This window comes from Homo sapiens, chromosome 1 (assembly GCF_000001405.40).
Source record: "Homo sapiens chromosome 1, GRCh38.p14 Primary Assembly".
NCBI classification, from domain to species: Eukaryota; Metazoa; Chordata; class Mammalia; order Primates; family Hominidae; genus Homo; species Homo sapiens.
The window spans coordinates 27,079,545-27,217,324 of record NC_000001.11 but is presented as its reverse complement, the minus strand read 5'-3'; the positions used below and the strand labels follow the sequence as shown (position 1 = coordinate 27,217,324).

At 48.8% G+C, this 137,780-nt stretch overlaps 1 protein-coding gene, 1 long non-coding RNA gene and 4 pseudogenes across 5 annotated transcripts, besides 21 other annotated features; 2 read left to right on the top strand and 4 right to left on the bottom strand.

The window, feature by feature from the left end:
- SNRPEP7 (SNRPE pseudogene 7) lies at positions 5,844-6,130 on the bottom strand (annotated as a pseudogene).
- Positions 9,450-10,411, bottom strand: NPM1P39 (nucleophosmin 1 pseudogene 39; annotated as a pseudogene).
- Positions 15,726-16,689, top strand: CHCHD3P3 (coiled-coil-helix-coiled-coil-helix domain containing 3 pseudogene 3; annotated as a pseudogene).
- Positions 23,881-25,080: an enhancer, noted in NCBI's record as "MED14-independent group 3 enhancer chr1:27518736-27519935 (GRCh37/hg19 assembly coordinates)". NCBI's record gives its function as "activates an origin of replication core promoter dependent on BRD2, BRD4, P300/CBP and CDK7 cofactors, and independent of MED14, by STARR-seq in HCT116 cells {active_cell/tissue: HCT116}" and the evidence as "EXISTENCE:reporter gene assay evidence [ECO:0000049][PMID:35650434]".
- Positions 39,995-40,614, bottom strand: RPL18AP5 (ribosomal protein L18a pseudogene 5; annotated as a pseudogene).
- On the bottom strand, positions 56,857-59,764 carry LOC102723760 (uncharacterized). Its single transcript, XR_426674.4, has 3 exons — positions 59,699-59,764; positions 58,801-58,906; positions 56,857-57,036 (listed from the first exon to the last, which is right to left on the bottom strand). It is a non-coding gene; the product is annotated as an uncharacterized LOC102723760 (long non-coding RNA).
- Positions 60,806-61,305: an enhancer, noted in NCBI's record as "H3K27ac hESC enhancer chr1:27482511-27483010 (GRCh37/hg19 assembly coordinates)". NCBI's record gives its function as "activates a minimal SCP1, AML or CMV promoter by ChIP-STARR-seq in naive H9 embryonic stem cells {active_cell/tissue: H9 hESC(naive)}" and the evidence as "EXISTENCE:reporter gene assay evidence [ECO:0000049][PMID:30033119]".
- On the top strand, positions 62,200-118,516 carry SLC9A1 (solute carrier family 9 member A1). Of its 4 annotated transcripts, XM_047428769.1 has the most exons (16): positions 74,280-75,499; positions 78,628-78,929; positions 81,378-81,463; positions 82,607-82,814; positions 96,072-96,234; positions 103,039-103,499; positions 107,548-107,798; positions 109,460-109,677; positions 111,238-111,440; positions 114,013-114,102; positions 114,582-114,652; positions 114,767-114,940; positions 115,195-115,309; positions 115,499-115,600; positions 116,050-116,122; positions 116,681-118,516. In XM_047428769.1, exons 5-16 carry the CDS (start codon positions 96,213-96,215, stop codon positions 117,016-117,018), a joined length of 2,118 nt encoding a protein of 705 aa, XP_047284725.1. In that variant the 5' UTR covers positions 74,280-75,499; positions 78,628-78,929; positions 81,378-81,463; positions 82,607-82,814; positions 96,072-96,212; the 3' UTR covers positions 117,019-118,516. The 4 variants fall into 4 exon arrangements, 3 of the variants coding, with proteins under 3 accessions (XP_011540323.1, NP_003038.2, XP_047284725.1); XM_011542021.4 differs by lacking the exons at positions 74,280-75,499; positions 78,628-78,929; positions 81,378-81,463; positions 82,607-82,814 and adding an exon at positions 62,200-63,342; NM_003047.5 differs by lacking the exons at positions 74,280-75,499; positions 78,628-78,929; positions 81,378-81,463; positions 82,607-82,814; positions 96,072-96,234 and adding an exon at positions 62,200-63,342.
- Positions 62,251-62,480: a silencer, noted in NCBI's record as "silent region_502". NCBI's record gives its function as "represses an Ori minimal core promoter by ATAC-STARR-seq in GM12878 lymphoblastoid cells {active_cell/tissue: GM12878}" and the evidence as "EXISTENCE:reporter gene assay evidence [ECO:0000049][PMID:35858748]".
- Positions 64,912-64,961: an enhancer, noted in NCBI's record as "active region_539". NCBI's record gives its function as "activates an Ori minimal core promoter by ATAC-STARR-seq in GM12878 lymphoblastoid cells {active_cell/tissue: GM12878}" and the evidence as "EXISTENCE:reporter gene assay evidence [ECO:0000049][PMID:35858748]".
- Positions 74,573-74,632: a silencer, noted in NCBI's record as "silent region_501". NCBI's record gives its function as "represses an Ori minimal core promoter by ATAC-STARR-seq in GM12878 lymphoblastoid cells {active_cell/tissue: GM12878}" and the evidence as "EXISTENCE:reporter gene assay evidence [ECO:0000049][PMID:35858748]".
- Positions 79,004-79,815: an enhancer, noted in NCBI's record as "H3K27ac-H3K4me1 hESC enhancer chr1:27464001-27464812 (GRCh37/hg19 assembly coordinates)". NCBI's record gives its function as "activates a minimal SCP1, AML or CMV promoter by ChIP-STARR-seq in naive H9 embryonic stem cells {active_cell/tissue: H9 hESC(naive)}" and the evidence as "EXISTENCE:reporter gene assay evidence [ECO:0000049][PMID:30033119]".
- Positions 81,412-81,481: an enhancer, noted in NCBI's record as "active region_538". NCBI's record gives its function as "activates an Ori minimal core promoter by ATAC-STARR-seq in GM12878 lymphoblastoid cells {active_cell/tissue: GM12878}" and the evidence as "EXISTENCE:reporter gene assay evidence [ECO:0000049][PMID:35858748]".
- Positions 94,373-94,667: an enhancer, noted in NCBI's record as "tiled region #8944; HepG2 Activating DNase unmatched - State 8:EnhW, and K562 Activating DNase unmatched - State 5:Enh". NCBI's record gives its function as "activates a minimal TATA promoter and a strong SV40 promoter by Sharpr-MPRA in HepG2 and K562 cells {active_cell/tissue: HepG2 | K562}" and the evidence as "EXISTENCE:reporter gene assay evidence [ECO:0000049][PMID:27701403]".
- Positions 97,521-98,230: an enhancer, noted in NCBI's record as "H3K4me1 hESC enhancer chr1:27445586-27446295 (GRCh37/hg19 assembly coordinates)". NCBI's record gives its function as "activates a minimal SCP1, AML or CMV promoter by ChIP-STARR-seq in naive H9 embryonic stem cells {active_cell/tissue: H9 hESC(naive)}" and the evidence as "EXISTENCE:reporter gene assay evidence [ECO:0000049][PMID:30033119]".
- Positions 98,231-98,941: an enhancer, noted in NCBI's record as "H3K27ac-H3K4me1 hESC enhancer chr1:27444875-27445585 (GRCh37/hg19 assembly coordinates)". NCBI's record gives its function as "activates a minimal SCP1, AML or CMV promoter by ChIP-STARR-seq in naive H9 embryonic stem cells {active_cell/tissue: H9 hESC(naive)}" and the evidence as "EXISTENCE:reporter gene assay evidence [ECO:0000049][PMID:30033119]".
- Positions 99,652-100,363: an enhancer, noted in NCBI's record as "H3K4me1 hESC enhancer chr1:27443453-27444164 (GRCh37/hg19 assembly coordinates)". NCBI's record gives its function as "activates a minimal SCP1, AML or CMV promoter by ChIP-STARR-seq in primed H9 embryonic stem cells {active_cell/tissue: H9 hESC(primed)}" and the evidence as "EXISTENCE:reporter gene assay evidence [ECO:0000049][PMID:30033119]".
- Positions 102,658-103,231: an enhancer, noted in NCBI's record as "H3K27ac-H3K4me1 hESC enhancer chr1:27440585-27441158 (GRCh37/hg19 assembly coordinates)". NCBI's record gives its function as "activates a minimal SCP1, AML or CMV promoter by ChIP-STARR-seq in naive H9 embryonic stem cells {active_cell/tissue: H9 hESC(naive)}" and the evidence as "EXISTENCE:reporter gene assay evidence [ECO:0000049][PMID:30033119]".
- Positions 103,232-103,806: an enhancer, noted in NCBI's record as "H3K27ac-H3K4me1 hESC enhancer chr1:27440010-27440584 (GRCh37/hg19 assembly coordinates)". NCBI's record gives its function as "activates a minimal SCP1, AML or CMV promoter by ChIP-STARR-seq in naive H9 embryonic stem cells {active_cell/tissue: H9 hESC(naive)}" and the evidence as "EXISTENCE:reporter gene assay evidence [ECO:0000049][PMID:30033119]".
- Positions 104,868-105,369: an enhancer, noted in NCBI's record as "H3K4me1 hESC enhancer chr1:27438447-27438948 (GRCh37/hg19 assembly coordinates)". NCBI's record gives its function as "activates a minimal SCP1, AML or CMV promoter by ChIP-STARR-seq in naive H9 embryonic stem cells {active_cell/tissue: H9 hESC(naive)}" and the evidence as "EXISTENCE:reporter gene assay evidence [ECO:0000049][PMID:30033119]".
- Positions 104,868-105,380: a biological region, named in NCBI's record as "H3K4me1 hESC enhancer GRCh37_chr1:27438447-27438948".
- Positions 104,891-104,960: an enhancer, noted in NCBI's record as "active region_537". NCBI's record gives its function as "activates an Ori minimal core promoter by ATAC-STARR-seq in GM12878 lymphoblastoid cells {active_cell/tissue: GM12878}" and the evidence as "EXISTENCE:reporter gene assay evidence [ECO:0000049][PMID:35858748]".
- Positions 105,301-105,380: an enhancer, noted in NCBI's record as "active region_536". NCBI's record gives its function as "activates an Ori minimal core promoter by ATAC-STARR-seq in GM12878 lymphoblastoid cells {active_cell/tissue: GM12878}" and the evidence as "EXISTENCE:reporter gene assay evidence [ECO:0000049][PMID:35858748]".
- Positions 107,048-107,252: a silencer, noted in NCBI's record as "fragment chr1:27436564-27436768 (GRCh37/hg19 assembly coordinates)". NCBI's record gives its function as "represses an EF-1alpha promoter that drives an FKBP-Casp9 reporter gene in an ReSE screen in HepG2 liver carcinoma cells {active_cell/tissue: HepG2}" and the evidence as "EXISTENCE:reporter gene assay evidence [ECO:0000049][PMID:32094911]".
- Positions 111,049-112,248: an enhancer, noted in NCBI's record as "MED14-independent group 3 enhancer chr1:27431568-27432767 (GRCh37/hg19 assembly coordinates)". NCBI's record gives its function as "activates an origin of replication core promoter dependent on BRD2, BRD4, P300/CBP and CDK7 cofactors, and independent of MED14, by STARR-seq in HCT116 cells {active_cell/tissue: HCT116}" and the evidence as "EXISTENCE:reporter gene assay evidence [ECO:0000049][PMID:35650434]".
- Positions 113,785-114,643: an enhancer, noted in NCBI's record as "H3K4me1 hESC enhancer chr1:27429173-27430031 (GRCh37/hg19 assembly coordinates)". NCBI's record gives its function as "activates a minimal SCP1, AML or CMV promoter by ChIP-STARR-seq in primed H9 embryonic stem cells {active_cell/tissue: H9 hESC(primed)}" and the evidence as "EXISTENCE:reporter gene assay evidence [ECO:0000049][PMID:30033119]".
- Positions 114,644-115,502: an enhancer, noted in NCBI's record as "H3K4me1 hESC enhancer chr1:27428314-27429172 (GRCh37/hg19 assembly coordinates)". NCBI's record gives its function as "activates a minimal SCP1, AML or CMV promoter by ChIP-STARR-seq in primed H9 embryonic stem cells {active_cell/tissue: H9 hESC(primed)}" and the evidence as "EXISTENCE:reporter gene assay evidence [ECO:0000049][PMID:30033119]".

The window sequence follows — 137,780 nt, the reverse complement described above, 5'->3', positions numbered from 1 at the left end:
GTGAATATGTGTTCATATGTATACCAAGGTATGCACAAGAATATTTATAACAGCCAACGCAACCATCACAACCAGAAGTTGAAAACAACCCAAATGATCATCAATAGTAGAGTGGATAAATAAATGTGTATATAAATTGCAGTGTTATTCATACAGGGGGTTACTATACGGCAACAAGGAGAAAACTACTACCACATGTAACTATCTAGAAGGATCTCACAAACATAACACTGTAGGAAGAAGTCAGGCATGCTTCCTCCTACATGATTTCATTTATCCAGCTTGACCTTCCTAGACCTAGCTCATTTAACAGCCGTGTAGTATACCACGGAGTAAAGATCCCATAAATGTTGTTTAACCATTCCTGTATTGATAAACATAAACATTTAGGGTACTTTCAGTGTTCTTTGCAATTTTAAAAAATGCTACAATGGGATTGATTTCAACTTCCCAAACGGGACACCTTCTTGTGAGACATATTAAGCATTTATATATTGGATAAATAAATATAGATTGGAACTGGGTGTGGTGGCTCATGCCAGTAATCCCAGCACTTCAGGAGGCCGAGGCAGGCAGATTGCTTGAGCTCAGGAGTTTGAGATCAGTCTGGGCAACATGGTATTCCATCTCTACAAAAAATATAAAAATTAGCGGGGCATGGTGGTGCGTGCCTGTAGTGAAGGCTACTCGGGAGACTGAAGCAGGCAGATCGATTGAACCCAGGAGGCTGAAGCTGCAGTCAGTCATGACCGTGCCACTGCACTCCAGCCTGGACAACAGAAAGAGACCCTGACTCGGAAAAAAAAAAATTGGATAAATCTCTTATTCCTAGGAAATAGCATGTGATATCTTGTAATATTTGATTCCAGAATTTCAACTGATGGTCAGCAGCATAAGCAAATGTCTGCCGGTAAAACAGAGTTTGGCAGACAGGTGTTAATAAGGAGATTATCTTGGCTACAGCCGAATTTCCCAGGAGATCAGTCTGGGTAGCGGAGGTGAGGCCTAATGGAAATAATTGGAAAGCCCATATGAAGAGTTGAGATTATATCTCCACATGCACTGGGGCGTCTGAAAATGCCTGATCGGGGAAATGCATTCAGTCATCAGAGATTCACTAAATACCCACACTGCATCAAGCACTGAACTGGGTAGAGATCAGGCTCACAAAGACAAAAGGCACTGGTTTCCTAGATACTCATAAGATAGTGACAAAGATCAATACATCTATGATCAAAGCAATAAATTCAGTGAGTTTTGTAGAGGTTTATGTAGTTTGTCCACAGGAAGGAGCAACAGACTCTGTCCTAGGGAGAGAGAGTCAGGGAAGGGTTTAAGATGAGCCTCAAGTTTGATAGTCGAAAACTTAAAGCATGACATGAAGTTAGAAACACTGAGAACTTTAATTTGTGCAGCAGCAATGAAAAAAAGAAACTCATAACTGACATTCAGGAAGTGGCTACCTTCCTAGGTGAGAAACAGAGTGGCTCTGGGAAAGGGGAGAGAAGGAGGTTTACTTGTCATTCCTATACCTTTTAGTACTCTTTTTTTCCTTTCTTTTTTTTTTTTGAGCCAGAGTCTCACTCTGTCACCTGGGCTGCAGTGTAGTGGCATGATCTCGGCTCACTGCAAACTCTGCCGCCTGGGTTCAAGCAATTCTCCTGGCTCAGCCTCCTGAGTAGCTGGGATTACAGGCGCCCGCCACTATGCCCAGCTAATTTTTTGTATTTTTATTTATTTATTTATTTTATTTGTTTTGAGATGGGCTCTCGCTCTGTTGCCCAGGCTGGAGTGCAGCGGCGCGATCTCAGCTCACTGCAACCTCCGCCTCCCAGTTTCAAGCGATTCTCCTGCCTCAGCCTCCCCAGTAGCTGGGATTACAGGCACCTGCCACCATGCCTGGCTAATTTGTTTTTGTGTTTTTAGTAGAGACGGGATTTTGCCATGTTAGCCAGGCTGGTCTCAAACTCCTGATCTCATGTGATCCGCCTGCCTCGACTTCCCAAAGTGCTGGGATTACCGGTGTGAGCCACCATACTCAGCCAATTTTTTTGTATTTGTAGTGGAGACAGGGTTTCACCATGTTGGCCAGGATGGTCTTGAACTCCTGATCTCGTGATTTGACTGCTTCAGCCTCCCTAGTACTTTTTTCCTAAGTTTTTAAACTTTTTATTTGCATATTTTAAAAATTGTGCATTCCAAGGCCGGGCTCACTGGCTCACGCCTGTAATCCCAACACTTTGGGAGGCCAAGGCAGGCAGATCACTTGAGGTCATGAGTTCGAGACCAGCCTAGTCAACATGGCCAAAGCCTGTCTCTACTAAAAATACAAAAATTAGCTGGGTGTAGTGGCATGCGCCTGTAATCCCAGCTACTTGGGAGGCTGAGGCAGGAGAATTGCTTGAACCCAGGAGGCAAAAGTTGCTGTGAGCCAAGATCGAGCCACTGCACTTCGGCCTGGGCAACAGAGCAGGGCTCTGTCTCAAAAATAAATAAATAAATAAATAAATAAATAAAAATAAAAAATTTTACATTCCAATAATTAAAAGCATTTGAACAAAATAATGGTACTCTGATTAAAATGCATTTTACAGCCTACACCTACTTTTGAATTTTACACATGCATTGGTAATTTGTCCAAAGCTCTACAGCAAAGTCTGTGTAACTCTGATCCATGGTGTTAATCATTATGCTAGGCTACCTCCCAAGTAATAATCTCACGCCTTGTCCACTTGGAAGGCAAAAGAGAGGTGGTTGAGATTTGGTGGCACTGACTGTGATGATGAAGGAGACAGAACTTAAATAAAATCCTTAGTTTGAACCGTGGGTCACTGCAGAAGGATAATGTCTGTGAAGGTTGATTATATGAATTGGGTCATTTTTGTCATACCCAACTAAAACAGGGTTGAGGAGCTGAGGGGAAAAGCACTCAGGACACATTTTGTTCCAAAAATGTAATTCTCTGAAAGCCTGGCTGCTGAAAGTGTCTATTGTCACCTAAAACCAGTTTTATCTAATAGTTGCTGGAATGACTCTAAAACTAATTTTACCCACTGCCATCACTCACCAATCAAAGTGAGTGTGGCAATCAAAAGTTGCCAGCTCCCCAGAACCTTACTAGTGCCAATGAACTTTCTTTTTTTTTTTTTTTTTTTGAGATGGAATCTTGCTCTGTCACCCAGGCTGGAGTGCAGTGGTGCAGTCTCGGCTCACTGCAACCTCTGCCTCCCAGGTTCAAGCAATTCTCCTGCTTCCGCATTCCGAGTAGCTGGGACTACAGGTGCCCACCACCACGCCCGACTAATTTTTGTATTTTTAGTAGAGGCAGGGTTTCACCATGTTGGCTAGTCTGGTCTCGAACTCCTGACCTCAGGTGATCTGCACGCCTCGGCCTCCCCAAGTGTTAAGATTACTGGTGTGAGCTACCATGCCCAGCCAACTTTCTCTTTGTTGGAGACAGGGTCTCACCCTGTCACCCAGACTGGAGTGCAGTGGCGCAATCATAGCTCACTGCAGCGTCGACCTCCTGGGCTCAAGTGATCCTCTCACCTAAGCCTCTGGAGTAGCTGGGACCACAGGTGCACATCACCAGCAGCTAATTTTTAAATGTTTTTGTAGAGATGAGGTCTCACTCTGTTGCCCAGTCTTATCTTGAACTCCTGGGCTCAAGCAATCCTCCCACCTCGGCCTCCCAAAGTGCTGGAATTACTAGTGTGAGCCACTGCACCTGGCCAAAAATTTTCAAAGAGCAATACATTTCTCTTTTTAAATAAAATCTCCAACCTTCTGTTTGTTCTTCAGACATACTGAAGACTACCCTGTCTGCATATATGCCCCAAATTACAATTCTTTCTTCACAAATAAAATGTTAAATTTAGAGATTCATCTCTACATTTTTTTGTTTGTTTGTTTGAGACATAGTCTCGCTCTGTCGCCCAGGCTAGAGTGCAATGGCATGATCTTGGCTTACTGTAACCTCCGCCTCCTGGGTTCAAGCAGTTCTCCTGCCTCAGCCTCCCAAGTAGCTGGGATTACAGGCGCACACCACCACACCCGGCTACTTATTTTTTTTTTTTCTTTTTGTATTTTTAGTAGAGACGGGGTTTCACCATGCTGGCCAGGCTGGTCTCAAACTCCTGACCTCAGGTGATCCACCCGCCTCGGCCTCCTAAAGTGCTGGGATTATAGGCATGAGCCACCACACACGGTCTACGTTTTTATTTTAACTTCAAAGTGTTAATGACCATAACGTGGACCCTGTGAGAATCTATTGGTTTGGAAAAGAAGATGATGAGTTTGCTTTGGAAAGGGTGAATTAGAAATTTGGGCCGGGCACGGTAGCTCAAGCCCGTAATCCCAGCACTTTGGGAGGCCAAGGTGGGCAGATCACGAGGTCAGGAAATCGAGACCATCCTGGCTAACACGGTGAAAACCTGTCTCTACTAAAAATACAAAAAAAAATTAGCTGGGCATGGTGGTGAGCACCTGTAGTCCCAGCTACTCGGGAGGCTGAGGCAGGAGAATGGTGTGTACCTGGGAGGTGGAGCTTGCAGTGAGCTGAGATTGCACCACTGCGCTCCAGCCTGGGCAACAGAGCAAGACTCCGCCTCAAAAAAAAAAAAAAAAGAAAAGAAATTTGGCAGAAACATTTAGACAAAGATGTCCTGTAGTCCATTCCTCCAAGACCTTTTCAGTGGGTCTGCAAAGTCAAAACAATATCCATAATAGTGCTAAAAAGTTATTTGCCTTTTCCACAGTGGTTCTCTCATGAAGGTACAGTGGAGTTTTCCAGAGGCTACAAGACAAGTGATTATATCAATCTCATGACTAATGGTATCTGTGCCTGAGTATTCCTGTGAAATTTTTTCAGTTTTAATTCCAGTATGGTAAATATCAATAGACATAATCTACAAAAAACAGACATTTTTGGAGGGTTCTCAATAATTTTTAAGATTGTAAAGGGGTCTTGGGACCACAAAGTTTCAGATGCTCTGCTAGTCAACAGTTTTCGACCTCTTTAACAATGTCTTACAAAGAGAAATCCATTTTACATTGTGACCCAGTATCCACGTATATATGCAGATGTGTAATTGAATAAGAGTCTCACAAAACGGTATTCTGGTGCACTATTTGGGATGCACCGGGTGTTTTCTATTTCGTCAAAAAAATTAAATTGCTGATAATGGCTCACTAAATTGATTTCATGACCTGCTAATGAATAATGACCTGCAACTTGAAAAACCCTGCTCTAGGGTATAGATGAGTGGAAATATGGAAGGAAGCTGGAGCATGAGGAGGAGCCATTCCCCACAGAATGTGGTATACACTTCATATTTGTGGAGGAAGTGGATGGATGCATGGTTCCTTGAGTTTCCAGTTCTCCAACTGTGTAACCTTTGCAAAAAGTTAGAATGTTATTGTGAGGATCAAATTTTAAAAATGCAGGTGAAGTCTCTTTGTATACCGTAAAATACTACACAGAGAAGAGGGATTGCTGTTAGAAGAAGATGATAGAAAGTCTAGGCCGGGCGTGGTGGCTCACGCCTGTAATTCCAGCACTTTTTGGGAGGCCAAGGCGGGCAGATCACCTGAGATTGGGAGTTCGAGGCCAGCCTGACCAACATGGAGTAACACCATCTCCACTAAAAATACAAAATTAGCCGGGTGTGGTGGCGCACACTGGTAATCTCAGCTTCTCGGGAGGCTGAGGCAGCAGAATCGCTTGAACCCAGGAGGCGGAGGTTGTGGTGAGCTGAGATTGCACCGTTGCACTCCAGCCTGGGCAACAAGAGCGAAACTCCGTCTCAAAAAAAAAAAAAAGAAAAGAAAAAAAAGAAATATCAACCCAGTTGTTTTCTTGACTTTGTTTTAGAATGAATCCCTTCTGCATCATCTAATACAAGGTTTATATATTCATCAAAACCAATGATACAGCCTTCTATCCGCATATTCACTTGCTCATAGAGCCATACCTGAATCCGGGATCTGTTTTGTAAATATCTGAAGAGAGGTTGATGGGCTGTACCATAACCTTCTGCACTTTCTGGCCCTGGCTGCGGTACACCGAAATGAAATCTCACAAAGAGGACACTGACCCACACGCTACCTCAGAGAGCAACTTCCAGAATAATAACTAACATTTCTTGAGTACTTACTGTTTGCCTGGTATGGTGCTAAACGTCAGTAATAGATGTTTAACTCATTTAATCCTTACCACGGTTTTATTGTGTGGGCACCGTCATGGATTGTCATTTACATACAAGGAAACTGAGGCTCAGAGAGCTAAGATAATTTACAAAGTTACGTAGTATAGTGGACTTTATTTTCTTTCTTTCTTTCTTTTTTTGTTTTGTTTTGTTTTGTTTTTTATAGATATGGGGTCTTGCTATGTTACCCAGGCTGGTTTTAAACTCCTAGGCTCAAGCGATCCTCCTGCCTCAGCCTCCCAAAGTGCTGAGGCACCATGCCCAGTCCCAGACTTCAAATTTTTGTTAGCTTGTTTTTCTATCCAGCATCTGATCTCTTTTCTTCTTTGAAGAACACCTGGATTTTCCTTAAGGGTCCATGCCTCCCACACATTCAGTCCACGAGGTTTGGGGAACTTGGCTTCACCTCCTGGATTCTAGGCTGCATATGTAAGTTTCCTACAACAATGGCAAAGAGGTATCTCTTTCCTCTGGGCTGGTAGCTATGAGGATATAACCCTGGAGCTACCGTAGCCACCTTGCCAATGCTGGGTGGGAGGTCACCTGAGGACAGATCAACGCAGAGCAGAGCTGCGATGTTGCAGGGTGGGAGGTGCAGGAGGGAGCAAAGGAGAGAGATAGAGAGAGCTGATGACAAACTTTGAGCTCTCAGATCCACCCTGAAGACAGATACCCATGAACTTTTTAGTTAGAAGAGCCAGGACATTCCCTTTTATGCTTAAGTCAGTTAATTTAATTTAGTTATTTAACAAACACTTATGCAGAACTTACTAAGTGCCAAGAACTATTGTAGGCACTATACAAATATCAACTAATTTAGTCTTCATGACAACCCTATGAAAGGAGGTAATATAATTATTTTCATTTTATTTATTTATTATTTATTTATTTATTTGATACAGAGTCTCTCTCTCCCTCTGTCACCCAGGCTGGAGTGCAGTGGTGTAATCATGGCTCTGCCACCTGGATCTCTTGGGGTCAAGCGATCGCTCCAACTTAGCCTCCTGAGTAGCTTAGGACTACAGGTGTGTGCTATGATGCCTGGCCTTTTTTTTTTTTAACTTTCTTTTTCTCTCTTTTTTTTTCTTTTTTTAGAAAAGGAGTCTCACAATGTTGCCCAGGCTGATCTCAAACTCCTGAGCTCAAGTGATCTTCTTGGCTTGCCCTCCCAAAAGATTACAAGCATGAGACAGTGCACCTGGCCATAATTTATTTTTTAAATTTTGTATAGAGACAAGGGTCTCGCTATGTTGCCAGGGCTGGTCTCGAACTCCTGGTCTCAAGCAATCCTCCTACCTTGGCCTTCCGAAGTGCTAGGATTACAAGCATGAGCCACCATGCCCAGCCTATTTTCATTTTAAAGATGAGAAAACTGAGGCACAGGGAAGCTAAATAACTTGCCTGGGTCTTTGTTGGGATGTTTACTTTTGGAAACTAGCCAGGATTTGCTCTCGTTCCAGATCCCAGGCGCTGAATCCTTTGCCAGTATTTCTTAAACGCTCCTCATTTACCTTCCATCTTTATCATTATGACCATAGTCACAGACCTTCTACCAGGGCATCCAATCTTTTGGCTTCCTGGGCCATACTGGAAGAAGAAGAATTGTCTTGGGCCACACTAACTAAACTAAACACTAACTAAAATACACTAATGATAGCTGATGAGCTTAAAAAACAAAAACAAAAACAAAAAACTGTCACCCAAGCTGGAATGCGGTGGTGTGATCTCAACTCACTGCAATCTCTGCCCCCTGGGTTCAAGTGATTCTCCTGCCTCAGCCTCCCGAGTAGCTGGGATTACAGGCGCCTGCCACTGCACTTGGCTATTTTTTGTATGTTTAGTAGAGACGGGGTTTCACCATCTTGGCCAGGCTGGTCTCGAACTCCTGACCTCGTGATCCGCCTGCCTTGGCCTCCCAAAGTGCTGGGATTACAGGCATGAGCTACCGTGCCTGGCCTAAAATCTCATAATATTTTAAGAAAATTTATGAATTTGTGTTGGGCCGCATTCAAAGCCATTGTGGGCCGTATGCAGCTCACAGGACACAGGTCGCAAGTTGTACAAGTTATTGTTTTTTTTGAGACAGAGTCTCGCTGTGTTGCCCAGGCTGGAGTGCAGTGGCTCAATATCAGCTCATTGCAACCTCCGCCTCCCAGGTTCAAGCGATTCTCCTGCCTCAGCCTCCTAAGTAGCTGGGATTACAGGCACCCACCATCACGCCCGGCTAATTTTTGTATTTTTAGTTGAGATGGGGTTTCACCATGTTGGCCAGGCTGATCTCGAACTCCTGACCTCAGGTGATCCACCCGTCATGGCCTCTCAAAGTACTGGGATTACAGGCATGAGCCACCGCACCTGGCCTGACATTAACTTTTTTTTTTTTTTTTACTTTATTAAAATATTGAGTTTTATTTCACAGGCATATTTTTGTCTTCCCACAATTTCCATGTCTGACCACCGCTACTACTATGTCCTATCATAACATTCCATACATATTTAAAACCAAGCAAAGGGTGAGTTCCATCTTTAAAAACTAAACAGGCATTTTGGACAACACATTCTTGGCAATGGAACCTGGACAACATTTATCAAACACGGTAGGGAAAGTTCTCACTCTGCATTATAAAAAGGACAGCCATGTGACTTTATAGCAGCATGCTGCTATAAAGTCACATGCACACGTATGTTTATTGTGGCACTATTCACAACAGCAAAGACTTGGAACCAACCCAAATGTCCAACAATGATAAACTGGATTAAGAAAATCTGGCACATATACACCACGGAATACTATGCAGCAATAAAAAATGATGAGTTCATGTCCTTTGTAGGGACATGGATGAAGCTGGAAACCATCATTCTCAGCAAACTATCGCAGGGACAAAAAACCAAGCACCGCATGTTCTCACTCATAGGTGGGAATTGAACAATGAGAACACATGGACGCAGGAAGGGGAACGTCACACACTGGGGACTGTGGTGGGGTGGGGGCAGGGGGGAGGGATAGCATTAGGAGATATACCTAATGCTAAATGACGAGGTAATGGGTGCAGCACACCAACATGGCACATGTATACATATGTAACAAACCTGCACGTTGTGCACATGTACCCTAAAACTTAAAGTATAATAGTAATAAAATTAAAAAAAACTTTAATGGAAAAAAAGATTTTATTCAAATTAAGTGAAATATTTTCTGTATAAAATAAATTTTGCAATTGCCAAACAAAAGTAAAAAAAAAAAAAAAGGACAGCCAGATATCAACTGTTACAGAAATGAAATATGATGGAAAATTTTTAACAAATTGTTGAAACTATTTTCTTAAGGAGACTTCCTCCACTGCCAGAGATCTTGAATAGCCTCTTGGTCAGTCATCCAGAAGCAATTCTTCACAAAATTGATGAACTCGGCTTCCACTTTGGGAAGAGAACCCCCTTTTTCTATACTTGCTTGCATTTTTGCTTTAATGTCTTCTACAGAACTAGATCCTTTTGGTGTTTTAGGAGTTTTTTCCTGTGTTTTGAAGGATTCTTGTCCTTTTGATCTTGGTGCTGATGATGGTTTTGAGTCTTTTCCATTCTGATTTGACTTGTGTGCATTTTTGGCTGGAGTATCTCATATAGATTTCTTCACTGGCACTTTTTCTTCAGCTTCCTCATCATCAAAATCATCATCATCATCATCATCATCATCATCATCATCTTCATCAACAGCAAGTTTTACTTTTTTCTGTGGAACCTTGCTACCACCTCCAGGGGCAGACCGCTTTCCAGATATACTTAAGAGTTTCACATCCTCCTCCTCTTCATCTTCTGACTCTGCATCTTCCTCCACAGCTACTAAGTGCTGTCCACTAATATGCACTGGCCCTGAACCACACTTAAATCTTAAGACCACTGGTGGTGTTATTTCAAAGCCCCCAAGGGAAACTGTTGGCTGTGCAGACATTTTCAAAGTTGCCAGTGTTACTTTAATTGGACTGCCTTTGTAATTCATTGCCTCTGCTTCAACAATGTGCAATTCATCCTTTGTACCAGCCCCTAAACTGACCGTTCTTAAAGATAACTGGTGCTCATTTTCATCATTATCCACCTTAAAGTGATCATCTTTGTCAGCCTTTAGTTCACAACCGAAAAGATAGTTCTGGGGCCTCAGGGGGCTCATGTCCATGTCCATCGAATCTTCTATTGGGTGGCGGCACACACTTAGGTGGGACAGAAGGCAGACGGAGATAAATGAACGCTGCTCAAGAGAACAGCCGCTCAGGATGGAATCATACCAGGAGACATTAACTATTAACATGTAAAATGTTTATCCATGTGACACCTAAAATTGCTGTGAGTAGTCCTGCCCCACTGTGTTGCCTTCCACTTCATGTCACTGATGCTTAGTTTCTTCGTCTTTATAGGGCTAAGCATACGTCCCTCACAGGACTGTTGTTTGAAACAAATGAGGAAAGAACTGAGGCATCGCTTTGTCGCTTATAAAGCATTAAATAGAAGGGAGGCACCATAGCTGTTAAGATGATACACTTCCTCAGCCCAAGAATGAGGATGTTGGTTTTTGACCTCGTAAGCCTCATTTTCTACCAGTCTCCTCTTGGCTAGCCTTACCAGGCTTCTTTTCTGTCTTAGGGTGGGCCCTGCCTTCTCTCACCGGAAGATTTTTGCTGAAGCATTCTCCCACACTGAAACACTCTTCCCTCTGTGGTAGATTGTGCTTTCCTAAAACGGCCATGGCAATATTTCTGCTATTCCAGAATCTTGCCGCTTCCTCATCAAGAGATGGAGTCTGTTTTTGTTTCCCCTCCCCTTGAAATGGAATGGGACTCTTATTGACCGCCTCAACAACTAGAATGCAGGAGACAGAATGCCGAGTGACTACTGAAGTTGGGTCATAAAAGGTGATACTACTTCTGCCTGAGTCTCTTTCTTGGGATGTTTGCCCTTGGAACCTAGTCCTGTGCTGAGGAAGCCCAAACTGGCCCACGTGGAGCGATCACTCAAAGAAGCCCACGTGCAGAGGAGCTGAGGCCCCTAGCCAACAGCGGACATCAACCACCACCTTTAGATGATTCCAGGTTTCTGCCTTTAAGTGCTCCAGATAGTCCCCAGACACTGGTGCAGAGATAAGCCACCTGTGGTGTCTTGCCTGAATTCCTGACCCAGGGAACTCGTGATTGTAATAAACGGCTGTTTTATGCCAATAAGCATTGGAGAAATTTGGTATGCACCCATTATAACTAGAACACTTCCTCTCTTTGCCTGGCTGAGTCCTAAGTATCCTGCAGCTCTCAGCTAAAATGCTTCTTCTTTAGGAAGGCCTTTCTTTTTTTTTTTTTTAGATGGAGTCTCACTCTGTCACCCAGGCTGGAGTGCAGGGGTGCGATCTTGGCTCACCACAACCTCTGCCTCCCGGGTTCAAGCAATTCTCCTGCCTCAGCCTCCCGAGTAGCTGGGATTACAGGCACCCGCCACCATGCCCCGTTAAATTTTTTTTTTTTTTTGTATTTTTAGTAGAGATGGGTTGCACCATTTGGCCAGGCTGGTTTCGAACTCCTGACCTCAAGTGATCCACCCATCTTCGCCTCCCAAAATGCTAGGATTACAGACATGAGCCACCGTGCCTGGCCAGGAAGGCCTTTCTTGAACAGGGCTAGGTTGGTTCCCTAGTCATAATCTCTCACAGTGTCCTCTACTTCCCTTTTGTAACACTTACCACATCTGTTGTGATGTTTTTCCCCACTATCTGCTTTGCCATACTCTGAGCCCCATGAAGGCCACGACCAGGTCTGCCTATAGAATCTCCAGCAGCTAGCCTGGTAGATACGTGTGCATGGGATGCTCTCAGTAAATACTTACGAAGTGAGTGGACGAATGCTTTGCCCCACAGTGCCTGGCACAAATGCTCGGATGCAGCAAGAGATGGACCCATCCTTGAGGGTTTGGGAATTATTTCTGAAAATATTCCTAGCCGGGAGTGGTGGCTCTCGCCTGTAATCCCAGCACTTTGGGAGGCCGAGGCGGGCAGATCACCTGCGGTCAGGAGTTCAAGACCAGCCTGGCCAACATGGTGAAACCCCGTCTCTACTAAAAATACGAAGATTAGCCGGGCATGGTGGCGCACGCCTGTAGTCCCAGCTGCTCCAGAGGCTGAGGCAGGAGAATTGTTTGAACCCAGGAGCCGGAGGTCGCAGTGAGCCGAGACCACACCACTACACTCCAGCCTGGGTGACAGAGGGAGACCCTGTCTCAAAAAAAAAAGTCTCAGAAAAAAAAAAGTCTCAAAAAAAAAAAAAAAAAAAACCCGCCAGGAGCAGTGGCTCATGCCTGTAATCCCAGCACTTTGGGAGGCCGAGGTGGGCGGATCACCTGAGGTCAGGAGTTCAAGACCAGCCTGACCAACATGCAGAAACCCCATCTCTACTAAAAATACAAAATATTAGCTGGGCGTGGCAGCATGTGCCTGTAATCCCAGCTACTTGGGAAGCTGAGGCAGGAGAATCTCTTGAACCCGGGAGGCGGAGGTTGCAGTGAGCCGAGATCGTGCCACGGCACTCCAGCCTGGGTGACAGAGCGAGATTCTGTCTCAAAAAGAGAAAGAAAAAAAAGAAAATATTCCTATGTAGGGTACCCCATTGCAGCCGAGGTAGTACTGAAACACTATGTAAATCCCTGGTTATTGCCATGAAAGATATCCAAGATATGTTGTTCAGTAATAAAAAGTAAGTTTCAAGAAAGATTTTAGGCTTCCACTGTCACCTGGAATGAAGAAAGTGGCAAAGAACATTGCTCCTCCCTTAACAATGAGGAAAAGGCAGATAATTTATGAAGTCCTAATTTTTCTTGAGCTCATCAGAGAGCTAAGGTTGCAAGGCAACCAAATCAATTGAATTTCAAAGAGATACAAGCCTCTCACAGATGTGATGGAACACACAAATTGCATCACCTTTGTCAGAGCATGGGGGAATGTGGTGGCTGCCATTCAAGTGAGTAAAAGAAAGTCAACTAAAGCTTAAAAAATGTTTTAAGCACCAAGTGTGCGCCAGCATATCAGTTTGGTACAGACTGGGGCCTAGACACAAGGGGAGTTGGCACTCACTCCAAATTCTTTTCCATGGGCCTCCAGTGGGTCCTCACAAGACTGGAGGCAGGGCAGGAGACCAGAGAGAGCCCCCTCAGTGGCACGGGTGTGCAGGTAGTAGGCTGCAGTTGAGGGATGAGCATGAAGTCCCACAAGCTGCTTTTAAAGGGGACAAAGTTGTCTGCGGGAGGGAAAGCAGACCCTCTCATGCCACAGCTCAGCAAAGATTTATTGCTTCTAGAAAGGAGTAGAAGCAAAACTCATTTGCCTTTGGTGTTGGGTGGGTAGGAAACACTCTCACTCCGTGACCCACTGCACCTGGGGGAAGGGTAGAAGCAAAAACCCTCTACTTTTTCAGGGGGGCTGGAAACCATCTGGGACCCAGGATCCTACAGCAATAATAAGCTGAGAACTGCTAACACTGCAGATAACCAGAAATACATGGAGGAGGGGCAGGAATGCTGAGAAGGCTCCAGCCTAAGTCCCGGATGTATTGAGTCTGCCTAAGACGAAGGCTGGGTCAGGACAACAGAGAAACCCATCCCACTTCCTGAGGAGCCCAGCACCAAGGAACAAGCAAAGGCAGTCTACCACAGTGGGAGACGCGGGAGCATGGGGAAGGAGCTCGGCTGGGGTGCAAGTGTGCAGGGGTGGCTGAAAGTTGACCAAGCAACAAACAAAAGCTGGGAAAAATCATTGTCAGCAGACCTACAATGAGAAAAGGTAAAGGAGATTCCTCATGCAGAAGGTATATGATACCAGGCAGAACTTGGATCTACACAAAGAAATGAAGAGTACTGAAAATGGTAAAAATACAAGGTAAAGATGAAAAACATTATTCTTTTATTTATTTATTTTGAGATGGAGTTTCACTCTTGTTGCCCAGGCCGGAGTGCAATGGCACGATCTCGGCTCACCGCAACCTCCGCCTCCCGAGTTCTAGCGATTCTCCTGCCTCAGCCTCCTGAGTAGCTGGGATTACAGGCATGCGCCACCACGCCCAGCTAATTTTTGTATTTTTAGTAGAGACGGGGTTTCACCACGTTGGTCAGGCTGATCTCAAACTCCCGACCTTAGATGATCCACCCGCCTTGGCCTCCCAAAGTGCTGGGGTTACAGGTGTGAGCCACCACGCCCAGCCCATTATTCTTATTTTTAATCTCTTTAAAAAATAATTGGCCAGGCGCAGTGGCTCACACCTGTAATCCCAGCACTTTGGAAAGCCAAGGTGGGAGGACTGCTTGAGCCCGGGAGTCCAAGACCAGCCTGGGTAATTTAGCGAGACCCCATCTTAAGAAAAAAAAAGAAAAAGATTAAGAAGAGTACCAAAGTTGGTAGGAAGGAACTGGAAGTATATTGTTGTGAGGTTCTTGCAATATATGGGAAATGGTTTAATATTATTTGAAAGTAGATTCTGGGCCAGGTGCGGTGGCTCATGTCTGTAATCCCAGCACTTTGAGAGGCCAAGGCGGGCAGATCACGAAGTCAGGAGTTGAGGCCAGCCTGACCAATATGGTGAAACCCTGTATCTACTAAAAATACAAAAATTAGCTGGGTGTAGTGGCACATGCCTGTAGTCCCAGCTATTCAGGAGGCTGAGGCAGAAGAATCGCTTGAATCCAGGAGGCGGAGGTTGCAGTGAGCCGAGATCACACCATTGCACTTCAGCCTTGGCAACAGAGCGAGACTCCGTCTCAAAAAAAAAAAAAAAAAAAAAAAAAAGAAAGTAGACTGTGGTAAGTTAAATATATGCATTATAAGTCCTAGGGTAACCACTGAAAATTTAAAAATAGGTATAACTTGTAAGCCAATACTGGAGATAAAGTGAAATAATTTTTTTTTGAGACAGAGTCTCGCTCTGTCGCCCAGGCTGGAAGGCAGTGGTGCAATCTTGGCTCACTGCAACCTCTGCCTCCCTGGTTCAAGTTTACGACCAGCCTGGGCAACATAGCAAGATCTCATCTCTACTTTTTTTTTGGTAGAGACAGAGTTTCCCCATGTTGTTGCCCAGGCTGATCTTGAACTTCTGAGCTCAAGTAATCTGCCTGCTACTCAGCTACTCAGGAGGCTGAGGCAGGAGAATCGCTTGAACCTGGGAGGTGGCGGTTGCAGTGAGCTGAGATTGCGCCAATGCACTCCAGCCTGAGTGACAGAGCAGGACTCCGTCTCAAAAAAAAAAAAAAAAAAAAGAGGGGGATTTTTCCTCTCAGAAGTCCCCCCTCTCTCACTAGAGAGAGAGCTGTTTTCCTTTCTCTTTCTTTCTCTTTCTCTTGCCTATTAAACCTCTGCTCCTAAACTCCTCATGTGTGTCCATATCCTAAATTTTCTTGGTGTGAGATGATGAACCCTGGGTACTTACCCAGACAACATAGTTGCTTCATATTGGGGACCTTGTCCAGGATACCAAGGTACATAATTCATTGAAACAGTGAGTAGGGGCCGTGGCCTTGCTCCCGCCGTGCGGGAAAAGAATCCAGGCCCTTCCATGCGCGTGTGGGCGCGGGGGCCCCGAAGTGCTCGTGGTTCCGCGCTAGGTCTCCGCTGGGGCAGGAACCGGAGCCATGGGTGGGACCACCAGCACCCGCCGGGTCACCTTCGAGGCGGACGAGAATGAGAACATTACCGTGGTGAAGGGCATCCGGCTTTCAGAAAATGTGATTGATCGAATGAAGGAATCCTCTCCATCTGGTTCGAAGTCTCAGCGGTATTCTGGTGCTTATGGTGCCTCAGTTTCTGATGAAGAATTGAAAAGAAGAGTAGCTGAGGAGCTGGCATTGGAGCAAGCCAAGAAAGAATCTGAAGATGAGAAACGACTAAAGCAGCCAAAGAGCTGGACCGAGAGAGGGTTGCTGCCAATGAGCAGTTAACCAGAGCCATCCTTCGGGAGAGGATATCTAGCGAGGAGGAACGCGCTAAGGCAAAGCACCTGGCTAGGCAGCTGGAAGAGAAAGACCGAGTGCTAAAGAAGCAGGATGCATTCTACAACGAACAGCTGGCTAGACTGGAGAAGAGGAACTCAGAGTTCTTCAGAGTCACCACTGAACAATATCAGAAAGCTGCTGAAGAGGTGGAAGCAAAGTTCAAGCGGTATGAGTCTCATCCAGTCTGTGCTGATCTGCAGGCCAAAATTCTTCAGTGTTACCGTGAGAACACCCACCAGACCTTCAAATGCTCCACTCTGGCCACCCAGAGTGGCCATGCTTGAGAAGGGAGGATAAAAACTTTCAGAATGAGCAAAACACCATCAACGTTAATTCCAGAGATGGAACATTGTTTTTCCTAGTGAGAAAACAACCCATTTGAAGAGAAGACCACTAATGAGAAGACCACTAAAGAGAGACACCAAGAATGGATTCAGCAGAATCATTTCACATTTTGAACAGCAGCAATTTGAAGGGCCAAAGCCTTGATCAGGGATCAGTCATTAAAGGACACTCTTCAGTATTAGCAAACCCTCTTATGATGATTAAAAGAGAAGGGCAGCCCTCTCCACATTTTGGTACTTTCTACTCAACTTCCACTGACCATAAAATGTTTCTCTTCTGAACAAGCCCCATCATTTGGTGAACCTCCACCCTAACAAAGTAGATGGGGTCGGGGGCTAAATTAATTGGAGTAGGGTGAGGAGAGAGCCACAAAACATAGATCTGGAGGCAGCAGTGCTGGGTGGAGAAAGCCAGAAAACAGATCTGGAGGCAGCAGTGCTGGATGGAATTGTCTAGGCTGTGGCATGTTGGTTTTGTCTCTCTTTCTTTTCTCCTTTGATTATATAAAAGCTATTTCATTGTAACTTATTATGGTGATTATACAGGCAAGAAGACAAAAAGGAGAGAAAATGTACCTCTTCTACTGGAATAATGTTTATGATTACAAGTGAGATAAGGTATTTTTATCAATATGAAGGCAACCTTGGCTGATATAACCTCTATAGTGAATACTCACATCTTTACTTCACTCACTATCAATAATAAATATATTTTCTGACAAAGACTGGCAAAAAAAAAAAAAAAAACAGTGAGTAGAGGAGCAGACTCCAACTCTGTCCTTTCATTTTGGGGCTCTCAGCCTCCAGTTTATTTTATTATATTTTATTTTATTTTACTTTGAGGCAGGATCTTCCTCTCTGACCCAGGCGGGAGTACAGTAGTATAATCTCGGCTCACAGCAACCTCCACCTCCCAGGTTCAAATGATTCTCCTGCCTCAGCCTCCCAAGTAGCTGGGATTACAGGCCTGCACCACCATGCTGAGCTAATTTTGTATTGTTAGTAGAGATGGGGTTTTGTCTTGTTGGCCAGGCTGGTCTTGAACTCCTGACATCAGGTGATCTGCCTGCCTCAGCCTACCAAAATGATGGGATACCAGGTGTCGGCCACACCGTGTCAGGCCTCCATTTTAGAACCAAATCAAATCACTAACAGGCATCCTTCAGCCATTTAAGAATGCGATTAGCATGGCGTGTTCTTAAAGACTTAGATGTGAGGCTTGCTGAGGAGAACACGGAGAATCCCCCAGTACCCACAGATTGCTGGGCATATTAGCCATGTTTGAACCAGCTTCCTTTCACAGAGGACTTAGCTGTCATGTGGGGCTGGAAGAGGTCCTGGAAGTAACTGAGGATTTCTGGCTGAGGCTACCCCCTGGTGTTATCCAAAGGCTTCTGGACTGACCCCAGCCTCCAACCACCCGATGGGGTGTCAGCAACAGGATCTCCAACTTTTCTGTCGTAATCTCCTCCTTTTCTGTCCATGACTGCCATGTCTCCTATCCTTTCTGTCTATGCAGACAGCACCTCCTCAAGCCTGCATATAAAATCCAGTGCATCCGCCACTGGCCAGCCTTTTCCTCTCAGAAGTCCCCTCTCTTTCACTAGAGAAGAGAGCTGTTTTCCTTTCTCTTTCTCTTACCTATTAAACTTCTGCTCCTAAACAAACAGACAAACAAAAACAAACAAACAAAAAAACCCAGGCACGGTGGCTCACACCTGTAATCCCAGCATTCTGGGAGGCGAGGCGGGCGAGCCATTTGAGGTCAGGAGTTCGAGACCAGCCTGGCCAACATGGTGAAACCCCATCTCTACTAAAAATACAAAAAAATTAGCTGAGCATGGTGGTGCATGCCTATAATCTCAGCCCTATTCGGGAGGCTGAGGCAGGAGAATCACTTGAGTCTAGGAGGCAGAGGTTGCAGTGAACCAAGATCATGCCACTGCACTCTAGCCTGGGTGACAGAGTGAGACTCCATCTCAAACAAAAAAAGAAAAATATAAAAATGAGGCCAGGCGCGGTGGCTCACGCCTGTAATCCCAGCACTTTGGGAAACCGAGGTGGGCACATCACCTGAGGTCAGGAGTTCGAGACCAGCGTGGCCAATATGGTGAAACCCCCGTCTCTATTAATAATACAAAAATTAGCTGGGCGTGGTGACATGCGCCCATAGTCCCAACTACTCGGGAGGCTGAGGCAGAAAAATCGCTTGAACCCAGGAGGCGGAGGTTGCAGTGAGCTGAGATCACGTCATTGTACTCCAGTCTGGGCAACAAGAGCAAAACTCCGTCTCAAAAAAAAGGAAAAAGAAAAAGAAAACCAGATCTAGACTAGTCCTACATTCTATGGTCAGGAAGACTGAGACCCAGAAATACATCAGTGACTTGAGTAAGATCACACCATGCAATGGGTGGGAATCTGTAGATGTGATTTGGTGAGCATTACAGGTTAAGTGCACCACACTTAGAAACAGACAGACCTGGGTCTCTGGTACTGGCTTAACCACAAAACTCTACAACTTGGATAACTTCTCTGGACCTCATATCTCTTCTGTAAAAGGAGGCGTTTACTTTGTATTTCTCTGCTGTAAAATCTCTTCTAATCCTTCACGTCCAGAGGTTCTAATTCGGTACTTTGTGTGCCCTCCTCTCACAGTGCCACCTTGTGGCTCACTATGAACCCTGCATCTTCTCTTCCTAAATTAAAATCTTTGTCATAGAGGATAGAAACCCTTGTAATAGCGGACCATTCCCTTACTGTGAGTGATCTGGCTAACAGATCCCACTCCGATCTACTTTCCATGTGTAAGATGTGGGCATCACTTCAGTGCTGACACAGCTAGAAGATGTCGCAGGGCTTTTCCTGACCACCTGTCACACTCTACATTCACAGAACCAGGACTTTGTGACAGTGCTTTGGGTGGAGCTGTATCTTAATTTTCATTTTAAAAGTCTCCTCCTGGCTGGGTGCGGTGGCTCACGCCTGTAATCCCAGCACTTCGGGAGGCCGAGGCGGGAGGATCACCTGAGGTCAGGAGTTCAAGACCAGCCTGGCCAACATGGTGAAACCCCGTCTCTACTAAAAATACAAAAATTAGCTGGGCGTGGTGGCAGGCACCTGTAATCCCAGCTACTTGGGAGGCTAAGGCAGGAAAATTGCTTGAACCTGGGAGGCGGAGGTTGCAGTGAGCTGAGATTGCACCACTGCATCCCAGCCTGGGCGACAAGAGTGAAACTCCGTCTCAAAAATAAAATAAAAGAAAATAAAAGTCTCCTCCTGCCCTGTGTCTGGTCTGTGGCATGACACTCACCTCCTTTGCCAGGCCCCAAGTTTGATTTATTTTTTCTCTTTCTCTGGACACAGCTCAGCTTATGACCAAGAGAGGAAACGGCAGGAGGAAGGCCATGAGCCTGTTAACATCAAGCTGGGGGAAGTGCCAGAAAGATTCCCAAGGTCCCTAACCTCAACAGCTCTGTGACCTTGGACAAGTTATTTAATTTTTCTTTCTTTCTTTCTTTCTTTCTTTTTTTTTTTTTTTTGAGATGGAGTCTCGCTCTGTCACCAGGCTGGAGTGCAGTGGCATGATCTCGGCTCACTGCAACCTCCACCTTCCGGGTTCAAGCAATTCTCCTGCCTCAGCCTCCCAAGTAGCTGGGACTACAGGCGCATGCCGCCACGCCCAGCTAATTTTTTGTATTTTATTAGAGACGGGGTTTCACCGTGTTGCCCACGCTGTTCTCCAACTCCTGAACTCAGGCAATCCGCCCGCCTCGGCCTCCCAAAGTGCTAGGATTACAAGCGTGAGCCACCACACCCGGCAAGTTATTTAATTTTTCTAAGCCTTAGGTTGCATCGTGGAGATAAAATTACTTGTCTCCCAGGTAGTTCTGAGAATTAGAAATACAGCTATGTGGGCCAGGTGTGGTGGCTCAAGCCTGTAATCCCAGAACTTTGGGAGGCTGAGGCAGGCGGATCACGAGGTCAGAAGTTCGAGACCAGCCTGGCTAATAGGGTGAAACCCCGTTTCTACTAAAAATACAAAAATTAGCCAGGCGTGGTGGTGTGTGCCTGTAGTCCCAGCTACTTGGGAGGCTGAGGCAGAAGAATCACTTGAACCTGGGAGGTGGAGGTTGCAGTGAGCCAAGATCACGCCACTGCACTCCAGCCTGGGTGACAGAGTGAGACTCCGTCTCAAAAAAAAAAAAAAGAAAAGAAAAAGAAAAAGAAATACAGCTATGCGTTACTTAACAACAAGGATACATTCTGAGAAATGCGTTATTAGGCGATTTCATCATGTAAACATCATAGAGTGTACTTACACAAACCTAGGTAGTATGGCCTCCTACACACCTAGGCTATATGGCACAGCCTATTGCTTCTAGGCTACAAACCTATACACCATGTTAGCGTACTGAACACCGTAGGCAATTGTAACATGATGGTAAGTATTTGTGTATCTAAACATACCCAATCATAAAAAAGGTACAATAAAAACATGGTGTTCCAATCTTATGGAACTACTGCTGTATATGTGGTCTGTAGTTGAGTAAAACATCATTATGCAGTACCTGACTGTAATATATGTAAAGTAATTAGTGCATAGTAGGTGATAAATAAATGGTAGTTGGTTATAATCACATACACCTTCTATTTACTCACCACTAATCTCTGAACTCTAGGGGATGCGGAAGAGCTAGAGAAGAGAACCTAGCTGGCTTCCACACTGGTTGCAGAGAGCAGGTCACTGGAGGCAGGATATAATGAAATGCAAATGGCAGGTCACAGCCTGTGAGTGCTGCAGGAGCACAGTGCCAGCAGAGAATAATCATTCTCACGTCTCCATAACACATCGCAGTGTTTACATTGTCCTTTAACATCTTTCTTTCTTTTTTTTTTTTTTTTTGAGATGGAGTTTCGCTCTTGTCGCCCAGGCTACAGTGCAATGGCACAGTCTCGGCTCACTGCAACCTCTGCCTCCCAGGTTCAAGCAATTCTCCTGCCTCAGCCTCCTGAGTAGCTGAAATTACAGGCATGTGCCACCACGCCCTACTAATTTTTGTGTTTTTAGTAGAGATAGGGTTTCGCCATGTTGGCCAGGCTGGTCTCGACCTCCTGACCGCAGATGATCCGTTCGCCTTGGCCTCCCAAAGTGATGGGATTCTAGGCATGAGCCACTGCGCCCGGCCAATTGTCCTTTAACATTTATAATTTTACTTATAACAACTGTGAGGTAGATATTAACGTTATCATCTCCATTTTACAATGACATGCCCAAGGTTGTATCACTAAGAAGTGGCAGAGGTGGCTTGAGCTTGGGGCATCCTCACTCAGAGGCTGCCTTCTTTTTACTCCCCAGAGAGTTTTCTAGATAACAAGTCTAGAAAGATAGGTCTTGAAGGGTGAGAGGCATCGGAGAAGCAGAGAAGGCTATTTAAGCAGTGACACTATCAAGAAACGGAAAAGGGTGGAAATTGGACCAGTGACCACCAGCAGTCCTCCAGGTAGGGAGAATGCCCTGATTCTATACCCTAAGATACACTAAGGACCTCTAGCCCAGCCTGGTTGGACAGAAGTCAGGGAGGCTTTCCTGGAGAAAGCAACATCCGAGCTGAGGCCTGAATGATGAGCAGGAGTTGGCCTGAGCTCCCAGGCAAAATAACTATCAGGAGCACATTTGGGGAACTGGAAATAGTTCAAAGAGGCAGGAGCAGAGTATGGCTAAGAATGAGGCTGTGGTCAGATGGGGCAGGGCTTTGTAACCCACATTAAGATCTTGGACTTTATCTCAGGCCACTAAGGACTCAATGCTTTGTTTACCGAGAAAATTTGAGCTTTACACCAATCACTGATTGCAATATGGAGACTGACTGGCAGGGGCCAAACTGGAGGCAGGAGGCTGGTGAGAAAGTTGGTGCAGTAACCCAGTGAAAATAGGAGGGTTGCCTGGTAGGGGGGGTGTAGCAAATATTGGGAGATATGAGCAGATTTAGGAGATAATTAAGAGGCAGAATGGAGGCCAGGCACGGTGGCTCATGCCTGTAACCCCAGCACTTTGGGAGGCAGAGGTGGGAGGACTACTTGAGCCTAGGAGTTCGAGACCAGCCTGGGCAACAGAGTGAGACCCTGTCCCAAAAACTTTTAAAAAGAGGCAGAGTGGACTGGAGTTGGTGATTAATTGAACACTGGAAGTAATGGGGAGTCGGGGAGCAGAGGTGGGAAGAAAGAAGGAGGAGGTGAGGGTATCTTCCAGTTCCTGGCTGGAGCAGCTGGTTGGGTGGCTGTATCAATCCCTGGGCTGGGGAAGATGAGGGAGAAGTCCCTGAAGAGAGGACAAAGGAGCAAGGCTTTGAGGGGTAAGACGAATTTAGCAGCTGATGGAAGCGGGAGTGTCAAATGCTCTTAGTGAAAGCAAGCTGAATTTTCCCTTTGTATTCATTCAACACATATTTGTGACTGGGGGTGGGAGCTCACACCTGTAATCCCAGCACTTTGGGAAGCTGAGGTGGGTGGATCACTTGAGGCCATGAGTTCAAGATCAGCCTGGCCAACATGGTGAAACCTCTGCCCCTACTTAAAATACAAAAATTAGTGAGGCATGGTGGCAAAAGCATGTAATCCCAGCTACTCAGGAGGCTAAAGCAGGAGAATCGCTTGAACCTGGGAGGTGGAGGTTGCAGTGAGCCGAGATCGTGCCACTGCACTGCAACCTGGGTAACAGAGCAATACTCTGTCTCAAAAACAAAAAACAAAAAACAAACAAACAAAAAAACCCACATATTTGTTAGGGGCCTACTATATGTCAGGCACCATCCCAGGCACTGAGAATACAGCAGTGAACAAAACAGACCAGGTCCTGTCCTCCTGGAGTTTACATTCTAGTGGGTGGAGACAGACAATAAGCAAAGAAATGTCTATAAATATGTCAAGGCGTGGTAGGTGCTATGAAGACAAATTAGACTGATTATGAGGCTACACATGGAGGTTGTCATTTGGATAGGGTGATCAGAGAAGGCTTCTCTGATTTTTAGGCAGAGACCTGAATGAAGTGAGGAGGGACACATGCAGATATGGCGACGCACCCTTCTGGGCAAAAAGAAGGGCATGGCTTTGAGGTCAGAGATTCTCTCCATGCTGTGACCACTCCAGTCACGGCAGGGGTCAGAAATAGGCACTGAATACCCTGAAAGGAATAAGGATTTTACTATAAAACCATTTCCTTCTCCCCTGAAAGATGAAATTCCCCCAGAGCACTTTTAAACCCATGCAGTCTTCTGAAGACTTGAATTGGTTTTGCTCTTTGCCAGCTCCATCACATACTAGTTGCGTAAACCTGGACACATCATTACCTTCTCCAAGCCTCAGTTTTCTCATTTATAAAATGGGTATACTAATACAAATTTGCCATAAGGAACAAATGAAGTTATACATACAGTGCCTGGCACAGAACAGATTGTTTAATAATGTTAGCCTTTTGTTAACAACCAGGATGGAGAAAACTGGCTTAATTGGGGTGTGAGAGTCTAATTAATTCTAGCCTTGAACTCTCATTGCTGCTATTGCTGGCAGGAAAAAACTACACAAATACATTTATTCCCCTTCAACTCCTTTTTCTATCCAACTTCCTTTTCCCAGCTTCTGACCTGGGCATATGTGTGGTTTCAAGAAGGCTCGTTGAAGAGAGAATTGACAATTCTCCTGGTGGCACAATATTCTGGTTTAGCCTTGAAGCCCCGTCTTCCCCATCTTCTGCTGCTGAGCCCCCTTCCTCCACCGATGTACTGGACTTATCTCACTGGGGGAGGAGAGAGTGAGCAGAGTGGGTGTGGTGGAAGAAATGACTCAACCTAGAACTTGTGGAATTTTGCATAAGGCTCCACCCTGCAACTCCCTGCCCAAGAGGTCTCTGTGCTGGGTCGGTGGAATGGTGCCAGCCCTTACCAGGTGTGGCATGTTGAGATTCTAAATGTTGAGCCTCACTGGTAGTCTCAGCTACTCAAGAGACCAAGGCAGAAGGATCACTGGAGCACAGGAGTTTGAAGTTGCAGTGAGGTGTGATTGCGCCACTGCACTCCAGCCTGGGCAACAGAGCGAGAATAAAAAATAAATGTTGAGGGTCAGGCGTGGTGGCTCACACCTGTAATCCCAGCACTTTGGGAGGCCGAGGCAGGTGGAGGCCAGGAGTTTGAGACCTGGCCAACACAGTGAAACCCCGTCTCTACTAGCTGGGTGTGGTGGTACGCACCTGTAATCCCAGCTACTCTGGAGGCTGAGGCATGAGAAACATTTGAATCTGGGAGGCGGGGATTACAGTGAGCCGAGATTGCGCCACTGCAGCTTGCGCGACAGAGACTGCTTCTCAAAACAAACAAACAAACAAAAAAATGTTGAGTCTTTAAAGACACCTGAACAAGGCTAGGGCAGGTGTGGGCAGTGGAGGTGATCATCTCTATGCTAGTGACTTAGAGTCGTGCCAGAGCTAGGCCTCTGGAGGCAAAGATGGAAGAGCACGTGGAAGGGAGGGGCAGTGGGTAGGGGGAGGGAAGGATCGAGGGAAGCTGGACTGTGTGACCTTGGCTGAATCACTATGTAATCAGGCCACACCCTTGCTCAATAGCCTTCAATGACTCCCCATGCCACAGGATAAAGTCCCAAAAACTTAACCCTGATCCAACCTACAATTTCATTTGGTTTACTACTCTACTCCACCCCTTCCCCATGCTTCCTGAAATGCAGCCTCAGAGGTCTCTGCTTGGTCTCTTTTCTTTTTTTTTTTCTTTTTCATTGTTTTCTTCTTTGTTATTCAACCAGAGCCAAGTCAGAATCTTTTTTTTATTATTGCCTTTCCCCCCAGGATTCCTAATATGATACCCACAATATATAATATCTGTGTTTAATAAACTTTTTATTTGGAATCATTTTAGATTTACAGAGAAGTTGCAGAGATAGTCAAGGGAGCTGGGTGCAGCGGCTCACCCCTGTAATCTCAAATCTCAGCACTCTGGGAGGCTGAGGTGGGAGGATCCCTTGAGGCCAGAAGTTTGAGACCAGCCTGGGTGACATAGAGAGACTCTGTCTCTCTCTTTTTTTTTTTTTTTTTGAGACAGAGTCTTGCTCTGTCACTCAGGCTGCAGTGCGGTGCTGCGGTCTCGGCTCACTGCCACCTCCACCTCCTGAGTTCAAGCGATTCTCCTGCCTCAGCCTCCTGAGTAGCTGGGATTAACAGCCCGGCTGATTCTGTCTTAAAAAAAAAAAAAAAAAGGCCAGGTGTGGTGGCTCACGCCTGTAATCCCAGCACTTTGGGAGGCCGAGGCGGGCAGATCACGAGGTCAGGACATTGAGACCATCCTGGCTAACATGGTGAAACCCTGTCTCTATTAAAAAATACAAAAAAATTAGCCGGGCGTGGTGTCGGGTGCTGTAGTCCCAGCTACTCGGGAGGCTGAGGCAGGAAAATGGCCTGAACCCGGGAGGCGGAGCTTGCAGTGAGCCGAGATGGCACCACTGCACTCCAGCCTGGGCAACAGAGCAAGACTCCATCTCACAAAAAAAAAAAAAAAAAAATCAGGAGCCGGGTGCAGTGGCTCATGCCTGTAATCCAGCACTTTGCAGAAAAAGCCTAAAGAAGAAACAAAGTCAGCATTATTTTACCATCTAGTGGAAAACTTCCTATCAGAGTGGTCTGAGGATGGAATAGGATCCCTGTAAGTCTGTGCTTCATTCACCAGCCCAATGTGGCTAATGAGCACATGAAATGGTCTACATGGTGATGATTTTTAAAATTTATTATTTATTATGATGATGACTATTTTTGAGACAGGTTCTTGCTCTGTCACCCAGGCTGGAGTGCAGTGGCTCGATCATGGCTCACTGCAGCCTTGACCTCCTGAGCTCAAGCAGTCCTCCCACCTCAGCCTCCTTAGTAGCTGGGATTATAGGCATGTGCCACCATGCCCAACTAATTTTTGTATTTTTTGTAGAGACAGAGTCTTGCCATCTTGCCCAGGCTGGTCTCGAACTCCCAGACTCATACAGTTGTCCCACTTTGACCTCCCAAAGTACTAGGATTACAGGCGTGAGCCACCACACTCAGCAAGACAGTTTAATACCAAAAAAATCTCCATAACAATTTTTTATAATCATATCATGTTGAAAGATAATATTTCAGATTTGCTGAGTTAAATAAAACATATTATTAAAATTAATTTCACCTCTTTCTTTTTTACTTTTTTGGTAGTTACCAGAATGTGTTCAATTATATACATGGCTTGTGTTAGATATATTTGAGCACTGAGTAGATTTGGGTGTAGGGTGGTGGGTGGTGGTAGCGGAGTTTGGATTAGGTGATTTTCTTTTAATTACTAAAAAGTATGTTTTGTTGGCCAGGCGCGGTGGCTCACACCTCTAATCCCAGCACTTTGGGAGGCTGACATGGGCAGATCACGAGGTCAGGAGCTCAAGACCATCCTGGCTAACACAGTGAAACCCCATCTCTACTAAAAATAAAAAAAAATAGCTGGGCGTGGTGGTGAGCGCCTGTAGTCCCAGCTACTTGAGAGGCTGAGGCAGGAGAATGGCATGAATCCGGGATGCAGAGCTTGCAGTGAGCCGAGATGGCACCATGCACTCCAGCCTGGGTGACAGAGCGAGACTCCATCTCAAAAAAAAAAAAGTATGTTTTGTTTTGTGGGTTTTTTTTTTTTTTTTTTCGAGATGGAGTCTCGCTCTGTTGCCCAGGCTGGAGTGCAGTGGTGCATCTCGGCTCACTGCAACCTCTGCCTCCTAGGTTCAAGCGATTCTCCTGCTTTAGCCTCCCTAGTAGCTGGGACTACAGCTGCGCGCCACCACGCCCAGCTAATTTTTGTATTTTTAGTAGAGATGAGATTTCACTATGTTGGCCAGGCTGGTCTAGAACTCCTGACCTCGGGATCAGCTCTCCTCCGCCTTCCAAAATGCTGGGATTACAGCTGTGAACCACCACACCCAGCCCATTATATCATTCTTATACCTTTGCATCCTTATGTAACTGGTGGAAGGTGTCCAGGTTCTTGGCGTCTTGAACAAAGAATTGGACCAAACACACAAACAAAGCAAGGAAAGAATGAAGCAACAAAAGCAGAGATTTGCTGGGCGTGGTGGCTCATGCCTGTAATCCCAGCACTTTGGGAGACCAAGGCAGGTGGATCATGAGGTCAGGAGATAGAGACCAGCCTGGCCAGCATGGTGAAACCCTGTCTCTACTAAAAATACAAAAATTAGCTGGACATGGTGGTGCACGCTTGTAATCCCAGCTACTCAGGAGGCTGAGGCAGGAGAATCACTTGAACCCAGGAGTCAGAGGTTGCAGTGAGCCAAGATCAAGCCATTGCACTCCAGCCTGGCGACAGAGCGAGACTCCCTCTGAAAAGAGGAAAAGAAAAGAAAAAAAAGAAAAGAAAAAAGAGCCCAGGCGGGTGGATTGCCTGAGCTCGGGAGCTCGAGACCAGCCTGACCAACATGGTGAAACCCTGTCTCTAGTAAAAATACAAAAAATTAGCTGGGTGTGGTGGCAGGCGCCTGTAGTCCCAGCTACTTGGGAGGCTGAGGCAGGAGAATCACTTGAACTCGGGAGGCGGAGGTTGCAGTGAGCCGATATCGTGCCGCTGCACTCCAGCATGGGTGACAGAGTGAGACTCCATCCCAAAAAAAAAAAAAAAAAAAGGAAAAAGAAAAAAAAAGCAAAGATTTATTGAAAATGAAAGTACATTCCACAGGGTGGGAGCGGGCCTGGGCATAGGAGCTCAAGAGCCCTGTTACGGAATTTTCTGGGACTTAAATACCCTCTAGAGGTTTCCATTGGTTACTTGGTGTACCCCCTATGTAAATGAAGAGGATGAAGTAAAGTTACAAAGTTATTGGCCAGGCACAGTGGCTCACGCCTGTAATCCTGTGGGAGGCTGAGGAGGGTGGACCGCTTGAGCTCAGGAGTTCAAGACCAGCCTGGCTAACATGGTGAAACCCCATCTCTACTAAAAATACAAAAATTAAGAGTGGGCGTGGTGGCTCACACCTGTAATCCCAGCACTTTGGGAGGCCAAAGCAGGCAGATCACCTGAGGTCGGGAGTTCAAGACCAGCCTGACCAACATGGAGAAACCTGCTCTCTACTAAAAAATACAAAAACTAGCTGGGCGTGGTGGTGCATGCCTGTAATCCCAGCTACTCAGGTGGCTGAGGCAGGAGAATCGCTTGAACCCTGGAGGCAGAGGTTGCAGTGAGCCGAGATCGCTCCATTGCACTCCAGCCTGGGCAACAAGAGTGAAACTCCATCTCAAAAAAAAAAAAAGAAAGAAAAAGAAAAAGCTGGGTGCAGTGGCTCACATCTGTAATCCCAGCACTTTGGGAGGCCGAGGCGGGAGGATCACGAGGTCAGGAGTTTGAGCAGCCTGACCAACATGGTGAAACCCCTGTCTCTACTAAAAATACAAAAATTAGCCAGGCGTGGTGGTGGGTGCCTGTAATCCCAGCTACTTGGCAGGCTGAGGCAGGAGAATCGCTTGAACCCGGAAGGTGGTGGTTGCAGTGAGCTGAAATTGTGCCATTACACTCCAGCCTGGGCAACAAGAGCAAAACTCTGTCTCAAAAAAAAAAAAAAAAAAATTAGCCAGGCATGGTGGCACATGCTGTAATCCCTGCTACTTGGGAGGCTAAGGCAGGAGAATCACTTGAACCAAGGAGGCGGAGGTTGCAGTAAGCCGAGACTGTGCCACTGCACTCCAGCCTGGGCAACAAAGTGAGACTCCATCTCAAAAAAAAAAAGAAAGAAAGAAAGAAAAAAAGCCATTTATTCTGTGTACACCCCATGTAAATCAAGAGGATATTTCCTGTCATAGCTGAAGTGTTTCCATTTGATTTAGTTCTAGGAAGTCCTTAAGTTCCCTGCCTCCAGGCCCTATTCTCCTGCCTCATTTCCCCCTTGAAAGACGTGATTCCCATAAATCTTTATAGGAGGCAGAGGGACTGATGGTGTTTTTTCTGTAACTGCTTTATGCTGGCTTGCGGCATAGTTCCCTCCTATTGGGGACCACAGAACTCTCACCCTGCTCTGTCTAGTGGAGGCAGGGTAGCTCTTTGAAGGCCAGGGGTGGTGTCTTCACCTGGAACTGGCTGGAACAGTTGTCACATGATCATCTGAAGCTTGATGGTCTCTAGGTGAGAGGAAATGAATTTGGTTAAAAGAGTTAATGGTAACTTCATGGGGTGGATAGCTATGCTGTCAGGAATATTTGTTATAGAGATCTGCAGGAGAAAAACAAAACCTGGTCTGTTGTCTGTTCTAGGATCTACGTGTTACCTTAAAGTCTTAGCAAGAGCAACTCCATTTTGGTCTGGTTTGGTCTGTTGGGGCCTAGTGCATGAGCTCAATCCAAAACAATGGCCTCTCATAATTTTGTTTTTGAAAATTCCCCCTTTTTGGTCAGGTTCTCACTTAGGTGAGAGTGACCAAAACTTAGGGCCTTAGTGCTACTGTCAGTTACCATCATTTTGAGTTTCTGGTCTCAGCACGTCATTCATAGGTTACAGTATCCTCATGGTCACAGATTTCTTTTTTTTTTTTTTTTGGAGACGGAGTCTCGCTCTGTCGCCCAGGCCGGACTGCGGACTGCAGTGGCGCAATCTCGGCTTACTGCAAGCTCCGCTTCCCGGGTTCACGCCATTCTCCTGCCTCAGCCTCCCGAGTAGCTGGGACTACAGGCGCCCGCCACCGCGCCCGGCTAATTTTTTGTATTTTTAGTAGAGACGGGGTTTCACCTTGTTAGCCAGGATGGTCTCGATCTCCTGACCTCATGATCCACCCACCTCGGCCTCCCAAAGTGCTGGGACTACAGGCGTGAGCCACCGCGCCCGGCCGGTCACAGATTTCTTTCAGCTCTTGTCATTCCAGTTGAAGACAGATCATTTGACATTGTAGAGATAGCTGCATGCAAACATTTCAAACCTTTGAGAGAATACAGCACACCAAGGGTTTGGAGTATCCTCCTTACCCAGGGTCCCCATAAACCAAAACTCCTAAAATCAAATAGATCAAAGAATGAGCTGAAGAGTCTACTCACCTAACTAAGAAATCTCTTCGCTAATCCTCTACCACTGAATCTCTATAATCTTCATTTGATGTATTTTTCCATAGGCCACAAGTGCCAGCAGCTGTACAGATATTTCTTTGTTAGCCAATTTTAACTTTCACAAGAGAATTTAAAGTCTATCGTGTGGCCGGGCGCGGTGGCTCACACCTGTAATCCCAGCACTTTGGGAGGCCAAGGTAGGCAGATCACTTGAGGTCAGGAGTTTGAGACCAGCCTGGCCAACATGGCAAAACCCTGTCTCTACTAAAAATACAAAAATTAGCCGGGGATGGTGTTAGGCCCCTGTAACCCCAGCTACTTAGGAGGCTGAGGCAGGAGAATCGCTTGAACCCAGGAAGCGAAGGTTATGGTGAGCCGAGATTGTGCCACTGCACTCCAGCCTTGGTGACAGAGTAATACTCTGTTTCAAAAATAAAATAAAATAAATAAAGTCTATCATGTAACTATAGCCTTTGCAGTAGAATCTGCTATAGAGCCTATCATGAGGGATATATGTCTAATCATTGCATTTCCAAACCATGGAAAAAGGACCTATCAAATGATGCCCTTTCAGAAGAGTGAAGACCTCCTGACAAAGTTCTCTTTAGCCCACTATGTGGGTGAAGAGGAGTGAACTAATTTTCTGTTTCTGACTGATTATGAGGCAATGTATGTATCATTAAAGTTTCTCACCTACATTGGGCCTTCATCTTTTATCTGTCAAAGTATAAGCTTATCCATTTATAAGACTGGCTGCAAAACCCTTCATAAATAAAAGTATGCAGCACAAGTGCACACACCAGACCCCTTTTCCATTTCTATTGTTCACAGAGGCATAAGCAAGGAAAAAATATTCAATGAGTCTCATGATAGTAGAGAAGTCTTGAGTCTCATGATGGTAGAGAAGTCTTTTTTATTAATTTATTTTTTGAGACGGAGTCTTGCCCTTTTGCCCAGGCTGGAGTGCAATGGCATCATCTCGGCTCACTGCAACCTCTGCCTCCTGGGTTGAAGTGATTCTTCTGCTCAGCTTCCCAAGTAGCTGGGATTACAGGCATGCACCACCACACTCGGCTAATTTTTTTGTATTTTTAGTAGAGATAGGGTTTCACCATGTTGGCCAGGCTGGTCTCGAACTCCTGACCTCGTGATCCTCCTGCCTTGGCCTCCCAAAGTGCTGGGATTACAGGCATGAGCCACCACTCCCGGCTGGTAGAGAAGTCTTGATCCATGATCTTGGGAAAAGCGGTTCACATCAAGAATGTCATCTTCTTCTGGGGAGAAACTTCCCTGGTTAGCGTTATCTTAAGGGTTCCAATGGGTGTACAGTTCCGAGAATGTGGAAGGACCCTTCTGAGTTGTGAGATTATGAATCCAAAGTTCAAGGTCCCAAAGTTTTGCTGTAGTGTGGATGGCAGAGTCTTTCTCTGATGTTCTTAGAAGATCCAGTCTTTGTGTTCTAGATTGTGAAGGGGTTGATTGTCCTGTCAGTGAACTATAAAAAGCTTTCTTTACCTGGTGAAAATACACTGTAGCATAATAATTTACTGTTATAACATCAGCCTTCTTGCATGGGAAAGCTATTATATAACCAGAAAACAGGCATTGAAGATGACAATTGAAATGTTTAAATGGCCCATCAGGTAACCAAATGTACCTGAAGCTTTGGGGCCAGGTGCAGTGGCTCACGCCTGTAATCCTAACACTTTGGGAGGCCAAGTCGGGTGACCTGAAGCTTTGATTGTCTTCCCAAGAATATGAATTTGACAAACCAAACATTGGCTATAAACTGCGTTAGCAATGTATAAGTCAGCACACCAATATATATTTAATTTGGATCATTTTATCTTTTCCATGATGAGTCATGGAATGCATAATCTTTACTAACAAAAGCTTTAAGGACTCAAGAAGGACAGGTGGCTGTCCTGGTTCTCCATGAGTCCATGCTTAACATTGGACTTATGTCCTTTTGAATATCAGTTGTTTCTCCAATTTAGGTGCATAGCACTGATAACTAATGGGTTATCACAGGTAATTTGACTTAGACCATGGAGTTTATTCAAATTGTATATCTAAACAATTTCAGTATCAGCTGATTTAGCATGCAAATCTGGGAATGTATTTTCTTGGTATTCAATTAATTTTTGTTCTACTTGGGTTAGCAGTTTTATACAAGGAAATTTGCTTATTTCTGTGGTCTACAGTAACTCAACATAATAAACATAATTATGGTTGATAGCATATACTCAGACATTTAGAATTTTAGAAATCCCATACAATTTTCTAACATACATTAATATTTACCAAAATATAATGTGAAGACGATTAAACATTTTTTTATTTTGACAGTGCTTCCCAGGTAACTAAACATATCAAATAATCCTGTTTACCTCTCTTTTGAACGCTTCAGGAGCCCTCTATAGTATCTCAAAGTTAGAGGTCAGAAAAGAACATTTTGTAATCCCAGCACTTTGGAAAGTCAAGATGGGCAAATCACCTGAGGTTAGGAGTTCAAGACCAGCCTGGCCAACATGGTGAAACCCTGTCTCTACTAAAAATACAAAAAATTAGCTTGGCATGGTGGTGTGCACCTGTAGTCCCAGCTACTCGGGAGGCTGAGGCAGAAGAATCATTGGAAGACCGATGTTGCAGTGAGCCGAGATAGCATCACTGCACTCCAGTCTGGGCAACAGAGTAAGACTCCCTCTTAAAGAAAAAAAAGAAAAAGAAAAGAAAAGACAATTTTGAAGCTGAAATTTGATTTTGGGAGCCTACTAAATAAGTTAAAGGTGAGTTAATGAAGTTAAATAAGTTAAAGACTCCATCTCACAAAAAAAGGTTAGAAAGATTTGTCTATAAGGTTTTATTAAAAATTGGGTTTGGGGTTGACATTAATAGTACAGTAATGCAAGGGTGAAATTTGGCTTTCTCTCTTGAACAAGATTTCCATGTAATTTTAAATGATAAAGAAAGATTTTTGTTTGCCTTTTGAATAAACTACTGGTAAATGACAATGAAAGATTTTTGTTTGCCTTTTGAATAAACTACTGGAAAAAAAAAAGGGAAAGACAAGAGACAGATTGTTTAGAAAGCTAAGTCTTCCCTCTATCAATGAGTAAAGGTTTTTGCCTTTCAAAAGTTTTTTAGTCATCATTTTGGCTAAATGAATGACTTACGGTAACCTGGAATTCTATTTCATAATATTAAGTGTTTTAAACCTTTAACTTATTATTATTATTACTATTTTGAGATGGAGTTATCGCTCTGTTACCCAGGCTGGAGTGCAGTGGCATGATCTTGGCTCACTGCAAGCTCTGCCTTCTGAGTTCACACCATTCTCCTGTCTCAGCCTCCCGAGTAGCTGGGACTACAGGCGCCCACCACCACGCCTGGCTAATTTTTTGTATTTTTGGTAGAGATGAGGTTTCACCATGTTGGCCAGGCTAGTCTCAAACTCTTTTTTTTTTTTTTGGAGACCTAGTCTCTCTCTGTTGCCAGGATGGAGCACAGTGGCGTGATCTCAGCTCATTGCAACCTCTGCCTCCCAGGTTCAAGTGATTCTCCTGCCTCAGCATCCTGAGTAGCTGGGACTACAGGTACATGCCACCATGCCCAGCTAATTTTTGTATTTTTAGTAGAGATGAGGTTTTACCCTGTTGGCCAGTGTGGTCTCGAACTCTAGACCTCAGGTGATCCACCTGCCTCAGCCTCCCAAAGTGCTAGGATTACAAGCATGAGACATCGCACTCGGCCTAGAATTTTTTACAAAATTAATTTTTTTACAAACCTTTCACAACTTGTTCAAACCTTTAGCTTTATCCTAACTTAAAACAATCCTTTAACTCTTTAGGCAAAAAAATCCATATTACCACGCTGGCTTATAATCTTTTACAAAAAGACATTTCACTTTTCTTACATACCTTGCATGTAAAACCGTTTCTTCAGTAGTCTCAATTATAGGTTACAATGTTAACTCTTAGTGACTTTTGCTTTTGGTGAAAACCTTGGTAAGTTAGGGATTTTAATTATGTATTAGGTGTGGAGCCTAGGACCCAGACAGAAGTGCAGATGAGGTCTGACTCTTTCCAGCATCTAACGCCACGTGTCCCAGGCCTTAGCTACCTGTAAGGCAGGCAAGTTGTACAGTTAAAGAGTCATGGTGGCATCTTATGAAGTAGTTACGAGGCCTAATCATTTTTAAATTATTCAACATTTCTTGCATAAATTCTCTTTCATAAATTCTTTCACAGCCGGGCGCAGTGGCTCACACCTGTAATCCCAGCACTTTGGGAGGCCGAGGCAGGCAGATCACCTGAGGTCAGGAGTTCAAGACCAGCCTGGCCAACATGGTGAAACCCTGTCTGTACTAAAACTACAAAAATTAGCCAGGCATGGTGGTGGGTACTTGTAATCCCAGCTACTTGGGAGGCTGAGGCAGGAGAATCACTTGAACCCAGGAGGTAGAGATTACAGTGAGCTGAGATCACGCCATTGCACTCCAGCCTGGGCCACAAGAGTGAAACTCCATCTCAATAAATAAATAAATAAATAAATAAATAAATAAATAAATAAATCAATCCTTTCATGACTTACACAGACCATGTATGACATGCTTGGACTTTCTGACTTGTCCTAAACATCCCTTTTTTTCTTTTTCTGTCTTTTCTGAGATGGAGTCTTGCTCTGTCACCCAGGCTGGAGTGCAATGGCATGATCTCGGCTCACTGCAACCTCTGCCTCCCAGGTTCAAGCAATTCTCCTGCCTCAGCCTCCTGAATAGCTGGGATTACAGGCGTGTTCCACCCACACCCGGCTATTTTTTTTTTTTTTTGTATTTTTAGTAGAGATGGGGTTTCACCATGTTGGTCAGGCTGATCTTGAACTCCTGACCTCATGATCTACCCGCCTTGGCCTCCCAAAGTGCTGGGATTACAGGCGTGAGCCATGTGCTTGGCCGACATCCCTCTTTTTAAACAACCAGTTATTTTACTTTAGGACAAGAATTTACCATAAAAGATCCTTTCTTATATAAAAACTCTTTTCTTTATAACCTTCTTTGCATAGCTAGGGGGCATGGCTAATTTCACATGTCCCCAGGCCTTATATAGAATCTAATGTTCTGGCCAGGCATGGTGGCTCACACCTGCCTGTAATCCCAGCACTTTGGGAGGCCAAGGTGGGCGAATCACCTGAGGTTGGGAGTTCGAGATCAGCCTGACCAACATGGAGAAACGCCGTCTCTACTAAAAATACAAAAAAATTAGCCAGGCGTGGTGGCACATGCCTGTAATCCCAGCTACTCGGGAGGCTGAGGTATGAGAATCGCTTGAACCTGGGAGGCAGAGGTTGTGGTGAGCCAAGATCATGCCACTGCACTCCAGCCTAGGCAACAGAGGGAGACTCTGTCTCAAAAATAAAATAAAATAAAATAAAAGAATCTAATGTTCCAAAATAAATTAAACCATCTTTGAAAATCAAAGAATCAGTTTATGACCTTAAAGCATTTAGCAAACCTAATATCTGACCTGCATAATTTAGACCAAATGTTCACATATTTGAAGATATTTTTATTTTACCAATAATCTTTAAACTCTCTTTGGCCAGACTCTGTGGCTTATGCCTGTAATCCCAGCACTTTGGGAGGCCAAGGCGGGTGTATCACCTGAGGTCAGGAGTTTCAGGCCGACCTGGCCAACATGGTGAAACCCAGTCTCTACTAAAAAAAAAAAAAAAAAAAAAAAAATTAGCCAGGCATGGTGGCACACACCTGTAATCCCAGCTACTTGGGAGGCTGAGGCAGGAAAATTGCTTGAACCTGGGAAGCAGAGGTTGCAGATTGTGCCACTACACTCTAGCCGGGGAGACAGAGCAAGACTCCATCTCACAAAACAAACAAACAAATAAACAAAAAACTTTCTTTATTTCCCAAAGATTACTTAAGTCACATAAACTAAATAAAAGGCATTACACCTTTTACTTTTCTGACCAAATATTTTATTTAAGCTCTTATTAAACTAATTAATTAAATCTCTTTCATAGTATATATAGAAGACGTATAAATACACGGACAGACAGAAAATAAAGGACTCATTCCCTAAGTCAGGAATTGAACCCTAAACCCAGGCTGCTATTGTGAAAAGAGAAAGCATGGCCACGTGGTTACAAGGTCAAGCTCTCAAGGACATGACTGACCAGTTTGCTGGGCCATCTTGAAGAGCAAACCTATGGGGTCCTAGGCAAGCATTTTATCCTAAGGTACCCCTCTTTATGACAGAACAATACAGAAAAACACACAAAGCACATCAGATTCACTACAGCTTAAGAACAGCCTCAGAATTCTTTTTTGTAATAATCAAAACTTTACAGAGGCAATAAACAGTGACTTTTACCCTTCATTAAACCAGTTTGCACAGAGAGAGAGAGGCCAGAGTAACATAAGAAATTCTTACCCTTTTGCCGGCATGTCAGGTTTCTGGGTTCTCTCTGAGCAGCCCTAGCAACCCTGCTCGACTGTATGCAAACAAATGCATTGCCATGAATTACGAATATTCACAAATAGTTTAGAAATTTTGGAGAAACTAGGCAGAGAGAGAAATATGACTCAAATTCTATCTATGAAAGTATACTTAGCACACTTAAAGTATCAGGAAGCCTAAACTCCAAAAAGTTAGTTTAAGGTTAAAAAATTGGTGTGCTCCATTAATTCCTGCAGGCCTGGTAAAGGTAGCCTAGGAATTCCAGATAAATGGAACAAATGATGACGTGCTAGAAATGCATAGGAAACAAAATAACTATTGATAGAACCAAATAAAAGCCTTCCACTATAAACTTAAAAAAAATAATGGTTTTATATACATGCATACACAAGCAAAGCCTAGAGGACAATAAACAGCAAATGAATGACAATTAGAAGCAAATAAACAACCAACTCTTAATTTTCCTACTCAATCTACCCTGGAGGCTACAGTGTTACCCATGATGAATATTTTATTCCTGATACACAATTGAATATCCTTAAGTCCACTAATATCACCATAAGTCTTGTGCAATCAAGAAATTCACTCTAGGAGCATGACAAATGAGTACTCCAGTGCCAGTACTATCCAGGCAAAACAGTAAACATAGCTGGAAGCAATGCAAGCATGTATGTGAAATTTGGCTCCATACCAAATCTGGCTTCATGCTTAACTACATTTAAAAAAGAATGGCCAAACTGCCAATGTGTTTCTTTACAATACTTCTTTTTTTTTTTTGAGATGGAGTCTCACTCTGTTGCCCAGGCTGGAGTAGAGTGGTGCTATCTCAGCTCACTGCAACCCCTGCCTCCTGGGTTCAAGCAATTCTCCTGCCTAAGCCTCCCAAGTAGCTGGGACTATGGGCGCCTGCCACCAAACCTGGCTAATTTTTGTATTTTTATTAGAGACAGGGTTTCAGCATATTGGCCAGGCTGGTCTCGAACTTGTAACCTTGTGATCCACCTGCCTCAGCCTCCCAAAGTGCTGGGATGACAGACGTGAACCACCGCACCCAGCCTACAATACTCCTTATTTTACTTTAATCAAGACTAAGAGCTTTAACTATGAAAATGTTAATTAGCCAAATGTCTTCAATTCTCTATCAGGCTTGTTTGTTTGTTTGAGATGGAGTCTCCCTCTGTCACCCAGGCTGGAGTGCAGTGGTGCCATCTTGGCTCACTGCAACCTCTGCCTCCTGGGTTCAAGTGATTCTCCTGCCTCAGCCTCCCGAGTAGCTGGGATTACAGCTGTACACCACCACGCCCAGCTAATTTTTGTATTTTTAGTAGAGATGAGGTTTCACTATGTTGGCCAGGCTGGTCTCAAACTCCTGACCTCGTGATCAGCTCTCCTCCGCCTCCCAAAGTGCTGGGATTACAGGTGTGAGCCACCACACCTCACCCATTATATCATTCTTATGCCTTTGCATCCTCATGTAACCGGTGGAGGGTGTCCAGGTTCTTGGCATCTTGAACAAAGAATTGGACAAAACACACAAACAAAGCAAGGAAAGAATGAAGCAACAAAATGAGAGACTTATTGAAAATGAAAGTACACTCCACAGGGTGGGAGCGGGGCCGGACACAGGGGCTCAAGAGCCCTGTTACATAATTTTCTGGGGTTTAAATACCCTCTAGAGGTTTCCATTGGTTATTTGGTGTAGTCCCTATGTAAATGAAGAGGATGAAATAAAGTTACAAAGTTATTTACTTGATGTACACCCTATGTAAATGAAGAGGATATTTCCTGTCATAGCTGAAGTGTTTCCATTTGATTTAGTTCTAGGAAGTCCTTAGGTTCCCTGCCCCCAGACCCTATTATCCTGCCTCACTCATAACTTAGCTTCAGGATTGGGTGATCTTTACGATAAATTTTTTTTTTTTTTTTTTTTTTTTTGAGATGGAGTTTTGCTCTTGTTGCCCAGGCTGGAATGCAATGGCATGATCTCAGCTCATCGCAACCTACACCTCCCAGGTTCAAGCGATTCTCCTGCCTCAGCCTCCCGAGTAGCTGGGATTACAAGCATGCGCCACCATGCCCACCTAATTTTGTATTTTTAGTAGAGACGGGTTTCTCTGTGTTGGTCAGGCTGGTCTTGAACTCCTGACCTCAGGTGATTCGTTTGCCTTGGCCTCCCAAAGTGCTGGGATTACAGGCGTGAGCCACTGTGCCCAGCCTTCACTTCTTAATTTTAAAGTATATTTTTAATTTTCTCAGGAATACTCATTCTCCTGTTTCCTATAGTCAAGTGCTAGCTGTCCTTCAAATGCTATTCATTCATTCATTCATGCAGCCAGTGAATCAACCATTTCCTGAGCAGGTCCCATGCCCTGGCACTGGGAACTCTCTGGAAAACAAGAATTCCTAGCCCAGAGTGAGAAACAGAAGTGGCCATCCAGAGGAACCCTGTGCCAGCATGGGAGGGGATGATGAGTGCCTTCTCAAACGCACCCTTTCCCCCCTATTGTAATTTTCCTTCTACAATGAACTCCCAGTGCCTCTGTCTCTCTCTTTCTTTTTTTGGAGACAAAGTCTCACTCTGTTGCCCAAGTTGGAGTGCAGTGGCGTGATCTCGGCCCACTGCAACCTCTACCTCCCAGGTTCAAGTAATTCTCATGCCTCAGCCTCCAGAGTAGCTGGGATTACAGACAGGGATGCACCACCAGGCCCAACTAATTTTTGTATTTTTAGCAGAGATGGGGTTTCATCATGTTGGCAAGGCTGGTCTCGAACTCCTGAGCTCCGGTGATCCGCCCGCCTCAGCCTCCCAAAGTGCTGGGATTACAGGTGTAAGCCACTGCGTCTGGAATCTTTCTTTCTTTTAATACCGGGGTGTTCCTGAGTTTATTTGGGGCACACACCGGGCGAGGGCCCTGTACCTAGAAGAAGGTGTTGGGTCTCCGGGTGGTGAAGTGTGGCTTGTGCTGACAGCGCAGGACCCGGTGGGGTAGCGGAAACTTGATCTTGGAGTCGTGGAACTGCTTGACGGCCGGCCGCGGGCACTTGCTGGCTGCGATCGCCTCCACCTTCGTGATCTGGATGGAATGGGTCCAGGCGCGGTGCCGGGCGCCCATGTCTCGGTAGCACTGGGTGACAGCGCCCGCGGTGTTCAGGTCCCAGTATTCTCAGTACATGTTGTGGATGCCGCTCCGGGAGTCATAGTGCAGCCAGATGCCGAAGTTCTTCACCCCCAGGGGAACTTCTCAAACACCGGCCCACAGTAGACAATCTCCCCTGAAAACTTCTTCATCTTCTTTAACTGAGATACGAAGTACCAGAAGCGGGACTCGGCGACGACATGATTAGGCGCAAAGATTCCCATGCGGTAGAGGGGCGGTGTGTGGCATTTGGGGGTGGGCAGGCAGCGACCCACCACCTTGTACTCTCATAGTGTGCCCAAGGCCTTCGTGGCGTCCTCTCGGCGCTGGTTGCCACCCGCAAAAGGACTCTTTCTCTTTTTTTTTAAGTCAGGGTCACACTTTATTGCCCAGGCTGGAGTGCAGTTGGACGATCCTAGCTCACTGCAGCCTCAACCTCCCAGGTGCAAGTGATCCTCAGCTCCCCTACTCCCAGGGGTCTCACTATGTTGCCCAGGCTGATCTCCAACTCCTGGGCTCAAGGGATCCTCCTACCTCGGCCTCCCAAATTCCTGGGATTACAGGCGTGAGTCACCCTGCCTGGCCAGGTCTCACTTTTCCATTAGTTTCCTGTGTTTCTAGGAAATTGACATCCAGGTCCCCAACCTCCATTGGTTTTCTTTCCTATGATCCATCTTCAGGAGAATTGGCACTGACATCCAGGTGCTGCTTCTTTCCCACCTCCCTCCTCACACTTTGCAAAGGAATTTTACCCTACAGCATTGGGGGTTGGGGGCTGGAGAGGGAATGGAAACCTCCAGGGGCACCAATCAAAGGTGAAGGGCTCTATCTACCAAATAACAAGGAGCTTTGCATACCTGGCAGTTGCCAGATCTTTGCTTTCAACAAATGCAAAGGAAGTTCTAATTCTGCTGTCATTAAAAATAACTTTGGGTGATAGGTCACTGTGTCATTTTTGGCTTGTAACCCAGAAGGAATTCAAATAATTAAGTGACATTACTATGGTCAGGCGCGGTGGTCACGCCTATAATCCCAGTATTTTGGGAGGCCGAGCGGGTGGATCGCTTGAGGTCAGGAGTTCGAGACCAGCCTGGCCAACATGGTGAAAACTAGTCTCTACTAAAAATACGAAAAACATAGCCAGACATAGTGCCACACAACTGTAAACTAGCTACTCAGGAGGCTGAGGTGGGAGGATTGCTTGAACCCAGGAGGCAGAGGTTGCAGTGAGCTGAGATCATGACCCTACACTCCAGCCTGGGTGACAGAGGAAGACTCCATCTCAAAAAAAAAAAAAAAAAAAGCCAGACATGGTGGCTCCCACCTGTAATCCCAGCACTTTGGGAGGCCGAGGTGAATGAATCACTTGAGGTCAGGAGTTCGAGACCAGCCTGGTCAACATGGTGAAACCCTGTCTCTACTAAAATACAAAATTAGCTGGGCATGGTGGCACCTGTAGTCCCAGCTACTCGGGAGGTTGAGGAATGAGAATTGCTTGAACCTAGGAGGTGGAGGTTGCAGTGAGCCAAGATTGTGTCACCACACTCCAGCCTGGGTGACAGACATTATTGTAACAAAATTCCCTCCATTCTTTTTTCTTTTTAAAGACAGGGTCTTGGCCAGGCTCGGTGGCTCACGCCTGTAATCCCAGCACTTTGGGAGGCCAAGGCGGGTGGATCACGAGGTCAGGAGTTCAAGACCAGCCTGGCCAACATGGTGAAACCCCCATCTCTACTAAAAATACAAAAATTAGCCAGGTGTGGTGGCAGGTGCCTGTAATCCCAGCTACTCAGGAGGCTGAGGCAGAGAACTGCTTGAACCCGGGAGGCAGAGGTTGCAGTGAGCCAAGATCACACCACTGCCCTCCAGTGTGGGTGACAGAGCAAGACTTTTTTTTTTTTCTTAAAAAAAAAAAAAAAAAAAAGGCCGGGCACGGCGGCTCACGCCTGTAATCCCAGCATTTTGGGAGGCCAAGGTGGGCAGATCACGAGGTCAGGAGATCGAGACCATCCTGGCTAACACGGTGAAACCCTGTCTCTACTAAAAACACACAAAAAAATTAGCCGGGCATGGTGGTGGGCGCCTGTAGTCCCAGCTACTCCGGAGGCTGAGGCAGGAGAATAGCGTGAACCCGGGAGGCAGAGCTTGCAGTGAGCTGAGATCACACCACTGCACTCCTGCCTGGGCGGCGACAGAGCGAGACTCCGTCTCAAAAAAAAAAAAAAAAAAAAAAAAGAGAGAGAGAGACAGGCTGGTTTTACCCAGGCTGGAGTTCAGTGGTGTGATCATAGCTGACTGCAACTTCAAAATTCTGGGCTCAAGTGATCCTCCTGCTTTGGCCTCCCCAAAGTGTTGGATTATAGGCATAAGTCTCTGTGTTTTGCCTCCAGTCATTCTTTTTTTTTTTTTTTTTTGAGATGGAGTTTTGATCTTGTTGCCCAGGCTGGAGTACAGTGGTGCAATCTCGGCTCACTGCAATCTCTGCCTCCTGGATTCAAGCGATTCTCCTGCCTCAGCCTCCCAAGTAGCTGGGACTACAGGCATGTGCCACCTCGCCTGGCTAATTTCTGTATTTTTAGTAGAGACAGTGTTTCTCCATGTTGGTCAGGCTGGTCTCGAACTCCTGACCTCAGGTGATCCGCCTGCCTTAGCCTCCCAAAGTGCTGGGATTACAGGCATGGGCCACCATTCCCAGCCTATGTTATACATCATTATAATGGACATTTCTTGCTTTATGTTTTTTTGCTAATGACTTATTACTTGCTGTTTATTTTATGTTTATTTTACACTATGGAAATTATGTTAGACAAGAAGCAAATTCAAGCAATTTTCTTATTCGGGTTCAAAATGGGTCGTAAAACAGAGAAGACAACTTGCAACATCAACAGCGCATTTGGCCCAGGAACCACTAACAAACATACAGTGCAGTAATGGTTCAAGAAGTTTTGCAAAGGAGACGAGAGCCTTGAAGATGAGGAGTGTAGTGACCGGCCATCGGAAGATGACAACGACCAATTGAAAGCAATCATGGAAACTGATCGTCTTGCAACTACACAAGAAGTTGCCAAGGAAATCAATGTCGACCATTCTACTGTCATCTGGCATTTGAAGCAAATTGGAAAGGTGAAAAAGCTAGATAAGTGGGTGCCTCATGAGATGAGCGAAAATTAAATAAAATTGTCGTTTTGAAGTATTGTTTTCTCTTATTCTACGCAACAACCATTTCTTGATCAGATTGTAACATGGGACAAAAAGTGGATTTTAGACAAGTGGGAACAACCAGCTCAGTGGTTGGACTGAGAAGAAGCTCCAAAGCACTTCCCAAAACCAAACTTGCACCAAAAAAGGTTCTGGTCACTGTTTGGTTGTCTGTTGCCGGTCTGATCCACTCCAGCTTTCTGAATCCTGGTGAAACCCTTACATCTGGGAAGTATGCTCAGCAAATCGATGAAATGTGCCAAAAACTGCAACGCCTGCAGCCGGCATTGGTCAATAGAAAGGGCCCAATTCTTCTCCACAACATCCAACTGCAGATCGCACAACTAACTCTTCAAAAGTTGAATGAATTAGGCTACAAAGTTTTGCCTCATCTGCCATAGTCACCTGACCGCTTGCCAACCCATCACCACTTCTTCAAGCACCTTGACAACTTTTTGCAGAGAAAATGCTTCCACAACCAGCAGGATGCAGAAAATGCTTTCCACGAGTTCGTAGAATCCTGAAGCACAGAGTTTTACACTACAGAAATAAACAAACTTATTTCTCGTTGGCAAAAATGTGTTGATTGTAATGGTTCCTATTTTGATTAATAAAGATGTGTTTGAGCCTAATTATAATGATTTAAAATTCATGGTCTGAAACCGCAATAACTTTTGCACCAACCTAATATTTTATTATTTATTATTATTTTTATTTTATATATAAATACAATTTTACTTCTTTTTTTTTTTTTTTTGAGATGGAATTTTGCTCTTGTTGCCCAGGCTGGAGTGCAATGGCATGATCTCGGCTCACTGCACAAGCTGAACAACCTCCATCTCCTGGGTTCAAGCTATTCTCCTGTCTCAGCCTCCCAAGTAGCTGGGACTAAAGGTGTGCGCCACCACACCTGGCTAATTTTGTATTTTTTAGTAGAGACAGGGTTTCTCCATGTTGGTCAGGCTGGTCTCAAACTCCTGACCTCAGGTGATCCACCAACGTTGGCCTCCCAACGTGCTGGGATTACAGGCATGAGCCACTGCACCTGGCCATAATTTTACTTTTTAAAGATAGCATCTGGCTCTGTCACCCAGGCTGGAGTGCAGTGGTATGACTTCAGCTCACTGCAACCTCTGCCTCCCAGGCTCAAGCAATCCTCCCACCTCGGCCTCCCAAGTAGCTGGGACTAAAGGCATGTACCACCATGCCCGGCTAACTTTTGTATTTTTTTGTAGAGACAGGGTCTCTATGTTGTCCAGGCTGGTCTCGAACTCCTGAGCTCAAGCAATCCTCCTCGGCCTCCCAAAGTCCTGGGATTATAGGCATGAGCCACTGCACCTGGCCTGTTATTTTTATTTTTTAGAGACGGGGTCTTGCTGTCACCCAGGCTGGAGTGCAGTGATGCAGTCACAGCTCACTATAGTCTCAAACTCCTGGCCTCAAGGTCAAGCGATCCTCCCACCTTGGCCTCCCAAAGTGAGCCACCACCGCCTGACCCCCAAATTTGTAAATTGTAATTTAACACTATATAAATTTCTGTGAAAATATAAATTAGGTGATCAATAACAAGCTTTCTTTTTTCTGGCTCTGTTGCCCAGGCTGGAGTACAGTGGCACACGATCTCGACTCATTGCAACCTCTGCCTCCTAGGTCAAATGATTCTCCTGCCTCAGCCTCCCAAGTACCTAGGATTACAGGTGTGCACCATGGTGCCTGGCTAGTTTTTGTATTTTCAGTAGAGACAGGGTTTTGCCATATTGGCCAGGCTGGTCTTGAACTCCTGACCTCAGGGAATCCACTCACTTTGGCTTCCCAAAGTGCTGGGATTACAGGCATGAGCCACTGTGCCCAGCCAAATAACAAGCTTTCAAGCATAAAATATATTACTCTAGAATACCATTCTGTAAGAGGAAGCAAAATATAACCATACATTCAAGAAGAAAAGTAATGATGTAGCTTTCTGTTTTTTAAAGTAGAGCTTGTTCAGTATTTTCTTTTCTTTGTTTTCCCCCCAGACAGAGTCTTGCTCTGTCGCCGAGGCAGGAGTTCAGTGGCAAAATCTTGGCTCACTGCAACCTCCGCCTCCCGGGTTCAAGTGATTCTCCTGTCTCAGCCTCCTGAGTAGCTGGGACTACAGGCACCTGCCACCAGGCATGGCTAATTTTTGTATTTTTAGAAGAGACAGGATTTCACCATATTGGCCAGGCTGGTCTCGAACTCCTGACCTCAGGTGATCCGCCTGCCTCGGCTTCCCAAACTGCTGGGATTAGAGGCATGAGCCACCGCACCTGGCCCAGTAATTTCTTTAAATGGGTAATAATGGATATCAAATCACCATGGTACTTACATTGAGTCGAGTGATAGAACAGTTTTATTTAAAATATTAATATTGGCTGGGCACAATGGCTCACGCCTGTAATCCCAACACTCTGGGAGGCCGAGGCGGGTGGATCACCTGAGGTCAGGAATTCGAGACCAGCCTGGCCAACATTGGGAAACCCCGTCTCTACCAAAAATACAAAAATTAGCCGGACGTGGTGGCAGGTGCCTGTAATCCCAGCTACTTGGGAGGCTGAGGGAGGAGAATTGCTTGAACCCAGGAGGCATAGGTTGCAGTGAGCCAAGATCGTGCCACTGCACTCCAGCCTAGGCAACAGAGCGAGACTCCATCTTGGAAAATAAATAAATAAATAAAATAAAAATAAATAAAGATAAATAAAATATTAATATTTCCAATATGCTAGGAGGTATAGCCTTGGCAATGATTTGTGTTTAAGGTGAAGAGTTTAGTTGTATCCCTGCAGATCCAGGCTCTGTCCTCCACCCTGCCTCTCCCCTGGTTGGCTGACTTGGATGGAGGATATCAGTGGCTCCTGTGCCCGCTGGTCTTGGGTTCTACTTTGGTTTGGCCACTAGGGAGTCCTGGCAGGAAGTCTGAGAGAGGGAAAGGAGTGAGGCCAGGATGTATCCCTCTGGTTCCTGTCCTGTGAGGCCCAGTGAAGCTGGTCCTGTCCCTGGACAGAAAGTTAGTAGTGCTCCTTTTAAGACAGAGGATTTGCCTCTTCAGGCCTGGGGTGGTAACAGCCTGGCTGCTACCAGTCCCAGCTTCCTGCCCGATCCCCTGTGATTTCCCTATACCCTGATCACACATCCAAATTAGTCGTTTTGTGTATATAACCTCCTTGAATTGTCTTGATTGTGCCATTTGTTTCCTGTTAGAATCCTCACAAAGAGGGGGTGCAAAGTTTTAAAAAATTATTTTAAGCCAGGCGTAGTGGCTCATGCCTGTAATCCCAGCACTTTGGGAGGCCGAGGTGGGTGGATCACTTGAGCTCGGGAGTTTGAGACCAGCCTGGGCAACATGGTGAAACCTTGTCTCTACAAAAAATGCAAAAATTAGCCAAGCGTGGTAGCATGCACCTATAGTCTCAGCTGCTTAGGAGACTGAGGTGGAAGGATCACTTGAGCCTGGGAAGTCGAGACTATAGGGAGCTGAGATCACACCACTGCACTTCGGTCTGGGTGACAGAGTGAGACCCTGTCTCAAAAAAAAATGAAATAATAAAATAAATATAAAAAATTATTTTAGGGGGCACAAGAGAAAAACGTCCAAGGACCGCCGATCCAGACGGTAGCCTCATTCATTCGTTCCCTCATTCATTCGTTCAGTAAACACTGACTGCATCAAGCTCAGTGCTTGGTTAAAGACAAACCGAATAGGGCCCCGCTTCTCAAGTAATAACAAAGTAGTGGGAGCAACAGGCACACAATTAAACAAACGACAATTAATAGAGTGCAATATGTGCTTTACTAAAGATTTGGGGCCAGGTGCGGTGGTTCATACCTGCAATCCCAGCACTTTGAGAGGCGGAGGTGGGTGAATCAACTGAGGTCAGGAGCTCAAGGCCAGCCTGGCCAACATGGTAAAATCCTATCTCTACTAAAAATACAAAAATTAGCTGGGCTTGGTGGTGAGTGCCTGTAATCCCAGCTACTCGGGAGGCTGAGGCAGGAGAATCGCTTGAACCCGGGAGGTGGAGGTTGCAGTGAGCCGAGATCACGCCATTGCACTCCAGTATGGGTGACAGAGCAAGACTCCATCTCAAAAAAAAAAAAAAAAAAAAAAAAAAGAAAGAGAGATGTACAAGGATGTTTGATACAACATTGTTCATAATAACATAAAATTGGAACAACCTGAATGGCCATTAACAGGGGAACAGAGGCCGGGCTTGGTGGCTCACACCTGTAATTCCAGTACTTTGAGAGGCCGAGGTGGGTGGATCACCTGAGGTCAGGAGTTTGAGACCAGCCTGGCCAACATGGCAAAACCCCATCTCTACTAAAAATACAAAAATTAGCCGGATGTGGTGGCACACGCCTGCAATCCCAGCTACTCGGGAGGCTGAGACACAAGAATTGCTTGAACCTGGGAGGCAGAGGTTGCACTGAGCTGAGATTGTGCCACCGCACTCCAGCCTGGGTGCCAGAGGGAGACCCTCTCTCAAAAAAAAAAAAAAAAAAAAAAAAGAACAGATATAAAAATTGAGGTATATTAATATATGCAATATTTAAAACAGTTAAAAGGACACGATGAGATTTATATGTATCAGCATGGCTTGATGTTATAAATATAATGTGTGAAAAAGTAAAGATGAAGAAGAATGTGTATGATATAATGTTATTGATATACATTTTAAGGGCACACAAAAATACCATTGTTTATGTATGCACATGTCTTAATTAATTCATCTCACAAATTTTTTCCTGAATGTCTTATTATGTTCTAAGTGCTATTCTCAGGTCTGGGGATACAGCAGAGAATAGCAATAGCTAACAGTTATATAGGACTTACCAGGAGCCAGCCAGTCATTGTTTTATTTTATTTTATTTTATTTTTTTTAGACAGAGTCTCATTTTGTTGCCTAGGCTGGAGTGCAGTAGCATGATCTTGACTCACTGCAAACTCTACCTCCCAGGCTCAAGCAATCCTTCTGCCCCAGCCTCCTGAGTAGCTGGGACCACAGGTGTACACCACCACACTTGGCTAATTTTTTCTGTTTTTAGTAGAGATGGGGTTTCACCATGTTGCCCAGGCTGGTCTTGAACTCCTGAGTCCAAGCGATCTGCCTGCTTTGGCCTCCCAAAATGCTGGGATTACAGACAGGAGCCACTGTGCCCAGCCATTCATAAATAATAATAATTGCAGCAAGCACTTATGTAGGTACAATTCCAAACAGTTTACAGTTTACATTCATTAACTCATTTAATCCTTACAATATCCTTACAATATAGGTTCTACTATTATCCTCTTTTTTTTTTTTTTTTTTTTTAGAGACAGTCTTGCTCTGTTTCCCAGGCTGGAGTACAGTGGCACGATCTTGGCTGACTGCAACCTCTGCCTCCCAAGTTCAAGCAATTCTCCTGCCTCAGCCTCCCGAGTAGCTGGGACTACAGGCGCACACCACCACACCCGGCTATTTTTTTTTTTTTTTTTTTTCATATTTTGGTAGATATGGGGTTTCACCATGTTGCCCAGGCTGGTCTCGAACTTCTGAGCTCAAGCAATCCTCCCGCCTCAGCCTCCCAAAGTGCTAGGATTACAGACATGAGCCACCACGCCCAACCCCCTTACCCCATCTTTTAGATTAAGACACTGGGGTGCAGTGAAGTTAAATAACTTGCCAAAGGTCACATGACTAGACAGTGGTAGAGGCTGGAGACAGTGGCTCATGCCTGTAATCTCAGCACTTTGGGAGGTCGAGGAAGGAAGACTGCTTGAGCTCAGGAGTTTTAGGCCAGCCTGGGCAACATAACAAGGTCTCATCTCTACAAAAAATAAAACATTAAGGCTGGGCGTGGTGGCTCACGCCTGTAATCCCAGCACTTTGGAAGGCCGAGGCAGGTGGATCACCTAAGGTCAGGAGTTTGAGACCAGCCTGGCCAACATGGTGAAACCCCGTTTCCACTAAAAATACAAAATTATCCAGGCCTGTAGTACCAGCAATTCGGGTGGCTGAGGCAGGAGGATTGCTTGAACCCAGGAGGTCAAGGATGCACTGAGCCATGATTGTGCCACTGCCCAGCCTGGGCAATAGAGTGAGACCTCTCAAAAAAAAAAAAAAGAAAGAAAGAAAAGAAAAGAAATGATAGTGGTAGAGACAGCATTCGAATCCATACAGTTTGGATCCAAGTTAGCCCTATTAATCATTATGCTCTACTGCCTCAAATTTCTGCCATTGAGGAGCTTACAGTCTAGTGGGTCAACACAGGCAATAGAAATATACAGTACAGCCGGGCACGGTGGCTCACGCCTGTAATCCCACCACTTTGGGAGGCCGAGGCGGGTGGATCACCTGAGGTTGGGAGTTCGAGACCAGGCTTGGCCAACATGGTGAAACTCCTGTCTCTACTAAAAATATAAAAATTAGCCGGGCATGGTGGCGCACGCCTATAATCCTGGCTACTCGGGAGGCTGAGGCAGGAGAATCGCTTGAATCTGGGAGGTGGAGGTTGCAGTGAGCCAAGGTTAAGCCACTGCACTCCAACCTAGGCAACAGAGCGAGACTCCATCTCAAAAAAAAAATAGACTGGTCAGGGAATGCCTCACTGAGAGACATTTGTGCAAAGATAGCAAGGAAGTGAAGGAGGAAACCATGTAGCTATCTGGGGGAAACAGTAAGCTCAAAGGCTCTGAAAGGGGTAAACCTGGAGTATTTAAGGAATAAATAGGAAGGAAGCCAGGGTGGTTAACGTGGAGAGAAAAGGGAAGAGGAAGGAATAAAGGAGAGGAGGCCAGAGAGAGAGGTGGGAGTAGACTGGGTGGGGCTTCGTAGGTCATAATAAGGACCCCGAGGTGGGGGTCTGGCAGGGGATGACACCATCTGACTTAGGCTTTTAAAGGGATCCTTCTGGCTGCTTTGTTGAAACAATAATCTGGGTGGGGAAAATGGCACTGCTTGGACCAGAGTGGGCAATGGAGGTGGTCAGAAATGGATGGATTCTGGAAATATTTTGAAGATTGAATTGACACTATTTGTGGAGGATTGATATGACAGAAAGGAGCCAAGGATGACTCAAGTTTTTGGCCAGAGTAAGTGGGAAGATGGAGAGGCTATCTCTTGGATGGGGAAGACAGTGGGAGAAGCAGGTTTGGGGAGGGGTTGGAAAGGTCTGGAGTTCAGTTTTGGACATGCTGATTTTGAGATGCCTGTTGCACGACCAGGTAAAAATGTTGAATGTTCAGTTGGATGCAGGAGTCTGGAGTTTACAGTAGGGAACTGGGCTAGAGATAGAAATCTATGAGTTGTCCTCATATAGATGGGGCTTGAAATCATGAGAATAGATGAGGTCATCAGAGAAAAGAATGTAGACAGAGCAGTGAAAAGGCAAGAACCAAGCCCTGGGGCCCTCAGTATTTAGAGGTTGTGGCAGAGGGGGAAAAAGGAGAGAAGGAGGAGGAATCAACAAAGGGAAATTGAGAAGGAACAGCCAATGAAGTGGGAGGAAAGCCAGAAGGTTGCGGGGTCTCATAAGCTATTTGAAGAAAGTGTTCTCAGAAGGAGCAAGTGATTATATATGTTGAAGTCTGCTGATGGGGAAAGAAAGATGAGGATCGAGAAATGACCATATGATAGAACAACATGGAGGGTCACTGGCAACATTGACAAGGGCAGCTATTTATTTATGTATTTATATATTTATGTATTTATTTATTTATTGAGACAGAGTCTCACTCTGTCACCCAGGCTGGAGTGCAGTGGCACGATCTTGGTTCACTGCAATCTCCGCCTCCTGGATTCAAGCGATTCTCATGCCTCAGCCTCCAGAGTAGCTGGGATTACAGGTGCCTGCCACCACATCCAGCTAATTTTTGTATTTTTAGTAGAGACGGGGTTTCACTATGTTGGCCAGGCTGGTCTCGAGCTCCTGACTTCAGGTGATCCGCCCATCCTGGCTTTCCAAAGTGCTGGGATTACAGGCATGAGCCACTGCACCTGGCCTATTTTATTTATTTTATATATATATATATATATATATATTTTTTTTTTTTTTTTTTTTTTTTTTTAGAGATAGGAGTCTCCCTATTTGCCTAGGCTGGCCTCAAACTCCTGGGCTCAAGCGATCCTCCCACCTCAGTGTCCCAAAGTGCTGGGATTACCGGCATGAGCCACTGCACCTGGCCAAGAGCAGATTAGGGACAGCATATGAGAGGGCAAGCCCACGGATCAGTTGGAGACAATGGGAGAGAAAAACAATGCAGGCAATGTAGACAACTCTCTTAAGCATTTGGCAGTGCTGGGAGTGGGTGGGGGATGAAGAGATGTGTGTTAAAGTGTTAAGATAACACATTATACTTATGATAGATGTTGCCTGGGGCAGCAGGAAGGGAGAAAAGTGTAACTGATAGTTTAAAAGACTTTAAAATTTGATAAAAATTGTACAGATATCTGTAAAACACATCAAAAACGTACACACACACACATATAGGGCAGTTTTTTGTTTGTTTTTCGGTTTGTTTTTCTTTTTGTGATGGAGTCTCACTCTGACACCCAGGCTGGAGTGCAGTTGTGCGATCTCAGCTCACTGCAACCTCCACCTCCCAGGTTCAAGCAATTCTCATGTCTCAGCCTCCCGAGTAGCTGGGACTACAGGCAAGCACCACCACGCCTAGCTAATTTTTGTATTTTTAGTAGAGATGGAGTTTCAGCATGTTGGCCAAACTGGTCTTGAACTCCTGACCTCAGGTGATCTGTCTTCCTTGGCCTCCCAAAGTGCTGGGATTACAGGCGTGAGCCACAGCACCTGGCCAGTTTTTTTAGGAGATAGAGTCCTGCTATGTTGCCCAAGCTGGAGTGCAGTGGCATGATCATAGCTCACTGTAACCTTGAACTTCTGGGCTCTAAGTGATCCTCCCGCCTCAGCTTCCCAAGTAGTAGAGACTACAGGTGCATACCGCCATGCCTGGCTAATTTTGAAATTATTTTGCCAGGCACAGTGGCTCATGCCTGTAATCTCAGCACTTTGGGAGGCTGAGGCAGGAGGATTGCCTGAGTGCAGGAGCTTAAGATCAGCCTGGGCAACATAGCAAGACCTCATCTCTACTAAAAATAAAAATAAGAAAATTAGCTGGGCATGGTGGCATGCACCTGTAGTCTTAGTTACTCAGGAAGCTGGGGTGGGAGGATGGCTAGAGTCCAGGAGTTTGAGGCTACAGTGAGCTATAATCACACCACTACACTCTAGCCTGGGCGAGAGAGTGAGACCTTCTCAAAACACCACCACCACCACCAACAACAACAAATAAATAAATACATAAATTATTTTGTAGACACAGATTCTCCCTATGTTGCCTAGGCTGGTCTTGAACTCCTGGCCTCAAGTGATCCTCCCACCTCAGCCTTCTAAGGTGCTGGGATTACTGGAGTGAGCTACTGTGTCTGGCCAAAATATACATATATTATTGAAAGTAAATATAACAAACTGTTACAGCTGATAATTCTGAATTTGGATGTTTGCTATATTACCTTTATACTTTTAAATTTTCTTACAAATAATTAGGGGAAAAAAAGGTTTGTGGGCCAAATCGTGTGCAGGACTTTGAGTGCCATGCTGGGATGGGGTATGTGCCTGTCTAAACAGGGGATGAACATGGCTCAGACAGCTCTTCCTGAAAGCTGTGTAGGCTGAGGGTGGTGGCTCACGCCTGTAATCCCAGCACTTTGGGAGGCCGAGATGGGCAGATCACCTGAGGTCAGAAGTTCAAGACCAGCCTGATCAACATGGTGAAACCCCATCTCTACTAAAAATACAAAAAAATTAGCTGAGCGTGGTGGCAGGTGCTTGTTGTAATCCCAGCTACGCGGGAGGCTGAGACAGGAGAAGCCCTTGAACCCAAGAGGCGGAAGTTGCAGTGAGCAGTGAGCCGAGATTGTGCCACTGCAGCTGGGAGACAAGAGCAAAACTCCGTCTCAAAAAAAAAAAAAAAAAAGTCAATCCCGGACCCGTTCCCTCAGATCTGCTAAATCCTAACTTTTCCAGTACACACACACACACACACACACACACACACAGGATTCTGACAGTGTAGAATGGGGGCAAGTTTAGTGGAAGATGGTGGGTGAAGTTGATGGAGGTGCCTGTGGGACATCCAGTCAGTGAACATTAGGGTGTCAAGGTTGCCGATAGGTGTTTATCAAATCCATTATTGATTTTCCTCCAGCAGAAAGCACAGGGAGTTGCACATAGTAGGAACTCACTAAATGTTTATTGTAAAATTATGAACTTAGCTTAAAGGCAATTCGCTGGATCCTAAATTCCAACTCCTTACCAACCTCCGAACTCTCTTCTAGTTACCCAACATGTACATGCTTTTTCATGGTAGCTATCAGCCTGGAGAACTGGGAAAAGCCTGGACTTCAGAGTTAGGCAGACCTGCATCCAAACCTGGCTCCTCTTCTTCCCAGCTCTATGGCCTCAGACAAGCAATTCTCCTCTGGGAGTCTTGGTTTTCTCATGTGCAAATAATGCATTCTGTGATTCATTCACTCAGCAAATATTTATTGAGTACCAATATGCACTGGGCATTGTTCTACATGGTGGAGAAACAGTGATGGATGAGATAGACGTGGTCCCTGCCCTAGCTGAGCTCACATTCTGAAGGGAGAAAAATGCAGTAAAAAAAAAAAAAAAAAAAAAAGGTAATAGGCCGGGCGCGGTGGCTCACACCTGTAATCCTGGCACTTTGGGAGGCAGAGGCGGGTGGATCACGAGGTCAGGAGTTCGAGACCAGCCTGACCAACATGGTGAAACCCCGTCTCCACTAAAAATACAAAAATTAGGCCGGGTGCAGTGGCTCATGCCTGTAATCCCAGCACTTTGGGAGGCCGAGGCAGGTGGATTGCCTGAGGTCAGGAGTTCGAGACCAGCCTGGCCATGGTGAAACCCCGTCTTTATTAAAAATAAAAAAAAATTATCTGGGCATGGTGGCGGGTGCCTGTAATCCCAGCTACTAGGGAGGCTGAGGCGGGAGAATCACTTGAACCCAGGAGGCGGAGGTTGCAGTGAGCCAAGATTGCGCCATTGCACTCCAGCCTGGGCAACAAGAGCAAAACTCCGTCTCAAAAAAAAAAAAAAAAAAATTAGCTGGGCATGGTGGCGCACGCCTATAATCCCAGCTACTCAGGAGGCTGAAGCAGGAGAATTGCTTGAACCCAACAGGTGGAGGTTGCAGTGAGCCGAGATCATGCCATTGCACTCCAGCCTGGGTGACAGAGCAAGACTCTGTCTCAAAAAAAAAAAAAAAAGAATAAAAGTAACAAATAGGAGAATTATACTGTATGTGAGAAGGTGAAACATGCTATACAAAGAAGAAAAAAGGAGCAGGGGAAGGGGCTGGGTGGTAGTGGTGGTGGCCAGGCAGGGGAAGTGTCACTATTACATAGGATTATAACATAGTAGGCCATGTCAGGAAGCGAGATTCGCAGAAAGGCTTGAAGGAGGTCAGGTAACCAGCCATGTGGATATCTGGGGAAGAGTGTTCCAGGCAGAAGGAATAGCAAGTGCAAAGACCCTGAGGCAGAAGTGTGTCTGCCAGTGTTTGAGAAATAGAAGGAGGCAGTGGTGAAGTGAGTGCCGGGGAGACTGGAAGAAGGCTTTGCTGGGCTGTGACATTATGATGAAAGAAGGAGCGGCTGAGTACAATGGCTTACCCCTGTAATCCCAATACTTTGGGAGGCCCAGGCAAGAGAATCAATCAAGACCAGGGGTTTGAGACCAGCCTGGGCAATATAGTAAGACCCTATCCCTACCAAAAATATTTTTAAAAATTAGTCAGGTGTGGTGGCATGTACCTGTAGTCCAAGCTGCTCGGGAGGGCGAGGCTGGAGGATCGGTTGAGCCCAGGAGTTTGAGGTTGCTGTGAGCTATGATTGCACCATTGTACTCTAGCCTAGGTGACAGCAAGACTCTGTCTCAAAAAAAAAAAAAAACAAAAGAAGGAAATGAACCCAGTCACTGCGTGCTGACTGTGTACCAGGAACTATGCTTGACATACAGTGGCCTTTTCATCCTTACAATAAACCTTACAAAGCAAGTAATGTGACTCCACCCAGCTTTCATATACATGAACACAGCGAGAGACAGAAACAAGGTGTGACTTGCTCATAATGCGCAGCTAATAGGGGCTGAGCAGATTCTTTCCTAGGGCCATGCATTTTGTGCCATAAAACTCCAGGCACTTTTAGTGAAAGGATTCAAGGAGGGGATTGGGGAGCAGACATGGCTTAAGCAGGGGGAGATGCCACCCAGGGTCCAGGCTTCCTGAGGCTGTCCTGGATCTGCAGGGGAAGGGTCTGCAGAGACCTGGCCTCTCCGAGTCAAAAGCAGTGTGGGCCTGGAATGGTTAAAAAATGAGGACTTGGCCGGGTGTGGTAGCTCACGCCTGTAATCCCAGCACTTTTAGAGGCCGAAGCAGGTGGATCACCTGAGGTCAAGAGTTCGAGACCAGCCTGGCCAACATGGTGAAACCCTGTGTCTACAAAAAATACAAAAAATTAACTGGGCATGGTGGCAGGCGCCTGTAATCCCAGCTACTCGGGAGGCTGAGGCAGCAGAATCGCTTGAACCCAGGAGGCAGAGGTTGTAGTGAGCTGAGATCGCGCCATTGCACTGCAGCCTGGGCAACAAGAGTGAAACTCCATCTTAAAAAAACAAAAAACAAAAAACAAAAAATGACTTGCTCAAACATGGTTACAAATATTGCTATGTATTTTAACTGATTTTTTTTTTTCTTTTTTGAGATGAGAGTCTTGCTCTGTCGCCCAGGCTGGAGTGCAGTGGCGCGATCTCAGCTCACTGCAAGCTCCGCCTCCCGGGTTCACGCCATTCTCCTGCCTCAGCCTCCCGAGTAGCTGGGACTACAGGCGCCCGCCACCACGCCCGGCTAATTTTATGTATTTTTAGTAGAGACGGGGTTTCACCGTGTTAGCCAGAATGGTCTTGATCTCCTGACCTCGTGATCCGCCCACCTCAGCCTCCCAAAGTGCTGGGATTACAGGCGTGAGCCACCGCGCCTGGCCTTGACTGATTATTTTTAAGAAGACAAGGCTTTTAAGGCCGAAGCGGGCGGATCACGAGGTCAGGAGATCGAGACTATCCTGGCTAACACGGTGAAACCCCATCTCTACTAAAAATACAAAAAATTAGCCGGGCGTGGTGGCAGGTGCCTGTAGTCCCAGCTACTCGGGAGGCTGAGGCAGGAGAATGGCGTGAACCCGGGAGGCGGAGCTTGCAGTGAGCTGAGATTGCACCACTGAACTACAGCCAGGTCGACAGAGCGAGACTCAGTCTCAAAAAAAAAAAAAAAAAAAAAGAAGAGGAAGAAGAAGATAAGGCTTTTAACATACAATACACATCAATGTGATTTATTTACAAATATTAAATTCATAGCAGCTGGTCTGATGGTGGGACCCATCTCACGGATGTGAGGGTCTGTTTTCCAGCCTGTCAATTTTCTCTGTGACTGAAGGCAGAACTTCATGTGGTTCCCAACATCAAAAGTCTACTCTTGAGGTCCTCGGTGCATGTAAATAAATAGAATGATGGTAAATATATGTGGTACTTGCTGGGGGCAGTGGTAAATGCTTCGCATACATTGGCTAATATCTTCATGAGAGCCCCATGAGGTTGACACTATTGTTGTCCCCCCTTATGGAGGAAGAAGCTGTAGAACAGGCACTGATTTGCCCAGGGTCTCATGACTAGTGAGCGGTGGTGCCAGAGCACTGAAAGGAGACCATGTGGCTACCCATGTTCGGCAGTCCCAGCATTTAACTATCCATTATTCTACACTGCCTGCCCAGGCTGGGCCTTGGCCATCGGCTCTCCCATGTGGTTTCTCCCAAGGCCTGTTTCCTGATATTGTTCTGTTGTTATAACCTTCTCCAGGCCGTGGAGGATCTCAGGGCTGGCATTTCCTGGTTGTCCTGGGATCTACCACGTCCCAGACTGGCACCCAAAGACTCACTGAGGCCTGAGTGAGGGAGAATTAGAGAGTGGGGAGCACACCAGTGAACGTTGCCTTCAAGACTGGAAAGAACAGTAGGTCTTGGGCTTCTGGCCCCAGGGCACCTGTGGAAAGTCACTCCACCAGCCCCATCCTTTCCCTCTTTTCTTCTTTTTACACTGAACCTGTGATGTTTTAAAAGGGTGCTGGACTTAGGTGTTAGAAACCTGACTTAAGTCTTGGATCTGCTTCTTTTTTTAAATTTTAATTTAATTTTATTGGCTCACTGCAACCTCTGCCTCCCAGGTTCAAGTGATTCTCCTGCCTCAACCTCCTGAGTAGCTGGGATTACAGGTGCCTGCCACCACGCCCAGCTAATTTTTGTATTTTCAGTAGAGATGGGGTTTCACCATGTTGCCCAGGCTGGTCTTGAACCTCTGACTTCAAATGATCTGCCCGGCTCGGCCTCCTAAAGTGCTGGGATTACAGGTGTAAGCCACTGTGCCAGGCATGGATCTGCATCTTAATAGATGTGTGACCTTGGGCAAATAGCTTTATGTCTCTGGGCCTTTGTCTTTTCACCTGTAAAATGGGAATGAGAATAATAGCTACTCTTTGGCCAGATGCGGTGACTCACGCCTGTAATCCTAGCACTTTGGGAGGCCAAGGCAGGTGGATTACCTGAAGTCAGGAGTTCCTGACCAGCCTGGTCAACGTGGTGAAACCCCATCTCTACCAAAAATATAAAAATTAGCTGGGTGTGGTAGCAGCCGCTTGTAATCCCAGGTACTCGGGAGGCTGAGGCAGGAGAATCACTTGAACCTGAGAGGTGGAGATTGCAAGTGAGCCAAGATCGCCACTGCACTCCAGCCTGGGTGACAAGAGTGAAACTCTGTCTCAAAAGAAAAAAATAGAATAATAGGTACTGTTTTTTCTGAGACAGGGTCTCACTCTGTCACCCAGGCTGGAGTGCAGTGGTGTGATCTCAGCTCACTGCAAGCTCTGCCTCCTGGGTTCAAGTGATTCTCGTGCCTCAGCCTCCCAAGTAGCTGGGACTACAGGCACATGCCACCACACCCAGCTAATTTTTGCATTTTTAGTAGATACGGGGTTTCGCTGTGTTGGCCAGGCTGGTCACAAACTCTTGACCTCAGGTGATCCACCTGCCTCGACCTCCCAAAGTGCTGGGGTTACAGGCATGAGCCACCGCACCCAGCCTAGCATTTGGATCATTGATAAACCTGGGGCACTTGGTTGTGAACTCTAAAGGGCTGAACAATTGTGAGGCATTATTGTTATTATTCTGATCCTTGCTCGAAATGCTCTTTGGTTACTTTCATTATAGCTGATGTTCTCCTTTCATCTGCTCCCAGATGACACAAGTCCCCTGCCCTTCTCTGAAGTCTCTTTTGTCATTTCCCAGGTGGCTGGAATTTGTGCCTGGAGAATGTGAGGTACAGAGAACTCAGTTTAGGCATGGGATTATAAAAAAAGAGAGAGAGAGAGAGAACTCAGTTTAATGTTGCCACCTTCAGTTACTATCATATCACTTTATTAATTATTTTATTTTTATATTCATTTATTTATTTTGAGACAGAGTCTCCCTCTGTCACCCAGGGTGGAGTGCAGTGGCACAATCTCAGCTCACTGCAACCTCCGTCTCCTGGGTTCAGGGGATTCTCCCACCTCAGCCTCCCAAGTAGCTGGGACTATAGGTATGCTCCACCACGCCCAGCTAATTTTTGTATTTTTTGGTAGAGACAGGGTTTTGCCATGTTAGCCAGGCTGGTCTTGAACTCCTGACCTCAAGTGATCTGCCTGCCTCAGCCTCCCACAGTGCTGGAATTACAGGCGTGAACCACTGTGCCTGGCCTAATTAATTTTTAGAGATGGGTCTCACTATGTTTCCCAGGCTGGAGTGCAGTGGCTATTTCACAAGCACAATCATAGTGCATTACAGCCTCAAATTCCTGGGTTCAAGTGATTCTTCTGCCTCAGCCTCCCAAGTAGCTGGGACTACAGGTGCATGCCACTGCACCTGGATATTATTATTTTATTTTACTTATTTTTTTTAAAGACAGGGTCTCCCTATGTTGCCTAGGTTGGTCTTAAACTCCTGGCCTCAACTGATACTCCCATCTCAGGCTCCTGAGTTGCGGGGATTACAGGCATGAGCCACTGCTGCTAGCTTATTATTATTTTAATATATTTTTCCATGGAAGGATAGCATACCTAGAAAAAGGTGCACACATCTTGAGTCTTCAGTGAGTTATCACGAAACAACTACGTCGCTGTAACCTTTGTAGCTATCACCCAGTAAAGAAATAGAACATTACCAGCATTCTAGAAGCCCTCATTATGTCCACTTTATGCCCCCTCCCAATTCCTACCACCTCCTTCCTCCCTCTGGCTTATCTCTGTGTTGCCAGAGCCCAGCACAAAGCCCTGTCAAGAGGCCCAGTAAACATTTGTTAAACTAAATTGAATCTCAAGTACTTGTGATGTGACCTTGAGCTAGACACTTTGACTGTTTTGGCCTTAATGTACTCTTCTGCAAAACAGGGACAGCATTTCAGTGATTTCTATACCTCCCAACCCTAGTTGTATATCAGAGCCTTTGAAAAAAATACTTTGGCACTACCCTGAAGTAATTGAATCTAAATCTCTGACGGTGGGTCCCCGAAAATGATATTTTACAAAAGATGATGATGATGATGATTACTATGATTGACAGGGTCTCCCTTTGTTGCCCAGGCTAGAGTGCTGTGGTGGATCATAGTTCACTGTAGTCTCAAACTCCTAGGTTCAAATGATACTCCTGCCTCAGCCTCCCAAGCAGCTAGGACTACCAAGCACAGCTAATTTTATCAGACAATGGTATTTATTTTTATTTATTTATTTTTTTTTGAGACAGAGTCTCGCTCTGTTGCCCAGGCTGGAGTACAGTGGTGCAATCTTGACTTACTGCAACCTCCGCCTCCTGGGTTCAAGTGATTCTCTTGCCTCAGCCTCCTGACTAGCTGGGATTACAGGCATGTGCCACCACGCCCGGCTAATTTTTTTTTTTTTTTTTTTTTTTTGAGACGGAGTCTCGTTCTGTCGCCCAGGCGGGAGTGCTGTGGCGCGATCTCCGCTCACTGCAAGCTCCGCCTTCCGGGTTCACGCCATTCTCCTGCCTCAGCCTCCCGAGTAGCTGGGACTACAGGCGCCCGCCACTGCGCCCGGCTAATTTTTTGTATTTTTAGTAGAGACCGGGTTTCACCGTGGTCTCGATCTCCTGACCTCGTGATCCGCCCGCCTCGGCCTCCCAAAGTGCTGGGATTACAGGCGTCAGCCACTACGCCCGGCCTAGACAATGGTATTTTAAAAAAGCTTTCCAGTGATTCCATTGTACAGCCATGATCCCTTGAACCTCACCAATTTCAACCAAACTATAGGTTCAAATTTAAGTTCCACTACTTAAAGCATGCCACTGTTGTGGGTTGAATTGTGTCCCGGCAAAAGAAGTTGAAGTCCTAATGCCCAGTGCCTATGAAGATGGACTAATTAGGATGCAGTCTTTGAAGATGTTCAGGTTAAGATGAGGTAATTACGTTGGATTTCTAATCCAATGACTGGTGTCCTTATAAAAAGGGGAAATCTGGCTGGGGGTTGTGGCTTACCCCTGTAATCCCAGCACTTTGGGAGGCCGAGGCGGGTGGATCACCTGAGGTCAGGAGTTCGAGACCAGCCTGACCAACATGGTGAAACCCCATCTCTACTAAAAATACAAAAATTAGCTGGACGTGGTGGTGGGTGCCAGTAATCCCAGCTACTCTGGAGGCTGAGGCAGGAGAATCGCTTGAATCCAGGAGGCAGAGGTTGCATTGAGCTGAGATGGCGCCACCGCACTCCAGCCTGGGCAACAAGAGCCAGACTCTATCTCAAAAAAAATAAAAATAAAAATAAAGTGTGGGCGGGGAATCTGGACGCAGAGACAGAGACACCAGGAGAACTCCATGGAATACCAGATAGTCCTAACAAACCACTGGAAGGTAGGAGAAAGGCATGGGACAGATTCTCCCTCATAGCTCTCAGCTGAAACCAACCCTGCCAACACCTAGATCCGACCTCCAGCCTCCAGAACTGTGAGACAATCAATTTCTGTTGTTGCAGCCACCCAGTTTGGGGTGATACTTTGTTACGGCAGCCCTAGTAAGCAATACAACTACTTGCATAGTAGCCAGGGGACTCTCTTCACCTGTTTCCTCATCTGTAAAAGTGGAATTGTAATAATGTGCCAGGGTGCATTCCAAATAGTTTACACGGATTGTCTCAGTCATTACATCATCCCTCTGACATAGTCACTATTACTGTCTCTACTTAACAGATGAGAAAGTTGTGAAACAGGTTAAGTAACTTGCTCAAGGTCACACGGTAACTAAATACATAAACTAATAATACATTCTTCACAGGATTATTCGAAAGCCCTTATGAGACTGCAGATGTGGACGTGAAATCGTTTTGTAAGTAGTCGGCATTTTACTCGCGTTAGTGAGGTTCTCTGTATATTCAGGACTTTTTTTTTTTTTTTTTTTTGTCATCTCTGACTCTCCTTCCTCTTCCTACGCGATACTTCTTTCCCTCGGCGACAGGGGCCGCTGCGCTGGGCGGGTGCCGACGGTCTCTCTAGCCCGCCGCACCGGCTGCTCGCTGGTGCCTATAAGTGACAGCGCCGGGCTCAGCTAGGCTTCAGTCTGCTGCCGCCGGGGCCGGGGCTAGGGTTAGTTCTGGAGCTGGACCAGGAGGAGCTGCAGCTGGGCCGGGGCGGAGCGCCGCGTCGCGCCAGGGCCGCGAGGAGGGGCGTGTTGCTGCTGGCCCACCGCGAGCCGCCCCCAGCCCGCGCCGAGGCGCCTTCCCGCCAGGCCGCCTGCCTTCCGCCTCTTTCCATTTCCCCGGAATCTCAGCCCGGCGCGCCTGGACCCCTGCCCCTCTCTGGGTGGAGAAGCTCCCGGCCGCTTCCCGGTTTCACTCCTTCTCAGCCTGGGCTCCCAGCCCCCTCTCTCCTTTTCCTGGACTGGCTCTCACCCCCTTCGGTCCCCTTCCTTTAGCTCAGGCTCCCTACCCCTTCCTTTAGCCCACAGCCCAGAGTCCCAGCTCCTCAGTCACTTTCCTCAGCCAAAGGTCCCAGCCTTCCTTCTTCCTTTCCTTTGCACTATCCCTATCCTGCCCCTTCCTCTATCCCTAGGGCTCAGTTTCCCACATCCGTCCTCCCCCTTCCCAGGCCCGGAGTTCCAGACCTTTTGGTCTCCTTTCGTGGTCGTTCCTGGGTCCTTGCCCCCTTTCCCCACTTTGGAGTTCCAGATTGCAAACCCAGCCTCCCTCCACCCCCAGAAAATTGCTTCCATGGAAATGCCTCTCTAAAACATGAACTTTTCCTAGAGACTACGCCAGTCTCTCTTCCCACTTGCTGACCCTTTGCTACCTATGTGCCCGGTTTTACTCTCATTTGGGTAAGGTCGAGGCTGGCTCTGGAAGCAGCACCATGGTTCTGCGGTCTGGCATCTGTGGCCTCTCTCCACATCGGATCTTCCCTTCCTTACTCGTGGTGGTTGCTTTGGTGGGGCTGCTGCCTGTTCTCAGGAGCCATGGCCTCCAGCTCAGCCCAACTGCCAGCACCATTCGAAGCTCAGAGCCACCACGAGAACGCTCGATTGGGGATGTCACCACCGCTCCACCGGAGGTCACCCCAGAGAGCCGCCCTGTTAATCATTCCGTCACTGATCATGGCATGAAGCCGCGCAAGGCCTTTCCAGTCCTGGGCATCGACTACACACACGTGCGCACCCCCTTCGAGATCTCCCTCTGGATCCTTCTGGCCTGCCTCATGAAGATAGGTAAGTCCCGTTTGCTCCGATGCTGCGGCCGCCACCAGACTGGTGAGCTTCTTGCCTCATCTCGCACCATTTGAGGCTGTCCAGGAGTAAGGATCTGAACTACCCCCATAAAGTAGGCAGTCTCCATCCTGCCACCTTGGTCCTTCTCAGGCTCCAGTTCTGTGGCTTCTGATCTGTGATCTGAGGCTTCCCAAGATTGGAGCCAGCACTGTGCACAGAAGAGAGCAGGATTAGAGAATGGGATGCCTCTGATCCTAGGTCCCTTCAGTAAGGCTTCCACGACTGGCAAGTCTCCTCTGGCTGGGCCAGACCCCCAGGGGAGCCAGGCACCCCGCTGTGTGTGAGACAGAAAGGAGTGTCTTCTGGCGAGTGGCACATTCTGCTCTGTCAACAGCAACCAGTGCAATTTATGACAGGCTTCACTGGAGCGTGTTCCAGGATGGAGTATATTTCTACTTGGCCTGCTTGAGGAGTTTAAGCATAGTGGAGACCTGGGCACAGGAAACTTACAAGTGTGGTGGAACACAGGGGATCCCCATATTCCCACCTTTCCTTCATCTCCAGAATGTTATCTGTCAGCTTTGCTTGTCCAGGCTAGTTAGGAGCCCCTGAGTCAATTTCCGGCCCAGGAATGCCATACTTTATAGAATCTGTGGGACAAGGGGCCCTGGAAATTTCTGAAGTCTGTTTTGGAAGTGGAGGGAGAGTAGAGGAGGTTGAGGCTTGGTCTGACCCCAGCTCACCCCCAGGTCGCTGCCTGGCTGTGTCTCAGGGTGCTGTCTGGCCTGCTGCTCAATCAAGTAGATGAGGTAGATGGGGGAGCCTAGGGATGTTCAGGCCTGAAGAGACTTTGAAACCTTCTTTTGGGGAGAAGGAAACAGACAACTTATTTGCTCTCAGAGTATTGGTCTCCCTGCTAGGCCTGAGCACTCTGTTCTGCTGAGTGATTGGGGGAGCTTACTGGAGCCTACATTGCCCAGAAGTCCCTGAAAGTGGTGTTCAGGGGGACTTTGACAACTGCCTTTGCATTTTCAGCTTGCCCCCAGCTGGCTGTGGAAGGCATGAGGTCCTGGGACTCTGCTGTCCCCTCTGCCTGAGATTTGGGTTTGGGAATTTGGCAGGAAACCTTCCAGCTCTCCCAAGGACATGCAGGAGCTGAGCGGTGCTGCCGGGCTGGTGTGAGGCAGGCTCTGGGACATGCAGCGGGAGGGAAGTGGTGCCTCTAATTTGACAGATCCAGGAGCTGGGTTCCTGGTGCAGGGCTCTTGTGCCAAGCTGGTCACAGTAGCAGAGCCTTACATGGAACTAAGCCATCAGCACCTATACCTTGATGGCAGTTAGCTTCCTGGAGAGAAATCAAGGACTGGACAAGGGGAACCATGTGTACTGATTCTGACATAAATGCATGACCTTGAATAGCTGAGGCCTTTTTCTGCAGGTCTCCCTCACCTGTGAAATGGTTAAGACTCTCAATTTGACCACACCAATTGAGTCATGAAATGTCGTCTGATTTGCTGTAAGAAGCTGAAGTGACAGTGATGTCATTTGACTGTGTGAGACCAGGAGGAGACCTCACAAGTGCAATCTATAAATTGCCTCCTGTCCCCGATCCCCTCACCTGCCCACCACACCTGGCATTACATTAGGGCATTCAGGGCTGGCAGACACACTTTGAGTGTCAGTGGCTGCTGGTGGGATGACAGCATGACTGCAGAGACCCCACTCTAGGCAGTCAGAAGTTTGTCCCTGCAGGCCTGGTATCTCTAGTGCTAATGAGGTCAGCTTGGCCTGGCCTGCTTTGTCACCACCCAAGTGCTGTGCCCGGGACCCTGGGCAGCTGGAGAGCAGAGATGGTGTCATGGCAACAATATCAGTCTAGAAGTCAGGAAAACCTGGCTTCTCTTCCTACCTCCCTCTGTCCTTGGACCAGTCACGCCTCCCTACCCATCAGTTGATCTTTGTGGTCCCTTCCAGGTGTGATATTTCTGTCATTCCACTGACTCTGGAAACTCTGGCAAGTCACTCAGCCTTGGACCTCAGTTTTCCCATTGTAAAATGATGAGGCTGGATGTGGTCTCCTTTCCAAAAGTCTGTTTCTGCCTTGGAAAGGCATTTTTCTGCCTCTGAAAACAGGAGTTCTAGCATCTGGCCATGAGTGGAGAGAAAGGTGGTCTAAAGATCTGAAGAGTCCCTGTTCAGGCCTCAAAAATGAAAGCCCATTTTTCCCAGCTTCACCTTTGCAGTGTGGAATTCAGCCACCACTCTGCCACTTAGCAGCATCTCTGAGCCTCAGTTTCCTCATGTATAAAAGGGGAACTAAGCTGGGCGCAGTGGCTCACGCCTGTAATCCCAGCACTTTGGGAGGCTGAGGCAGGGTGGATCGCCTGAAGTCAGGAGTTTTGATACCAGCCTGGCCAACATGGTGAAACCCCGTCTCTACTAAAAATACAAAAAATTAGCTGGGCATGGTGGCGGCTGCCTGTAATCCCAGCTACTCTGGAGGCCAAGGCAGGAGGATCGCTTGAACCCAGGAGGCGGAGGTTGCAGTGAGCCAAGATTGCGCCATTGCACTCCAGCCTGGGCAACAAGAGTGAAATTCCGTCTCTAAATAAATAAATAAAAAAAAATAAAATGGGAACTAATAGTATCCAGTTATAGTGCTATTAATGTGATTATTACATAAATAAATGCACATAAAAGTTTGTATACACAGGAAGTGTTCAATGAGTGACAGCTGCCCCTGTTAATATTTTAACCACCTACAGCAAATGCATCCCTACCTCAGCCTCCTACAACCTTCCTCTGAGCTGAAGGATTACAAATCTCTCAAACCTAGGCTGCCACCAATGTCCTTCCTTAGGGTATCAGGGTTTCCATGTGTCCTATACTGTTCACTTGAGCTGGTCATGGCGGGAGGGAAGATGACACCAGCTGCCTTGTAGGGATAAGGGTGGGGGGCTGAGGCCATGCTCCCTCTGCACTCTCAGATACCCAAGAGCCTGGGAGCTGATTTTGGGGTCTTGCCTATTCTCTCAACACCCCTGCGTGGGTAGGAGTTCCGTTGGAGCCCTCATTCTGTCATCTATGGCAGCTGCTTCCCTTGCAGGTTACCCCTCCTATAAGAATAGAAAGTGCTTTGCAGTTCTCCTTCCTACCCTAACCATGGAGCAGAGCCTCGGGTAGACTCTTGCAGAGACTGGGGTGGGAGGAGCAGGGTGGGAGCTGAAGTTCTAGAATAGTTGCTTCTGGGTTCTAGTCTACCTCTGACTCAGTGGGTGACATTAGGTAAGTCACCTTCCCTCTCTGGACCTTTTTTCTCTCCCCAGCAGTCAGGAATTCTTGCTTGTCCTTGGTGGGGAGGGGCCAGTGGTGTGAAGAGGATTTAGGCTATTGGGAAAACTGTGGGAATGACTCCAAGCCTTAGGAGTTAGGTGCATTCCCCACCCCACATTGTGCTGTGGACCCCGCATGAACTCTGCTTTGTTCCATGTTCACCTGACTCCCAGGCTAGTACTTATTCCAGAGGAGAGCCTCACTGTAACTCAGCTCACCACTGGCATCTCCTGCAATTGTTTACCCATGTTCCTGACCCAGAATGCCTGGCAGAGGCCCGGGAGCCCATAAAGCAGGTATTCATCTTGTCTCCTGACCAGGGACACAAAAGGCTTCTTTTGTCCCTTTATATCTTATAGCTTTTTTTGGTTTTGGTCTTTGCAAGGCGAATCCTGCCATCTCCTCTGTAGATTAAGTCTGTGAATAGGGGAGATGGGGTCACTGCCCACTTCACATGCATGGATATCAGACCCAGCAACTGGTTTCCTATAAAAATGACACTAGAAGGTGCCTCTCTCACTTCTCAAAAGAAGAGAAGAACAAATAGCCTAAAGGTCACCTTGAAACTGTCTCAAGAAGCCCAGATAGGACTCTAAAAAGGAAGCGATGACCTTTTTCTCTTTGGGAAAATAGCAGACTGACTGCAGAACAGTGGGAGGGAGGTCAGCTGGGGACTGGGAGGAAGGCTTCAGGTAGGACATGTGTCTCTAGGAGTGCCAAGGCACTTAGAGGGCTTAGTTGGTCAGATTGCCCAGACTTCATTCAGCTGAGCACCCTCGAAGTTTGCCTTTCCTCTCCTTCCAAGCCAGCCCCATGGCGTCCAGCCCTGGTACAAAGGAAAGACGTAGTCAGAAGCCCTGGGTTCTGCTCCTGATGCTGCCTCTCAGTACCTGTGTGACCATGAACCTTGAGGTTCATGCACCTCATTCTCTGAACCTGACTTGCCTCATCCTTAAGACCAACGTAGAGGCTGAACGTGGGAATGCCTGGTAGAGTGCCCAGCTCACTGTAGTAACTTTCAGGGCCGTGCAGATTCTTCCCCTTTTGGGAGGTCTTCCCAGCCCACAGCAGTCACTTTCTCTTTCTCTCCCAAACCCTTTTCCCTTATTGTTTATCCATAACAGTGGCATTAGGCCTTGCCTGCCCTGTGACATCTCCTGTGTTGAACGGGTGTGTGTGTTTTAATAATAGTTGCCACTTAGTATCTACAGAGTAGTGTCAGGCACTTTATAAAAGCAATCTTATTTAATCCCTACTCAAATCACATGAGATAAAAGCTGTCTCTGTTTTGCAGATGAGGAAATGGCTCAGAGAGGTTATCTTCAGTGATGTCAAATTGCTATTTATTGTCTGTTCGAGTCTTGGCATAGCCTGCTAGAGGGGTGCAGCTGCATCTCCTGCCTCTGGCATTCCCGCAGCAGATGCACATGGCCCTGCACTGAGAAGCGCCCAGCTCACTGCACCTGCACTCAGGAATTGTAGGACTCCCTCTAGGAGTTGGGCACATGTCGTTGGTGGGAGCCCTGTCCCTGCCTTGAGAAAGCTGTAGGTGTTCTGTGTCCAGCTGTGCACCTGTCCTTTGTTTTTGTGAGTCTTCTTGGATGCACCTGAATCCTGCATTCAGGAGGCCTATCCCTTGTTCTCTGCTAGCAACCCTGCCTGCTATCTCTCTTCCGGTGCCCTCTCAGCCATCAGACCAGAGCTTGCTTCTTCCCTGCTTGGGCAGGGAAGTGCCAGGTAAAGGGTGGTCTCCTTTAGCCACAAGGGGTGGCTGACCTTATGACCTCCCGCCTCTGAGCAGAAAGGTGACAGGCTGCTTTTGGTTACCCTCAGGGCCCAGCAGAGTCCCCTGAGAGGCAGCCTCTGTTGGGAGCAGGTGGCACAACTTTGTTTAGCTCTACAAGGCAGGAGGAGTTTAATAGTACTTCTCATTAGCACTGAAATTTGTTTCCAAAGCACTTGTGTGTACAATATTTAATTTAGATCTTCTCAGTGGTCCTGTGGGTTAGAATAGCATGTGGTATTGATGTGTTCATCATTTTACATCTAAGGAAATTGAGCCTTCGGTTGTGACCTGCCTGAGGTCACTTAGCATGCCTGGGACTAATCACTCAAGGCCAAACTCTCTCCTGCCAGGCCAACATGCTGGGTTCTTGTTGGATCAAGGGGGATGAGAGATTTAAAGGGGCTTTGAGGAGAGTCAATGACCAGACACATCCACATTGGTAACCTGGATTGTTGTCAGGAGGGACACCTGTTCCTCCTGTAGGCAGGAAGGGCTAAAGGGTCTGGGTGGTCTGGAGCCTTGACAGCTTTGGCTCAGCTCCAAGTTCTTTTCTACAACTTGAACATACCTGTATTTGCATGAAGGAGGATGAGGGCCAGAGTTGCACTGGGGACTGACATTCTCATAGCCCTTATCTGTGGAGCAGCAAATCTTTGAAATGGAGGACTTGTCCTTTCCCCCAGAATGTTGCATGCCCTCTGGGAGAGAAAAGGAGAGGCAGAGAAATGATTACAATGGAAAACATGTAGGATGGGGTGAAAGGTTAAGATACCTGAGATCTAGTCTCAGCTCTCTGTTGCCCAGCTGTGTGACTTTAGGCAAGGCATAACCTCTCTGAGCCCCTGTTTTCTTTTTTCTTTTTTTTTTTGATACAAGAGTTTCGCTCTTTTTGCCCAGGCTGGAGTGCAATAGTGCAATCTCAGCTCACTGCAACCTCTGCCTCTTGGGTTCAAGCAATTCTCCTGCCTCAGCCTCCTGAGTAGTGGGGATTACAGGCATGTGCCACCACACCTGGCTAATTTTGTATTTTTAGTAGGGATGGGGTTTTGCCGTGTTGGTCAGGCTTGTCTTGAACTCCTGACCTTAGCTGATCCTCCCACCTTGGCCTCCCAAAGTGCTGGATTACAGGCGTAAGCCACTGCTCCTGGCCTGAGCCCGTTTTCTAATTGATAATATAGATACTTAATTTTTCATTTTGTTTTGTTTTGTTTTTTTAGAGATGGGGGATGGGGATCTTCCAATTTTGTTGTCCAGGCTGGTTTTGAATCCCTGGCCTCAAATGATCCTCCCGCCTCAGTCTCCTGAGTAGCTGGGATTATAGGGATGAGCCATCACACCTGACTCCCTATTATTTTATTTTTATTTATTTTTTTGAGATGGAGTCTCACTCTGTCGCCCAGGCTGGAGTGCAGTGAGGCGATCTCGGCTCACAGCAACCTCCGCCTCCAGGTTCAAGTGATTCTCCTACTTCAACCTCCCAAGTAGCTGGGACTACAGGCATGCGCCACCACCCCCAGCTAATTTTTGTATTTTTTTCTTTTCTTTTTTTTTTTTTTTTTTTTTTGAGACAGAGTCTCGCTCTTTTGCACAGGCTGGAGTGCAGAGGCATGATCTCAGCTCACTGCAACCTCCGCCTCCCGGGTTCAAGTGATTCTTCTGCCTCAGCCTCCTGAGTAGCTGGGATTACAGGCACCAACCATCATGCCTGGCTAATTTTTTGGTTTTTTTGTTTGTTTGTTTGTTTGTTTGTTTTTAGTAGAGACAGGGTTTCACCATATTGGCCAGGCTGGTCTCGAACTCCTGACCTCAGGTGATCTGCCCGCCTCAGCCTCCCAAAGTCCTGATATTACAGGCATGAGCCACCGCGCCCGGCCTAATTTTTGTATTTTTAGTAGAGATGGGTTTTCGCCATGTTGGCCAGGCTGGTCTTGAACTCCTGACCTCAGGCGATCTGCCCGTCCCGGCCCCCCAAAGTGCTGGGATTACAGACATGAGCCACTGCACCCGTCCGGTAATTGGTGATATATTTGTTAAATACTTGTTAATTAGCTGCCACTTATTAATTTTTTATTTTGTTTATTTTTGAGACAGGATTTCGCTCTGTCTCCCAGGCTGGAGTGCAGTGGCGCAAAGACGGCTCACTGCAGCTTCAACCTCCCTGGCTCCAGGCAATCCCCCCACCTCAGCCTCCTGAGTAGCTGGGACCACAGGTACAGGTCACCACATCCAGCTAAGCTGCCACTTATTCATATCTAGTTTAGAGGTTGTGAAAGGTACTTGCACAGCTAGAAAACATTGGGGTTTAAGCCCAGATTTGTCTGACTTCAGAGCCTGTGTTCTTTTCATCCTCATGCCCTGATTCCAAGGGCCTTTTCAGTTTAGAAATTCAATTTTTCCCATAATCATTTTGAATTGGGGGAGATTTAAAGACTTTAGTATTTTGAGCCTTGGCTGCTTTCTGTGGATCACTTCTTGGGTTTGGGGAAAAAGCTGACCCACTCCAAGTCCCACTGTGAAGCAAATAACCTTTCTCAGAGGTGGCAGCATGCAGAAAAATACAGGAGTGACGGGGAACTAGAGCTGGGGGCCTGAGGCTGTCTCTGGGAATGCCAGCCCATACACAGCCTCCTTTCCTCCTCACCGCCTCTCCCACCTGCCCCCTTTCCTCCTGAGGCAGGGAGAGAAGGCTCGCTCAGCACACCCAGGACCTGGGTTATTCCTGAGTCATCCATCGCCTGTGTGGGCCTCATTTTGCAGCACTCGCTCCCCCTGCAAATGTCTGAGTCAGGCATGTCTCCCCAAGGTTGTCTGCACACACTGCACTGGGCCAAACTGTCTCTTTAGATGCCGATAAACATCAACTGATACTTTAAAGCAGCCCGTGATTATATGTTGGTATTTTAATCTTATGGGCTAATCTAATTTTAACTGAACTAAGTTTTGGGTTGGGCCTGGATCAGTGGGCTGCCCGCCTTCCCTGGGATCATGCTGACTTCATTTTCTTCCCCCTAAAGCTCATCTAATATACAGAGCCGATTTTGGGGTCTATTAGGCCAGACCTGAGCCCTGAGTTTTTATACTACTTGCCAAGAATCCAGAGTTCCCCCCAAATTACCCCAGCAAATTCTTTCCTGAAAAGATATGTCCTTAAGCAGTTCTAACTGAGATTCAGGATGAAAAGCTCTGTTCCTTCCCAGGCCCCCTTCCCTGTCCCTTGGGAAGCACTTACCCCTAAGCCCAGACTGGCCTTGCCACAGTGCTGAGCCTGTTTGAGACCAGGCCACAGAAGGCGGAGGAGTGATATCACAGCTGTGTGTTAGAGCCCACAAGTTCACTAAACCAATAAATAGCTAACACTTGCATAGCATTTGCTGTATGCCAAGTGAAGCTGGAAGAGGCTGTGTCTTTGCATCAGCCAGCCAGGACCAAGAGCAGCTCGCTAAGATCCTGGGTGGAAGAGGCAGGTCAGCTGAAATCAGCTAGCAGGCATTTAGCATATGGCCATCAAGGAACAAAAGAAGAGTAAACCCAGGCCCTGCTCTTTAGGAGCTTCCAGCCTGCCAGGGCTGGGCGGACTCCTGGCAGAGGCAAAGTACAGAGGGAGCAAGCAGTCCCTGAGGACTGGGGTGTTTAGAGAAAGCCTCTCAAAGGAGGTGGAACATTAGTCTGAGTCTTGAAGGATGGAAAGGAATTAGATAAGCAGGCTATACTTAGTACCAATTTCCATAAGAATGTAAGCCTCTTGAGGACAGGGACTTTGTTTGTTCACTTTCTTTTTTTTTTTTTTTTTCCTTTTTCCTTTTTTTTTGAGATGGAGTCTTGCTCTTCGCCTGGGTTGGAGTGCCAGAGTGCAGTGGCGAGATCTCAGCTCACTGCAACTTCTGCCTCCCAGGTTCAAGCAATTCTGCCTCAGCCTCCAGAGTAGCTGCAGGTTCAAGCAATTCTCCTGCCTCAGCCTCCAGAGTAGCTGGGATTACAGGCTTACATCACCACGCCCAGCTAATTTTTTGTGTTTTTAGTAGAGACGGGGTTTTGCTATGCTGGCCAGTCTGGTCTAGAACTCCTGACCTCAGGTGATCCACCCACCTTGGCCTCCCAAAGTGCGGAGATTAAAGGCGTGAGCCACCACGCCTGGCCTGTTCACTTTCTTATCTGTGCCTGGCACAGAGTAAAGGCTCCATAAATATTTGGGGAAGGAATACATGAATGAATATGTGATTGACTTCAGTGTAAAGATAGGATCCCTGCAAAGCCCTGGGGCAGACAAGAAACCAGTTTGACTGCTCAGAGAGGAGGGAGAGCAAAGGTTGCAGAGGCTCCTTGGCACCAGACTGCCAAGCCAAGGAGTTTAACTGAGCTCGCTGGGAGCGACACTCACAGAATGATGCCTTAGGCGCCAGCCAGTGTTTAAGTGGTGCTGCCTTGGCCACCTCCCTCGGCTTGGCTCTAATGGAGGGTCTGCAAGGGCATCTTCTCTGGGCCGGGTGGGGTCTCTCTGGGAAGATCTGGATCTGTTTGGTCTGCCCTCAATTTGTGTAAGTAAAAGTAAGATACCAGAGCTTCCTTGGGGAGCTGCCGAGAGCCCTAATTGAATTAAGCTTTTCCTGGGAAGATTCCTCAAGCCGTAAACTGCACTGTGACTGTGAATTAATGAGACCAGTGGCTTTAAACCATACAAGAAGGCAATCTTGTTAATTTATAGTTGTACCTGGACAGATTTACTTATGGCTTCTCTTTGCTTTAATGTGTGTTGGGAATGGGTGGGCTGGGCCAGAATCTCCTTTCTATGGCAGATTTATTTTTATAATATGAATAAATAAAACATGTCAATGGTAAAAACAAAACAACAAAAATAAAACCCAACAGTACAGAGGGTATTGAGGTGAAAGGGAAAAGTCCCCCTCATTACTTCTCTGACCACCCCCACTGTCATACATTCCAGAGGTTACCACTGTTAACTGTCTTGTCCATCTTTTTTAGAAATTCTCCATGTATATATTGAGTATGTGAGTGTGTGTGCATGCAAGGCAAATTTAGTTTTCATAAAGCCATTGCATAAAGGAAACGAGCTCTAGGCTGGTAACTGGGGACCTGGGTCTTAGTCCTAGCTCGCCTCTTTCCTGCATATTGACCTTTGCTAAGCTATGTTTGCCTTCCTGGGCCTTAGTTTCCCTATCTGTCGATTTCATCTTGAAGGGCTCTCTGGGGCTGTCCTGTGGGAAAGGCGGTCATTCCAGGGAAGCCTCTGTTCCGTTGAGGCCTAAGCAGACTGTGAGGCCCTCAGATGGGGAATTCCACAGCTCTATCCTTTGGGAGTGGGCCAGTGCTGTCATTGAGCCCTGGCTTCAAAGCACAGGGCTTTGTACAAGTACAGATCACGGTCATCTCTAAGTCCAGCTGAGGGTTACAAGGTTGAAGAAATGAGCCCACAGGGAGTCAGCTTTCTTGCTGGGGAAGTGAGACAACATACAAGGGAGAAAGCACAGGTGGGAAATTGTGTGGTTCAGGCTGGATGCTTGGGGGAATCAGAGGAGAGGAGAGATGAGGGAAGCTTCTTGAAGGAGGCGGCCTTGAGAGGTGGGCCAGGGGTAGAAGAGGAACATCATTCAGGAGGGGTTGCTAAGGGATTCTGGTGTAGGTGAGAGGATGGACTGGATGATCTGTTGTTCTAGGATCTAGGTTTCTAAGATTGTTTCTGAGTCCATGATAAAGTTTGTGGAGCTCCCAAAATAGTCTGCAGACAGTTGTATATATGTGATTTTATCAAGGGAGAAGGCCCATGATAGACTCAGATTTTTTTTTTTTTTTTTTTTTTTTACACAGTTGATTGTCAGTGTGTAAGCCACAGATTCTGAAGGTTAAGAGCTTCTGCCTTTTGTGTGGTGGGAACTTGAAGAAGGGTAGAGGACTAACTGGTCTGGGATGAATCCTTGGAGGAGGTGGTACTTAATTCTGGGATGAGTGGGGTTTGCCTGTGGGACTGCAGAATACCTTCCAGGCAAGGAGAAGGACCCCAGAGTGAGTAAGCTGTGTCCTGAGAGAAGGGAAGGGGAAATGAGTCCTTAAAGTAGAGAAAAACTTTTCTAAGTTGGAAATCAAAGCAGATGCAACATGCTCCGCCTACACTGTGCAGCAGGGAAGGTACTGGCTTCTTTATGCCCTCTGGGTCTGCTGGGTTGCCATGGTGAGCCCAGCTCACACACAGTAGGTGACTCAGGCCACCTGCCCATTTCCCTAAAGCGGCTAGGGCCCAGGCACACCTCTGAGGCTCTGCTAGTGGGGAAGCAACCACCTTTGAGGCAGCAGACGCAAGAGAAAGCCTCTGAAGGTGGACAGGCTTTGAGGATGCAGCTAGGAAGCCCTGACTGGCCTCTGCTGTTTCCTGGACTGAAGGTCCCTGTTCTCTGTTCTCACTCTGCTTCTAGGAATGAAAGTATAGAATATTCTAATTCTAGAATGTTAGAGATGGAAAAATCCTTATCATAGCTTGTAACCCCCAGGCCCAAAGGGAAATGGAGATGTTTTGATCAAGTTCTCTGTTTTTCCAGTTGAGGCCCAGAGAGGATTGGCCCCAGGCCACTCGTGAATTAATGGCAGAGTCAGTCTTCTTCCCTGCTCTGTTAACTAACTCAGGAGTCCCTAGGCAGTAAGACCTGGACAGTGGACCGAGAGGAGGGGCTGTGGTTTTTGGCTTGGATATTGGTAGCATTGGCAAACCTCAGTTCTTCCAGTGGGCCCTTTAAGCCTAAAGAAGGGCAGCTTCCTCCTGGGGTATCTATTAGGGAGCTGTCCTTGGCAGAGAAACCATTGGTCCTTACACTGGTCCTTACAGGGGAGCCAAGTACAGGTCTTGGGACCTCTGAGACAGCCCAGAGGCTTCTGCCTTCACCCATTGAATCCCTCAGGTCGTGTAGTCCATCACAAGCCAATGTTGAACTTGGGTGCTGTGCTTTTTATAGCATCTTTGCCATCAAGCCAGGGAATAAGATCTTATCTCCCCGGTGGCCAGGACCCACAGGAATCTGGATGCTGTACCAGGTAGGCGTTATGCCAGCATGAGGCGGGGCCAACTCACCTAACTGGGCAAAGCCTAAGACTCAGGTTACAGCAAGATGGGGGAGGGGAGCAGGCACCCTACCCCACCCGCTTCCCTGACTGAGCACTGCCTGCCTGGCTGGTGGAAGGTGCAGAGATGCATGAGAACTGCTTCTTTTACCAAGCTCAACGACTTGTTTGAGAAATGCGGTACAGATGCAAAACAGTCAGACAGTAGAAAGGGGGTGTGATTTGAAGTGCAGATGGAATTCTACGGGAGTTTAGAGGTGGGAGAGAGAATTTCGTACCTGGGAAGATCCCAGTAGGCTGTGCAAGTGACCACTGAGCTAGGCCTTGAAGTATATGTAGGATTTAGATGAGATACTTGAATGAAATCTCACTGGGCACAGCCAGAAGCTTCTACTTGGGGCAGAACCTCTGGATTGCAGAAGAATGTCCCAGAGCAGTTCCCTTTGGAAACATGCCCACAGGCATGGTGGTTAGAAAAACAAGCTTTGCAGCTTGACAGACCTGGGTTCAAATCTCAGCTCTACTACTTTGTAGCACCGTGACCTTGGGCAAGTCACTTATCCTGTTTTAAAAAAATTTTTTTTAATTTTTTATTTTGAGATGGAGATTCTCTCTGTCACCCAAACTGGAGTACAGTGGCACAATCTTGGCTCACTGCAACCTCTGCCTCCCTGCTTCAAGCGATTCTCCTGCCTCCCGAGTAGCTGGGATTACAGGCTTGTGCCACCACGCCTGGCTAATTTTTGTATTTTTAGTAGAGATGGGGTTTTGTCATGTTGGCCAGGCTGGTTTTGAACCCCTGACCTCAAGTGATCCCCCCAGCTTGTCCTCCCAAATTGCTGGGATTACAGGCGTGAGCTGCCGTGCCTGGGCTGTGGAGGTGACCCGCCTGGTGTCATATAGCCTGACTGTGGCAGAGCTGAAGCTGGACTCCAGGACTTCCCCTTCCAAGTCCTGTGCCATTTCTCCTACATAACATTTATGTTATGTTACCCCACCTAGCTGGAGTAGCAAGACTGATCGTCTGAAACATTTAATGAGCAAAGGGTGATTTTGTATGACAACTTGATGTGTAGCTATAAAAGCACTCAATTTTGCAGAACAGATGATGGTTTTAAAAATAGTCCCAGCTATGATAAGTGCTAGGTGAGTGATGCCAGTATTAAGGGGAAAAGGTGTGCCCTTTTTAAGCTACATCACCCTGTCTGAGCCTCAGTTTCCCCAGTCTAAAGGGGGGTGATGTCTGTAAAGCCCTGAGCACATTGTAAGTGCTCACTAATGGGAGTTGCTACTATTCCTGGAGCCTTAAAGGAAGAGGTGAGGGTGGGGTCAAGCACTGGAGGATGGTTTTAGGTATATGGACTGGAGGGCATTGGGGTGAGCTGAGTACTGAGGTTAGGGGTGCAAATGAGACCATTAGCTGAATTGTCTGAGCTCGTTCTTTAGTTGGGAGGTGGGGAGACACATGTTCAGCAAATGGATTCGTGCTGATAAATACTGTACTGAAGATGGAAAGATGGATAAATATAATCCCAGCCTCAAGGGAGAGGCTGGCATGTAAACAGGCACTTGTGATGTGCTGTGAAGTGCTGCAGCAGGAGCCTGCAGAGCTGTGGGTGTGCGGGAGGGAGGAGTGGAGGTGGGTGGGTCAGGAAAGGCTTCCCAGAGCTTTGAGCTGGGTCCTGAAGGTTAAGAATGAGTGTTTTGGCCAGGTGCGGTGGCTCACACCTGTAATCCCGGCACTTTGGGAGGCTGAGATGGGCGGATCACTTGAGGTCAGGAGTTCCAGACCAGCCTGGTCAACATGGTGAAAGCTCATCTCTACTAAAAATACAAAAATTAGCCAGGTGTGATGGTGCAAGTCTCTAATCCCAGCTACTTGGGAGGTTGAGACAGGAGAATGGCTTGAACCCAGGAGGTGGAGGTTGCTGTGAGCCGAGATCGCCTCACTGCACTCTAGCCTGGGCGACAGCGAAACTCTGTTTCAAAAAAAAAAAAAAACAATGAGTGTGCTTAGCTCACATAGAGGGGAGAACTGGAGAAGGGCACAGAGATGTGAATGACACAGAGCCACAGATCATGCAGAACCATTGACCTTTGCTTCTAAAACTCATTGGGATGTTTCCAACCCTTCCACCTCACCCCCAAACACGCCTCACTCACCTGTTTTGCTGGGCAGAGAAGCTAACTGCACCTGTGGGGCACTGAGCACCTGTGATGGCTGTCGCCCTGGTATAGGCAGTGAGGACAGAGCTACCTACCACTTACTGAGACCCTGCCAGTGCCTGGCTTTGTGCTCAGGGCTTCGCATAGTGCATCATTGCCTTCTGCACTATGTGACGGCCCCGAAGGGTGCGAGTCATGGTATCTAGCTTTATTTAGCTTACAGCTACTTTAGGAAAGTGAAACAGGGAATAATTAAGTGCTCGAGGATTGCTGTGCTGTTGCCTCAAAGAACAGGAGACCTTTAGGAAGGGGAGAAATGTGGCTGGAATGAACATGGAGCAGAGATCTTTGTGCAGACACCTTCACCAGACCCTTCTAAGAGGGAGGGAAGGTGACCAATCAGGCAATGGCCGTGACACCGGTTAAGGCTCTTTGCAGGCTCTGAGTACTAGGTATGGGCAGGCACCTGTTGGGGAGCCCAGCCAGCTGCAGGAAAAGTCTGGGTGAGGAGTCAGTGAGAAATAAGACAGTAGGTGGGCGGGGCTGGATGAAGCATCTGGAACTCCAGAGGGGTGTAGACTTGGCCAGGGCTCCTCAGACTGGTGGCAAACACAACCACACCTGTCAAAGGCTTGCCTCTTCACTCCATCTTCTCCAACCCGGGTGATTCCCGGGCCTCCTGAATGGTCTTGCGGCTCCACTGCTGTCTGCCTGCAGGCAGCTCTCCCCAGAGCAGCCGCAGGGAGCTTTGAGACCTGTAAACCAGAGCATGGTGTTTCCCCTGCTGAAAACCTTTCAAATGCTTCCTGATGAACTTGGGAGAAAATGCAAGGAAAGTGTGGCCCACCCCTTTCTCCACTTCATGCCCCACTACCCTTTCCCTGTTCCAGTCGCACCGGCCTTCCTGTGTCCCTAACGCACATCTGCCTTGCCAGGCCTGTTCCTCCATACAGCTGTGGCATTTGCTCGATCCCCAGCCTGGAGCACTGCCCATAGACTGCCTCGCGCCGGTGCTCTCCTTCAGGCCCTAGATCAAACGTCATCTCTTCAGAGAGGCCTCCCTGACTGTCCAGTCTAACGGGCAGCACACGCCCCACCAGCTGCCTCTACCCCCATGTCAGACACTATTCTGGATCTGAGGACACAGCCAGGAACAAGACAGAAGAGGCTCCTGATGTCAGGGGGCTCCCATGCCAGCATGGAGCATTGGATGTGGACAAAGCAGTGTCAGGTAGTGGTAAGTGTCCTGAAGAAGGCAGACATGAGGGAGAGGTGGGGCTGCTGGATGGCCAGCAAGGGTTCTCTAAGGAGCTGGTGTCTGAGCTGAGACCCAAAGGACAAGAAGAGCTCATCTTCCAAAGACCAGGGCCCCTGAGGGGGGTGTGCTTGAGGAACCTGAAGTGCGGGGGAAGAGGGGAAGCATGGTGTGAGAATGGAGAAGAGGGCAGGGGCCAGATCATGCCAGGCCCGTGGGCCTGGGGCTAGGATTCATGGTGCTGTGTGGCACCATCAAAGGCTCTTGAGTAGCATGACATGGTCTGACCTGGGGAGGGATGTGCGGACAGCCTGGGAGTGCGATAGAGTCGGCTCAGGCCCTGGGCTGGCCCCACTCAGTGTCCTGCCTGCCAGCAGCTCAAGCTGGGTCTATGAGGGCAACAGAGTAAAGCTTCCCGACAGGCACCACTGGCCAAGCCAGCAGTGGGATGGAAGCTCCAGCCTAGGAGAGCTGCTAGCAGGGAGGGGCGAGCAGGACGCTGGAGCAGAGTGGGCGTGGAGTCAGGGGCACATTGGGGAGGGAGGGGCTGAGTGGGCACCAGGCTCTGCTGGACTCCTGCTGGCCACCCCTCCCTTGCTGAGCCTCAGCGCCTGCAGGCAAACAGTCACCAGACCTGTCATGTGGGAGGCGTGGCATTGCTGAACACCAGGGTTGGACATGCGTGTTCCCTGCTGAACCCTATGGTCGTGGCCTGGGGAGTTGTCAGGTCAGGAAAGGGCAGACCTAGAATCAGAACCAGACTTTAGCACTGGGAGGGATCCTAGAGACTGCAGAAGTCCAGGAGGAGAAGATAAGGGGTTAGGGAATCAAAAGACCAGGACTGAAACCCCCCTCCCCCACTTGCAACTTTGTGGTCCCCATGTGCAAAGGTGTGGAGGTTAAATGAGAATGCTGAGGCGAGCACCTAGCAGTAAGGGCTTCTAAATGTCTGACATGATGACAGAGCCCGGCCCATCCCCCTCAGCTCACAGAGGAAGCAGAGGCCAGGGCGGAAGTGACTTGCTTAAGGGCCACAGAGCTGCATTGAGCTCAGCTCCCCGACCTCTAGTCCAGGCTCTCCTGTGATGCTATAAGTGGTCCTTCTTCCCACATCGTTCCCTCCGCAGAGGTGAGGCGGCCTCCTGCCTGTCCCACTTTCTTTTCAGCCTGCCTCTGAGCACCTACCATGCAGCAGACACAGTTGCGTGGTTGGTGGTTCCCACCCTGGAAGCGCTGGCACTGACACTTGTGTGTGGGAGACAGACATGTAAACAACTAAAACACAAGGCAGGCTGAAGTGCCGCAGGGACACAGCACGTTGCAGGTGGGCCCTGGGGGCAGATGGGGCTCCATCTGGCACTACCACTTACAATGGAATGGCAACGAGGCCCAAACCTAAGTTAGAACAGATCAAGAGGGCCTTGGATTCAATGCAGAGAAGTGTGGGCTCTTTCCTGAAGATGGGGGAACTGCAGAGGTTCTGGAGGAGCCATGACCATGACTGGCCTGTGTTTAGGATGAGGGCTCTCCTGGCTGATGGAGAAGGGACTAGATGAAGCTTTTCCCCCAGTGTTCTTGGCTCTGGGAATTTTCCGCCTCCTCCTTCCATGGATAATTATCCTTCCTAAGAAACTGATCAGATGGGAAACTGCAGGAAATTGTTTGGGACGGGGATTGTGTAGGAGTTGAGGGGAGAGTGGAGAGGATGTAGCCGGAGAGGGGTATCCGTGCCAAGCAGCAGGTGGTGGCTCCCTTCAGAGGGGAGGGAGGGAAGCCTGGGCAGGGCTGGGAATTTAGAGCAGGAAGATGCAGGTGCTTCTGGGGGAGCTGAGTCCCTCAAAACTCCTGGTCTTATCCTCGGTTGAGGAGAGGGGTTAGGGTGACTGGCAGGGTCTGACTTTTCTGGGTCAACAAGAGCTGGGGAAAGTGTGAGGCAGTGTGGCCCAGTGGGCGGGGCCAAGCCCAGGCCCAGCTCTGCTTGGAAATTCCCTTATTGTGGGCCAGGGCTAGTTAGGAGTGGTGAGTGTGCACTGGGCATCCTCCCTTGGCACAGAGCAGTCCTCCTCCTGCCCCCTGCTCCCAGCAGACCCAGAGCTTGAGTCGTGGACCTGGCTGCTGTCCCCTTGCTAGTTAAGCAGCAGTTCTCCATGAGCTGAGGCTTCTGGAGAGCCAGGCTTCCCTTAGTGACTGAACCACAGGGATGTGTGCTTAGCGCTGAGGATAAGGGGGTCCCCACATCTGAAGCCAGGAGCGAGACTGCCTCTAGAGGGGCCCAGAAGGCTCTGCAGGTGGAGATTCAAGGCATCCTTCTGGGCAGTCAGGGGCCAATAGAGACTGCAGAGTCCAACAGACCTGTCTGAATCCCAGCTCTACTACCTGCCTGCTATATGCCTGTAGGCTGATTATCTGACCTGTGTCATTTTTCTGCAGATAATTCTGGGGTAACCACAGTTCTGACTTGGATCATCATCAGTTGATCTTACCTGTTCTTGAACTTCATCTGAATGGAATCATAGGTACTCTTGTGTGTCTGGCTGCTTTTGCTCAGCCTATCTGTGAGATTCCTCTTCACTGTCACATGTACCAGAGGTTTGTTCATTTTATTGCTGTTCGGTGTTGCCTCGTATGAATACACCACAGTTGGCTCACTCTCCTGTTGATGGGCTTTTGGATTGGTTCCCTTTTTTTGACAATTGTGAATAAAGCTGCTCTGAGCATTCTTGTACTCCGTAGGGTTTTGTGAGAATTAAATGAAATAATCTGTGACAGTAAAGTGTTTAGTACTGAATTTTGACTCAGAGAGCAGGTGCTCAGAACATTTTCCCTCCAGATTTTTTTTTTTTTTTTTTTTTCCAGAAAAAAGGAAGAAATAAAAAAAAAAATCAAACACTGCTTAAGTATATAAAGAAGAAAAATGCAAGTTATACCCCTTTTACTCCCTTGCTTCTCGGGCCGAGCACTCTGAATAGTTCATCCTGGGCTTTTCTCTACAGTGGTGTGAACCACTTTTTCATAAAAAATGTTAATCTGTGCACAGTGGCTCACCCCTGTAATCCCAGCACTTTGGGAGACCAAGGTGGGAGCATCATTTGAACCTGGGAGTTTCAGACCAGCCTGGGCAACCTAGGGAGACCCTGTCTCTACAAAAATAAAATAAAAAATTAGTAGGGCATGGTGGCACAGGCCTGTGGTCCCAGCTACTTGGGAGGCTGAAGTGGGAGGATTGCTTGAGCTCAAGAGGTCGAGGCTGCAGTGAGCCATGATTGTGCCACTGCACTCCAGCCTGACAGAGCAAGACCCTGCCTTTAAAAAAAAAAAATTTGGCATAAAAACAACCATGCTGGTCTGGCATGGTGGCTCATGCCTGTAATCCCAGCACTTTGGGAGCCGAGGCAGGCAGATCACCTGAGGTCAGGAGTTGGAGACCAGCCTGGCCAACATGGTGAAACCCCATCTCTACTAAAAATACAAAAATTAACTGGGCATGGTGGCACATGCCTGAAGTCCCAGCTACTTGGGAGGCCAAGGTGGGAGAATCATTTGAACCCGGGAGGCAGAGGTTGCAGTGAGCCGAGATTGTACCACTGCACTCCAGCCTGGGTGACAGAGCAATTTGCTCTTGAAACAAACAAAATCGTGCTGTCTGTACTCTTTTGCAGCTTAACTTTTTAAATTAAATCGGATCTTTTGAAAGAGTTTCCTTATCGGCATCAAGAGAACAGCTTCAAGAGGGGAGAGTCTGGGATGGACCCTGAAACCAGTCACTTGCGGCCGTTCACCCTGGCCGGGCAGATTTCCTTCTAGGTGGAACCCAGGATCTGGCCAGAACCCAGGGTGTAAATCTTGGCTCTGTTGCTCCCTGTCTGGGTATGTTCTCAGGCTTAAATGCCCTGAGCTTTGGTTTTCTCATCTTTAATGTAGGAGGACCCTCGGAGAGATACCATGAGGTTTAAATGAAATAATGTACATGAAAGAGCAAAGCAAAATGAAAAGTGATGTGTGCTGGTTATTATGTAAAATCGTGGGCTGTCAGAGCTAGAGGAAAGCTTGGAGAAGTTAACCCAGCCCCATCATCTTATCTGTGAGGAAACTGTAGCCCAGGGAAGGTCACAGAGCCAGCAAGTAATAGAGCCAAAACTGAACCAAGGGTTTCTGAACCCCAGGAGTCTGCACTGTTCCTCTTCCTGGGCAGTGGGAACTCCCCTGGAGGGTTCTCACTCTCTCTGGGCCAGAGCTCAGCTCTGACCGACTCACTTCTTAACTGTAGGGCTTCCTGCTACAGTGGAAAGGCACTTTAGAAAATGTCCAGGGCTCAGGCCGGGCGCGGTAGCTCATGCCTGTAATCCTAGCACTTTGGGAGGCTGAGGTGGGTAGGTCACGAGGTCAGGAGTTCAAGACCAGCCTGGCCAAGATGGTGAAACTCCGTCTCTACTAAAAATACAAAAATTAGCAGGGTGTGGTGGCAGGCACCTGTAATTCCAGCTACTCGGGAGGCTGCGGCAGGAGAATTGCTTGAACTGGGGCAGCAGAGGTTGCAGTGAGCCGAGATCGCGCCACTGCACTCCAGCCTAGGCAACAGACTGAGATTCTGTCCCAAAAAAAAAAAAAAAAATTACCAGGGCTCCAGTTCTTCTCTCCCCTTCCCTAGCTGAGGGACTTCCAGGCAGTGAAGTATGCCCAACATCCTCTGGTCTAAGAAGGCAGTGGAGTGGCCATTTGGATGGGGCGGGAGATGCTGACCCAATAGGGCACATAGCACCCTTCCCGTCCTAACTACCTCTAAACCTGGGCCTCAGTTCCCTGCTCCCACCAGGCTCACTCCCATCCCCAAGAAGTCAAGCCAGGACCCCACTCCCTCACCTCTTAGTCAGATGAAGTCCTGGCTTTGAGTAGTCTCTTACACTTCTTCTAGCTCAGTGTTTGGGTCTCCTCAGCTTCAGGAAAATAAAGAGGGGGCCCCCATACTTATGAGATTACAACCTAGGTTGACGTCAAGAATCAGGAAATGGGCCAGGTGTGATGGCTCATGCCTGTAATCACAGCACTTTGGGAGGCCAAGCACAGGTGGGTCGCTTGAGGTCAGGAGTTTGAGACCAGCCTGGCCAACATGATGAAACCACATCTCTACTAAAAAATACAGAAATTAGCCGGGCGTGGTGGTGCATGCCTGTAATCCCAGCTGCTGGGGAGGCTGGGGCACAAGAATCGCTTGAACCCAGGAGACGGAGGTTGCAGTGAGCTGAGATCACACCACTGCACTCCAGCCTGGGCAAGAGAGTGAGACTCCGTCTCAAAAAAAAAAAAAGAATCAGGAAACAAAACCCTGACGGGCTTGGGCTAGGCCTTTGCCTCACCCACCCTGCTCCCTCCCAGGAAGCATTTGGCATGATAAGATTTCCATGGTACGGGGCCAGGTGGGTCCCACTCTCCCGGGTGTTTAGCTACCACGTCACAGTGCAGTACCAGGTACCAGGCAGTGGAAATGGCTCCTGGTGCTCCAGCGTCCGCCCTTCCCTGGAGCCACAGCTCATTAAGCAAGCACTGTGGCAATGATAATCAGGGAGCCAGGCGGGGCTGTCCGAAAGTGCCCTGTTGGCCTAGGGTGGGAGTTGGGGAGGGACTGCCAGCCCTGGTATCTGCTTTCAGGATGAGGTCATGGAGTGACACTCATTCCAGTGGCAGTGAACAGTGATGAGAAAAAGTCCTGCTCTAATTGTAGGAGGCACCCCCACCTCATGTTTCAGTACTTGCTTTGTCTGGTCCTATGCTAGGCTCTCTGCCTTCATCATTTTGAGTGGTCCTCACCTGACCCTGTGAGGAGGGGAGAGGCATCTTCATTTTAAAAATAAAGACCCTGATGTCCAGAGAGAGTAACTAACTTACCCAGGATCACACACACAAGAAAGCAGTGGAACCGGGTGACCTTGAATCCTAGGGAGTCAGGGCAAAAGAGCCATTTGAGGTCACATAGTCCATTCCCCTCATTATATGGCCGAGCAAACCCGAGACCCAGAGTGTCACTTCCTGAAAGAGGGTAGTATGGGGACTGGTGCTCAGGGACAGTGTTCTTTCCTCTCCATTGATGACAACAGTCACCATTATACTGAGGCCCCCAGCCTGCTCCTTTGAACATTCTGGGAGAACTGTGGTTATGTCCTCCTTTTGGAGAATTGAGAAAATACTCATCCAGATCATTTTCTCTGTGGCTCGTATGAGGAAGTAGTTGAGCATGAGTACCTGTCTGCTCTAGAGTCAGTTTCTGGGCTTGAGTCCTGCTTGGCCCTGTAACCTAGCCTCTCTGAGCCTCAGTTTCCTCATCTGTGATATTGGTGTGATAGCACCTACCTCTTTGAATAGTTGTGAGGATTAAGAAGCCTTCAATAAGTGTAGCCATAATTTTATATATATATATATATATATATATATATATTTTTTTTTTCTTCTTCTTCTTCTTTTTGAGACGGATTCTCCCTCTATTGCCCAGGCTAGAATGCAGTGGTGCCGTCTATGCTCACTGCAACCTCTGCCTCCTGGGTTCAAGCAGTTCTCCTGCCTCAGCCTCCCATGTAGCTGAGATTATGGGATTATAGGGGTGTGCCACCATGCCTGGATAATTTTTTTTTTTTTTTTTTGAGACAGAGTCTCATTCTGTTGCCAGGCTGGAGTGCAGTGGTGCGATCTCAGATCACTGCAACTCCACCTCCTGGGTTCAAGCAATTCTCCTGCCCCAGCCTTCTGAGTAGCTGGGACTACAGGCGCGCGCCACCACGCCCAGCTAATTTTTGTGTTTTGAGAAGAGACAGGGCTTCACCATGTTGACCAGGATGGTCTTGATCTCTTGACCTTGTGATCCACCCACCTTGGCCTCCCAAAGTACTCGGATTACAGGCATCAGCCACCGTGCCCTGCCTCTTTTTTTTTTTTTTTTTTTTTTTTTTGTATTTTTAGTAGAGACGGGGTTTCACCATGTTGGCCAGGCTGGTCTTGAACTCTTGACCTCAAGTGATCCACTCCCCCTAAGCCTCCCAAAGTGCTGAGAGTACAGGCGTGAGCCACCACACCCAGCCACTATCATTATTATTAACATCCCCATTTCAACTGGACGCTGCGTGACAGGGCTCGTTAGAACCATGGTCTGGGGGTGGGTGGCAAAAAAGAAAAAAGAACCACGGCTCTTGCCTGAATTCTTGACCCTCCTTGTCCTGCCCAGTGGTGGCTGCTTCCCCAGTTCTGGCTGCCCCAGGCATCTCCCCTGCCCTGCTGGAGGGAGGCATGTACACCTTGTGCCAGTGCCATGTGTGGGATCACACGATGGGCCCTGCCCAGTCTCAGCAGCCAGCACAGGCCAGGCGGAAGTGGGCACTGACAAAGGCTTCCTTATCTCCTTCCTGGGCATGGGGCACTTCTATGGGGTGAACTGGTTGGCAGACAAGTAGGCAGGCAGGCAACCTCTCAGCCTGCCTGGAGCCCTTGGCCCTTTGTGCTCAGCTTATCACCAGTGGGCTCTAGAACCTGTGCCCTGAGGACCAGAGTGCCAGCAGGAAGCAGTTAACCAGGCCCGGCTTGAGGGCAGAGCTTGGCTTCTGGGATCAAATACCAGTTTGGTTGTTTCCTGGCTGTGTGTCATTTGAGCTAGTTCATTAAGCTCTGAGCCTCAATTTCTCTACTGGAAAATTGAAACAGTAGTGTCTACCTCATGGCATTGCTGAGGCTAAATGAGAAGGCACAGGGCTTCGTAGTAATTCTCCCTTCCCACAGTGGCATGTGCTGGAGGGCTGCACTGTGTCTCCTGAGGCATTGCACATGGGTTTTGAGCAGAGGCCTGCAGGCTAGACCCAGTCTGGGGAGCTGCTGTCAGTGGAGCTCCATTTCCCATTACTAGGGTGCCAAATAGCTCCTGCTTCTCTCCTTGCAAGGCACACACAGAACCAGGGCACACTGGTACTGCTAGGGATCTTAGAAAGACCAGCAGTTTAGGCCGGGTGCGGTGGCTCACGCCTGTAATCCCAGCACTTTGGGAGGCCGAGGCAGGCGGATCACGAGGTCAAGCGTTCGAGACCAGTCTGGCCGACATAGTGAAACCCTGTCTCTACTAAAAATACACAAAAAATTAACCGAGTGTGGTGGCGGGCGCCTGTAATCCCAGCTACTCAGGAGGCTGAGGCGGGACAATCGCGTGAACCCAGGAGGCGGAGGTTGCAGTGAGCCAAGATTGTGCCACTGCACTCCAGCCTGAGCGACAGAATGAGACTCTGTCTCAAAAAACAAACAAACAAACAAAATGAAAGACCAACAGTTTAGAATGGGTGAGTGACCTGCCCAAGGTCACACAGCAAAGGAGTGACAGACCTGGCAATAAACCAGGGCTCCTGCTCCCCACACCCACCATTTGGTCCAGAAAACTGGGGCTCAGAGCTGCAGGCAGCATGGTTGGGGCCATGGCTCTGGAGTCAGACCATTTCTCTCTGCCCCGGTTTCCTCAGCTGTAGAATGAGGAGGGTGATCCCTGTGTCAGAGGGCTGCTAGGAGAATCGTGATTGAAGTATACAGAGCATCAAAGTGAGGCACTCAATAGAAGGTAGTTTAAAAAAAAGAAGTGGGAGTGGAATGGGGGGGTTGGCACCATGTTCCAAGCAAGGACCAGTTTTGGAGTGGACCATCCTGGGTGTGTGTGCCAGCTCTGCTACCACTTTGCTGTGTAACGTCAACCAAGTTCCGTCCCCTCTCTGGGCTTCATCCTTTGCATCTGTAAAATAGAGGGGTTGCACTGGATGGTCTCAGAGGGCCCTCCCTCTTCTAATCTCTGACTTCTTGCTGCCCCTCTTCTCCCACAGGAGAGAGCTGACCTCCCATTGCTGTTTCTAGAGCCCTGGGCCTTCCTGGCACCAGGACCAAGCCCTGCAGCTGGCCGTGTCCTCATCTTTTCTCTGCAGTGTCCTCTAAAGGGCAGCCTCCTCTGAGCATGCTCAGTTCTCCTATCCACTCTACATCTCGTGGCTCCTAGAGGCCTGAAGTGACAAACTATCCCCAGTGTGGTGGGAGAGGAGGCAGGGAGAGGCCCTCCAAGCATGCCCTGTCTCTCCCACCACACAGAGCCCAGCCAGCTGGATCGTTATCAGAAGTGTATGGGAGACCCTTAGGGGACCCCCTTGAGATAGAGGATCCAGTATCAGGAAAGCTCACCCATCTTGCTGGTATTGTGCAGGAGGCAGTGCCTGCTGCCCATGGAGCCTTAATGCTGTGCAGTTGGACAGCTTCCCCCTCAGGTGCCTGTTTAGGAGAAGCTCTTGCCTCCCTAGTGCTGCCAGCTTGCCTCTGGGACCCTGCCGCTGCTGGTTTCTGGGAATCTAGATCTGCACGGGAGTGTCTGGCATGCGTGCGTGCGTGCATGCATTTGTTTGTTTGTTTGTTTGTTTGTTTATGGAGTTTCCCTCTTTTTGCCCAGGCTGGAGTGCAATGGCGTGAGGATCTCGGCTCACTGCAACCTCCACCTCCTGGGTTCAAGTGATTCTCCTGCCTCAGCCTCCCAAGTAGCTGGGATTACAGGCATGCACCACTACGCCCGGCTAATTTTGTATTTTTAATAGAGATGGGGTTTCACCATGTTGGCCAGGCTGGTCTCAAACTCCTGACCTCAGGTGATCCGCCCGCCTTGGCGTCTCAAAGTGCTGGGATTATAGGCATGAGCCACCACGCCTGGCCTTTTTTTTTTTTTTTTTTAAAGACAGGGTCTCACCCTGTTGCCCAGGATAGAGTGCAGTTGGCATGATCTCGGCTCACTGAAACCTCAACCTCCCGGGCTCAGGTGATCCTCCCACCTCAGCCTCCCTAGTAGCTGGGACTACAGGTATGCACCAGCCATGCCCAACTAATTTTTAAATTTTTTGTAGAGATGGGTTTTGCCACGTTACCCAGGCTGCTCTCAAACTCCTGGGCTCAAGTGATCCTCTCGCCTCGGCCTCCCCCGCTGCTGGGATTCAGGTGTGAGCCACCTCCCCTGGCCTGGGCATATATTTTTGTTTTTGCTTTTTTCTGAGTGTTTCTGTCTCTGTTCTCTCCTCTTACAGCAACGCTGTGCCATAGACATTCTTTATCCCAATGTTAGAAAGGAAGAAACTGAGGTTCAGGGCAGTACCGTGATTTGCCTTATTAGGTCACAGAGAAGTTAAGATTTAGAATTGGGACAGAAACTACCTCCCTCATTGATGGACCAGAGCTCTTTACGCTGCCCGCTGCTGCCTCGTGCAAGCTTGCTATGGCACGAATGCTATTCTGTACCCAGATGCCACAGTTGCTGGCATGGACAGAGATGGTGAGTATCACAGAGCCCGACTTTGTCCAGCTGCAGAGTTCATCAGTCAGATGTCAGAGGTAGAGAGGCTCTCAACAAGCCCCCAAGGATGGAGAGACTGAGACCAAAGAGAAGCAACGGCTTGTTCAAAGCCCACAGAATGTTAGTGGCTGAGTCTAGACTGAAGCCCAGTTCCCCTGATCCCCAGCCTGGGCTTGACTCAGGCCTTTCTTTTCTCAGAATTGTAGTTTTCTGGTCTTTTGAGGCATTTGGAGGTAGGATGGAGGGGGTGCTCACCCATCCTGCTGGTATTGTGCAGGAGGCAGTGCCAGCTGTCCCTGGAGCTGAGACTAAATGGCTGTGCATTTGGACAACTTTGCCCTATGCCAGGTGCTGAGCCTGGGTGGCCAGCGCTGTCTCCCTTGACCACCTCCCTGAAGTGGCAGAATTTCATGTTGTTCCCCAGGCCAGAGCCCTCCAGTGGCTCTGCCTGGCTCAGCAGGGTGATTGGGAATTCTCTCCCTGCAGGGTATTTGTGGCCTTTCATAACTGGCCTTGGCTGAGCGCTGGATTGGGAGTCAGTAGTTCTGGGTTTGGGACCTGCCTCCGCTGCTACCCATGTGATCTTGGGCCTGTGTCTGGACCTCTCTCAATGTCTGTTCTCTCATCTGTTGCCCACTGCCAGGGCATGTTGTGAGGGCGAGAGAAAAGTCTGCTTTACAGCATCTAAGTAATGATTTCCACTCCAGTCCACTGCCATTTGCTCCAATAGAAAGCCTCTACCTGGGCTGGGCTCAGTGGCTCACGCCTGTAATCTCAGCACTTTGGGAGGCAAAGCAGGCAGATCTCTTGAGCTCAGGAGTTTGAGACCAGCCTGGGCAACATGGCAAAACCCCTATCTCTACAAAAAATACAAAAACTAGCTAGGCATGGTGGCACGCGCCTGTAGTCCCAGTTACATGGGGGGCTGAGGTGAGAGAATCACTTGAGCCCAGGAAGTCAAGGCTGCAGTGAGCCATGTTCGTACCACTGCACTCCAGCCTGGGCAACACAGCCAGACTCTGTTTTCCCTGCCCCCTCCCCCCGCAAAAAATAAATCTTCTACCTGTACCACACTCGTTTCCCTGTCCTGTCTTTCCAGATGCTGCTGATTTGCCTGCCAGGCCTTCTTGGTGCCTAACTCTCACCCTTCCTTCAAGGAAAAGGCCAATTCAGCTGGAGCTTAGTGTCCATGTGCTTAGTGCCAAACACTGGAGATTAAGTTAAACCCAAAAATATATACACAAAAGGGAAGGAAAAAAAGTTAAACCAGACATGACTTCTGCCCTCAAACAGTTCTGCTAGCTCAACAAGTCTTTATCCTTACTATGTGTCAGGCTCCGTGCTGAGGCCTAGAGAGTCAAAGATGAATAGGACAGGGTCCCTAGCCTTGCTTGCAGGTAGAAACTTGCTTGTGGTCTGGAGGGGGAGACAGACCAACCAGCTGTGCCGTGTCATCAGACTCTTAATAGAGGGCTGTGTGGTCCCAGGCTCTGCAGGCCACAGAACTGAGCGTGACTGGGTTCTGCTCCCTGGGGTATTTAGGAAAAACTGCTGAGCAGCACCTTGGAAGAGTGGCTCTCCAAGGGACAAGCTGATGGTGACCCCCCCGACAACATCTTGTGGTTCGCCCAGTGCTTTTGTGTTTGTGGTCTCATGTAATCCTCACAACCTTGTGAGGTCACTGAGGTAAGAGAAAGTCATCCATCCAGCAAACATTGATTGTGAACCTCCTGTGTGCCAGGTACAGCCTAAGGTGCCAGGGATACAACAGTGATTGGGACAGAGGCTGCCCTCACGAGGCTTATGTTCTGGGTGGGGAACGGTCAGAAAGCACATCTAGACGTCAGGAAGTGGCAAGGGTAAGCGGATAGAGAGGGTTGGGAGGACCTCTCTGGGGAGGTGGCATCTGAGCAGGGACCTGAAGGAAGGGAGGGAATCTGTCATTCACCTACATGGGGAATAGTGTCTCAGGCACAGGGAACAGCAAATGCAAAGGCCCTGAGGTGGGGGCATGTTTGTGCTCAAGGAAAAGCAAGGAGGCCAGTAGAGCTAGGGGACAGTGAGTGGAGATTCAGGTGTGGTGGAAAGACGCGGAGGGGGATGTAGTCCCTGCCTTTCAGTAGTATGTCTTACCTCTTAAAAAGCTTCACTCTTGGCTGGGCACAGTGGCTCATGACTGTAATCTCAGCACTTTGGGAGGCTGAGGTGGGCGGATCACGAGGTCAAGAGATCGAGACCACCCTGGCCAACATGGTGAAACCTCATCTACTAAAAATACAAAAATTAGCTGGACGTGGTGGCATACGCCTATAGTCCCAGCTACGCAGGAGGCCGAGGCAGGAGAATCGCTTGAACCCAGGAGGCAGAGGTTGCAATGAGCCAAGATTGCGCCACTGCACTCCGGCCTGGAGACAGAGTGGGACTCCGTCTCAAAAAGAAAAAAAAAGCTTCACTCTTGGCTGGTGTAGGAAGAGCCTGGGGGGCAAGAGTGGATATGTGGGCTGGGCGCAGTGGCTCAGGCCTGTAATCTCAACACTTTGGGAGGCCACGGTGGGCAGATCACTTGAGGCCAGGGGTTCGACACCAGCCTCACCAACATGGTGAAATCCTGTCTCTATTGAAAATACAAAAATTGGCCAGGTGTGGTAGCATGTGCCTGTAATGCCAGCTACTCAGGTGGCTGAGGCACAAGAATCACTTGAACCCAGGAGGCGGAGGTTGAAGTGAGCCAAGATTGCGCCACTGCACTCCAGCCTAGATGACAGAGCAAGACTGTTTCTCAAAAAAAAAAAAAAAAAAAAAAAAAAGAAAGAAAAGGAAGGAAGGAAAAGAGAAGAGAGACTGATTGGATGCTGCTGCAGTGGTCCAGGCAAGTGATTGTGCTGGCTTGGATGGGTGTTAGCAGTGGAGGCGGTGAGAAGTGTCAGGGTCTGTTCATGTCTAGAAGGCAGAACCAGCAGGGTTTGGTGATGGATTGGATGTCAGGAGTGAGAGGAAGAAAGGAGTTAGGACAACTCCAAAATTTGGGGCCTGAGGAGCAGGTTTGGGGACGAGAAAATAAGAATTTCCTGTCAGGAGCACCCAGCTCCTGTGCATTTGCCATTCTGCAGTCCACCCCATGCACACCGTAACACACCAGCCTAAGGATGCTCATGCCCCCACCTCTGGGAAGGCCCCCCATCTTTTCTGCCCTACTCCAGGCTCTGTCCCCTGAGAGTCATTTTCTCTCACTGATCCTTTTCTGGCCCTTCTGAGAGGTCACTAAAATGTCCAAGTGGAGGATGGCTAACACCCCTTCTTCATCACTGCCCTCAGATGCTGTGAGGGCACACAATAGACCCCATAAAGCTGATAAAGCTACTAGGGATAGAAGGGGCCCCAGTTGCCTCCCAGAGGCTGCTGGTCTGTCTTCCCCACCCAGCCAGTGCCGCCTGTGTTTTGTTCTTCCTTTGCGGTCCCCCGCATTCCTTGTAGTGCTGAAAATAGGACACTGTGACTTGCTTTCTGCAGGGCAATTGTCCTGGAAATTGTAGAATTTCTTTTTGTGTTGCTTTCCTACTGGTACCTCTTTATATTCCACCTCTGTAGCCAAGTAGGATGAGATTTCAAGCAAGTTGAAGTTATATATAATGAATTTAACACATTGGTAAGCTTCTAAGCTAACTGACTTTCAACTGGAAGCAATACTAAGAACAACAGATATTTGGTATACTCAATTTTTTTTTTCTCTCAGATTTGCATTTTGCAAGCTCTACTGTACCCCCAGCAAAGAGGAAAGAAAAATCTAGCTCTCCCATGGCTCTAAAGTTTCTAGAAATGGAAGCTCTCTTACTGAGCCTCTGTTTCTTCCCCCACCTCTGCCCCACCCCAGGTGTGGGGCAAACTGGTACCTGGAGCACCTGATACCATCTGTAAGTCCTGACAGCAGTCTGGCAAGAGGCAAGGACAGGCCAGGGATAGAGATGGAGTGGGGAACGGAGCACCTGAGCTGGGGAGCCACACATCCGGGACACTGGGAAAGGAAAGGAGGGAGATGGTGGCTTGAAATACAAAATTAGCCGGGCGTGGCACACACCTGTAATCCCAGCTACTCAGGACGCTGAGGCAGGAGAATCGCTTGAACCCGGGAGGCGGAGGTTGCAGTGAGCCAAGATCGTGCCACTGCCCTCCAGCCTGGGTGACTGTGCGGGACTCCGTCTCAAAAAAAAAATTTTTTTTTAAAGCCCAATAAAAGGGCTGGGCGCGGTGGCTCACGCCTGTAATCCCAGCACTTTGGGACGCCAAGGCAGGTGGATCAGCTGAGGTCAGGAGTCCAAGACCAGCCTGGCCAGCATAGTGAAACCCCATCTCTACTAAAAACACAAAAATTAGCCAGGTGTGGTGGTGGGCACCTGTAATCCCAGCTACTCGGGAGGCTGAGGCAGGAGAATCACTTGAACCCAGGAGGCGGAGGTTGCAGTGAGCCAAGATTGTGCCATTGCACTCCAACACTCCAGCCTGGGTGACAGAGCGAGACTCTGTCTAAAAAAAAAAAAGCCCAATAAAAATAAAAAGTGGATAATAATTATACCTACTGCATTAGGGTTGTTGAGAGAATTAAATGAGATGCCTCAGTACTTAGTGCAGTCTCTGCCCCATAGAAGCAGTTGAAGCACAGCATGTGTGATTTACCATTCACACATAATTTTAAATAACCTATAGATACAGAAAAGTCTTCAAGAATATATACCAAACTTAACAGAAATTCGGTTGTGGGGGAGACTGGTATAGTTGGTAAAAGGGAAGGGGGAGAATCACTGTGAGATGATTTTCCTTATACTTAAACACTTATATGACTGTTAGAAAAAAATTTTAATGACCATAAGTTTTATTTAAAATCACCAAAGCAATATAATATATTTCCATTTTGAGAAAATCAAAAGAAACCAGTGTGTATCATATGGTCACCTACCAGACACCCAATCCAGCCATGAGAGTCTTTGGAGCTTGAGGTCCTACCCCTGCCCCAAGTAAAGCCGACCCCCTGAGCTGCCCCCCACCGCTTCCCCAGGTAACCCCCTCCCCAGGTAAGCACCCCACTGCCTGGCACCTCTCCCTTGCCAGGCACTGTTGGGCCTGTTGGAGCTCTGCCTCTTGTCAACACAACACGGGCTCTTTACTGCCGGTCCCAGTCCCTGTCCCTCCCTCTCCCCTGTGAGTCATCCTCTGCTTCACTGCATGGGGACTCTTGATCCAGTGCCTTTCCTGCAGGGGGAGGGGCAATCTGCTGGAGTGAAATTTATTCAACAAATGTTTATGCAGAGCTTGGATGATTGGGAAGGTCAGGCTGGTTACCAAGAGGTGCTGCCCCAGCTTGGAGTGGTATAGGGGTTACAGAAATGGGTCCTTGAGACCCAGGGAGAAGGCTGGTGGTGGTAGAACCAGGCTGCAGGCTAGGATGGGGCATTCAGGGCCAGGCTGAAGGTCAGGGGACCCTCTGAGGCCTGCTCTGTTGGCTCAGGCTCCTTGACTCAGTTCCTTCCTTGATCTGCCCGGGTCAGGCCTGTGTGCCAGCATCTCCTGCACTGTTCACTCTCATTTCCAGGCTGGCTGCAGGCTTCAGGATCCTCAAAAGGCTTTTGAGGTCCCCTCTCTTTTCATTTGTTCACACTCTTCCCCCTTTAGTCACCCACCTTTGAGACCAAACTCTAGTCCTACATCCTTCAGGAAGTGTTCATCATTCCCTTAACCCGTGTTTTCTGAGCATCACTTTTTGGGGGTCCAGAGCTGTGTGCTGGGATGCCAGGCTGGCTGAGGCACCGAACACAGCTCCTCAGTTTGGAGGGGCACCTGACTCAGCCTGGGGAGGGCGGGGGTGTGGCTCCAGGAAGGCTTCCCAGAGGAGGTGACACCTGCACTGGGGTTTTTTGTTTGTTCGTTTTTGTATTTTTGAGATGGAGTCTCACTCTGTCGCCCAGGCTGGAGTGCAGTGGCGCGATCTTGGCTCACTGCAACCTGCGCCTGCAGGTTCAAGCAATTCTTATGCCTCACTCTCCTGAGTAGCTAGGACTATAGGCGCACACTCAGCTAATTTTTTGTATTTTTAGTAGAGATGGATTTTCACCATGTTGGCCAGGCTAATCTCGAACTCCTGACCTCAGGTGATCCACCCACCTCGGCCTCCCAAAGTGCTGGGATTATAGGTGTGAGCCACTGCGCCCGGCCCTCCACTGAGTTTTGAAAGGTGGGTAGAAGTTCCAGGTGAGGAAGAGTTTCCTGCTGTTTGCTTAGAGGTGGGATTTGGGGACTTCTGGTCACTGGAGTCAAGGAGTTGATGTAGATGGGACAGGTGAGAGGAGAAAGGAAGGAGAGAGGGAGAGGCTATGCATTGTGAGGGATTTGTAACCCAGTGCCAGGGTTGCTGAGGCTGTGATCCTCTATCACAACATGCCTGCCTCCGGAACAGCCTCTCTTGCCAGGTCTCTAAGGCAGTTGCTGCTGGCTCAATCGCTGCTTATTACTCCAGGGGCCGCCCAGGCCCCCCAGCCTGCCTGACCTCTCTTTTCTCAGTCGTTTCAGTGCACAAGGTGCTCCTGTGTCTAGTCCCTGTTCTCACTTGTTTACAGACAAGAAAATGGAGGTTATTCCATGGTATAGTGATTTACGCAAAGCTCATGGTTACTAAAGGGCAGAGTGGGGTCTGGACCTGGGGTTTTGGCCTCCTTGCACGGTCTTCTCTTTTCCATGACTCAGATAGTCCAGTGTATGCTGCTTGTGTTTTCTGACAGCTTTTTACCTGCTTTCCCATCCAGACCTGATGTTCCCAGAGGGTGAGACCCTTTCTCTCCAACATAGTAGGACCCCCTGAAATGTGGATTGAAACAAGCAAGAAATAGAAGTGCTGTTTGGAAGAATGATGGGGAAAAACACAGAGAGAGACTGATTGCCCGGGTATGGGGAAGGATGCTTGCCCAGGTACTTGGAACAGATTTATTTATGGCTGTTTTTGTGGGGGAGGCATATTTATTGCAGACTTGAATTCTCTTCCTGGTGATCCTGACAAGCTGTTTTCTTTGAAGCAGCATGGCCCAAAGAACTAGCAGTTCAGAGAACTGGGTTCTAATAATGACCCTGCCACTTCCCAGCTAGGTAGCCTTGGACAAGTTACCTCTCTGAACCTGGATTTCTTCATCTGTCAAATTGGGGGTCAGGATGTGAGATGAAATGAGAGGGGGTGTGTATAAGCCCCCTGCACAGAGCCTTGCATCAGATTCTCCAAGTGTCCAGTGTTTGTCTCCTGGGTGCTGGAGAGTTTATCTTTTTTTTTTGAAATGGAATTTTGCTCTATTGCCCAGGCTGGAGTGCCATGGTGTGATCTCGGCTCACTGCAACCTCTGCCTAACAGGTTCAAGTGATTCTCCTGCCTCAGCCTCCTGAGTAGCTGTGATTAGAGGCGCCTGCCACCACACCTGGCTAATTTTTGTATTTTTCGTAGAGACGAGGTTTCGCCATGTTGGTCACTGTGGTCTAGAACTCCTGACCTCAGGTGATCCACCCGCCTCGGCCTCCCAAAGTGATGGGATTACAGACGTGAGCTGCCACCCCCAGCTGGCTGCTACATTTTAAAAAAAGTATTATTTGGCCAGGTGCGGTGGCTCACGCCTGTAATCTCAGCACTTTGGGAGGCTAAGGTGGGTGGATCACCTGAGGTCAGGAGTTTGAGACCAGCCTGGCCAACATGGCGAAACCCCTCCTCTATTAAAAATACAAAAATTAGCCAGGCGCCATGGTGGGTGCCTGTAATCCCAGCCCCTGGAGAGGTTAAGGCAGGAGAATCACTTGAACCCGGGAGGCAGACGCTGTAGTGAGCCGAAATCGCGCCACTGTACAACAAGAGTGAGACTCCGCCCCCCCAAAACAAAACAAAACAAAACAAAACAAAAAAAACCTCCCATCCCCACAGCAGAAACTCAATGAATAATACTTTTTTTTTTTGAGGTGGAGTCTTGCTCTGTCACCAGGCTGGAGTGCAGTGGTGCAATCTTGGCTCACTGCAACCTTCCCCTCCTGGCTGAGTTAACTTAGGAGAGCTTCCTGGAGAGGGCAGCCTTTGAAGATAGGAAGGATTTCATGAAGTCTTTACTAGGCCACTAGAGTAGAAGCAGTGGGAGACTTCCTGGAGAAGAGCTCATGGAAAGAAAAACCTACCGCTGGCCCTTTGGGAACTGCTTTGGGCCTCTTTAGTCCTAGGCTCACACGCCCCTTAGAAACAAAGTAAGAATAAAGCCAGGGATAATACAGTGAGTGGCCAAGAACACAGACTCTGGAGCCAGACTACCTGGGTTTGAATCCCAGTTACCAGCCATGTGACTTTGATCAAGTTGCTTAACCTTTGTGTGCTTCAGTTTCCTCATCTGTAAAATAAGGGGATGGTAATTGTGACTTCCCAGAACTATGGTGGAGAGCAAATGGGTTAAGAGTGTGCCGCTGTAAACTGTAGAGTGCTGGGCTTTCATTGGGAAGTATTACCTTTCATTGCTGCAGTTGAGACTGGTTGCTGGGGCAGTTGAAGAGGGAGTTAAAGAAATGGAATCATTGTGCAACTAGGAATCCCTTGGGACCTGGCCGAGTTGCAGCCCCAGAGCAGTCCTCAGGCCTGGAAGTAGGGCGACAGAGCCCTCAGTGTGCCCCTGGGTCCCTGGTGACCTGGCACTATGGGCCAAAGAGACCCCTCTTCCCAGCACTCCCCTCTGACTTCCCAGGCCAGAGGAGGGTTGCGGGAAGGGGGATCAGGCATGTCTGGTCACCCTGGCAACCCAGGGTGATGTCGGACAGCCTTGCCTGCTCCACTGAGCCAGTCTCAACAGATGGGGACCGTCCGAGGAGATATAAATAAAACATTCTTGTGGTGCAGAGCAGCCGCAGGGGGCTGGGAGCCTCCATCAATTGGAAGTTTGGTGAGGTGTCTGCTCAGCAAGAGTGTGTGTGTGTGTGTGTGTGTGTGTGTGTGTGTGTGTGTGTGTTCGTTCCAGCTACCACCTACACTAGATAGAATGAAAAACACTTCTCCCATCCCCCAGCCTCTTCTAAAAGGAGCGCCAACTCTGAACTGTGTCAGAGGGTTTGGCCTGTGGCTGTGCTTGGAGATGTTGAATTCCACACTTTCGTGCCTCCTTGTTCTGGGAGGACTGGACGTCCTCGAAGAAGGCTGTGTGGCTTGGAGTGTCACAGACTGCTGGGGTAGAACTGGACATGTGATCATTGACAGGTCACTGGCTGTCTCTGTCTCCATTTCCCTGACTATATAATGGAGAATTTAGATGCTCTCCAAGATCCATTCCAGCTCTTACGACTCTGGTTCTTACTCTAACTGCCTCTTCCCATCCCTGATTTCACCCTGGTGACATCACTGCTGCTGCATGTTTGGGCCCTGAAAGTTTTGCCTCATCTCTTGGCATCCTGGGATCTTGCCTCCATGCAGGGCTTTTGTCAGGGTACCAGGGGCCGCAGCCATCCTTCTGTGCCCCTTTCACCACACCGGGTGTCAGCAAGCATCCTGCTCTTTGTGGGGACTCTGCAGGGATGCAGAGTGAGCGCAGTTGGTGGAGTCAGGGCGTTAGGAGAGGGACAAGCCAGCGCAGGTCCAGGGGCTGCTTCCCACTTCCCTGAGCCGTTGCTCCTGAAGGAGCCTCCTCTTGATGACAGAATCCCTTCCTCCCCCAGCCCTAGAAGTGCTTTCCAATAATGTGCCACCTACCCACAGGCAGGGAGCCAAAAGTGGATCTCAGACCTTTCTCCTCAGCCTGGCCCGGCCCGGCCCTCCCCTCAGGCCCAGAGAGCCCATCAGGGCCTAGAGCTCCTTCAGCTCACTGAGCGCCAGAGACAAAACAGGAAAGCCAGGGAAACCAGCTCCAGGAACATGGCTCCAGCCCCAGGTACTCTGGAGCTGGCTGAAGGAGAAGGAGGTCGCTGTGCTGTAGTCAGGAGGCCCGGGACCCAGTCCTGGTTGGCCTGGCTGAGTGCATGCAGCCTCCTCTCAGAGCTCGTTTTTCTTGTGTTCAATAGGAATGCCAGCTCTCTGTTCACCTGGTCATAGAAGCTCCAAGGGCTGGAATAGCATGGCCCTCCCCATCAGCTGCTCACGGAGGTTCAGAGTCTGAGTCACCTCAATGTTCCCAGTGTCCCATATGGCCTGGCTCAGAGAAAATACCGAGCTTTGACTAAAGAATTAATTAGCGCTCTCTGCTACCGGTTTGAGACACCTAAGCTAGAATAGAGGTCCTCCCTTAGACACTAGGGGAGTGGCATAACCTTGCTGAGCCTCAGCTTTGTCTTCTGCAAAATGGAGGCAATACCTATCCCAAGGGCTGTGGTGAGGACTGAATGAGATGGTGCGTGCCAGGCTCCCAGCACAGTTCTGGCTCATGGGACGCCCTCAGACCTGAGGAGCCGTCTTCATGTTGCTGTTCTTGGCTTGTTTCACATGCCTGCCCCCTCCCCAGGCAGGAGCTGTGGCCAACTCTTCTCTGGGTCTCCCAGGCACTGTCTGGCGATTTATGGGGCCAGGAAAGCTCTGTGGATTGGGTTGATGGCACAGAGTGAGGGTAGGAGGCATTTTTAGAGCCCGACCCCTTAGGTGGAGGTGGAAGCCATCATCTGCCTACCCTGGACTATCTCTTTAGACTCTGCCTTCTCTTAAGGCAGCTCTTGGTGCTAACGCCAGGACAGGGGCAGGGAGGCTGTGGAGGGGGGTCAGCATGCAGCTGGCTGGAGCTGGACTTCCGGCCTTGGGAAGGTGCTTTCTGGCCCCTGCCTGTAGGAGCTCTGCTCCCCTAAATCTTCATCCTGCTTATCTCCGCTGCGCTGTGCCTGTCTCCCCTCCAGCACACTGCAGGTCTTTGGGGTCTGATGCCATTGTCTTGTCTCAGCTGCTTCTGCCTGGGTTGTCTGACTGATCTCGGTGGGTGCCAGGAAGAGAGAGAGGAACCTGGGAGATGACTGTGGATTGAAGGTTATGAGAGAGGGAAGCACCAGAAGATTCCTGCCCTAACCTGAGCAGACAGGTGGTGGTCAGGGAATGCTTCCTGAAGGAGGAGGCAGGCAGAGGATATGGTGTCAGCCACATATGGTGGGGGTAGAGGTAGAGGAATGATTTCTAGAGAGAGGAACTAGACTAGGTGAAGATTGGCAGGCAAAAGAGGATGTGGCTCATATGGGGCAATTGCAAGGAATTTGGCAAGGCTGAAACCTAAGAGTTGACAGTGGGGAGAATGGGACATGAGGCAAGAGCAGATGACAGAGGCAGTGCTGAAAATGTGGGCTTTATCCTCTACAGCAAGAGAGACTTGGGTCCAACATGACTAGCCCTTCCCAGTGGACCAGCCAGCTACACACTGGATGTTGACTGGTGGACAGTACAAAGACTGGGGGACTTTTCAGCAAAAGGGGTGATTTTGGAATTATTTTCCCTTTTATTGATGTGGGAAGTAGATGAACAAAAAGTGACTTTTGGTCATGTCTATTTTGAAATCAGGAGAATGCACATGGTGCCTTCGAGGTCCTCTTGGCCTAGGATGGAGACATCTTTTTTTCCCAATGTGTTTTGAGTGTCTTCAGGGTGCTTGGCACTGTGCCAGGATTCTGGGCCTGGATAGTGTTCAGTGTGTGAACTTTTTTTTTTCAAGATGGAGTCTTGCTCTGTTGCCCAGGCTGGAGTGCAGTGGAGTGATCTTGGCTGGAGCTCAGTGGCGTGATCTCGGCTCACTGCAACTTCTACCTCCTGTGTTCAAGCAATTCTCCTGTCTCAGCCTCCCAAGTAGCTGGGAATACAAGCACCCACCACCACGCCTGGCCAATTTTTATATTTTTAGTAGAGACAGGGTTTCACCATATTGGTCAGGCTGGTCTTGAATTCCTGACCTCAGGTGATCCACCCACCTCGGCCTCCCAAAGTGCTGGGATTACAGGCGTGAGCTACCGTGCCCAGCCAGCAGTGTGAACTTTGACTTGTCACCGTACTAGCACTGCCCAGATTCCTACCTGAGAGTAGGAAGGGCTTTGGGCATGGAGAGGGAAGTTCCTCCTCTGTCCCAAGGATCTCAAGAGTAAGTAATGAGAGCAGAGGCCTGGCCAGGCATGCAGGTTATCGGAAATCTTGGGTGATGTCCCAGCCCTGTGTATTTTCAAGTCAGCTGATATTTGTTGAGCACTTCTTGTGTCCTAGCCCTGGGTGTATAATGATAAGCAGTTATGGGATCTGCCTGCACAGAGCTTGCAAGATAGGGAAGGGGAGGAGAGAGAGCTTTGCTTTCTTCTTTCTTTTTTTTTTTTGAGGCTGGGCTCAAGTGATCTTCCTGCCTCGGCCCTCCTAACTAGCTGAGACTACAGGTGCATACCATGCCCAGCTATTTTTTTTAAGTGGAGATGAGGTCTCCTATGTTGTACAAGCTGGTGTCAAATTATTGGCCTCAAGTGTTCCTCCCACCTCAGCCTCCTAAAATGCTGGGATACAGGCATGAGCCACCATGCCAGGCCAGAGAGAGCTTTCCTCTTGAGCAAAGGGACAAACCCTCTTGGCTATGCCAACCCTGGGAGCATAGTACCCAACATACAACTAGATGCTCAGATTTTTTTCCACCTACTTTCCCACCCCAAAACAAAACAAACAAGTAAACCACTCACAGGAGCTCAGGGTTCTCTGGCCATACCTGATATTGAGAGAGGCCCTCTCAACGGGGATTTTTGCTACTCCTCAGCTCTGGGTTTGAAGCCTTAAGGTGGACTACAGCAGAGCGGCCTGTTGCTGGCCAGGACACGGCCTGGGGAGATGGCTGGTGGGTCCCAGGCAGAGGGGTGTGTGAGGAGGCCTTGATGGGAGGGAAGGATAGGAGAGCTTGAATTACAGAACTGTGCAGTTTGATGGGAACTGGGGCATCAGACCTGTGTTCTATTCTAGTTCTGCTCCCCACTTGCTGTGTGACTTTGGGCAAGTCCCTTCCCTTTTCTGAGCCTTAGTTGCCCCATCTTTAAAGTGGGTGGCATTGAGCTAGAAGCGGGATAGCAAATAGATTTTATCTCACCTGCCAAAGCTGGTTGCCACTGACATCCTTGAGCCGTGTCTTGAGCAGCTGCCTGGACTCAGTAGGAAAGCCTACTGTTTTGCAGGTTTGCAGACCCCAGGCCTTATTATCCCCAAGTTCCTTCCCACGCTGGTATTCTTAGATTCTTCTGTGCTTTCTTCTGTCTCCTATGCCACTCCCCACCAGCTGGTTGTCTGCCTTCTGCTTAAACAGCTCCGTGATAGGGAACTACCATCTTCCCTCAGACAGAATTGTTAGATTGTTATTCCTCAGGTTGAGCTCAGATCTGCCTCCCTGAACTTGTGCCTGGAATAATGCCTTGGGTTCAGGCGTAGGTGATGCCCGTAGGTACTTGGCACGTCAGTAATCAATTTATAATTTCTGCCTTCTGGAAGCATATAGAACTGCTGCTTTCTAACATTTTATGACAGTGACAGAGATAGCATGTATATATCCTTTGAAAAAAGTGCTTTAAAAACACTGTCACTTGGTTTATGATGGCAAACCTGTGAAGCTAGCATTGTCCCTTCCATTTTACAGGCGAGGAAGCGGAGGCTCAGAGAGTTAACAGAGCAGCCCTCTGAGACCCAGCCTGTGCACCTCTCACCAACTGCGCTCCTCATCCCCGGCCCATCCCCAACCTTCTATTCTCCTGGCTCCTCCGAAAGCCCATGGCCTCCCGTTCTCTCGCCCTCCGCAGGTTTCCATGTGATCCCCACTATCTCAAGCATCGTCCCGGAGAGCTGCCTGCTGATCGTGGTGGGGCTGCTGGTGGGGGGCCTGATCAAGGGTGTAGGCGAGACACCCCCCTTCCTGCAGTCCGACGTCTTCTTCCTCTTCCTGCTGCCGCCCATCATCCTGGATGCGGGCTACTTCCTGCCACTGCGGCAGTTCACAGAAAACCTGGGCACCATCCTGATCTTTGCCGTGGTGGGCACGCTGTGGAACGCCTTCTTCCTGGGCGGCCTCATGTACGCCGTGTGCCTGGTGGGCGGTGAGCAGATCAACAACATCGGCCTCCTGGACAACCTGCTCTTCGGCAGCATCATCTCGGCCGTGGACCCCGTGGCGGTTCTGGCTGTCTTTGAGGAAATTCACATCAATGAGCTGCTGCACATCCTTGTTTTTGGGGAGTCCTTGCTCAATGACGCCGTCACTGTGGTGAGGAGGCCAGGGGCCATGCCCATGTCCAAACGGTACAAACCCAAATCCAGGCCCACCAGTGAATCCCTCATCCACCCGCTAATAACAGTAATAAAAACAGCTGAGGCACATTCCCGCTTCCCGTATGCCAGGCACCATGCTGAGCCCTTCGGCATGGATTATCTCATTTAAGTCCTCATGGCTGCCTTAAGAGGTGCTTATTATTCTCATTTTCCAGGGGAGACACAGGCCCAAAGAAGTTAAATAACCTGTTGGAGTATGAACCAGTTTGTGATTGAACCAGGTCTGACTGACTCCAGGGCCTAAGCTCTTGGTTTTGCTAGGTTATATGCTCCCTCCTTGACTTGACTTGCTTTTTGTTTTTTAAGAGACAGGGTCTTGCCCTGTCTTCTAGGCTGGTGAACTGGTACGGTCATAACTCACTGCAGCCTCAAATACCTGGGCCTGAGATCCTCCTGCCTCAGCCTTCCGAGTGGCTAGGACTACAGGCATGCACCACCACACCCGGCTAATTTTTTAAATTTTTTGTGGAGATGGGGTTTGACCATGTTGCCCAGGCTGGTCTTGAACTCTTGGCCTCAAACCATCCTCCTGCCTCGGCCTCCCAAAGTGCTGAGATTACAGACCTAAGCCAACAAGCCTGGCCCTTCTCTTGCATTTTGATGTGAGCTTGGGCAAATTACTTACACTCTCTGTGCCTCAGTTCCCTCTTCACAGACCATATCATCTGTGAGGGGCCTTTCAGCTCTCATGTTGGCTATATCTTAAGTTAGAATTCGGTTTGTGCACAGTTTTTGGGCGGAGATTATGGAAAGGGGCCTTGTCTCCAAAACATCTAGAAGGTGATAAGTAAAAGAAGTTGGCCACTTGCTTGCTGTGTGACCTTAAGCAAATGCTATACCTCTGTGGCCCTCACCTTTTTTTTTTTTTTTTTTTTTTGAGATGGAGTCTTGCTCTGTCTCCCAGACAGGAGTGCAGTGACGCAAGCTCAGCTCACTGCAACCTCCGCCTCCCAGGTTCAAGCAATTCTCCTGCCTCAGCCTCCCAAGTAGCTGGGATTACAGGCGTGTGTCACCATGCCCAGCTAATTTTTGTGTTTTTAGTAGAGACTGGGTTTCGCCATGTTGGCCAGGCTAATCTCGAACTCCTGACCTCAGGTGATCCGCCCACCTCAGCCTCCCAAAGTGCTGGGATTACAGGCATGAGCCACTGCGCCCAGCCAGCCTCACCTTTGATAGCTGCAAAGTGGCAGAGGATTAGTGCTTTCCTCCAGGGTCTGCACGTGGTAGCACCATATACACCTGCACATGCCCTTCCTCCCAGCTGGTTTCCTTGGGAAACAGATGTGTGCATGTGCATGCTCACGTTGTGTTGTGAGAACACTCCCACCCCCTCCTGAGCTGTCCCGCTCAGAGCAGCTGCACACACAGGAAAGCTCAAGGGCACATGTGCATTCCCAGGCCATGACTCCCTCCTCTGCAGCCCCAGCCTTCAGGAAGCAGCACCTCAGAGTAGAGACAGACTGTGGTGTTCAGCTGCTGGCAGCCTCAGCTTCCTGTTCCTCCCACGCCTCCTCATGGGGCTGGGTAGAATAGCCTGACCTGAGCAGGCAGGCCTCCATCCTGGCTTCCTCTAGCACTAGCTCTTGCCCAGGGTTACCACATGAGCCTGAGTTTCCCCATCTGTGACACAGGGATTGCAGTACTCAGCCTGTCATCCTCCCAGGCTTCTTACAGGATTACTTACATTAGTGAGTCATACTCACTAATGTCTGTGAAGCCAGTGAGTGCCAAAGATAAAGCCCTCTCCAGTGGGATCTGGGTGTTGGGGTTCAGGTGAGCACTGCTGTGGAGCTTGGGGCATGGTTGCATCAAGCAGGTAACAGACCCAGCCATTTGTGGACCCATGGTCATGTCTCCCAAAGGCAGTGGCAGCGGTGGTAGTGATTGCTGGTGTTCATTGGGTGCTTCCTGTCTGAATGTGTATTGCCTCATTTTTATTTATTTATTTAGAGACAGAGTCTCCTGTCACACAGACAGTGTCACTCAGGAGTGCAGTAGCACAATCATAGCTCACTGCACCCTCAAACTCCTCAAATGATCATCCCCTCTTAGCCTCCCAAGTAGCTGGGACTGCAGGTGCTGGCCATCACACCCAGCTAATTTATTTATTTATTTATTTATTTATTTTGTAGATATGGGGTCTCATTATGTTGCCTGGGCTGGTCTCAAGCTCCCGGGCACAAGCGATGCTCCCTCTTTGGCCTCCCAAAGTGCTGAGATTACAGGCGTGAGCCACTGTGTCTGGCCTATGTTGCCTCATTTAATCTATACAGTAACTCCATGAGGTTGACACAGTTATATTCCAGTTTTTTTGCGATGAGGAAACTGAGGAACGGAGAGGTTACATAAGCCTGATATATGATATAGCTGAGGTTCAAATCCGTAGTCTGAGTCCAAAGCCCAAGTGCTTACCACTGTGTTACTCTGTTTCTCTATAGTTCCAGGGGTAATAGCACCAGGCCAGAAAGGAGGACTTTCCCCTCTGTGCCGACTCCATGGGCCCATGTGGTAGACCATGAGGACCCATGAATCCCCTCAGGCCAGGAATGAGTTTAGCCCACGGCTGAGTACGCACCTGCTAAGAGGCTGTCTGCCGCTGGAGCCCTGTCCTATCCCCCAGACAGCTGGGGCCAGGCCGCACCAGGCCTGGCCAGTGCTCTGCATCTCCCCTTGCTGCCTGGCCCAAGTCAGGTCTTTCTGGAGCTCTTGGCATAGGTGTGAGTGCCCCATTTCCCAGAGAGTAAAGCCAGAGGCTGACCCTGAGCTGCCTGGTCTCAGGTCTGTGCCCTAGACAGGTCACTCCTCACGGTCCATTCCTCCTGCTCCAGGTCCTGGGGGCTTTGGAGGGTTCCCTGTCATGGATCCTCACGTCCTTCCCTCCCTTCCCCCAGGCCTGGAAACTCCCTGCTCCTTCCTGGCAGAGCTGTCTAGGACAGACTTGAGTAGGCCAGGCAGCTCAGGGACCTAGCAATAGGAGGGGCAGATCCTCAAAGCTGAGCCTGCTGGGGAGGCCTCAGCCATGGCTGTCAGGGAATAAGTTCTGGGCCCAGTTCTTCTGCTCCTGGGCTGGGGGCCCCCTGGCGTGTTGTTTTACCACTGTGAGCCTCGGTTTAGCAAAGGAGCATCCTTGACCCACCTGCCTCGCATGGTTGTTGAGTGTCGACTCAGATAAAGACTATCAAAGGGCTTTACAGTGTATGAAGTGCCACTTAAACATCTGATGGTAGTGTTGCAATGACCATCTATTTCCCAGTCCAGGAGACAGGGATGCCTTAGCCTCTAATTCCATAGCATCTGAACTTGGCTGTTCATTGCAACCCCTGGGGTGCTTGTTACATAGAGATTTCTTGGCCCTATCCCAGAGAGTCCAAGTCCAGTATGGCCTGAACATGTGTATTTTCAGAAAGCTCCAGAGGTTAAGAAATGACATTCTAGTTCATTGTGTGAACGTCCCTTTTTTGTGCTGAAGGAGGGACTGAAACCCAGTGATGGGCATGACGTGCCCAAGGTCAGGCAGTGAGAGGCAGACTTGATAGCACCAGATGTGGCTAACACTGCATCAGGTAAGGCTCCGAGCACTTGATTCGCTGATTTAGTCCTCACAGCAGTCCTAAGATTTGGTATTATTATCCTCATTTTATAGACAGGAAAACTGAAACACAGGGAGATGAATTTGCTTCCTGTACACAACTCAGGAGTGGCAGAGCCAGGATTCCAGTCCAGGCAGTTTGGCTTCAGGGTCTTCACAGAGCTTCCCAGGGCCCACCCTTCACCAGTGGGGCACGTGGCTGGCCCAGAGCAAGCCCCTCAGCCCCAGGCTGAGGTTTTGAGCACCTGCTTGGCACTAGGGTTTCTCTGCTACCGTGTGGCCTCTTCTTGTGGCCATGGTTAACGGAGGGGACAGGATTGCCCTGGGTGGACCCCAGGGAACCGTGGGGCCAGGGCCCTCTCCTCCCACCCACCAGCCTGCACACCCTCCCCAGGTCCTGTATCACCTCTTTGAGGAGTTTGCCAACTACGAACACGTGGGCATCGTGGACATCTTCCTCGGCTTCCTGAGCTTCTTCGTGGTGGCCCTGGGCGGGGTGCTTGTGGGCGTGGTCTACGGGGTCATCGCAGCCTTCACCTCCCGATTTACCTCCCACATCCGGGTCATCGAGCCGCTCTTCGTCTTCCTCTACAGCTACATGGCCTACTTGTCAGCCGAGCTCTTCCACCTGTCAGGCATCATGGCGTGAGTCTGCGTGCAGCAGGCAGTGGGCTTGGCGGGGTGGGGGCGGGGGCTGCCAGCTTGGATTCCCCAGGCTCGTAGGTTCACGGAGCTCCCAGGGCCCAGCCTTGAGCTCCAGGGATGAGACATGAACTCCAGGCTCCAGACCTGCTTGGTAGCCATTTAAATGGCCAAGGGCATCAGTGGCTTCCTAGAAGAGGAGCACTTCTGCAGCGCCCCCTGGGGTCCAGGAATCGGGAGAGGGCATTTCAGGCTATGAGCAGATGAAGCAAGAATGACCTGCATGAAGGCAAGCCCAGGGTATAGGAGAGCAGAGCCTTGGAAGCCACTAAGCTTCAGGTTGAGGAAAGCCACAGCCCTGCTACTTCATTGTCTCAAAGGGAGTCCCCTCAGCAGCCCCAGTAGGAGGCTCACCAGGCCTGAGTCCTGGCGGTCCTGAGGTCTCCACCGGGTCTGGAAATGGGGAGAATGGGATGTGGGGAGGCAGTGAGGGGTGAAGGTGTTCCAGTGCCGAGCAAGGCAGAACTGGGGTTCAGAGCCCCTGGCTCCCAGGAGCAGAGCCCGGGTGTGAGCACTGGGCTGGGAGGACTCCGAGCTCCAAGCAGCTGCTTGGAACAAAGCTCCCTGTGGAGACCCCTGTGTAATGGCAGATGCCACGCTTGAGGGGAATGAACCCAGGAGACCATGGGTCTGTGTCATTGACTCCTATTGGGTCAAGAGGCAGTGTGGCCTTGGGGCAAAGGTGCAGGCTTTGGAGTTGGACACTGTGGTTTGTGTGTCTTGGCTTTGCTGCCTGCAGGCAGCGTGACAGGGGAGAGGTGACTATTTCTCTTAGAGTCAGATCTCTCATTTTTTTATTTGAGACGGGGTCCCACTCTTGTCACCCAGGCTGGAATGCAGTGGCACGATCTCAGCTCATTGCAGCCTCTGAGTTCGAGATTCTCCCACTTCAACCTCTCAATTAGGTGGGATTACAGGTGCCCACCACCACACCTGGCTAATTTTTGTATTTTTAGAAGAGACTGCATTTCACTACATTGGCCAAGCTGGTCTCGAATACCTGGCCTCAAGTGATCCGCCTTTGTCGGCCTCCCAAAGTGCTGGGATTACAGGCGTGAGCCACCGTGCCCAGCCAAGATCACTCATTTTAAAAATGGAGGAATAGGGCCGGGCATGCGCTCGTCGCCTGTAATCCCAGCACTTTGGGAGGCCAAGGCGGGTGGATTACAAGGTCAGGAGTTCAAGACCAGCCTGGCCAAGATGGTGAAACCCCGTCTCTACTAAAAATACAAAAAAATTAGCCAGGCGTGGTGGCGGGCACCTGTATTCCCAGCCACTCGGGAGGCTGAGGCAGAGAATTGCTTGAACCCGGGAGGCGGAGGTTGCAGTGAGCCAAGATCGCGCCACTGCTCTCCAGCCTGGGTGACAGAGTGAGACTCGTCTCAAAAAAAAAAAAAAAAAAAAAAATGGAGGAATACACCGTGTCTATAGGGTTGATGTGAGGATGAGTGGCAAGAGGGTGTAAAGCACACAGCGGGCCCCTGGCCCATAGAGGAGCTTGGGACATGGGCACCTTGGTCGTGGCCCCATTGCCCCTGGCAGTGGAGGGGCTCGAGCAGGTGCAGCTCGACACGGAGCCCTGACCCCGCTCTTTCCTGCTCCAGGCTCATAGCCTCAGGAGTGGTGATGCGCCCCTATGTGGAGGCCAACATCTCCCACAAGTCCCACACCACCATCAAATACTTCCTGAAGATGTGGAGCAGCGTCAGCGAGACCCTCATCTTCATCTTCCTCGGCGTCTCCACGGTGGCCGGCTCCCACCACTGGAACTGGACCTTCGTCATCAGCACCCTGCTCTTCTGCCTCATCGCCCGCGTGCTGGGTGAGGGCCAGGGCTGGGGCGGGGTGGGGGTTGTGGTGTGGGGTGTGTGTGGGGGGTGGTGGGCTGTGGTGCTGTGTGTGTGGTGTGTGCAGTGCACTATGTGGAAGGGCCAGGCTATGTGGTGTGTGCATGTGGTGCAGTGTATAAGTATTGTGTGGAGGGGCTGGGCTGTGGTGTGTGTGTGTATGCGTATTGCGTGTGTGGTGTGTGTAGTGCATTGTAGGGGGGCTGGATGTGTGTATGGTGTGTGTGTAGTGTGTGGAGGGGTTGGGGGTGTGTGTGTGTAGTATGTTGTGTGGAGGGCTTTGTATATATGTGTGTGTTGTGTGGAGGGATTGGGCTGTGGTGCAGTGTGTGTATAGTTGTGTGGAGGGGCTGGGTGTATATGTGGAAGGGCTGGGTGTGTGTGTAGGGGTTGGGTGTGTGTAGAGGGGCTGGGTGTGTGTGTGTGTGTGTGGAGGGGCTGTGAGGGTGTGGGTGTGTGTGGAGGGGCTGTGAGGGTGTGGGTGTGTGTGTGTAGAGGGCCTGGGTGTGTGTGTGTGTGTGTGGAGGGGCTGGGGGTATATGTGTGATGCAGTTTGTGGTGGAGGTTTCCTGGTTGGCTCCTGCCTGCTCCCAGCACAGCTAGACAGGAGGGACTTCCCATTTCCATGATGGGCCCTTCAGCAGGGAGAAGCCTGTGTCACAGCAAGGCTGTGGTCTCTGGGGACAGAGTCAGGCTGTGTCAAAGTGAGGGGGCCCTGAGACTCTGAGCCTGTGGCTGTGGCTGTCCTGATGAGGGGCCTGAGGCCCACAGAACCCAGGTCTGTGACTCTGAGCTGAGTGCTCTCTGCACTGTCTCAAGACAGGTGACGTGAGCATGTGCCGAATCGCATGCAGAGCCACGTGCAGTCCTCCAAACCTATGCAGCAGGCCGGGGCACACGTGGGGACCAGGCCCCAGGTGCATGGGTTCCACTCACATGTGCCCCACATGCCTCACCCCAGTGCCTCAGTCGCCTCCTCCCTGGATCTCTCACTTCCTCTCTGAGGGTTAGGTCCATGTCCCCAAGCCTGGCAGGACCTCACATTTATTTGGTGCACTTTTGAAATCCCCTTTATTCCTGAGCCTCATCCTCCAGGGATTCTGGTTCTGTGGGTGGAGGTTGGGCCCAGCCCTCTGCATTTTTTATGCTTTATTATGGAAAATTTCAAGTACTTAGAAAAGTAGAGAGAATAGGATCATGACCCCCCACACACCCATCACATTTAACAAGTATTGACCTGTGACCCATCTTGTTTGATCTTTTCTCCCTCTTCCTGCCCCCAGCCCTCCAGCCACTGGAGGCCTCCATGATGTCTCTAAAGCACATCCAGGTTGGGGAAGTCCTTTAAGGATCCACCCAGCTCTTGGATTGAGGAGTTCAGAGCACTCTGGGCTGAGGGACCCAGGAATTGAGTGAGCGGGGTGGGCTTCGTAATGGAGACTTCCTGGATGCACAGAGAAATCACTGATGCAGAATCCAGGAGGGACTGGGGACAGCCCGACCTGACCCTCATCACCCCCTGCCTTCCCCTGCAGGGGTGCTGGGCCTGACCTGGTTCATCAACAAGTTCCGTATCGTGAAGCTGACCCCCAAGGACCAGTTCATCATCGCCTATGGGGGCCTGCGAGGGGCCATCGCCTTCTCTCTGGGCTACCTCCTGGACAAGAAGCACTTCCCCATGTGTGACCTGTTCCTCACTGCCATCATCACTGTCATCTTCTTCACCGTCTTTGTGCAGGTGCTGGGCCAGGGCAGGGCAGGCCCTTGCCTTGGGGACCCTCACAGGCTGTTCCCGTGGAAAGAGAGGAAAGCGTGTGATTTGAAATGCGATTCTAGTCCCAGCTCCACCACTAACTTGCTGTGTGACCTTGGGCGAGCCACTCCCCCTTTCTGGGCCTCAGTTTCTTCAATCGTAAAGTGAGAATTGTGATGAGTCATTGCAGAGTGACTGATCAGAATGTAAAGGAACCAGAATGCTGCCCAACTTAATTTGGAACTCATAGAGCATTAAGAGAAGTGGGTACTGGCCGGGCACGGTGACTCAACGCCTGTAATCCCAGCACTTTGGGAGGCTGAGGGGGTGGATCACCTGAGGTCAGGAGTTTGAGACCAGCCTGACTAACATGGTGAAACCCCGTCTCTACTAAAAATACAAAATTAGTGGGCATGGTGATGCATACCTGTAATTCCAGCTACTTGGGAGGCTGAGGCAGGAGAATCACTTGAACCCAGGAGGTGGAGGTTGCAGTGAGCTGAGATTGCGCCATTGCACTCCAGCCTGGGTAACAAGAGTGAAATTCCATCTCAAAAAAAAAGAAAAAGAGAGAGAAGTGGGTACAGTCAACAGGCCCAAGATCTCTCTTTGCTACTAACTCATTGTAGGGCTTTAGGCAAGAGATTTCATATCTTAGGGTCTCAGTTTCTGCATCTGTAAAATGGGAATAATATCACAGCATGGGGAACTGGAAAGGGCTATGAGCCAGGCAGCAGGAGGCCTGGAGTCAGCCCTAGCTCTGTGTTGGTGTCCCTCTGACCCTAAGAAAGACCCCCACTCTTCTCTGGGTCTCAGTTCCCATCTGTAAAGTGAGGGAACCAGGCGAGATGATTCCCAAGAATCCTTCCAGCCTGCTGCTCAGTGATTTCTGTACATTTAAACGGCTCAGGCTTAGCTGACAGCCACTCTCCTGCCTAAGGTCCCCAAGGAAGCCCAGCCTGTGATGGTGCAAATTGCTCTGCCTTACCTGACTTTGCCTGACCTTGGGCAAATAAGAAACACTCTGTCTGAGCCTCCATTTCTTTACCATCCTTTCTGTCTTTTCTGGGCACTGATACTCAAAAAGCCCTAGATGGGATACATCTTTGCATTCTCTTGAGAAAAAAAAATAGGGGAAACCTGGGGCTGGGCTTATTTTCTGTCCTTTAAAGGGAGAGGGGACCCTGGTGCAGTGGCTCACGCCTATGATCCCAGGACTTTGGGAGGCCGAGGCAGGAGGATCCCTTGAGCCCAGTAGTTCAAGAGCAGCCTAGGCAACATGGCAACCTTGTCTCTACAAAAAATAAAAAAAAAATTAGTGGGTATGGTGGTACACACCTGTAAGTCCCAGGTACTTGAGAAGCTGAGGTGGGAGGATAGCTTGAGCCCAGGAGATTGAGGCAGCTGTGAGCTGTGATTGAGCCTGTGTGACTCCTCCAGCCTGTGTGACAGAGTGAGACTCTCTCTCGAGTTAAGAAAAAGGAGAGAGGCTGGGCGCGGTGGCTCATGCCTGTAATCCCAGCACTTTGGGAGGCCGAGGCAGGCGGATCGCCTGAGGTCAGGAGTTCCAGACCAGCCTGGCCAACATGGTGAAACCCTGTTTCTACTAAAAATACAAAAATTAGCTGGGCGTGGTGGCAGCCGCCTGTAATCCCAGCTACTTGGGAGGCTGAGGCAGGAGAATCACTTGAACCCGGGAGGTGGAGGTTGCAGTGAGCTGAAATCGCACCACTGCACTCCAGCCTGGGTGACAGAGCAAGACTCCATCTCAAAAAAAAAAAAAAAAAAAAAAAGAGGAGGAGGCTGCCACTTTTGTCCTCTTGCCCTGCTTCCATCTTCAAAAAATTTTTTTTACCTTGATTTTGCAGTTGTATGTGCTAATGATTTTCCAAGCCCATTTTCATTGAAGGCAACATTGGGGAGGGGGCCTCCCTCCAGAGCCAGCCTGCCTGGGTTTAAATCATGGCTTTACTGCTTCTCTGGGATCTTAGAAAGCTGCTTATCCTCTCTGAGCCTCAGTTTCTGCATCTGTTAAATAGAGACAATGGAAGGACCTCCCTCTTAGTGTTGCGGATATTGGAGAGCTGATTGATGCTAGAACACTTCCAAGCACGTGTGTTGGTCACATGGCAGGTGTGCAGTTCCATCTGCTGCTGCTGTTATTACTCGGTCCTCCTCACAGTCCTGGTGGGGAGGCAGTGCAGAGGTAGTTTTCCCTGTGTGTGGGGCCTGACTTCCATGGGGTTGCAGAGCAAGTCTGTGGTGCAGTCCACATCTGAACCCAGGCTGTCTGCTGCCTGGCCCAGGCCAGATGACCAGTGTGGGGGTCATTTGGCAGTGAAACCTCTGACCGTGTCTCCAGGAAGAAGCAGGCCTTAAGGACCTGTCTTTAGATAAGTGCTGGGAGGTGGGAGAGTTCTCACACCCTTGGGTCCTGGGAGAGAGCAGAGCAGAGAGGGCATCCTAGCCTTGGGGGCCTGGGGTGAGGGAGGGAGGCTCTGTGGCCTCCCTGCCTGGGTAGCAGAACTGGAGTGCCTGACACCTGCCTGCCCCCCAGGGCATGACCATTCGGCCCCTGGTAGACCTGTTGGCTGTGAAGAAAAAGCAAGAGACGAAGCGCTCCATCAACGAAGAGATCCACACACAGGTACTGGAGTGCGGGCTGGGCCCTTGGTTGCAGAAGGAGGAACAGGGAGATAGGGAGCAGCTGGGCCTCAAGTCTCTGCCCCCCATCAGCCCCTTCTCCCTGTGCCAGTGCCCAGGGGCTCCCTCTGCCCCAGGAGGCCGCCAGGGTCTAGCCATAGGAAGGTGTGGTGTGAGCAGCTGGGAGCCTGAGGAGGGGGCATCATGCCATCTCTGCCTCCATTTGAAACCTATCCCAGGCATAGGTCCCAGGTGGGATTAGAGAAGGGGGCTCAGCCGGACACAGGCAAGGCTTCGAGATACCCAGAGTCAGGGCCGCTGGGTTCGATGAGTGGAGTGTGGGCGCCACCTCCTGGCTGCTCATGGAACCACAGGGCTGGACCCAGCAGGGCTGCAGCTACGGGAGGGAGTGGGGCTAGTCAGAGGTCTTGGTAGGGAAGGCGCCCCACAGCGAGGCTTGACTTGGCCCTGGGCCCCTTTCAGTTCCTGGACCACCTTCTGACAGGCATCGAAGACATCTGTGGCCACTACGGTCACCACCACTGGAAGGACAAGTAGGTGGCAGGCCTGGTGGGCAGGCAGGGAGGGGCAGGCAAGGGTCTCCTGGGCCTGGGCATCTCCCCACTCCTGGAAGCTGGCGCCATCCGTCTCCCTCCTCCTCCCACCAGGCTCAACCGGTTTAATAAGAAATATGTGAAGAAGTGTCTGATAGCTGGCGAGCGCTCCAAGGAGCCCCAGCTCATTGCCTTCTACCACAAGATGGAGATGAAGCAGGCCATCGAGCTGGTGGAGAGCGGGGGCATGGGCAAGATCCCCTCTGCCGTCTCCACCGTCTCCATGCAGTGAGTGCTGGGGCAACCAGGCAGCTTCTGCTCCCACACACCGGCCCCTCAAGCCCGGTTGGAGGTGGCCACCTGGGGGGCGGGGTCTTCTGTTGTCCTGTTGGGGCGGACAAGAGAGCTGTGGGCTCGCACCAAGGACCTGAGGCTTTGGCGCCCACCTGGGTCATCCCTAGGGTGACTTCCTTCTGGCCAAACCTGGGAGGCACCAGGATCCCAAGAATCTTGGGGACCTAACCGATGCCCTATTGCCCCAGGAACATCCACCCCAAGTCCCTGCCTTCCGAGCGCATCCTGCCAGCACTGTCCAAGGACAAGGAGGAGGAGATCCGCAAAATCCTGAGGAACAACTTGCAGAAGACCAGGCAGCGGGTGAGGGCCTGCTCCCCAGCCCGACCCCCAGGGTACAGGAGCCCTTCAGCCCCTCTCTACGGCAGCCCTGCCCTGCCCGTGCCCCTCGGCACCCACCCCAGGACTGGCCCGGCCTCCAGCACTGCCCCCACCCCTCCATGAGCAGAGCCTTCCGGGGCCCGCACTGCCCTGACGCTGTCCCTCCCACAGCTGCGGTCCTACAACAGACACACGCTGGTGGCAGACCCCTACGAGGAAGCCTGGAACCAGATGCTGCTCCGGAGGCAGAAGGCCCGGCAGCTGGAGCAGAAGGTAGCCTCTGCCTTCCTCTGGGAATCTGTATCCCACCCCACTCGCCCAAGCTCCGCCACAGCCTCTAAGGAAATGTACCCATTCTAGGAACAGGGTTTGGCTTTCGAGGGGCTTTTAGCAGTGTAAGGGCATGGAGAGCCATGAGTTCTAAGCAAGGGATTGGCGTGGGGTTGTGGGGCATGGCCTGGGTTAGGGCAGTGGCAGGGGACAGAGGAATGGGTGGATTTAAGGCTGAGCAGTGTAGGTGTATTCAGGGAGGCTGTGACAGGAGCCTGGGATGAGCCCTTAGGAGCTCCTGAGGGGCCAGTACGGGTGCCCACACAGGCACAAGGGAGGGGGAGCAAGCGCCCTGCATATACGAAAGGTGGGGTGTGCACTGGCCGGGTTCTGTCCTGAGGGGCTCCCTCTGCCCAGCTGCCTGTGCTCACCCCGTCTGTCCTCTCTGTCAGATCAACAACTACCTGACGGTGCCAGCCCACAAGCTGGACTCACCCACCATGTCTCGGGCCCGCATCGGCTCAGGTAAGGGCCTGGCGAGGGGCCTCAGGACTGGGCACTCTGAGCTGCCACCTCCTGAGGATGGGGCTCCACAGGAACAGTCCTCAGCCACTGGGAGGACAGGCCTGGCCCTCGCTGACCTCAGGATCCCCTCCCAAGCCATGAGCTGCTTCTACGTCAGGGGCCATCCCTAGGGAGAGAGACGTTCCGGGCGAGGACTGTGTGGGGAGCTGGGAGAGCCACGGTGCCTGGCAGGAAGGCAGGGTATCTGCCCCATCGAGACCCCCAACACGTGTGGGGAACGTGAGGGCAGGGCCCCAGGGCAGACTGACTCAGGGAGGAGCCCCAGGCCTTGGCCTGTGGAGGGACACCTCTGGGAGCCCCTGTCAAAGGAGAGGGCCACAGTCTGAGGAAGAGAAGCTGTGGGGTGGAAGGTCGCAGAGGCCTGCTTCTGAGGCCTGTTGGGACCGGGACGGCTGTGCTCATGAGAAGGCCTGAAGGAGGCACTGACGCGGCCGAGTGGCACGTGCTGGGCCGGGCTCCAGAGCGGAACCCAGCTTGTGCCTTGCTCTTGGTCCCCAGACCCACTGGCCTATGAGCCGAAGGAGGACCTGCCTGTCATCACCATCGACCCGGCTTCCCCGCAGTCACCCGAGTCTGTGGACCTGGTGAATGAAGAGCTGAAGGGCAAAGTCTTAGGGTTGAGCCGGGATCCTGCAAAGGTGGCTGAGGAGGACGAGGACGACGATGGGGGCATCATGATGCGGAGCAAGGAGACTTCGTCCCCAGGAACCGACGATGTCTTCACCCCCGCGCCCAGTGACAGCCCCAGCTCCCAGAGGATACAGCGCTGCCTCAGTGACCCAGGCCCACACCCTGAGCCTGGGGAGGGAGAACCGTTCTTCCCCAAGGGGCAGTAACACCAGGGCCAGCAGGCAGCGCCTGTCCCCTCACAGACTCTTCCACCAGAGCAGGGGCTGCTGGGGGCTCCCCTTGCCCTTCCTGACCCGGATTGGCCCTGCCCCTCCCCCTACCGCATGGCAGCTGGGCCCACAGCCCCCACCCCAGCACAGCTCCTCCCCTGCCGCCTCCCGGGAAGCATCCTCCCCACCAGAGCTGCCTCCCCAATCCATTTGGCAGAACTGCTGGGGCTGGTGAGGCCGGCCCTGCCCCTCCCTAGATCCAGGCTTCTCCCGGACCTGGACTAGGGCCTCGGAGGCTCCTCCCTCTGCCTCATCCTCCTCCTCATTCAGACCAATCTTAGTTTCTAACCAAAGAGTCTCTGGCTCAGCTGTGGTCCCACCCAGGAAGGGAGGGAGCTGAGGCCTCCCTTGAGTAGGCCCTGCTTTATCAGGGGACAAACCAGGGGTACCAGGCACATGGCTGGGGGAGGGACTGCTGACCCACCAAGGTCTCACACTCCTCCTGCCAGCTCTGTCACCCTGGCCACCACCCAACCTGTCCTTACTCAGAGCTGCGGGCTGAGGGCATCTCTGAGTGTCTCTGCCTGGAGCAGGGGTGGTTTCTACGGTGACAGTGACGTGACTCAGAGCTTTTCGAACTGTGCTCCCACGGGGACCACTGGGCCCCTCAGGGGAAGCTGCTAGGGGAAGGACTGGCCGTGGCTCCAGAATGTGCTGCCTTTTTAAGTTTTGTTTGTTCACACTCCTATATATGATTGTTTGCACAGAGGGCGCTCCTGTTTTTAAAACATTTTGAAAACCCCTGGCTGAACAGTGCTCTGCCTCTAACTCCCTCCTCACACTCCAGAATTACCCTTCCTCATCTGTGCCTGTCTGTCCAACCCCTCCCCCACGTCTCTCTGCCTGCTGGGCTCTTAACTGTTGCTCGAAGACTGTGACATCAGAAGTAACTCCCACTCCTAATCAAGAGTCTCTCCAGCCTCACAGATGCTGGCCTCTTGGCACCTGCCTAGCTCTTGGGCCTGACCTCCAGTCCTGCTGGCCTGCTCTTACTTCCCCCACCCTGGGTTTGGCCCCTGGAACCTTTCCCTTGTGTGTACCACACCCTGCCTGCTGTGGAGCCCATTGTGGAGGCGGTGGGGGGGAGAAGGCCTCCCCTGAGGATCCCCTGTCCCCTGGGGCTGGTGGATTGGGCAGAATCCTGGGCCCCCAGAGACCTTTGCCCACACACACTCCTTCCCCTTGTCCCTGGGGCACTCCCCCAGGATTGTGCAATAGTCAGAGTGTCCCTTTTTGCAGGGGACTGGGCCATGGGTCCTCGGCCCATCTGTCCATCCTCCTCTCCATGCAAGTGCTGTTTGGGCAGGAGTCACCATGCAAGGGTGACATCGACAACCACGTACCAAGCCACCGCAGCTGCTGCCACTCTGCTGCCTGTACAGAAGAAACTGAATCTTTTTCATATTCTAATAAATCAATGTGAGTTTTTAATAGAGTCAAGGGCTGCTTTCTGGGGACGAGGGTCTTTAGGAGGGAGGGTGGCCTGAGGGCGTGAAGTACTTAGTTCAAAGGCTGGCACAGAAACACTTCATGGCTGTCAGCTGCTGGGGTGGTTGTTCCCACATGCCAGGCACTGAGATACCACAATGAGCTAAGCAGGACGTGCCCTGCCCCGCGGGGGAGAGCGGCACTAACCAGTGCCCAGTGTTTGTGCAAGAGGTGAAAAAGAGGCAGAGGGGAGGGAGGGACGGCGAGGAGGACCCTCCTGAGTCCCGAGTGAGTGAGATCCCAGGAGGGGACTGAAGAAGGAGCCAAGGCTTCCGGGTGGAAAAGGACCCAGAAAGTTCCCAAACATTGTAACTGGGAGCTGTGCCCACGAACACTGGGACCTGAGAAAAGGCCGGGTGGCTGGGTCAGAGTGACAGGGGAGGCAAGGATGGGGCCGCGTGCTCCATGGTTAAGATTTTGCTCTTAACCGTGGGAAGACCAAAAGGGCAGTGGGAAGTCACTGAAGCCCTCAAGTTCTCACCTGTAAAGTGGGGACAGTGACCCCTGCATGAGATAAGCTCAGGTGTGTACAAACTGAGCCTCCCTAATCAGAAAACCCAACACAACGCCATGAATGGAGAATGCACACCTGACCTCATGAGACAGTCAAAACTTTGCTGCATGTGCAATATTTAAAATATATAAAATTGGGCCGGGCGCGGTGGCTCATGCCTGTAATCCCAGCACTTTGGGAGGCCAAGCTGGGCGGATCACCTGAGGTCAGGAGTTCAAGACCAGCCTGGCCAACATGGCAAAACCCCATCTCTACTAAAAATACAAAAATTAGCTGGGCATGGTGATGTATGCATGTAATCCCAGCTACTCGGGAGGTTGAGGCAGGAGAATCACTTGAACCCAGGAGGTGAAGGTTGCAGTGAGCTGAGATGGAACCACTGCACTCCAGCCTGGGTGACAGAGCAAGACTCTGTCTCAAAAAAAATAAAATATGTAACATTAATTTCAGGCTATGGGTAGAAACTGTATATGAAACATAAATGAATTTCGTGTTTAGACTTGGATTCTATCCCCAAGATATCTCATTATGTATGTGCAAATATTCCAAAATCTGAAACACTTCTGCTTTCAAGCATTTGGGGTAAGGATTGCTCAATCCCTAATGGGCTCGGTTCAGCAGAGGTTGGAGCCCTGAGGTGCATTTCCTGGATCCAACCACCAGAGGGCAGTGGGGCCTTGGCGCGCACCCCTGGCACCCTTCGAACCTGGGCTGTCCAGGAAAGCATCTCCTTTGCCCAGTCTGGGACCTGAGTGTGGAGCTGGTTTAACTCACAAAATCTGAAGCGGTTAGTGCCAAGAGGATTACAGGGTTATTATCAAAGGATTATTCCTGTATCCATCGGTTCCCTAGCAGGAAATGGATGTTACAGCCATCCCTCCATATTTTCCGGGGATTGGTTCCAGGACCCACATGGAAACCAAAATCCTTTCATGCTCAAGTTCCTGATGTAAAATGGTGTAGTGCTGTTGGCCCTTCATGGATTCTGCATCCATGGATTCAACCAACTGCAAATTGAGAATATTTGGGGAAAAAATTCAAATAATAAAGTGTAACAACTATTTACATAGTATTTACATTGTAATCTAGAGATGATTTAACGTATATGGGAGAATGGCTGGGCACAATGGTTCATGCCTGTAATACCAGCACTTTGGGAGGCCGAGGCGGGCGGATCATTTGGGGACAGGAGTTTGAGACCAGCCTGACCAACATGGTGAAACCCCGTCTCTACTAAAAATAAAAAAAATAGCTGGGTGTGGTGGTGCATGCTTGTAGTCCCAGCTACTAGGGAGGCTGAGGCAGGAGAATCACTTGAATCTGGGAGGTGGACTTTCCAGTGAGCCGAGATCGCGCCACTACACTCCAGCCTGGATGACAAAAAAAAGTATATAGGAGAATGTATGTAGGTTATAGCCAAATACTACATTATTTTATATAAGGGACTTGAGCTTCCTTGGATTTTGGTACCTGGGAGGGTCCTGGAACCAATCCCCCATGGACACCAAGAGATGGATGCATTTGCGTATAACCAACACTCATGTTCCCATATACTTTAAATCATCCATAGACTACCTATAATACCTAATACAATGTAAATTCTGTGTAAGTAGTTGTCAGCTGGGTACGGTGGCTCACTCCTATAATCTCGGCACTTTGGGAGGCGGAGATGGGCGGATCACTTGAGCCTAGGAATTCAAGACCAGCCTGTGCAACATGGTGAAACCCCACCTCTACAAAAAAGACAAAAATTGGCCAGGCATGGTGGTGCACTGGTCCCAGCTACTTGGGAGGCTGAGGTGGGAGGATTGCTTGAGCCCAGGAGGTCGAGGCTGCAGTGAGCCATGTTCACGCCACTGCACTCCAGCCTGGGCAACAAAGCAAGACCCTGTCTAAAAAAAAAAAAAAAGTTGTTATACGGGTTTTAAAGTTGTATTTTTATTGTATTGTTATTTTTTGTTTACTCATTTTTATGTTTTCAATTTGTGCTAGGTTGAATCTGAGGCTGCAGAACCCGAGGGTACAGAGGCCGACTGTGTATTTAAAGGGGTACCAAGAGCCTTCCACTAAGGGATTAATTAGAGATGTGGGCGGGGTTGTGGGAACCTACCAGGGATGGGACCCAGCAGGGCTCACACTACAGGAAGCCATTACAACCCATAGACCTGAAAGGGCAAGAGGAGGGAGCTCTCATCATGGGAGGGGACTGCCCAGCTAGAACTGTGGCCATGCTTAGAACACCCCCTGCCAGAGAGGGAGCCGGGGAGGTTGGGGGTGGACAGCTTTCATCCTGATGGTGCCTCCCACTGGCGAGTCCCAACTGAAAGCCTGAAGAGAAGGCAGCCAGAGTAGGTCAGCCCTTCATCGAATGGGGAGTGTGGATGTGGAAGGGAAACAGGAGATCCAAGCAGGGCTATTCCTTTTACCCCTCAGCACCCACTCTTGTCCTTTGGGTGAAAAACTCATGTCCCTATTGCTTAATGGTTGCAGAATTTCTGTTTGGGATGATGAAAAAGTTTGGGAAATAGGTTGTGGTGATGATTGTACAACATTGTGAATGTACTAGATACCACTGAAGTGTTTGCTTTAAAATGGTTAGTTTTATGTTATGTGAATTTCATCTTCTTTTTTTTTTAATGGAAGGAACAATCTCATCAACACCATCAACCTTGTCAGATTCACCCTGGTCTTGTCATACTCACCTGGAGCAACAGGGCTTTTTTTTTTTTTGAGACGGAGTCTCGCTCTGTTGCCCAGGCTGGAGGGCAGTGGCGCAATCTCGGCTCACTGCAAGCTCCACCTCCCGGGTTCATGCCATTCTCCTGCCTCAGCCTCCCAAGTAGCTGGGACTACAGGTGCCCGCCACCATACCTGGCTAACTTTTTGTGTTTTTAGTAGAGACGGGGTTTCACCGTGTTAGCTGTGTTAGGATGATCTCGATCTCCTGACCTCGTGATCTGCCCGCCTCGGCCTCCCAAAGTGCTGGGATTACAGGCGTGAGCCACCATGCAACCGGCCTCTTTAAATAAGACAACGGGGCATGCAAATAACAGAAAATTGCTACAGCCCCCACTTTGGCAGCTGGTCACCAGGCCCAAGTTAGCAATCACAGCATCCTTCCTCCACCCCCACTTTCCTCTAACCATGTGCCAGCACTGTGGCTGACTGGGGTTTTTATAGGTGGGGTGTCCTAAACCTTTACTCCTGTGCAATGCAGCCTCTTCTGGTCTTATGTTTGTTGGATTGTCACATTTCCCCTTCACTGTCAATACTGGAAGGGGGACTGGGGGGACTGAGGCACCTGGTGAATCCCCTCTTTTCTGTCATTGTCTTCTGCCCTCCCCACATTGTGTAGCAGGAACTTATTTTCCTTCTGGCAATCCTAGCTGATCACCCTGTCAGGTACAGAACAGTTGACCCTCTTCTCCGCCTTTTAGTTAAGCAACATACAGACCTCAAAATGACCAGGGGAGAACACTCTACTTCCAATTCTTTTCTTTTCTTTTTTTTTTTTTGAGACAAGAATCTCGCTGTGTCACCCAGGCTGGAGTGCAGTGGCACGATCTTGGCTCACTGCAACCTCTGCCTCCTGGGTTCAAGTGATTGTCGTGCCCCAGCCTCCCGAGTAGCTGGGATTACAGGCCTGCACCACCATGCCCGACTAACTTTTGTATTGTTAGTAGGGACGGAGTTTCACCATGTTGGCCAGGCTGGTCTTAAACTCCTGAGCTCAAGTGACCCACCCACCTCGGCCTCCCGAAATGCTGGGATTACAGGCGTGAGCCACCGCGCTCAGCCTCTACTTCCAGTTCTAAAGGAGTCATATCCACATTCCCTGGAGGGAGTGTTCCTCTTTTGAGCATAAAGCTCACCCACTGAACACAAAATTTAGGGCACAGGAAGCCAAAACTCTTCCAGTGGGTAATTGGGAATAGTGGTGAGAAAAGCTACTCCCATATCCATCCCTTGGTCCCTGGGCCTGTGTATTTTGGCTGTCAAAGAGGTAGGACCGTATATTAGCCATTGATTTCAAGCGTGTGCTGCTTCCTACCCATCAACAGCTCAGCTGCGGGGGTTGTCTCCCACCTGGCGCCGTAACTCTATTCTGCCCAGTCAGCTTCTTCTGGTTGCAGGGCCTGTTTTAAGACCAGTGTGTTCTGGGCCGGGCACAGTGTCTCATGCCTGTAATCCCAGCACTTTGGGAGGTCGAGGTGGGCAGATCACTTGAAGTCAGGAGTTCGAGACCAGCCTGGCCAACATGGTGAAACCCTGTTTCTACCAAAAATACAAAAATTAGCCAGGCGTGGTGGCAGACACCTATAATCCCAGCTACTCAGGAGGCTGAGGCAGGAGAATTGCTGGAATCAGGGAGCGGGAGGTGGCAGTGAGCTGAGATCATGCCACTGCACTCCAGCCTGGGCGACAGAGTGAGACTCCGGGAAAAAAAAAAAAAAGGAAAGAAAGGAAAGGAAAGGAAAGGAAGGGAAGGGAGGGGAGGGGAGGGGAAGGAAAGGGAAAGACTGCTCTCTTCATGACAGGGGGTCGGTGTAGTCAATCTGCCAGTGGGTGACTAGCTTGCCCCCTTAAGTGAGTCTCACCATTTTTGGTCTCAGGAGTCTTTTACACTCTTAGAAACTTAGGATCTTTGAGGATCCCAGTGGGTTTTTTTTTAATGTGAGTTATATCTATCAGTTTTACTGAATTAGAAATTAAAACTTTATTAATCAATTTAAAACTAATAAACCCATTCCATGTTAACATAAGATTTTTAATGAAAAATAACTTTTTCAAAACAAAATTTGTTAGAATAGCATTTGACATTTTGGCAGGTCTCCAGAGCTGGCTTAATAGAAGACAGCAACATTCTCAAATCTTCAGCATTTGATCTGTTGTATGCTTGCTATGTAGCCCATGGGAAATTCCACTCTACACTCAATGACAGTGAAGAGGGCAAATAATGTCTTAGTATTAATATGAAAATAGATTTGACCTCACAGAACTCCTGCAAGGGTCTTGGGGACCCCCAGCGAATGGTGCCATGTAGGAAACTCAGCTTGGTCTTTGCTGTTGGACAGCTTGGCACTCAACGATGCCATTGCCGTGTCAGATCTGGTGAGGGAAATGTGTTGAGTCTATGTGTATTAGTTTTCTGTGGCTGCTGTAACAAATTATCACAAGCTTTGTAGCTTGAAACACTATTTTCTGACAGCTCTAAAAGAAGTCTGAAATGCATTTCCCTGGACTAAAATCAAGGTGTCAGCAAGTCTGCCCTCCTTTCTGGAGGCTCTAAAGAGACTCTTGTCTGCCCTTGCCAGTTTCTAGATGCCCCCTACCATCTTGAAAGCCAGCAACATCTGGTTGGGTGTTTCTCACATCACATCACTCTGCCTGACTCTTCCAGATTTAAAGACTTCTTCCGGCCAGGCGCCGTGGCTCACGCTTGTAATCCCAGCACTTTGGGAGGCCGAGGAGGGCAGATCACCTGAGGTTGGGAGTTTGAGACCAGCCTGACCAACATGGAGAAACCCCGTATCTACTAAAAATACAAAATTATCTGGGCGTGATGGTGCATGCCTGTAATCTCAGCTACTCAGGAGGCTGAGGCAGGAGAATCACTTGAACCCGGGAGGCAGAGGTTGCAGTGAGCTGAGATCGTGCCATTGCACTCCAACCTGGGCAACAAGAGCAAAACTCTGTCTCAAAAAAAAAAAAGACTTCTTCCACATTGTGATTACGTTAGGCCAACCCAGATAATTCAGGGTAATCTCCACCCCCACCTTTTTTAAGATGGTCTCTCTCTGTTGCCCGAGCTGGAGTGCAGTGGCACAATCATAGCTCACTGCAGCTTCCATCTCCCAGGCTCAAGCGATCCTCCTGGTTCAGCCTCCCAAGTAGCTGGGACTACAGGTGCACACCACCACACCCAGCTAATTTTTTTTTTTTTAAGTAGTAGAGATGAGATCTTCCCATGTTGTCCAGGCTGAGTTCCCATGTTGACCTCTGAGTTCAAGCGATCCTCCTGCCTCGGCCTCCCAAAGTGCTGGGACTACAGATGTGAGCCACTGCACCCAGCCATAATCTCCTGATTTTTAAGGTCAGCTGATTGGCAACCTTATTCCATCTTCTGCCTTAATTCACCCTTTGCAGCTGGGCACAGTGGCTCACACCTGTAATCCCAGCACTTTGGGAGGCTGAGGCGGGTGGATCTCTTGAGGTCAGGAGTTCAAAACCAGCCTGGTCAACATGGCGAAACCCACATCTCTACTAAAAATACAAAAACTAATCAGGCATGATGGTGGGTATCTCTAGTACCAAGCTACTCGGGAGGCTGAGGCAGAAGAATCACTTGAACTCGGGAAGCGGAGGTTGCAGTGAGCTGAGATCACACCACTGCACTCCAGCCTGAGTGAGAGAGCAAGACTATGTTTCAAAAAAAAAAAAATCACCTTTTGCCGTGTACCATGCAACATATTTAGTTCTGAGGATTAGAACATGGACATTTTTGGAATGCTGTTACTCTGCCTACCACACTACACATAGCCAGTCATCCCTGCCACCACAGCATGTATATAGGCCCATTAAACAAGAACCAGGGTAGCTGGGAATAGAAGTTGCCATCTACAGGATGGGTCATCTTGTCCACCTGATTACTGAGGGCTTCTCCACAATAGATGCCCTTTCAGGGTACTTGCGTGTGTTAAAATTAGCTTCACCACCTCTGCCCATTTCAAGCAGCCCATCCGTATTTCTCTCCCTTACACCTGCTCATCACCAATCTCTCAGTCTTGTGATTTGTAAGCCCCCAGCCAGCCCCTGACTTGTTAGCCACTGCTCATGAGCCAGTGTGGATCTGCCTCTCAGGTCATCTTTCCTTCCGTGCAAGTGGATAATCCACACAGCCAGAGGTTCTGCTTGCTGGGACAGAACCTTCATCGCTGTCCTGCAGGGACACCCTGAGTGTGGCTATAATGCAGTAGCTGTCTCTTTGTAGTTGTGCTGAGGTACCATGCAGACTCATTTAGAAATCATGTCTGTGCTTTTTCCGCTGTGTTAACTGGTCATAGCAACTTCACCAAGTGTGGGTAGAGAAAGAAACAGTGAAGCAATAAGGGTAGGTATCCCGGGAATTTGAACCACCCGCTCATGCACTTTCTTTGTGCCTTCTGGACTTGCTCAGACCTGATCTTATATATACTATTCAGTAATAGAATGCCATTCCTAGTGCTGGCAACTGGTTGACAGAGGGAGAGAAAAGAAAAAGAATAGAACACTACCATGCATGTCCAATCTTACAATCAGGTGGATCAGATCACATCTACTTCTGGTGGCGTGGGTCACTTGGTGTCCCACAGTCAGGCATTCCACCTTCACCGTGTCTGGTTGTGAACCAGGAGCTGTTTTTTTTATTTTTTTGAGACAGTCTCGCTCTGTCACCCAGGCTGGAGTGCAATGGCGTGATCTTGGCTCACTGCAACCTCTGCCACCTGGGTTCAAGCGATTCTCCTGCCTCAACCTCCTGAGTAGCTGGGACTACAGGCACCCACCATCATATCTGGCTAATTTTTGTATTTTTAGTAGAGACGGGGTTTCACCACGTTGGCCAGGTTGGTCTTGAACTCCTGATCTCAGGTGATCTACCCACCTCGACCTCCCAAAGTGCTGGGATTTCAGGTGTGAGCCACTGCACCTGGCCGGGAACTGTTTTTTGTTTTGTTTTGAGACAGAGTCTCGCTCTGTCACCCAGGCTGGAGTGCAGTGGCGCTATCTTGGCTCACTGCAAGCTCCGCCTCCCGAGTTCATGCCAGTCTCCTGCCTCAGCCTCCCAAGTAGCTGGGACTACAGGCGTCCGCCACCACGCCCGGCTAATTTTTTGTATTTTTAGTAGAGACAGGGTTTCATCGTGTTAACCAAGATGGTCTCGATCTCCTGACCTCATGATCCACCCGCCTCAGCCTCCCAAAGTGCTGGGATTACAGGCGTGAGCCACCGCGCCCGGCTGGGAACTGTTTTTTTAAACGGTGACTAGTTATTGGTAGAAGACAGCATGACTTAATCCCAAACCTAATGGTCAGTAACTGTACTGTGATTCTCCTGTTGGAGCTTTTCCATACAGCATCATCTGCTACAGTCACTTCCAAGTCATAAGCTCATGTGATGGAGCTTGCTCTGCAGCCTGGACCTGCTTCAGAGCTTTACCTTGCTCCACGCCTCACTCAAAACTTACAGTCTTATGGGTTTTGCAGTAAATGGGTAGAGCAGCACAGCTGAATGTGATATATGTTGGCTCAAAAATCCAGAGTCCCATAAAAGATTTTGCCTCCTTATTTGTAGTGGGCAGTATAAGGTGCAGCAACTTGTCTCTCCTTTTATAGGAAATATCCTGACATGCCATGGCCCCCACCACTGGATCTTCTAGAAACTTCACTGACATGGCATGTCACTGAATTTTTGTGGAGTGTACCCCCTTCAGTTGGCATAAAGTATTTTACTAAGAAACTAGAGTGCTTGCAATGGCCTGCTTACTGGGGCCAATTACCGTAATGTCATCAATGCAGTGGGCCAGCCTAATGTTCTGAACTATGTCAAGATGATCAGTGACCCTTTGGACTAGATTATGATTGACATTGTGAGAGCTGGCAAAGCCCCGAGGCAACAGAGTGAAGGTGTACGGCTGTCCCTGCTACACCAAGGCACACTATTTCCAACTATCTTTACTTGGTGAAATAGAAAAGAAAGCATTTGGGGATCAAATGCCACCAGGCCGGGGGCCGTGCTGATTTGTTCCATTAACAATCTCATGTTTGGGACCACAGCTGCAACCGGCATTGCACCTAACTTTTTTCGGGGGGGGGGTGCTTTTATTTGAGATGTAGTCCCTATCACCCCTTGGGACACCATGATTAGCCATGGTGCTGATCCATGAGGGTCGCTCCTTCCCTGGGCTTTATCGTAAAGAACCTGGTCTCCAAGGTTAATTGGCACCCTCGGGCCTCCCCCACGGCTGGGTCTGAATGTGGTATAGGTTGCCTCAAAAATCCAGAGTCCCATCAAAGATTTTGCCTCTTTCTTTGTAGTGCGCAGTCTAAGGCTCAGCAACTTGTCTCTTCTTTTAGAGGAGCTACCCTGACGTGCCCCAGACCACTGGGTCTCCTAGAAACTTCCTTGATATGAAGTCCATTGAGTCAGGAAAGCAAGAAGCCAGATTGCATTTGGCATGTCCTACATTATCTCCAGCCTATAGAGGAGAACTAACGTAGAGCTTTTGGGAACTGTGGTGAAGGGGTGCCCTTCTCCCTCTGCCTCCCTCCACAGCTTGCCAGGGAAGTGCCAGCATCTCAGCTTCTCTGTAGGCCACGACTGGATCCAGGTTGCAATTCACCAGCTCAGACTGGTAATCCCACTCCAGGTACTCAAGCCAACACAACCCCCAGTGCTGGGTGCACACCTGTGTCACTCATTTGGCCTGATCTAATCTTTTTTTTTTTTTTTTAAGAGACAAGGTCTTGCTATGTTGCCCAGTCTGGTCTCGAACTCCTGGGCTCAAGCGATCCATCTGCCTCAGCCTCCCAAAGTGCCGGGATTACAGGCATGAGCCACCATGCCCGGCCTAATCTCATATTTTGTCTTCCTTAATCTACCACCCTTGGATGCAACCCAGACTCCTGCCAATACAAATTGTCAAAGTTCTGCAACTCCTTTAATGTATAAACTCTCTCCTCCTGGGATACACCTTGTCCTTTTCTTGACTGGGCTCTATGGGGATATAATTCTCATTATAGGCCTGGAGGAAACGAGAGGTGATGGGGGTGTATCCTGGGGTGCATCTTCCCTGGTGAGGCAACCACTTCAAGTGAAGTCACTGAAAGATTTCTGTGCTGGGAAAGACCAGTTTTCTCAGACTGAAGACAAGGGGTGCTGCCTTTACCAACAGGGAAGATTCAGGAGGTGCTGGTGTTCAAAGTTCTATCCAAATGTCCCCATCTTGGGATCTGTTCCTTCTTAACCAGTGCCCTTCCCTTAGCAGAAGAGACTGAGCGAGGTTGTGCACTTAATTGGCTCCGCGACTCTGTGATCCTCACAGTCAGAGCCTGAGCTTGGTTCTCAGCCCCATCTGCCCTGTGGCTGGCAGAGACCAAAGATACTTTCAGAGCCACCCTAGGGCCTTTCGGAATCTCCAGCCTTGCACTGAGTCGGGAATTCAAGGCTTTCAGTCTGTTCCTTTGTGTGTGTTTCTAGGGCAGTCAAATGTACAGTCAGAAGCCCACGCCACAGTCTTTGTCACTATTTCTTAGTCATTATTGTCGTCATATTGACTAAATGCCATAGCCACTTGATCTCCCAACATCAAGCCACCACTGGTCATAAAGTAACTAACTGTGATGCCACTGTGTGCCATAGATGACCATTGTCCATTACCCCATGTCAAGGAGGCTATTCACGCACTAATCAAGAAGCATGAGCAACCCAACCCCAGAATCCCTTCCAAGGATCTGTCTCCCAGAGCTATTCTGGTACCAATTATTGCAGCAATCAGGGCCCTGGGTGGAAACAGATGGCACATTCAAAGGGGTATTGTGGGTTTGATGAAGGGACTCTTACAAAGTGCTGGGCAGAGTTAAAGGAACCAAGAAAGGCTGGTGAAGCCTGAAGGGTCTGCAGCAGCAGGAAGCTCTTACCAGCCGGGGAGCAGGGAAGGTCCTGGAATCTGGTGAGAGCTGGAGCCTGGGGAGAGGTCAGCCTCTAGGCCCAGCGCAGAATGGAGAAAGGTGAAGAGGGCACCTGGACTGGCAGGAGGAACATATGACCCAACACCCATTTTACAGATAAGAAAACTGGGCTGGGTGCAGTGACTCACACCTGTAATCCCAGCACTTTGGGAGGCCGAGGCAGGCAGATCACTTGAGGTCAGGAGTTTGAGACCAGCTTGGCCAACATGGTGAAACCTGTCTTTACTAAAAATACAAAAATTAGCTGGGGCGCATGCCTGTAATCCCACCTACTCAAGAGGCTGAGGCAGGAGAATTGCTTGAACCCAGGAGGCGGAGGTTGCGGTGAGCCAAGGTCGTGCCACTGCACTCCAGTCTGGGTGACAAGAGTGAGACTCTCAAAGAAAACTGAGGCTCAGCTGCCCCATGCAATTTGACAGATAGGTCCAGAGCACCTGCTGTGTGTGTGTGTGTGTGTGTGTGTGTGTGTGTGTGTGTGTGTGTGTTGTGTGGCGGGGGGTGGTGTGTGTCTGTGGTGTGAGGTATGTGTGGGGTGTGTGTTTGGTGTGTGGTGTGTGGTTGTGTGTGTGGTGTTTGGTACGTGAGGTGTGTGTGTGGTGTGTGGTGTCTATGGGTGTTGTGTATGCTGTGTGTGTGTGTGGTGTGTGTGGATGTGGTGTGTGTGGTGTGATATGTGGGGTGTGTGGTGTGTGTGGGATAGGCGGTGTCTCTGTGTGTGATGTGTGTGGTGTGCAGGGTGTGTATGGGGTGTGTGGGGTGTGTGTATGTGTGTAGTGTGTGGTGTGTGTGGTATGTGGGATGTGTGGTGTGTAGTGTGTGTGGTGTGGTGTATGGATGTGGTGTGTGTGGTGTCTGTGTGTGTGGTATGTGGGGTATGTGGTATGTGTGTGGTGTGTATGTGTGGTGCAGTGTGTGGGCTGTGTGGTATGTGGTGTGTGTGTGGTGTGGTGTGTGTGATCTTTGTGGTGTGTGGGGGTGGTGTGTGAGGTGTATGTGGTGTGTGATGTGTGTGTGGTATGGTGTGTGTTGTGGTTGGCAGAATTGTAAGATGGCCTCCAAGATTCCTGCCTTTTGTTGTACAAGACATGTATAATCCCCTCCCCTTGACGGTATACAGGCAGAACCTGTATGGTGGGATATTGCTGTGATTAGGTTACATTATATAGCAAAGGTGAATATTGCAAATATAATTAAGGCCCCTAATCAGTTGACTTTGAATTAATCAGAAGAAACTCATCTTGGTGGGCCTGACCTAATCAGGTGAGCCTTTTACAGAGCGCTTTACTGCTGGCCTTGAAGGAGCAAACTGTCCTCTTGTGAAGGGGGTCACATGTCAGTGAGCAACTGGTGGCCTCTAGGAGCTACGAATGGCCCCTGTTGGCAGCCAGCAAGAAAGTAGAAACCTCAGTCCTCCAATTGCAGGAAACTGAATTCTGCAACAACCAATAAGCTTGGAAGATGACCCTGAGCCCCAGCTGGGGTCACAGTCTGGGCTAGTTCCTTGATTTCAGCCTGGTAAGATGCTAAGCAGAGGACTCAAAACATGCTGGGCTTCTGACCCACAGAAACTGTGACACAATAAATGTGTTTTTTGTTTGTTTGTTTGTTTGTTTGTTTGTTTTTGACGGAGTCTCGTTCTGTCACCCAGGCTGGAGTGCAATGGCACAATCTCGGCTTACTGCAACTTCCACCTCCTGGGTTCAAGAGATTCTCCTGCCTCAGCCTCCCAAGTAGCTGGGATTACAGGTGCGCGCCACCACACCTGGCTAATTTTTGTATTTTTAGTAGAGACGGTTTCGCCATGTTGACCAGGGTGGTCTCAAACTCCTGACCTCAGGTGATCTACCCACCTCAGCCTCCCAAAGTACTGAGATTACAGGCATGAGCCACCACGCCTGGCAAATGTGTGTTCTTTTAAGCCACTAAGTTTGTGGTAATGTATTACACAGCAATAGAAAACTAATACAGCCATTAGTTTACTTTTGTTTTGTTTGTGTGTGTGTTGGGGGTGGAGAGTGGATATTAGAAATGTTTTTAAAGTGGTGGGAAATGACCCAGTAGAGAAGGAAACACTTTGATAAAGTAAAAGAGGTAGAGATTCAGAATCAAGACATTCTGAGGCCAGGCACAGTGGCTCACATCTGTAATCCCAGCACTTTGGGAGGCTGAAGCAGGAGGAGCTCTTGAGTCCAGGAGTTCAAGACAAGCCTGGGCAACATAGAGACACTGTGTCTCTACAAAAAACAAAAGACAAAAAAACATAGCCAGGCATGGGTGGTGGCCCATGCCTGTGGCCCCAGCTAGTCAGGAGGCTGAGGTGGGAGGGTCGCTTCGCCCAGGAGATTGAGGCATGATTGCACCACTGCACTCCAGTCTTGGTGACAGAGCGAGACCCTGTCTTAAAAAGAAGGAGAAGGAGGAAAAGAAGGAGAAGAAAGAGAAGAAGGGGAAGAAGAAGGAGGAGAAGAAGAAAAGAAGAAAGAAGAGAGAGAAAAAAAAGACACCCTTGAGAGAAGTAGGGACAACATCTCCAAAGTAGGAAGAAGCAGATGGGTTTGCAGATTTTGTGGAGGAAAGATGAAAAGGTGTCTGTGTGACTGAAGGCATTAATTCTCTCAATAAATAGTCAGGCAAGGTTACCAAATCAAATGAGAATGAATCTAGAAAGGGAAATAGGAAATTTGAAGAAAGAGGAAAAGAAGTGAAATAGTTACCTTGAGAAAGAGGAGAAGAAAGAAACTGTTCGTGTTAGAAAAACAGTAGAGTTTTCCGTGTCGAGTCCCTTTGATGTTTGAGAACAGTGGCACTGCTCAGCTCAGCTGTACGAATTTGTCAGTGATCTTCAGATACTTGAGTGCAGGCACCAAGACAGATGGGTTTTGCCAGGCAAATAAGATGAAGTCAAAGAGGGGTTATGGAGTTCCAGGTATTGGCAAAGAGATAGTGATAATGATAAACCATAGACCCTAGAAGAGACCCAAAGAGAGGTTAAGACTGGAGGAAGTTGAGAACTAGGATTAATGTACTGGACATATCCCTGGACGGGAGCATTATTAAATGGGTCTCTGTTAGTTGGGGATGAGGCTAAGGTGCTGTCACAAAGCTGTCCCCAAATACAGCAGCTTCACATAAGTGTTTTTTTCTCATGTAACGATCCTGAGATAAGTGGTCCAGGTTGTTGGGGCCACTGTGTGCCCTGCTGTCATTCAATGCCAGGTTCCTTCCATCTCATTGCTCCTCTGACATCCCCTAAGGTGTCCTCCTAATTTTCATGGTCAAACCATGGTCCGTGTTTAAACCACGGGAAGGAAATGAGCATGAAGGAGAAGGCACCTAAATTCTAAAGCCTGTAGTTGGAGGTGACACACATCAATTCTGCTCACATCCATTGCCAATAACTTATGACATAGCCCCACCCAGCTGCAGGGAGGCTGGGAACTGTAGTCTCTAGGTGGGCAGCTAAGTAACTCTACTGTTTATACAAAAGAAAGAGAGAATAGATTTTGGTGGACACCAAGCAGTCTTTGCCATAAAGGGTATTTTAGCAAATGAGCATGATAATTGCAATATGTTATCTTGTAAATTTATTTAATAATTCCCCTGTTTTGAACACATTTGCCTATTATAACATTTTACCTATTATAACTAGTTTGCCAATTGACATCTCAGTACATAAGCTTTAGGGAGTACAGTTTCTGGTAAACATCTTCCTAAAAACATCTTCCTGAAAATCAATGACCAGCTAATAATGAAATCACCAGTCAAACGTAAGTGAAATGAGAGGTAAGCCTGTTTTTTCCTGAGATCATTTGCTAGCCAGGTATACAGGGGCTTCAGGTTGGGTGGTCTCACAAAGTCCAGAACTTAACCAAGAAGGAGAATCTGATATGAGACCCCAAAGTGTCATACTCTCAGAGTAAGGGTGAACCAGAAGAAACCAATCCCCCACCCCCAGGGGCCTGCAAGGAAATATGCCCTGGTGCCACAAAGAGCAGGAAGAAGACAATCAGATATCTGAGAAGTTGCATCCTGACACTACCCCTTATGCAGAATCGCACAAGAAACTCACATCACCTCCCATGCTCTACACATCTTCAAACTGTGAATTCAGTTGAAAATGACCTCGGGCTTGTAATGCCCCTAGTACCTGATAGAAGCAAATGCAAATGTTCTCTGAAGGAATGCACCATCATCCTCAGCCTCAAGATTTCAATAAATTATGTGTTTTAAAAATGCAAACTGGGCTTTTAAGAGACAGGGTCGGGGCTGGGCCTGGTGGCTCACGCCTGTAATCCCAGCACTTTGGGAGGCCAAGGCTGGTGGATCACCTGAAGTCAGGAGTTCAAGACCAGCCTGACCAACATGGAGAAACTCCGTCTCTACTAAAAATACAAAATTAGCCGGGCATGGTGGCACATGCCTGTAATCGCAGCTACTCGGGAGGCTGAGGCAGGAGAATCGCTTGATCCTGGGAGGCGGAGGTTGCGGTGAGCCAAGATCGCGCCATTGCACTGCAGCCTGGGCAAAAAGAGCAAAACTCCGTCTCAAAAAAAAAAAAAAAAAGAGAGAGACAGGGTCGGCTGGGTGCAGTGGCTCACGCCTGTAATCCTAGCACTCTGGGAGGCTGAGGCGAGTGGATCACAGGGTCAGGAGTTCAAGAGCAGCCTGGCCAAGATGGTGAAACCCCGTCTCTACTAAAAATACAAAAACTAGCTGGGCGTGGTGGCGGGAGCCTGGAGTCCCAGCTACTCAGGAAGCTGAGGCAGGAGAATCGCTTGAACCTGGGGGGCAGAGGCTGCAGTGAGCCAGGATCAAGCCACTGTACTCCAGCCTGGGAGACAGAGCAAGACTCCGTCTCAAAAAAAAGAAAAGTGAACTGTTAACCACGCAAACAAGGGAATAAGGTACCATGAGAGACCATAAAAGGCAGATATTTTTAAGTATGTTAAAATTCAGAGACCCCATAAAGAGAATGAAAAAATGAGGCATAACATGGAATAATACTTGAACTCATAAAACTAATAAAGAAGTTCTATCCAGAATATATAAAGTACTCCTACAAATCAATAAGAAAAAGACAAATCCAACTGGGCGCGGTGGCTCAGGCCTATAAATCCCAGCACTTTGGGAGGCTGAGGCAGGCAGATCACGAGGTCAGGAGATCGAGACCAGCCTGGCCAACATGGTGAAACTTCATCTCTACTAAAAATATGAAAACTAGCTGGGCGTGGTGGCGCATAGGCTGTAATCCCAGCTACTCAGGAGGCTGAGGCAGGAGAATCACTTGAACCAGGGAGTCGGAGGTTGCAGTGAGCCGAGATCACAGCACTGCACTCCAGCCTGGCGACAGAGCAAGACTCCATCTCAAAAAAAAGAGAAAAAGACAAATCCACTGATAGAAAAATAGACAAATTGGCACACCTGTAATTCCCAACAGTTTGGGAGGCTGAGGCCTACAGATCACTTGAACCCGGGAGTTCAAAACCAGCCTGGGCAAAATGGTGAGACCCCCATCTCTACAAAATACACAAAGATTAGCCAGGTGTGATGGCATAAGCCTATAGTTCAAGCTATTCAGGAGGCTGAGGTGGGAGGATGGCTTGAGTCTGGGAGGTCAAGGCTGCAGTGAGCTGAGATCATGCCACTGCACTCCAACCTGGGCGACAGAGCAAGATTCTGTCTCAATTTAAAAAAAAAAGAGAAGAAAAATAAATACATATAATAGGCATGTGACAGAAAAAGAAAATTCAAATGGCTAATAAATATATGGAAAAGTGCTTCACTCCATAAATAAGCAGGGAAATGCAAAAACTGTAATGAAATACCATGATACATGTGCCAGTTAGGAAAATTCAAAAGCCTGGCAATGTCAAATAGTGGCGAGGACGTGGTGCAGCACGGCCTCTCATATGCTGCTGGCGTATATCAGTATAACGACCTCCCGGGAGAGTTTGGCATTTTCCAGTAAAGTAGTATAAATACTCAGGCCCTAAGACTCAGAAACAGGACAGGAAAAATCCCCTAAGAAGTGTATGCACTATGTACCAGAAAACATGTCCACAAATGTTCAGAGTAGAATTGTTTATGTACACTCAAAGTGAAATAATTCAAATGCCTGTCAATAGTAAAGTGGTCCCTGCACTTTGGGAGGCCAAGGTGAGCAGATCACTTGAGCCTAGGAGTTCGAGACCAGCCTGGGCAATATGGCAAGACCTCTGTTTCTACAAAAAATACAAAAATTAGCCAGGCATAGTGGCACATGCCTGTAGTCCCGGCTACTCGGGAGGCTAAGTCAAGAGGATCACTTGAGCCCTGGAGGTTGAGGCTGCAATGAGCCAAGATCACATCCAGCCTGGGCAACAGAGTGAGACTCCATCTCCACAAAAAAAAAAAAAAAAAAAAAAAAAAAAATATATATATATATATATATACAGTAAAGTGGATAATTTTTATAATCATACTATGGAATATTAAACAGCAATGAAAACAAACAAACTAGAACTTCACAATAACATATATTGATGGTGTAAATCCAATGGTGAACAAAAGAAGCAAACACAAGAGATCTACAGGGAATGATTCCATTTACATAAAGTTCAAGAAGAGAAAAATCTAAATTATATTGTATAGGGATGGATAAACTAGAAAGAACCATAAAACTATACTGGCAGACAGAGATTATCATAAAAATACAAGGATGATTACCCTTAAGAGGAAAGGAGGGATGTGATTGAGAAGGGGCACGTGGGGATTCCTGTGGTGCTGGAATTATTTCCGTTTCTTGAGTCGGGTGGTGAATACACAGATGTTTATTTTATAATTACACATTATGCACTTCTAATTTATGTACCTTTCTGTTTGTGAGCTATATTTTATAGTTAAGCTTTTAAACAGAAAGAAGTTATTATGAATAGCTTTATGCTAATATATTTAAAGATTTAGGCAAAATGGGCCAGATGCAGTGGCTCACGCCTGTAATCTCAGCACTTTGGGAGGCTGAGGCGGGTGGATCACTTGAGGTCAGGAGCTTGAGACCAGCCTGGCCAACATGGTGAAACACTGTCTCTACTAAAAATACAAAAATTAGCCAGGCATGGTGGTGGGCACCTGTAATTCCACCTATTGGGGAGGCTGAGGCAGGAGAATCACTTGAACCAGGGAGGTGGAGGTTGCAGTGAGCCAAGATTGTACCACTGCACTCCAGCCTGGGCAACAGAGCAAAACTCCATCTCAAAAAAAAAAAAAAAATAGGCAAAATGAACAAATTTCTGGAAAACTATTACTCTCCAAAACTGAATCAAACAGAAATAAAATACCTGAATAGTTCTATAACTAGTTGCACTAGTTAGCTATTGCTGTGTAACAAATTACCACAAACTCAGCTGCTTAAAAACACACATTTGCAGCCAGGCACAGTGGCTCACACCTGTAATCCCAGCACTTTGGGAGGCCAAGGTGGGTGGATCACAAGGTCAGGAGATCGAGACCATCCTGGCTAACATGGTGAAACCCCATCTCTACTAAAAGTACAAAAAATTAGCCAGGTGTGGTGGTGGGCGCCTGTAGTCCCAGCTACTTGGGAGGCTGAGGCAGGAGAATCGCTTGAACCTAGGAGGAGGAGGTTGCAGTGAGCCAAGATCACACCACTACACTCCAGCCTGGGTGACAGAGTGAGACTCCATCTCAAAAAAACAAAAACAAAAAAAAGGCACACATTTACACATTTACTACCTGATGGTTTCTGTGGGTTAGGAGTCCTGGCATGGCTTAGCTGGGTCAAAGTCTCTCACAGGGTTGCAGTTGTTGGCCAGGGCTGGGGTGTCATCTGAAGACTCAACTGGGGAAAGACCCATGTCCAAATTCACACAGTTGTTGGCAGCATCCAGTTATTAAAGGGTTGTTGCACCATGGGCCTCAGTTCCTAGCTGGCTATTGGCCAGAGGACACCCTCTGTTTCTTGCTGGATGGAC

What these genes read in the sequence shown, in the direction of transcription:
- SLC9A1 (NM_003047.5), top strand. Translation starts at nt 62,991, where the DNA reads ATGGTTCTGCGGTCTGGCATCTGTGGCCTCTCTCCACATCGGATCTTC. An exon ending in CACCTGTCAGGCATCATGGC is followed by an intron (nt 107,799 to 109,459) that starts GTGAGTCTGCGT and finishes TTCCTGCTCCAG; the next exon opens with GCTCATAGCCTCAGGAGTGG. An exon ending in TCGGGCCCGCATCGGCTCAG is followed by an intron (nt 116,123 to 116,680) that starts GTAAGGGCCTGG and finishes CTTGGTCCCCAG; the next exon opens with ACCCACTGGCCTATGAGCCG.